The sequence below is a fragment of the Podarcis filfolensis genome (assembly GCF_964270895.1).
Source record: "Podarcis filfolensis genome assembly, chromosome: Z".
Taxonomy (NCBI): Eukaryota; Metazoa; Chordata; class Lepidosauria; order Squamata; family Lacertidae; genus Podarcis; species Podarcis filfolensis.
In genome coordinates, this window is record NC_139617.1 from 44,742,453 (window position 1) to 44,886,631 (window position 144,179).

At 44.3% G+C, this 144,179-nt stretch overlaps 1 protein-coding gene across 2 annotated transcripts; it reads right to left on the reverse strand.

The window, feature by feature from the left end:
* Positions 1–4,781: 4,781 nt before the first annotated feature.
* On the reverse strand, positions 4,782–120,880 carry BRINP1 (BMP/retinoic acid inducible neural specific 1). Of its 2 annotated transcripts, none has more exons than XM_083597284.1 (8): positions 120,419–120,880; positions 82,075–82,342; positions 44,532–44,722; positions 34,801–34,970; positions 31,350–31,455; positions 19,543–19,779; positions 18,300–18,522; positions 4,782–6,461 (listed from the first exon to the last, which is right to left on the reverse strand). In XM_083597284.1, exons 2-8 carry the CDS (start codon positions 82,290–82,292, stop codon positions 5,321–5,323), a joined length of 2,286 nt encoding a protein of 761 aa, XP_083453410.1. In that variant the 5' UTR covers positions 82,293–82,342; positions 120,419–120,880; the 3' UTR covers positions 4,782–5,320. The 2 variants fall into 2 exon arrangements, with proteins under 2 accessions (XP_083453410.1, XP_083453411.1); XM_083597285.1 differs by lacking the exon at positions 120,419–120,880 and adding an exon at positions 117,046–117,126.
* Positions 120,881–144,179: the final 23,299 nt, after the last annotated feature.

The window sequence follows — 144,179 nt, forward strand, 5'->3', positions numbered from 1 at the left end:
TCAATGATGGCCTTAAAAGAAATATTGATAAGTTCTCTGGGACTGCAGAACAACTTTTTCAGACTGAGGGCCACATTCCCTTCTGAGCAACCTTCTAGGGGTCAGTGGTGGTTGGGGGCAGAGGCAAAACTAGTTGGGGCAACAAATGTAAATGTTACCTTTGTGTTAGGTTAGTTTGTACACATGTTCCTCAGGCAAGCAAGAAGCATTATGAGAGTTCAAGGGCACATTCCAGTCAGACAAAAACACCCAAGGCTTGTACAAAGCACGGCCAGTAAGGGATGTGGCCAGGGAGGGTATGTGACCGAGGGAAGAGTTCCAAATGTTGCATTCGATGCTCAGGCCTGAGGTACCCCATCCTTGCTCTAAGGTGTGCTGACCAGACAAAATATGATTGGGCCAACTTCTTTAAAAACAACAACCAGCTACAGTGGTACCTTGGGTTAAGAACTTAATTCATTCTGGAGGTCCGTTCTTAACATGAAACTGTTCTTAACCTGAGGTACCACTTTAGCTAATGGGGCCTCCTGCTGCCGCCGCGCGATTTCTGTTCTCATCCTGAAGCAAAGTTCTTAACCTGACGTACTATTTCTGGGTTAGTGGAGTCTGTAACCTGAAGTGTCTGTAACCCGAGGTACCACTGTATATCTGTTCAGAACTCTTTCACCTCCCACTATCATGTTAGTCACCTCTTGGCCACCCAGAGACCCCCCTCAACGCAGCATCACCAGGAATGCAGCACACGTTCTCTATCTGAAAGACTGTATTCCCTCATATGAACCTGCCTGGGTTTTGAGATCTTCAGGGAAGGCCCTTCTCTCAGTCCTTCCACCCTCACAGGCACACTTGGTGGGGACGTGGGAGAGAGCCTTCTTGGTGGTTGCTCCTAGACTTTGTCACTCCCTCCCTAAAGAAACCAGACTGGCTCCCTTCTTGCTGTCCTTCTACCAGGAGGTGAAGACTTTCTTGTTGCAACAAGCTTTGAAGAACTGACTGTTTGAATGAAAGGGCTGGTGCTGTGCTGTTTTTATTGTAATTATCTCTATCTTTTAAGCTCTCTCTCTCTCTCTCTCTCGTTTTAATTCTATTGCTGTTTTAATGATAGTTTTTTCTATGCTTTATCTGTAAGTCGCATTGAGTCCTGTCAGGGAAAAAGGCAAGGTATAAATACATAAAAACAACAACAACAACAACAACAATCCCTTAGAGAGCTTTGCCAGCTACAAATTTGACAAGACCTTTGGCCTCCCATGCTCCCCTTTCTATATCAGTGGGCAGCTGTGAGTAGTCATTTAGAATTAAATGCCCTGGAACACTCATTGTAGCATTGCTGTAGAGTAGCCTCCACCCTCCTTGTGTACTTCAGATGTTTTGGACTGCAACTCCCAGGACTATAATGGATGGGACTGAAATGAGTTTTTGTCCAAAAAAACATGGAGGTCACTATGTTGGTGAAAGCTGATATAGTGAAAAATATAAGATGGCAGCTTGCAACTGCAAGGCATCTGGGCCAAGAATCCACATTGGTGGACATCAGATAGGCCAGAGATGGAGAACCTTCCTCAGTTCAAGGGCCACAAACCAAATGCACACCACTCTCCATTCAGGCAAGCAAGAGGTATTATCACAGTTCAAGAATACATTCCAGCCAAGTAGGATTGCTATAGGGTGCAGAGCAGGAACATTGAAGGGCATGGCTTGGACAGGGGATTGGGGGTGCATTTGGTACCCAGGTCTAAAGTTTCCTGCCACTGAAGTAGGAAGTGGGAATTTGCAGAGGCTGCTTCTGCAATTTTCACCTGTCCTTCAGCTGCCAGTTGTGTGGGATCTCTTATGATCCTCAGGCAGGAGTGGTCCTACTGCTGGACATAATGAAACTGGTGGGCAACAGCCAATCTGTTACTCTTGATTCCCCTAGTCACTCTCACTGTTGCCACATGACCTGCCTGATGTTGGTGCTATCCTACATCCTAGGCCCCCAAATGTGGCCTGATTCTTTGGGTCTGCCACCATTTCTTAGACTGGTCCCATCTCAAGAGTTATGGGTGTGAATTATGTATGTGGAGAAGCTGAAAAAAGATGCAGATGGAATGACTTAAGGACCTTTCTCCTTTCCGAGTTGAAGCGCAATGCCGACACCCCACCCCAAAGTCTTATCAAGGAACTACAAAGCCTTGTGTTGTTCTTCTGTTTCTGTACTTCAAAGTGTGGTCACTCTGCTGCACAGGGACTGTGCTAAGATGGCACCACTGACCCCCTAGCAGAATAATATTATCTCCCTTACTTGACTAGGGTGCCAAAGTTTTGCATGCTCCCACACTCCCCAGCAGCCACACATTCAGTGTTAATGAGAAAATCTGTGTGGGTGTCCATGAACTCACTTTTCATGAGAAAGGGCTATGTGCACATACAGCTGAATATGATACAGCTCTTTGAGAACATAGGAGACTTCCTTGTATAGCCACAGACTATTGGTCCATCTAACTCAGTAATTACTTCCCTTATTGGCAGTGGCTCTTGAGTGTTTCAGAGACTGTTTTCTTCTAGATCTTCCTGGAGATTTCCGGGATTGAACCTGGGATGTTATGCAGGGTATATATATATATGTTCCACCACTGAGTCATGTGGTTCTCATGAGCATAAACACTGGCCCATGATACACAATCCCTCTGTCCCCCCCCCCTCTCTCTCTCACACACACATATTATGGGCATGTATATAATGATTTGTATATAGGATTCTTTTCCATTAAAGTGGTGAACATGCTGTCCTCAGTACACAGCTAGTATGTGTGTTGACGTGGAGTGGTTTTTTTTGGGGGGGGGGGGCTAGCAGGTGAGATCCTGACCACCCCCCATAAATGTTAAGTGACTTTATATGAACAAAATTCTTCCAACCTCAAACCTGGTAAGTCCCCATCGCCACCACACATTCACACATTTCAACAGTATCTTTTGCGTAAGCTGGACCAAACTGATCTTCCTCTGGCAAATGATGAAGAGGGGAGAAAGTTCACATGAAGGGATTCTCTACAGATTAATCCTAGTGATGAACCAGTCTCCTCACCTCCACCACCACTGCCATGGGTTGGAAGAGAGCCAGCAATTACAAGCAGTCACTGGGGAAAGGTGAAAAAGAAAAGAAAGGCAAAAACTTCATTTTCTCCCCTCTCCCAACAGTTTTAAATTAGTTTCCACACCTAGGCAGAAGGAAAAAAGGTGGAAGAGAAAGAATCATAGAATTGCAGAGTTGGAAGAGGTCCCTGGGGTCATCTAGGAAGGAAGGGAGGGAGGGAGGAAGGGAGGAAGGGAGGATTAAGGGCAGGATCCCCACCTTTTGGGCACTTGAGCACATATGCAAACATGAAAAACTGTCACACACCCCATAACCTATTTTATTGGTCAGAACATTATGCTTCTTTCAAGCCTGCTTTCAGTGAGGGAGAGGTGGTGGCAGAGGCCATGTGGGCTCTACAGAAGGTCTTTGAGGGCACATGTGCAGCTGCTGGTGCCATGTCGTCAACCCGTCATTACTGCTTGCCTACGCCATCCCACTGACTTCAAATAAATCCCTCTAAACTCAATAGCCTTAATTCTAAGTAGATGTGCATATAACTGCACTACATGGTTGCCATCCTCCATGTACTTACATGGAAATAAATGTGCCAAGCACCATGAAACATCCATAGGATTTCTTCTTTTCTGGAACTGCCTCCCTCTGCCTATTTACTTCGGATAAAGTCCCCCCACCCACCCCCTGAAGATAGGGAGATTCACCTTAGAGTAAATATGCAGAGGACTCAGATGTTGAAGAAAAAAGCATTCACGTTGAATTCCAGGCTGTAGAACAGCGGCAGGGGATGTGTGGCCTTCTCGATGAGGAAACTCTGGCCCGGCGACGGTGAAGACAGCCCCCCAAGCCCCTCTATCTGGCCCTTGGGACCCACCCCAGACCACACACCCTCTCTAGATTCATCCCTTACGATCTCTGCTTTGCACCCTATTTGGGTGTTTTTGTCTTACTGGGATGCTCTGTTGATGCCTGGCTTTCTTGAGGAGAGAGAGAGAGAGAAAAAGAGAGGGAGGGAGAGGGAGTGTGTATGTACTGTACACATACTAGCTTGCTGTACGAAGGCAAAAACTTCATTATCATTGCTTTGCCTGCTTTTGTCTCTGTGCTCTGTCCACCACTATCATGTGGCTCTCAGAAGGTTGCCCCAAAGGCAGAGGCAGAGCTAGCTGCTCTGGCACCTGGAGCCACCCACATGATGTGCACCCAGGGACAGGGCTAGCGTCCTGGGGGGGAGGTGCCGCCCACAGTGAGCGGTGAGTGTCTCAGGGCGGTGCCACCCGTGGCAAGTGACAAGCATCCCAGGGGGATGGCACGGCGATGTCACCCCCCTCAGGGATGAAACCCAGGGCGGACCGCACCCACTGCCACTGCCACAAAGGGAATGCGACTCTTGGGGTGAAAAGGATTCTTCACCTCTGGACTACAACTCCTGTCATCCCTAATCATTGGCCATACTGGCTGGGACTGACAATAGTTGGAGTCTGACAACATCTGGAAGGCCAGAGGTCTCCCCATCCCTGATGCAAAATAACTTCTGAAAGATATTATCACTGTGGTTTGTAGCACATCCAGGCATTACTGGCTGGGTAAACCCTTAATTCCAAACCATAAAATTATACCCTTTGGCAATGCAAATCAGAGTAGTAGTCATGGTCGTCGTCAAACTCATCCTAGAGTAGTGGGGGAAATGACTGAGAATAAAGCTTCCGTAACACTTCACAAAAGAAATTTCTTTTATCTTTGGCCATTAGCTCCCATTAGGAGAAATGGCAACTCTTGGTACATTTACACAGAATTCTCTCTTTCTCACTCTGGTTTTCTTTCTTTTTGGCACCTGCATAGCTGAAATCTTTACAATTAAGTACAGGGAATCTCAAAAAAGCCGTTTCTGCATGTTCTGTAATTCCCTCCCCCATCCCATATTGTTTACTCCCAATCCCACCGAGCAACACCTCAGCAGATTTTCACGTTCTGACCCTTTTTAATGATTACAGGAATAACTAAACATGCCCGGCAGTTTTACATATTTGCTTGAATGGTTTTCTTTCAGTATTCCAATAAACAAAGACCTTTCCATCACTCTCTCTCTCTCTCTCTCTCTCTCGTATATTAATTACATTTTACATTTTTTTTATTTGTTTAAATCTCTTTCTTTTAACTTCTTTTTTAATGTTGGGTTGGGGGTTTTGTGTTTGTTTTTTACAGCAAAAAGGTGAGTCTGGTAGTACCTAAGTACATAAAGTCTTGGTTAGCAGAGCTTGGCAGTCATCTGGTCAGATTGCTTGAGGATTTCGGTGTTGTACAGATCCAGTGCGTGATTCACACGGATGATCTCACTGTTGGTCAGTTTCAGACGGTGCTTGAGCATACAGGAGAACAGATCCAGCTGGGGCTTCCCTGGTGCTACAGGAGGTGCCAGTCTGTTGATTCGGTCCCGTATATCCAAAAGCAAGAGCATGACGGAGGAGGAGGAGTAGAACTGCCCGCCTTGTGTGTAAGACTGGTTGACCTGTTGCACTGCACTGCGCAAGAGGTCAGCATTGAAGCGCAAGCTGTATCCAAACACCTGAATGTCTGAGATCTTGATGTAGAACTGACGCTTGTTGGGATCAGAGAGGTCCACGGGCCCTTGGCCAGTCTCATTGCGCATCAGGGAGGGCAGCCGAGTCCGGCTGCGTAGGTAGATGTGGACAGTCTCAAAAAAGGTTTTCCACCTGTTCCCAAGCAGCAGGGTCCAGTTATAGCACTGGCTGTTTTGCAAGCGGATTTTCTCCCAGCGTGGGTAGCCAAATTCTCCAAAGGGCATGTTCCAGCCTTCGGAATGACTTCCACTAAACGGGTTAACGTAGACAAAGAACATGGGGTCCAGGCTGCTGTTGCGCATTTGGCAGATGCGCATGGAGATCCCAATCACCATGTGAATGAAGTCCATCCTGTTCTTGTTGCTCTTCAAGGTGAGGGACATGCGCTTGCGCCACCTCGGGTCAAAGAAGGTGTCCAGGCGGATCTCATTGCTGATGAAGGTGGTGTGCACATACAGGCGAGAGTCCATCTTCTGCAGGAGGTACTTCAGCTCCAGGTCCTGGAAGTCCAAGTCCGTCTCAAAGCTGATGAACTGCTCACTGCGCTCTGAGTCCACATTCTGAGGCTCACATCGACCCCGTGAGAGACGGTAGCCCTTGTTGCATGAGCCACAGAGGGATATGTTGGCCAGGCTGCACATGGCACAGCTGTTGTTGCCTCCAATGATGCATGGGATTGGTCGCTGGCACAGGCTGGTGCTTCCATGGCAGACACAGCTCCTCTGACTTTCCAGGAAGGTTCCCCAGAACCCGTTCTCATTGCAGTAGAGCAGGGACTGAACCCGGGACAGCCATTGCTGTATTGTCCTATAAGGGAGAAAGACAGGGGCATGAACTCCAAATTTCTAAAGGCAGCTGTCTAGGGTATCATTTTAACTCAATGCCACAAAGTAGAGGTGAGAGAAATGAAGTAGCTAAGTGGAAGTTGTCAATAGGCAAGGAGTTCCAAAGTGTAGATCCTGCCACATTAAAATACTGATTTCTTACAAGTGCAGAGTAACAACAACAAGAACAATTTATTACTTATACCCCACCCATCTGGCTGGGTTTCCCAAGCCACACTGGGCAGCTTCCAACATGAGATTAAAAATACATTAAAACATCAATCTTTTTTTTTAAAAAATAAATCCCTAAACAGCGCTGAGTATTATGTGACTGTTCTGCACTGGGTTGTGTTTAATCCGTCAAAGCTCTACTCAGAGTAGACCCATCAGAGTAAGTCATGCCATCAATTTCAATGGCTATACCCTAAATAGGTATAACACTGGCAACCAACCCATTCACATTCTCTGTGCCCTGCATAATTTCACAAATATTCACCCACACCCACACCCACACACCCACACACCATTCCCCTTTAAACCAAATAACCCATGAAAATGGATTATTGGGGAAGGATTCTGCAACCACCACCACTACCCATCGTTTACCTTGCTACAATTAGAAGCAAGACACTGAGTGCAACCAACCTGTGTGCCAATAAAATCTTTCAAGAACAATCATACATAAATGTGTGCATTTAGTCTACCACCCACCTCACAGATAAGTATATCTTATTCTGTCTGTCTGACTGCCAGCCAGTGTGTTATAGTGGTCAGCATGACCATTGGGGAGACCCTCATTCACAGAATCACAGAACTGTAGAGCTGGCAGGGAGCTCTAGGGTAATCTAGTCCAGCCCCCTGCAATGCAGGAATAATAACTGAAGAACCCCTGACAGATGGCCATTCAACCTCTGTTTAAAAACCTCCAATGTAGGAGAACACCATTTGGACATCATACTCATTGGCCTACATCTGGAAGGCCACGTCAAGTTTGCCACCCCCGCTTCAGAACTTCAACCTCCTGTTGTTGAATCCCAACCAGATTACAGCCAGCTAGCCCTCTTCTGATGGGACTAACAAGTGGACCACCCTGAACAGAGCAGTCACAGTTTTCCAGGACTTCTTAATTCTACCATCATTTCCTCCTGTCCAAAGAACTCTTTCCAACTCCCCCCTCTTCCCTGGCTGTGCTAATGAATGCCTCATTGTTTCCCCAAAGGCTGAGAGTTCTCAGCAGCTCAGCAGCGACAAGACACTTACTAATGAGAAATTAGGATGCCATCCCTGCAGATTGGGAGGAGTGATTACAGACGGAGGTTCTGAGAGTCGGATTAGTAGGATTCACAGCACCTGCCTAGCTTGACCCCAGAATAATCATTAGGTTGTGTGCTGTATCAAAGGCAGATTTAAAAATGACACAATAGTGCAGAAGAGCAAGGCAAATTGAGGGAGGGAGATGGGAAGGGGGAGGAATCGGGGTGGTGAGACATGGAGTTGGCGTGGGAGGATGGGAAATGGATGGGCATGTATAATTTAAAGAAGACTGGAAACAAAAGGCAGAGAAATGCAGAGACACCAGAACCCCTCAAGATGATGAGGGAGAATGAGGGCTTGGAATGATAAGACTAGATATGTAATTAAAAGATCATTCAGCCCAACCTCCAATGCAGGAATCAGAGAATTGTATAGTTTGAAGGGGTCCAATGGGTAATGTAGTCCAACCCCCTGAAATGTTTCCTCTCTCCCTCCTCTGCCTCTCATATCATCTGAAACATAACAAGACTTGGATGTGGGTGTGAAGGGTGGGGTGTCTTGAAACCCCCACATGGGACCCTTCTTCTGGCTGACCCAGTGGAGAGGGAAGATAGGACTTATTTATTCATTTGCTGAAATTTATATGCCACCTTTCCACCACAAGGTGTTCAAGGCAGCTAACAACCATTATACTCTATCATCTATCTATCTATCATCTATCTATCTATCTAATCTATCTATCTATCTATAATCTATCATCTATCTATCTATCTATCTATCTATCTATCTATCATCTATCTATCTATATCTATCATCTATCTATCTATTATATTCCAAGGAAAGTAAAAGTATCCCAACACAATCTCCTCCTCACCTCCCAGCTTACTAAATTATAGATTGCATTTCTATCCCACTTTTTTCTTCAAGGAGCTCAAGGTGGCATGCAGTGTTTTCCCCCCTCCCCATTTAATCCCCACAACAGCCCTGTGAGATAGAGGTTAGACAGAGAGGCAGTGACAGGCCCAAGGGCACCAAGTGGGGAATGGCTGAGTGGGGAATTTGAACCCTGGTCTTCCAGGTTCTAGTCTGACACTCTAACCACTGCACCACATTGGCTCTCAAGCTTGCTCTGGATATGTTGCTACTGTTGCCTGACTTCTCTCTTCATCTTCATATTCTCCCTTCATCTTCATATACATCTTACAAGCTCTTCCCCTGCCCTGCTTCCTCCAACACCTGTCCTATTTGCAGGGAAAGCTTTCGCTCATGAGGTGGGGAATCCTTTTCTACTGGGGGCTGCATTGCTTAAGGGAAGAATGGGTACGTTTTCTGGCCCAGTGGGTCAGATTTTTATCTTCTTTCCCCACCTTTGGCCAACTTTGATGGGTGAGCAGAGCCCTATGGGGAAAGCACTGGTGAAGTAGCACCCAGCAAGCTTGATCCCTTAACTCACTTGGAAATGAGCAGAGGGTTCGTTCCTGATGGCTGAACTCACCAGCAAGTTCTTCACAGTGTATGGGCTAGGGAATTTGCTTCATGGGCCAACTTGGATCTTCTGGTAGGACCCATCCATGACTTAGGGCAGGAGCAACATACTCGATAGTTGGTAGGGCTAGAGTCAAAAGTGGGCAGGGCTTCAGCTAAATGTGGATAGGGCCAGAGAAGGTTTCACAAAATCAAAGAAATGTAGAGTTGGAATGGACTATGAAGGTCATCTAATCCAACCCCTGGCAATTCCGGAATCTTCTGCCCATGGTGGGAACTGGACATACAACCCAGAGATTAAGAATCTCATGCTTGACCAACTGAGCTATCCCAGAAGGAATCCCCCCACCCACCATCCTCTTTTCTCTACAATCCTTTCTTTCTTTCTCCCTTCCTCCCTTCCAACCCTCATCTCTCTCCGACAGCCATTGCCCCAGTTTTTTCCCTGTTTGCCACATTAAATTAATTAATAATTCCATACCCTACAACTGTCCCTATTTTCCAGGGACAGTCCCGGAACTACACAAGCCATCCCAGCTTTTAATTTGATTCCATTAAGTCCCTCTTTTCCCCACCAGTGCTGTCACCACTGAACTCAGGGAGGAGGATGAGCTGGCACTTGTCCTGGTGGCAGTGGTGGCTGAGAGTATAGTATAGGCCATGAGAAATTAGGCCACAAGCCAGATCTACACCCTCTGCTCCTAGATAGGGGGAGTATTGCAAAGTCTAGTGGCTGTAGCCTGATGTTTCTCCCCTCCTAGGTGTGATAGAGAGAGACACAGTCACTCACTGCCTCAACAGTCAGGCTGTTGTTGCCTCAGCAGCTGACAAATGAGTCAGTTCTGCACCCACTAGCCTGGACCTAATTTTCTTTTTCCCATAGCTTCCTGCACAGTGGGGCTACCCATCGGCATTTGCTCTTCCAGGCAGAACCAATTTGCACATTTCATCCTGTGCAGATATAATACATATTCAGCAACATGGAGGTGCACAGGGAACATGAGGCACTTCCGTCCACTGCCCCTCCTGCCAGTGATACAGCCCAAAGCTGCCTGAAAAGGAAGACTAGAAGGAAGGAGAAAATGGACAGAAAGAGAGTGGGGAGTAAGGAGAAAATGAATCAGCAGTTATGTGCTTCCAAAGGGTTTTGGAAGTGTGAAAGGACTTTTATCACATGTCTCGCTTGTGTTGAAGCTGCTAGAGTCTATCACCCCCTCTCCCTCTCCTGCGAGGTAGAAGGAAGCCAATGCACTGGATGGGGGGGGGGGTGCGGAGAGAGGCACTGAAATCTATAAATATTGTTCTCACAGAACAAGCCCAGCAACAAAGCCACATCAACAATGGCTAACACTGCAGAACTCACCTTCTTAGTCTCTGCCAAGGACAGTTCCACATTTTTGCTGAAGGCAAGGATGCATTTCAGAAAACACAGAATCTTTTGGCATTTAAAAAGCTAACCTGACATAATGCATTCTGAGAATGCACCTCCGAAGATGGAAGATAGGGAATGGGATCCAATTTATACAGAGCCCCTCTATGGAATCAGAGAAGCTCAGCAAATGACAGGCAAAGCACAGGGGCTACACAATCTGTTAGCCTTTAAGGCGCTGCAATACTCCACCTCCCTGTATTTGATACAGTAGACCAAAGGTTTTCAACCTTTTTGAGCCCACAGCTCCCTTGACCAACTGCATTCTTTCTGCAGCACCCCTGTGGGGCTCAGGGGCCCAGTTATGTCACCCTTGCCTGCAGAGCTGGCAGCCCCTCACTCTTTTTTAAACACCCTCCCTTGTGGAGTGCTCCCTCAGCCTCCTTTCCTCTTCCCTCTCTGAGCTGGTATCTGAGCTGCCCTCCCCCGCCCTGCCCCAAAGAGAGGTGCCCCCTCACACTGCCCCACAGGGGCCTGGGACTTGTCTGTCGATTCCCAACAGCAAGAGCTGGTGGACTGGCTGGCTGGGCTCCCTCGCCCACTTACTTGCTTGCTTACTCTGAGGCCGCCTCAGCTCCTGGCAACCAGCACCCCCTGGCCAGCCACAGAGGCACCATTCAGCTGTAGAAGTCTTTGGGAGGCAGAGATGCGTGAAGACATCAGAGGAAGGAGGGAAGGAAAGAGGAACAGATGCCAGTGCTGCCCACGGCACCCATGACCACCATTCAAGGTACCCCATGGTGCCACGGCACACTGGTTGAAAACCATTGCAATAGACCAACAGAATTACCCTCTGAGAATATTTCATGGAGGAGGAGGCGATTCTCTCAGAGATTTTGATTGCTTTATATTTCCATGTCAAAATCAGCACAACTACACCCCAATCTGAAGAAGAAAGGCCATATACCACTGGAACGGCCAAAGCGAATATAATTGAGAGTTGTGTAGCAACACTGACAAAAAGGGGAGGGAGGCTCACAGCTGTCCCCCTCAAAACAAAAACTCTCTTAAACTCTTTCTTTCGCCAGTTAGGTGCACATTCATAGAGGTGCTTTCTGAATATATTCTACGCAGGCAGACTGGCAGATAAAACTACGGGACTATGCAAAGATGGCTGGATTGACTGGGAAAACTAGAAATCAGGAGGATCAAAACTTCAATAGAGAATGGGACAGATTTAGATTGTATTTAAAAGAACACGAGGCTCTTTTACTGCAAATGTGACTAACCATTTTCAGCATGAGGGCCAAATGTAAGGGTGAACAGCTCTCTAATGACTAGCAATGGGTTGGGCCAAGGTGTCCAACACACACTCACTCATGTGTGTTAGAAGATACACACACACTCACCACACACAGAGTGAAAATACACAGGCGCGCGCGCGCGCACACACACACACACACACACACACATTCAGACAGATACATACATACAGATGTACACATATTCAGGCACCCCATTCATCATCTACAAATCACCAGAGGTGTATGTGTTTGGTGCAAGGGAGGGGGGAGGGAAGTCTTCCCCATCACAGCAATGGGCTAGGAGGAGAGGATGCTCCCTTCCATCCTCCTCTCCCCACATCACAGCATAGCCCACCACAGTGATGGAGTGAAAGAAAGCCCTGTGCTTTGTTTTCTGAGCCTCTATGGTTTTCTACTAATGGTTGTGTGCCAGGGTGAGAAGTACTTTTCCAATGTAATAAATGTGTGAGTTAACAGAGGGTTGGCAGGTCACTAGAAGGGGTTTCATGGGCTGGATAGATAACCCAAGAGGCCGATACAGTGGGTATTGATGAACCAGGTTCAGAACCAGCAGGGACCTACTTCTCTCAAGGTTATGAAGCAAAATGTACTCAGCTAAGCAATTTCTGTGAGATGAGCCAGCCTGACTGTTCCAGTCTTTTAGCGTTTTTAGCCAGTAAGTGAAGCCAGAACTGTGATTGATGAATGAGTTGTTTTGACACTGGGCAAAAGGAATCCCTGGGGTCCTAAACAGCTGCTGTTTCCCCCTCCCCTTTTAGGTGCTTCTGTCTCATTTTCTACTCCTTGGAAATTGTGTTCTTCTTTTCCCCATCTAGCAACCAGGACACATCCTTCCTGTGGTGGGTTTCCCTGAGATCAGGTACTTCCTAGAAATTATTTTCTGCAAATACTACTGCATGATAAGTATGGGTGGATGTTAAAGAACCCCCTCCCCAAAAAAAGTAGCACATGGACTTTCATACTTTGCAAGTGGGTTGGAGGGCTCAATGCACATACTGTGTACTTGGCCAATAAAACAATTTTTGTACCCCTGGGGCTAGATCTGGACCTCAGGCCACTGATTCACCACCCCTGTGCTACAGGCAGCATTCTCCAGAAATAGCTGTGTTAAAATTCCAAGTGTTCCAGTATCTGGAACACTTACAACAGTGATCTTCTCCACTTGGTTTGAAAAAAAACTAAGAAGAGTCCTGCTGGATCTGACCAAAGGTCCATCTAGACCAGCATCTTCGCTTCTCACAGCGGCAAACCAGATGCCTCTGGGAATCTCACTGCCCTGGCTCCCACTCAAAATGTGCAGACAGAAGCTCTTACTTGTATTTATTCAGCCAAGTAACAGTACAGACTTGGCAGCAGACACAGCACCCATGAGTCATGATTCAGGAGCAATGCAAGAAGTTCAGAAATGGATGGAAATGCCAAAGGTACCCCAACCATATTCCCTTCTGTACTCATCAACCTTTCAATGATTGCTCACTTGCAAGACTCTTGTGTTTGAAGGAATGCTGAGATTGCAAGTGCACACTCTGCTGGAGCAGAAGGTCCGCTCCCATCTGTGAAGGTGTTGCCTGGTTCTAAGCCACAAGGATGCATCTAAGCCACATTTTCACAGCATTTTGCTTTTTTTAAAAAATGAAAATTCATCAGAATTTTAGTGCAAATTTCTCCTGTAGTGCAAATTTTTCTGTATGTAAATTTTGATGGATTTACACATTTTTGCATGCAGTGAGCTTGCATATTGCACTCACTTTACTTATGCGATCACAACCTTTTATGGGGGGGGGGAATAAAATAAAAAATGGAGATGTGGGGAAACCCACCACCCACTTCTCTCAATTTATTTATTTTTTCTTCGCCCATGCACCCAGCAGTTTCCCTCACTTAATAGGCTTTAGGTGGTAGAGGAAGAAAAAGATGTAGGAAAGTGGTGCTTTGGTGGGGTGCCCAAACGCAGAGTCCCCCTGCCCAGCACACCTAACTGCTGAGGGGTAAAATGAATGGACACAACTGTCTGGTATTTGAAATGGCCACAACTTTACTGATTTCAGATATAGGAAGCCTTGGCGTATGCATTGGGTGTGTATTCCCCTCAGCCCCTCCCCTGCTGGAGGACTGACGCACAACAGGGTCTATGTGCAGGTGGATCCATCACAAAACACAAGTTTAAGTGGATGGCCCCCGAACGCTCAGGTAAGCTCTATGGCCTGCTAGCCCTAACAACTGGCTTTTTGGACAGAGACTTCCCTCCAGACCCCTCTAACGGGGTACCCTGTTAACGTCACCATTAACAGGGGGTGGATGAGTCACCACTTCACCACACCCCAGTTGGATGAAAGACTATAGGATTCTGCCCAAGGCCTAGATCGCCAAAGTTGTGACTAATGCTATGGGGAAGGCAAAACCTGCAGAGCAGGGAAAGTTCCTTCCTGGCTCTGAATACAGCACCCATCAAAAGACCACAGCAAAGCCTGGCTAGCCGAAAAGAAATGGTTAGAGCAGTGATCAACTATTAATGAAGGGAGGGGAAAGGTGGGTGACTCTCCTGGCCAACTGAATGCTGTGATGAGTGGTCGGCCGGGCTAAGTAAATGGACATGCCCCACTACCAACCTGCCACGTATTGGCTGATTTGAAGGATGGGTTTGACGGGAACCCATGAGCCTCTGTGGTGGCCAGAGGGGATGGGGAAACATCCAAAAATCGCACTGTGCGTCATGCGAGAGAGGAGGTATCGCACTGGGCCACAACCGGCAAGATGGTAAATGGCCATTCTACATGCGATCCTAGCTGAATCCCACAAATATTTCAATATATCGTTTTCAACATCTGATCTGACTTTGCAGAAGCTCCTCTTCACCATCATATTGCCATTTGCTGTATTTCATCCGCCTGCATCAGCTACTCTCGCATTCTCACAAAACGAAAAAAGCAAAGCAAAACAAAACCCAAAGCACAACAGGCCCATAAATCTTCAGTCAAGCTCAGAGCTCTTAAATCTATTACTCTCCTCCACCCTGCAAAGTTAGCAGCCTTCCCTGAGGCAAACTATGCATCAGCCTGCCCATTCAGAAATCACACAAACAGGTCAGCCAAAAAAAAAAAAAAAAAAAAGAGAGAGAAGGAAATGAATTCAGCATTTGATTCAATTTCCATTTGAGTCACTTTTAATTTTATTTTTTTAATTAACTTCATTTGCTCTGCTTGTTTGGCAAACAAAATCTATAGATAAAAAAACAAAAAGTTAAACTGGGAGGGAGTATAGATTTTTAAAAATCTGGATTCACACCTTCCTGCACCATTAAAATTGGCTGAACACAACTTTCCCTTTCAGCATTCAGCTCTATTCTGCTTCATTTCCGGAAGGGCAGTTGAGTGTCAGCACGTTCCTTTAGGCTATAATTGAATATAGAACATGCTATTTCTATTAGACCTTTGTGAATGGGACAGAGAGTGTCACGCTGTTAATATAACCACTCCATCTTTTCAAAGTCAGCGGCACATATTAAATGCTGCTGTCTCGGTCGGGGCATTCACACAGTCAAAATTGCCCCAGTATGGGGCCATATTGGGTCTAATTTTGTGCAAGGTATATTCTAGTAAACTCATGTCAGATGTGTGGCAAAGACAGAGGCTGAACAGTGGACCGTGAAGCTGAGTCTGGATATCTGTTGAAGAAAACACACTAACTTTCTCCCCTAAGTTGCTGTCATAATCTAAAACCTATGCCACTTGAAAAACTGCCTCCTGTTCTAACTGGACTCAGCTTGCCTGCTTCCTAAAGATAGGGGAGAAAATTGGTTCACATTTTAATGTGAACCAAACTAATCATCACTCCCTGAAATCAATGTGTCAAGTGTTGTCAACTTTCTAGGTTTGTGGGCATATTTGGATTTTTGACTGAGTGTTATGGAACCACCATACTCTGGCCACTTGAAGGAAAACAGAGAGAGAGAGAAAGAAAGAGGGTCATGGCACTTCCACTCACTTTCAACTTAGTTAACTTCGAATAACTCCCAAAATGAATAATAATGAAAATCCTATTAGAAACACTGAGAGTTTGATAATCAAGCTATTTAGCTGTGATTCCTTTATTGCAGGGAGTTGGACTAGATAACCCTTTGGGTACAATTCTATGATTCTACAATTTTACGAGCAAGAGCCAGGTGGGAACCAGGACAGTGAGATTCCCAGAGGCCTCTGGTTGGCCACTGTGAAACATGGAAATGCTGGGCTAAATGGACCTTTGGTCTGATCCAGCAGGGCTCTTCTTAGGTTCTTATAACATCAAGTGGAGATGACTGCTGTTGTAAGTGCCCCAGATATTGCTGGCTTTGAATGCAGCTATTTCTGGAGAACAGAGATTCTTCAACTATGCCATTCAGTTTTTTAAATACCAGTTACTGGGGATTTCTGGTGGGTCCATGCCCAGCTTACAGGCCACTGTGAGAATAGAACACTGGTCTGGATGGGTCATTGGCCTGACCCAGAAGGCTCTTCTTATGTTTCTGCTTCCTGGACCAGATGCCTCCCTACCCCTGGCACAGAAAGATAAAGGACACACACACACGCACCACACACTTTGCTTTATCAAATGGTGTGGATAAAATTGAGAGCAAGTAGAATACTTCTGAGCACATAGAGCTAAAAGAGGAAGTGGGAAAGGGGGCACTTTTCTGCCTTCCTTTCCCAACTCTATTTACTTCTCCAGAGAGAAAGAGAAAGGAGGCAGAAGCCACATGGGCACCAAGGGCAATCCAGGATTGATGACCTTTGTACTTGTCAAAATTTGCACATCTCTAATTTTGCAGTACAGTCCTCCTACCAACAAAATTGGACAAGGAGAAGCCACTCATCTATAATGCTGACCAAATACCCAGGAGTCTCCTCCTGCATTCATGTACACAAGTAGAGGATGGACAAACCTGTCATTTATCCCCTATCCATTTTTAATTTTTCAAATCTTTTGTACCATTTGCCCCATTTATGAATCAGTTCATAGGCACTTGCATACACATTGCTCCTATTCCACACGTTGTTGCAAACAATTCCCCCTAACATAATGCATTTTTGTAGTATTATTTCCAGTAATGTATACATATTGTGTGCAATTATCTCTAATCTGTACAGTTTTGTACAGACTGATTTCTTGCCCTATGGACAAGGATTCACAAATATCATTTTGGATTACCAGACAAACCACAATTTTCTTCTCAAAGGAAGATTAGGCAAATCTTACAATTTCAGTTTCTCTCCATTTCTCATTTTTAAGTTCATTTTACCACAAATCCGCATCATTTTCTGAGGGTTGTTTTTTTAAAGTCCTCATGAAAATGTATAATTTTGGTGTGAATTTCTCCTAATACATACATTTTCATACAATTTTGCATAATCTATGCATTTTTGCAAAGCATTTTCCTTACATAAATCTTCTTTCTTTCTTTCTTTCTTTCTTTCTTTCTTTCTTTCTTTCTTATGTTAGTTTCACTAATAGATGCAGGCTTTAACCCAGTGTATGCATTTCTGTGTACAGGTAACTCTCATCTTACTCAAGTCTGGGGGTCCAAACATACAAGAAAAAACACATACAGCCAGGAGTCCAGGGAAGGCAGATCAAGAGCTCTGGCAGTTTCTCCGGGCCCTTCTACCATCATCCCAAATCCCAGTAAGCACTTGCCCAACTTTGGGAAGGAGACAGGAGAGCTCTAGGACCCTGACAGAACCCTTGAGCCTCATTTCCAAAGCAGTGGGCATTGCTTATCAAGTTTTGGGAATGTGGCAAGAGGGCTCTGAGATGCTGCCAGAGTCCCAGCTTTGTGCAGGTGTATGGGGAAAATAAATGGAGAGCGGGTTCCACAGTTCTCCACCCACCCACCCACCCACCCATTTACTTACTTACTTTCCCTTCCACCTTCCCTCCCTCCATATACCTGTACAAAGCTGTGATCATGTAAGTAAAGTAAGTGTAAAATGAGAGTTACCTGTTCATTACTTGGCTGGAGAACAGCACTGCAAAATTTTGAGAACTGTGAATTTAAAAGCATGGCATTGTTTCAGTTCATGTAGTATTTTGCAAAGTGAGTATTACGTAGGTTCATGCTTAAATGGGAAGTGAATTGAATTTGTCTCCCTTATGCTCAAGTAAGCATAGAGGGCTATAGAGAGAGCTGGAGTCTTGCCTGATTTGCACCAATGCTCAGCTGAGGAAAGAAAGAGCAGTTGTCTCTCCTGCTACTTTTGTTTACTGAAATCTCTGAGCAAATAAAAAAAAGATGTGCACCCTTCTTACACAGAAAGTGATATACAATCAGCATGTTGAACTCTTAATGCATGGATCAAGCACTCTCTAAATACAGTATATCACCCCTTACATAAATAAGGATGACCAGTACCTTTCTCGCGGCAGCTGGTGGTTAGGGTTGTGCCGGCAACGGATACTGAGGCCGAAAAGCTTGCGGGCAGTGCGCTGGATCTTCTGGCGTTGGGTCTCCATGGAACTCTGCAGGAGCTTGTACTGGTTCTGAAGGTCCCAGTCATTCCCCCAGTGCTGGTGGATACTTCCAATGGTCAGGAAATGGTTGTTAGGTAGCCTCTTCATGAAAGATTTAAATTCGTCTGTGAAATACACAAAGACACATATAAAGCCAAGAACAGAGAAAGGGAGGAGCTGTTGTTGTTCTTGTTTTTTTTTGGGGGGGGTAGCATTATGCCCTCTTTAATTTTCTATTATTTTTTATAGTTGGCAAACTTTGGGGAGAATATGAAATTATTGGTAGAGCCCATATATTGCATGCATGAGGTCCCAGGTTCAGTTCCTGGCATTTCCAGTTAAAACAGGGGTGGGAAATCTACCGCTTGGGACTTTCCCCAGGCTACATCCCCTACTATCCTCCCTTTGTACCCTCCTTTAGTATTTTGACCTGCTAACTGCCCAAGAACTCTGATAATGCTTCTTGCTTGCCTGTATGGATGGATGGTGTGTGTGTGTGGCATACGAAGGTAAATCTCACATTTCCCCCCAAGCCTGGTTTTGCCAGTGGTGCTGCCTATCACTAGTATATGACTCCCCAGAGGTTTGCCCAGAACAGAATGTGGCCCTCAAGTTGAAAACAAGATCTCCCATCCATGAGTTAAAATGATCAGGAACCAGGTAAGGGAAGATATCTCTGCCTGAAACCATAGAGAATGGGAAGCCAGCATGACACCCTCCAGATGTCATTGAACTACAAGTCCCATTACCCACATCCAGCATTGCCAGTGGCCATGGCTGATGGGATTTGTCATCTAACAGCATCTGGAAGGCCGTAGGTTCCCCATCTTTCCTTTAGTCAGTGCAGAATATATTTCCTAGACCAGGATTGGGGACACTGTGGCCATCTAGAAGTTATTTGATTTCAACTCCTATCAACCCCTTACAGCATTGCAGGTCAGGGATGATAGGAGTTGTGGTTCAACAGCATTTGGAGAGCACCACGTTGGGTACTCATGGTCTTTTTGACGATATCTGCCCTAGATAAGCTGTTGCCAGTTGGAGCAGATGATACACAGCCAGCTGAACAAATATCTGGGCCTGGTAAAGGGTAGTTTTAGTATGTAATTCCTTTGAAAACCACCTTCTCCTTTCCTCTTCATTACCTGAATTCTCCAGGTCTTTGTAGGCTTCTGTCCAAGATTTTGCCATGTTGGCCAATGTGTATTCCATGATCTGAATGTCGGTGATGGGACAGTTGCATTGTGGGAATTCTTCTGCACACTGACATCCACACTGGCTGTCTCGGCATATATATTCTCCCTCTCCGTTGCACATTATGTAGCTCAATGCTGACTGCACAAATTTCTCTTGTAAATACTGAGGAAAGATTACCTGGAGGCCTATTGAAAATAATTGAGCGTAAGAAAAGAGACAGTAAAAATTCAAGGTCCAAGTCAACCCTCAACATTCTGAATATCCTGGAAGCTGACAGGTCTTTGTCTTGTTTTATTCATTTGTTTCCTTTTTAATTGCAAACATGCACACTTCATTGTACCTATGGAGACTCCTGCATATGTAGAAACTGCTACCTTATTTTTAGGTGCTCCCACATTCTGCTTCCAAAATGATAGGCACTCAAGTCACCTGAGTTTGCTATTAGAAGGAATGGCGTATGGGTTCTATTTGTGTTTTATTTATTTATTTTAATTTATTAGCAGTTCAGGGATTGTGGCTAGTGGCAGCAAAACCTTACTGTGAGATTACAGTATAAGCAAGGGATCGAGGGCACGGAAAACTGAGTGTAGTTCAGCTTGGATTCTGCTGAGTTGAAAATCTGATCACATCAGCTGGCTACTATAAGGTTATGCTGTGACGTATGAAGCTCTGGAAGGCACCATTTAGAACATCAAACACAAATGGATATTAAAAAAAGAGTGTCCAGTTCAAACGCCTTTCTGTCCACTCTGTATAGCAATGCTAGCAACAGAAGGTGCCAGGCTGCAAGGCAGGTAGACTTGCATCTACTCTGGCTCAAGGTCAAAAATCAAGGCATTTCCTAAGGCTGCTATACACTCACCACATATTGTTTTGGAAAGTGTGAATTAGGAAGGTTCACTTCTGAATGTATCAGACTACAGTAAGCCCCCAATCGGCACTTGCTTTACTTACATGTTTGCAGCCTTATGTGGTTGGGGTAAAAAAATAAGTAAATGCTCTTCATTTATTTCTCACCCATACACCCAGCAGGTTTTCCTCCCTTACCAGGCTTTGGGAAGAGAGAAAAAGGGTCACACAGCATCCAAGAGCCCCCACACGACCTCCCCAGACCCCAGTAAGCAGCCCTCTGCCTTGCAGGCACATGCGTGTTTCAGGGGCTCCTGACTTTCTGCAATTTTTCTTGTGTGTGTGGAGCCCTAGAACAGAACCTTTGCAAAAATGCCTTGAGTTCCTTGGCAGAAGGGCAGGATGAAAAATGTTAAGCAGGGGTAGGAACACCTCTTGCTTGGGGGGTGAATGTGGTATGCCTGCCCTCTCCCTCTGGCCCTCAGGAGTCTCCCCAGGCCACATATTTTCTCCCTAGGCCACAACCCTCACCGGCCCTTCTTCACACTTCCTCAAGTATTTTGTTTTCCTGGCTGGAATATGCCCTCAGACCAGCTCAGAACATGCCTCTTGCTTGTCTGGATGGAGGACATAGAGTTGGGTGTAAGTGTGTGTAGGAACTAGCTTACTGTACAAAGGCAACACTTACATTTCTTGCTCCAGCCACTTTTCCCTCTGATGCCCTGGGATGTGGCCCCTAGCATGCTCCACAAAAGGGAATGTGACCCTCAGGCTGAAAATGGTTCCCCACTGCTGATGCAGACGATGAAATACTAGCCTGAAGGGAAAATGCCACCTGCATTCATGGACTTTGCTTTCAACATTCACTGGCATATGAATGAATGGAGAAGTGAAAGAAAATGCCCTGGTTTTGTCAGCATTGTTTTCATAGACTCACAGAATCATGGGCATAGGGCTGGGGCTAGGAGGGGACTAGCCCCAGGTGCACATTGAAAGCACACAAACAAGGCGCTCCCACACAGGGATCCCTGTTCCTTCCCACCTGGCCGGCATGTCCCCAGCCCCAACGTTGGCTGGCTGGGCTCCCTCCTACATGGGCAGGCAGGTGGTGCAGCATGGCTCTGCTTAGCTCCAGTGGTGAGAACTGGGCTGGCGTGGCAGGCTCTGTGAACCCTACACACTCCACCAGGTGCACACCTGCTTGGTAGTGTCAGCATTAAGAGTTGGACTGGCATGGTGGGTTCCGTTTGCCCTTCGTGCCCTGCCCAGCACACACCCCGGGTGCCGGAAAATGCTGCAATGCCACTGGATATATTTGTAGAACTGGAAGGGACCCCAAGAGTCATCTAGTCCAACCCCCTGAAATGCAGGAACCTCAACCAAAGCATCCATGACAAATGGCCATCCAACCTCTGCTTTAAAACTTTGAAGGAAGGAGAGTTCACCACCTCTTGTGGGTGTCTGTTCCACTCCTTAACAGCCCTTGCTGTTCTTCCTGATGTTTCGCCGGCATCTCCTTTCTTGTAACTTGAATCCATGGGTTAAAATACTACCCTCCAGGGCGGGAGAAAACAGGCATTCTCCATCTTCCACGGGACATGTGGGTCAAGGAATAAGAATACAAGGTGGTGCTTCCAAGGTCTCTGTGTGGAGCCTAAATCCCCCTGTCTGGCCCAAGGCTTGTACACGCCTACACACACAATACATATATTTCCATTAGCTTTCTTTAGATCAAATTCTGCAGCTTTCTGTTTGTGAGCCAGAGGCTCCAGGAGGATTCCCAGCTGTTTCCTCACACCTGATCAGTTCTGCTTGTCAGACTCACGTCAGTTTCTGGCAGCATGGGAAGCAGTACAGAAAGTGAATCCTTTATGATAATTCCCTTACCCAGATTTGTCTGGCCTCATCGTCAAAGTCTGGGGTTTTCAGGCTGGCAGATTTAAAAGAAGTCTGATACACCAACAAGCCCCAGTGAACTACAGGCATGCAGAAGGTGGGCTGGTCAGTCACCCATCCTGTTTGTGGTTCTGCATGGCACTTTTCTAAAGCTGCCAGCCCACCAGAGGAGAGGGGGAAAGAAGTCAGGATTCACAAGATGGAGCTGGGCAAAAAGGAGAGGGCAGTTGTGGGTGCATCCTAGAGTTTGAGTCCTGTCCCTGGGAGGGGTTACTTTAGTGACCTAGAGAGGTTGGCAAAAACCTTACCTGGAAAAGGCTCAGCCGAAATCCACCCCACCCCTGGCCAGGCAAAATTCACAACCATGTTTGCTGTCTGTGAACAGTCCACTTCCCATTTTTTAAATTTTCATGAGTGCAGGCAGGCTGTGAATGGGACTTATGTGTTCATCCCACTTACTGATTAATGTGCTGGACTGGGAAACCAGTATCAAATCCCCACTTGGAGAGAAAACTAACTGAGTGGCCTTGGACCAGTCACCATCTCACCATCTCACCTGCTTTCACAGGGTCATTGCAATGATAAAAAGAGAGAGGGAGAACCGGGTAGCTTGAGTTTTCTAGAGGAAAGGTGGGATTTTAACTTAGTAAATAAATGTCCAGCTCCTGCAGGGGACCCCATTATCTCACCCAGAAGAAGAGCAGACATGTTTGCCTTCAGTCTGATTTGGCTCCATTATGATTCTGTGTAGCTGCTAGTTATTATTTCTCAGTCTTGCAGAGTTGCTGCGAGGACAAAGTGGAGCAACTCGCTCCTCTGCATGCCAGCAATAATTTGGCCTCCATGCTGCCTGAAGCCAAATCAGAGTGAGGGCAATAGTTCGCCCCCTCAGTCTAGCATCTTGGGTGGGTGGGTGGGGGGGAGAGATGAAAAGAAGAAGAAGACAAAAGTAGGTAAAAACTGAGCAGAAAGGGCACCCAACACGAATAGGGACCATGGCTACTGTAAGTGCAGCCAGGACACAAATAGCCAGTGAAGAAGGGGGTTAAAAAGGATGAAAGGAGCACAATTTTAAAATAAATACATAAATAAAATGCCTTATATAGTACTCATATATAGTACTTATATAGTAGCTGCTACAGAATCTGACAGATGCTCAGCAGTGCATGAGGCAGAGGTAGGTAGAATAGAACAGAGATGCTATGTAGTGAGGATAAGAAAGGCTGAGGTTCAAATCCTGACTGCAAGGCAGTAGAGGCTGGGCCATATGGCAAATGGGTCACTGCCCTATCAATTGCAGTCTGCCCTCAGCCAGCACTTCCCTCTCGCCTGCCTGCCTGCCTGCCTTCCTACCTAACAACCTGTGTAGGAGGGTCGCTCTGACTGACAGCCTCCTCTTCCTTAGTCTCAGTGTTGCCCCCCACAGAATTCAGCAGGTAGGAATTCTAACCCTAGCATTTCCAACCAACACAAGCCACCAATGCACCAGGGGTGATACTTTCTCACACAAACCTACCTTACAGGGTTGTTATGAGGATAAAAATGGGATGGCTCTATGAGCTCTTCAGATGGAGAGCCAGATGCAGATAATTATGATCTCTCCAATAGCAAGTTCTGGTGATGAGTGCCACCAGGAATGTGGGCACCAAAGAACAGGAGGGAGGTATCAGCACAGTTGGTTTAACTGTAGTGTTTGAAGAAGTTATAGAAAACAACAAGATCTTCAGACTGGAGAATCTAGCTGGCTGGAACCCTGAACAGAAGCTCTCTGATAAGGAGGTGAGAAAATGCTGCAACATTTTGTTGCAGGACCCGCTTGTTCATATTGGTCATAATGATTCATAGAAAACAGGCCACTTTCTTCTGGGCTGCCTGTCCAGATTAGAACTCCTTGCCCAATGGCAGTGAATCACCCAGTTTTGTCTGACCCAATTTTCAAGCAAGAGGGGAGCAGTGGCAGCTGTCAGAGAGGATAAACATAGCACTGCAGTCAATAGGAATGATATATGGGACACAGCAGGAAAGGGGAGGGCCGTGGCAGCAGATTCAGGTCACGATCTTTTCCCTTTCTTCCTCATAAGAAAAGGACATGTCTAGCACCTGCAGATCCTACTGAATTGAGCTGGGAGTTATAATCCTTAAGTAGCTTCCATCTCTTCTCTCTCTCCCCATCTCCCTCCTTCCCTACCCCCCCCCCCTCCACATTTTGAGAACTTATAGATTCAGCATCAGCAAAACAGCACTAGGCAAGTTAGCTTAGAAAGGCACCTCAAGGAAGCAGCATAACAGGGTGAGCCAGCATGCTATCCACCCAATGTCACTGGACTTAACTCACATCATCACTGACCATTTGCCATGCTGGCTGGGGCTGATGGGAGTTAGGGCTGATGGAAGACACTGTAGTACAATGGTTAGAGTGCTGGACTAAGACCTGGAAGAGCAGGGTTCAAATCTGCACTTAGCCATGAAGCTCCCTGGGTAACCTCAAACCAGTCACCACCTCTCAGCCTAACCTGCCTCACAGGATTGTCACAAAGAATAAAATAGGGAGAACCATGTGTACAACCCCAATTTCCTTGGAGGAATGGTGGGATATAAATGTAATAATACTAATGCTTATAGTACAAGAACAATACCATTGCCTTTAAAACATGGACAAAATCTCTGAGTGTAACACTTCTTTGTAGCATTTGGCATTATGCAACAGGAGCATAAAGGAAGAGGCAGTCCTCAAGCTGGTTAATGAAACCTGTAATATACTATAGAATGCCCAAAGAGTTTCTATTATTCCAAATATTCCCCACAGATTCAGCTGAGACTTTGAGTCATGGGGGCAAGGTCTGGGACCTAGTAGATTAGGGTACATTAGGATCTTGGTTGTGTCAGGAAGGATTTCAGCAGCGCCTAATAGGGGGAATTAAAGAACCTTTTAATGAGGGTGAAAGAGGAGAGCGAAAAATATGGTCTGAAGCTCAACATCAAAAAAAACCTAAGATCATGGCCACTGGTCCCATCACCTCTTGGCAAACAGAAGGGGAAGAAATGGAGGCAGTGAGAGATTTTACTTTCTTGGGCTCCATGATCACTGCAGATGGTGACAGCAGTCACAAAATTAAAAGACACCTGCTTCTTGGGAGAAAAGCAATGACAAACCTAGACAGCATCTTAAAAAGCAGAGACATCACCTTGCTGACAAAGGTCCATATAGTTAAAGCTATGGTTTTCCCAGTAGTGATGTATGGAAGTGAGAGCTGGACCATAAAGAAGGCTGATCACCGAAGGATTGATGCTTTTGAATTATGGTGTGGGAGGAGACTCTTGAGAGTCCCATGGACTGCAAGAAGATCAAACTGATCCATTCTGAAGGAAATCAGCCCTGAGTGCTCACTGGAAGGACAGATCCTGAAGCTGAGGCTCCAATACTTTGGCCACCTCATGAAAAGAGAAGACTCCCTGGAAAAGACCCTGATGTTGGGAAAGAGAAGGGGACGACAGACGACGAGATGGTTGGACAGTGTTCTCGACGCTATAAACATGAGTTTGACAAGCTGTGGGAGGCAGTGGAAGACAGGAGTGCCTGGCGTGCTCTGGTCCATGGGGTCATAAAGAGTCAGACACGATTAAATGAATCAGCAACAACAATAGTGGCACCTGGGTGCCATGCACTCTAGTTTCAATCCCCCCCCCCGGCTCAAAGAAGACTCAGAAGGAAAGGATGAATCATGTGGGGAGCCATTGTCTGCCCCCCCCCCACTCCAGGAGCTTCCAGGCTAGAGGGCAATACTTTGTCAAAATCCTACAATCCAGAAAGCATTTTAACAATCCATTTTAACAATATCAGAGCCAGCTGCTACAGAATCAGGCAATGACCCTTTGGGAAACAGCAAGGGCAGGGTTAACATCAGGTCCAGACCAGCTAACCTTTATTAGGCCTAGGAGTGGTGCAGAGATAACTGTCCTTCGGCGAGTTCCTAGCCAGCATGTGCCAGTGATTTGTTCAGGGTCCTGAAAGGCCAGGGTTTGGGGCCTTTTGTGATCCTGCCTAATCTATCTTGACTTTACCCTAAAAGAGGTGACTCTGCTCCTCGGGACAGAACATTGCCCTTCTAGCAAGTGCCATTGCTTCAACCCAATTTTGCTAGAATTTAAGCTGTGAGTTTGGTGTCTCTGGAGGGTGTGAAGAATGGCAAATACTCCAAAGCCCAACAAAAACTGCCCCATTTGACTCAAACACATCACCATGAAATCTAACTGCTCCCCACTGAGACCCAGAGAAGGTCAAGCCTTCAGATCTAACCCTGAAACCTGACAACCCAATTGATGGTATCATACGACCACACTGCTCTTTAGTAATAACAAAAGGAATCCAAACTGGCAGTCTTGATTCACAGTGTAATCCAAACAAGGGCTGAGTGGGTTGCTGCTGTAGTCATTCATACTATCATTCATCCTCTCTTTATTCTTAACATACTTGCTATGGCTAACTGCCATGATTGCAACCACTACAGTTATGATTTCAGATGCTAGTGGACAGCAGCTCCAGCCAGACCAAGCTAATGGCTGGGATGAGTGAAAGTGTAGTCTAACAACATCTGGGGATACACAGTTTCTTCCTACTTGAAATTAGCCTTTGGTCTGATTCCACAAGACTCTTTTTAGCTTTTCGTCTTCATTTAATTTTTCCCTCAGTTTATAACCTACCTGCACATAGAAAACTAAGATATCACAAAGATGACTAAGCTACAATCCTTTCCCTTGATGAGCAAGATGGGAAGTTTTTGAGTTAAGAGAATTGTCCAAGTGTCTCATCTCCCTCCCTACATTCAAAAGTGGGAGGGCTAGCATCTCCAGCTAAGGATCTCAGGAGCAGAGATGGGTTGGGAAAGGCCATTGCCAGAGATCACCAAGGAGCCACTGCAACACAGAACAGAAAGGGAGCATAAGAAGACCTCTACTGGGTCAGAACAAAGGCCCACCTACTCCAACATTCTTTTATGATAACGGCCAAACAGATTCCTCCCAGAAGCCAAGTGCAACAACCCCCCTCCCTCATTTGTGTTTCTCATGCTGCCTCCAAAAGTGGAGGGAGAACATAAACCACAATGGCTAGCAGCAACTGATAGCCTTATCCTCCATGAATTTATTGAATCCTATTGGAGATGACTATGATTAAGCAGTATATAAATTGTTGAAATCATCATCATCAACAACAACTTTGGTAGCCAGCACTACATCCTGAAGAAGTTAATTGCATAGTTTAATTCAGTGCTGTGCAAAGACAATAGCAGGCAATGTTGGGAGTGAGGGGGGAAGAGTGTGCTTAACATGACAAAGATCCCATGTCGAACTCCTGGTTAAGGCATCAGGACTGAAAAAAGGTTTCAGAATGTCATTGTTAGCAGCACTAGTCAAGATGGGCCAGTGGTGTAACTCAGTTATCAGATAGCTTCGTATGAGCAAGACTAGAAGTGGTTACTTAGCAGGGAGAATAGGATGGGTGCCTTACAATATACCGTATTTTTCGCACCATAGGGCGCACCGGACCATAGGGCGCACCCAGTTTTTAGGGGGGGAAATCAAGAAAAAAAAATTTCCCCCATCCCCAAAGAGCAGCGTACAGGCTGCGCACAACCTCTCCCTGCTGGAGCGGTTGCGCGAGGCTATGGCACAAGCCAAGGCAGCGAGCAGGATGGATCCCGCTCGCTGTTTTGGCTTCCCCTTTAGCCCCGTGCAGCCTCTCCTTGCCAGGAAAGGCTGCGTGGGGCTAAAGACTCCATAGCCCCGTGCAGCCTCTCCTTGCCGGAGGGGTTACGCGCAGCTATGGAGCAAGCCAAAGCAGCAAGCGGGATGGATCCCGCTCGCTGTTTTGCCTTCCCCTTTAGCCCCGTGCAGCCTCTCCTTGCCAGGAAAGGCTGCGTGGGGCTAAAGACTCCATAGCCCCGTGCAGCCTCTCCTTGCCGGAGGGGTTGCGCGCAGCTATGGAGCAAGCCAAAGCAGCAAGCGGGATGGATCCCGCTCGCTGTTTTGCCTTCCCCTTTAGCCCCGTGCAGCCTCTCCTTGCCAGGAAAGGCTGCGTGGGGCTATAGACTCCATAGCCCCGTGCAGCCTCTCCTTGCCGGGAGACGCTGCGCAGGGCTTTCCTGGCTTTACTGGGAGGTGGGGGGATCCTTTAAAGAGATCGCGGCTTCTCCTGGCTTTTCTGGGAGGTAGGAGAAGGGACTGATGCGGCCAGTCAGTCCCTTCTCCCTCCTGTGGAAAAGCCCGCAAGAGCGCACGGAGCTTGTGTGCAGCTCTTGGGGGCTTTTCCTGCCTTCCTCCCCCCTGCATTCGCTCCATAGAACGCACACACATTTTCCCTTTCTTTTTAGGAGGGGAAAAGTGCGTCCTATGGTGCGAAAAATACGGTATCTGTGACCTTTAAAACTACGCTTTAGCCTTACCCTCCTCCTCTCTCTCTCTCTCCCCCACTACAATCGAGAAGGTGGCTCTCAGAATAATTAGCTAAGATCTTTGACTTTCTTCTCCAGCTGCTTTGCAAGAGCTCATTAAGCATTATTTACAGGGCCACAGGTAATGTGTCTCCTCTGATCTGATTAGCAGCCAAGCACAAACCACTGTCACAAATCAGTAATCTGTTGTGGCTTGAAGGACAGTTTAGGGGAAAGAGCAACGTCTCCAAGATACCACTTACTGTGCTGAGTTGCAAGAGTCTATAAGGAAGAGGAAAGGAGGAGAAAGGACCATCACAACCAGAATGACATCACGTTGGTCAATCTAGCACAGCTGTAGGGACATAGGAAGCTGCTAGCAAGGGTAGGATCTATCTAGACCAGTCCACACTTAGGGTAGCCCACATAGTATCCTCTATATGTTGTTGAGCTCCAGCTCCCATCATCCCCAGTCAACATAATAACAATAATAGCAATAATTTATTATTTGTATCTCACCCATCTGGCTGGGTCTCCCCAGCCACTCTGGGAGGCTTCCAACAAAGATTAAAAATACATTAAAATGTCACACATTAAAAACTTCCCTAAACAGGGCTGCCTTCAGATGTATTCTAAATGTCAGGTAGTTGTTTATCTCTTTGACATCTGATGGCAGGGCGTTCCACAGGGCAGGCGCCACTACTGAGAAGGCCCTCTGCCTCGTTCACTGTAGCTTTGCTTCTTGCAGTGAGGGAACCACCAGAAGGCCCTTGGCGCTGGTCCTCAGTGTCTGGGCAGAACGATGGGGGTGGAGACGCTCCTTCAGGTATACTGGGAGTTTAATGGCCAGAGATGATGGGAGTTGCCATGCAGTACTACTACGGGCATGCAGTCTTGTTTAGACTGACTGACAGTAGCTCTTCAGGACTGCAGGCAGGGATCTCTTCAAGCCCTACCTGTTCTTTCACCTGAAACATTCTGCATGTAAACCACTGAGCTTCATCCCTTTCTCCTGCTACTCTGAGGAGCAATAGTCTCCCAGGATCTCAAACAGAATTCCTTCTCAGCTCTAACATATGTGGTAGGGATGGCAACCATTGGCAAGGGATCTTTTATAGTAGATTCATTAAGGCTTTAACCAAGCTGTGCTTCAGCGTATCTGTGGTCAGTATTGGAAGATGGCATCAGAGTTGGGCTACAGTTCCCATAATCCTGAGCTATTAGCTATGCTTGCTGGGGCCGAAAGGAGATGGAACCCAACAACAGCTGGAAGGCCACAGGAGCCCCACTCATGACTTTAAATCACCACCATCCTCATTGTATGCTTCAGTGTTGCTTTATCACACACCCTCCCCTTAATCTCATTGACTGAGTCAACCAGGCTCAGTTAAATTATTTTGCAGAGAGTACCCTTGGATATAAAACCCCACACTGGATGCTTCTGGCTTTGGAATGCTTCTGGCTAGAACTTTTGGCTGGGAATGTTATCATTATTATCGTTCAGGACAGAGAACCTGTACCCTCCAGGTGGTTGGATGCAAAATCCCATCATCCCTGACCACTGGCAATGCTGGCTTGGACTCCAGGGCAAAGCAGGGCAGGCAGATCATTGCACATCAAGGTCCTATGCCACCATCTTATGTCAACCCTTGCCAAAATGCTCTGTTTCAAGAGTTTCCATGGACTCTTGCTGCTGGGGAACCAGCCAGTGGCACTTCCATCAGCCTACATGTTAGGCAGGTGGAAGGAGGAGCTCCACATTAGTGAAGTGATGGTGGCATCATTTCAAAGACAGAGGCCAGCAGAACTGGATGGAAGGGCACCTTGGCTCAATCCACCACCACCACCCAAGCCCAGCACAAAGATAGTTTTGGCTGCACCCTAAACCAAATATTTCAAAGTAAGATCATGTTAGGTGTCAGTTGTCCCACTGCCTTTGCATTCCTTGACCGGTGAGAAGAGTGATTCCATCCACAGCTTTCCTTATATTATCACAAGTAAAAGGACGAGAAACATGCATCAGCAAAGAAAGAGAAGGAAAAACAGAATATGGCTGGGCTTAAAGGTTCCTAGTTTAGATTATTTGGGTTCACAGAATGTATGAGTAGGGTGTATGATGAAGTAGTATTGTTCTGAGGGCCAGTGTTTGGGGGGGGGCAGAAGCAAAACAAAGGTTGCATAAGCACCATACATTTGAAATACACACATCCGAGTCATGGGAACTATAGTTTACCACTCAAAGCCACAATTCCCAGCACCCTTGGCAAATTACAGTTCCCATGAACTTTTTTTAAGGGGTGCCTTAAATGTATAGGGTATATGTAGTCAAAGTTTTAAAAAAGAAACATAAAATATCACAGATTTTCCACCTAAGTCCCCCCTGAAAAATGTGGTGAATACCTGCAAAAATATCACTGAAATTGCCCTTTTACTCCATGTGAACAGGGCAGTGAATTCAGGGTGGGGAATTTTCATTCAATTCTACAAAACTTCAGGAAAAAGTCATGGAACATCCTAGAGAGGGAATGGAATGGAGATCAGAGGAACTGGCGCCAGTAAGTCCAACTCCTTTCTTCCCTTACCTTGTAAGTGGAGTTTGCTCTCAGCGCTTTGCAGAAGGACAGAACTCACAGAGTCCAGATTGTCGTAACTGTTACAGCCCAATGGGCCTGTCCGTGTTTCGGTTACCTAATGCAGCAGAGATTTTAAAAAGAAAGCAAGCAAAATCATTTCCTTTGCCAACAGTATGTAAAGACTAGGGAATGGTATGTAAGTAGAGCTTGTTGGATCAGAACAAAAGGCCCATATGGTCTACCACTCTGTTCTCATGATGGCCAAATGCATATCTAATGGAAGTCCTCATGCATTACTTGAGGGCAAGAGTTGTCTCTGCATTTGTGATTCCAAGAAACTGGTACTCAGAGGCATTTAGTGCCTCCAGTTGTGAAGGGAGAGCCTTGCCATGGTGGCTTGTACCCATCAATATTTTTTTTTTTACTCAAAGAATTTGCCTTATCTTCTTTTAAAGCCTTCCAAGTTGGTGGCCATCACTGCCATGTGTAGGAGAGAGAACCACAATTTAACTCTGCCCTCTGTAAAGTTCTTTCGTTTAAGAGTCCTTTCTAAATTTCACAACATTCATTCAGCTCATGTTATATGGGAGGGAGGGGGGAAAAATCTGTTCACTTTCTACACACCATGAATTTCTCTATGAGGGGGTCATGTTTCCAGAATCCCCTGGGGAATTCCTCTTCCCCATTGCTTCCACACTTGAGGAGGAGCTTAAAGTGACGAGAGTAGTCTGAACAGCTGTTGAGGAGGAACCCTCAAAGTTTGCCTAGGCAGCTAGCTAGCGAAGAGTGTTGTATAGCACTTGCATGTTGGGAGCCAATGTAACTGAGTGCTTTGCCAACAAAGAATTAAAACCCAGTCATTTGTCCTTGTTGGTCCAGGTGTGGGTTGGTCTGGGTGTGGGTTGGGATGCTCACAGGGTTGTTGTGGGGAATAAATGAGAAGGCAGAGAACCATGTGCACCACCTTGAACTTCTCGGAGAAAAGGTAGGATATAAATGCAAAAAAATTGCAAGGCAACTTCCAGTGGTGGGGTTTTTTTGGGGGGGAGGGGATTGCAGCCTGTAATAGCTTAATTAGACCTTTGCTTGGGGAATGTGACTTCTTTTCTCCCCGCCCCCCTGCTCCATTCATCCAGTATCAGTAGATTGCTTTCACAGATTGAAAAGGTCTTTGTCTGAAGGCCCATTTCTGCTTCTTTTGTCAGTGCCCCTCCGCTGCTACTCTCCCGTGCCTTGTTCTGCATCCCTGACCACCTGTATCTGGAAAAGTATTGTCCAGTCCTATTGTCAGCTCTTGTTGCTGATACACCTGAGAGCCTGTGAAAAGACTTCCAAGCTAAATTGTGCAGCATAAAAGGCTGGACAGAAACAACAGTTACCATTGTGTGAGCTCCTCTCTCTCTCTCTCTCTCTCTCTCTCTCTCTCTCTCTCTCTCTCTCTCTCTCTCTGTGTGTGTGTGTGTGTGTGCAAATACGCTCCTCTCCACCTCCTATCACTTCAGCAGCTTCTGTGGTGATTTGCCTGGTTGGGTTTTGTGAGGTGTTGACTAGAGCTGAACTTGACATACTCAGAAGCTGCAGGGTCTGGTTCATTAGGGCAGATAGGGCACTGCCAACTAGTCCACACCTGCCTGCCTGCTTACAACCAAACCAGGGGGGTGGGGTGGCACCTCCTTGTCCTCCTAAATCCCTTGTAGAACTCAGCAAGAAAGAGGATGGGGACAAAAGTTGAATTAGTTGGCTCTGTCTATCAGTGACTCTGGTTCCACCAACTGTTGGCCTTCCTGCCTTCTGCTCTTCCATACCCTATGGGCAACAGCCAGCGGGGTTTTTTCTGGGGGTACTCAAGGGTATGCATTACCAGCACATTTTTAAAAAAGGCTAAAAGTGTGGCAGGGATCCCCAAGTGACATCTAGTCCAACCCCCTGAAATGCAGTAATCACAGCTGAATTCCTGGCAGATGGCCATCCAACCTGTTTTAAAACATCCAATAAATAAGAGCCCATCATTTTCCATTCCACTGCCGAGCAGCTCCAACTGTCAGCAAGTTCTTCCTAATGTATAGTTAGAATTTCCTTTCTTATCATTTGAATCCATTGGTCTGAGTCCTGCCCTCTGGAGCAAGAGAAAACAAGCCTATTCCATCTTCAGTGTGATAGCCCTTCAGGTATTTGAAGATGACTAGCATATCCCTTCTCAATCTCCTCTCCTCCAGGCTATACATACCCAACTCCTCAACCATTCTTCATTAGGTTTTGTTTCGTTCTGAGAAGAAAACTGTTGGCTTAACTTTCGTGGGTTTGGGCACCTATCTGTGCAGGGGCTGATTTTTGGGAGGAAGCAAATTGTTTTAAAAAGAGAAAGAAAAGAAAATGGATGTTGTGTTCTAATTGGTGGTGATAGTGGCAACAGTTCCTTTGCCCCTTATTTTTATTTTTGCCTTGCCTGTGGTGGTGGTGGAGCTTCTACTCCTTCCAAATGTTTTGGACTGATGCTACACAGCAACACTTTGGAAGGACAGCATTTGGAACAAACACATCATCACCACCAGCAGCAACACCTTACGCCCAAAGGAGTGGGCATCTCCCACCCTCCTCCTCCTAACACTTTGAGTGGTCAACACAGCCTTTTTGTTTATTATGCACAATAAACCCTTTCCCTCAATTTCTCATTTTTCCAATCTCAAGTTCAGCTATTTACATTTCTGCACCAGTTCCCAATTCTTTATATATGAAAAGTCCTCATGACATTTCATCAGCAACATAACATGTACTGACCTGGACCCTGAACATTATCTAAAGCCCTTCTTTTTAATGCCTCCTCCACAAGAGGGTGACAACATGAGAACAAGCCTTTTCTGTGGTGGCTTCCTCTTTGTGGAATGCTGTCCCTGGGGGGGGGGGGCGCTCACCTGGCATCTAAAGTTATGTAATATTCCACTTCTCCCAGGCCTTTGGCTAATTAAATAATCTATGGCTTTTAAAATGTTTTTTTTTGGGGGGGAGGATTTTGTTTTGTTGCTGCTGCAGCGGTTGTTTTATATATTTTGTGTTTCTATACAGTGAACCGCCCTGTGATCTTTGGATGGTATATAAATTTAATTAATAAAAATCATGCACATTTCTCCTTGCATTCAAATTATAATGTATATGCACACTTTCTAATAGTTAATACATTTTTGCACACATTATTTAGTTAGGGAAGTGCATCACAAATTTAAGAGAAGAAAGAATTTCAAAGGATGTATGTGTTTAAAATCATTTATCGTTTGAGGAAGAGAAAATCAAGTAGTTTCAGCTTTAAAGGCAAAATGAATCAAAATTCTCCCCAATCCTTACCTGCAACAAAATGCCTCCTAAATGCTGTGATGCTGTCCCTTTCCATCACAACATCAGTACCCTCACTCTCTTTAAATCCAGTTTCCTCAGGCTCAGTGAACACATGCAACCAAAGCCATACCTTGATTGCTCCGGTAGAGATCTGGATCTCATGAAGGCGCCTCATAGTTCCATCCCGGTCCAAGAAATAGGAGGAGGCGAGCTGGTGAAGGGACTCGACACTTTGGGAGGCATTGCCCGACTTTCGATCGAGTCGGCTTTTATCCATGTACATGGTCAAAGCCTCCTCTCCTAGCAGGGAAAAGAAGAAAGCATGAATGCGAGGAAGAGGAAGAAGAGGGGGAGGAGGAATAAGAAAGGAGGAGGAAGGAGAAGGAAGAGATTGGTGAGAAGGAGAAGAATTACGGTGATGATAAGGAGTAGGTGTAAAAGTGTTGCCACATCACTGACACCCAAAGTATGAAAAAGAACCATAAGGACAGCTTCACATCTCAGTGCAAGCCTGCCATTTTACATTCTCTTCATCGATGTTGTTTTAAACCATAAGCAACAAAATCATCATTTCGAACACTAGGAAGAATCTAGGGTGATGTGGAAAGTGCATGGGATTTTGTGAAACCTGACAAAGGACACATGGAGGATCTCTGCTTCTATTTAAAAAGTAAAGGCTTCTAGTACTTATATGTGCTTGACAACATTGGCACAGTGTCTGCAGAACAATAGCACAATTAGGGCTAGGAGTGTTGTCTTGGCAATACGTACACACACACAAACACACACAGAGAGAGATTTTTTTCCAAACTTAAGTTATACATATGCACGCCTATTTCCTCATATAGATCTGATGCCAAGTGTACCCCAAACCATCCCAGGTCAGATCAGGGCTGCTCTGTAGCACCAAATCAGGTCCTAAATCAAATTGGGGGAGGCGACATGCACAGAGCTACTATGGAGTAGCAGTCACTGGGATGAAAGAAGTGGTGTCACAATTGTGAGCATGCCCATTTTCACCTGCAAAAAGCATGGGTGGATATGTTCGAGGAAGGGAGGAAAAGAGCAACACATCACCTCCCTGGAAAGAGCCAGCAACAGTAATCAAGAAGGGTTAATAGATTTTTTCTGCATTATTAAGTTCTAATTTCTCATTTATTAAGCAGACGCAGTGTTCAAAGTCATCTTCCCTTCAGGGCATTCCCTGAAAATTAGCTTTCAGCTCTGCCCACTCCATCCTCAAGCAGATGCAGTCCAAGGAACTGCCTAGCACATTCTCTCTTTACTTCTACTTCTTCTTTTGTACAGAAACAAAAAGAGGACAGGGCCTTTTACTGGCACTGGGACAAAGGGATTGGCACTGGGACAGATCAGAATTAGGCTGGGAGGGCCAGACATGCTGCAACAAATGAGACCTCCCTAATCTTGTTGCACACTTTCCGCTTCTGGGAAGCCCTTGTTGCTGCCAATGAAGAGGTTTCCTTGATATGCAAGTAGCAGCCTCAGAGAGGTGATATTTGCCATGACCATGGAACTTAAAGAACAATTCGAAGACTTCTGCAATTAAGAGCTAGTGTTTTAAGATGCTTCCAGGTGTCCTGTTTATTGAACTTTCATCCACTCAAGGAGATTAGATGGTGTTGGCGATTTAATTACTTTTCTTTCTTATCTGTATACAATGAGGCTGGATGATGTAGCATCAAAGCAAGTGTTGTCCCACACTTCTCAGTGCATTTTCCGGCTGCTCTCCTTATCCCCAGAAGTCTAATCTTTCGGGAAAGTATGGTTGTTGCACAAGACCTCCCAATCACCTATAATTGTGCAACTTGGATTTGTGATTAAATCCCATTTTGTGATTAAATCCCACTTGAAAATAGCAACAGGCTGGAAGAGACACAAGTGTGGTTGTTTTTCCTTCTCCCTCCCAATCTCCCCTTCCTTTTCTGTCATGTCTTGCTGCGACCTATTATTACTGATTCTTCTAAGCTACTAAGGGAGTCTTATTTTGGCTGAAAAATGACCCTCTACACACACACATCCATGGTCCCGTGGTTGCTCAGGCTTCCCCTCAGCCACTATCTGCACAAGGAAAGAAAAAAGCACATTAATTGCATCCACACAATTAACACAAGCTCTAATTTAGTCCAATGGTCTACATCAGGGACTGGACTGGGTGTTTCCAGAACTCAGGTGTTAAGCAGGTGGCAACAGAGGATAAGACTATGGCTGTGCACATTTCTACATTCCTTGATTTTCTGATTAGGTTTGAGCCCCACCAGAAGAATCAGGCTTACCATCAAGTTATGACATGCATACACAGAGATGCTGTCACAGATCAAACACTGGAGGGTTATCTCAGCTCATATCCCCCCCCCCCCGAAAATACCATACCATAGTAACGAACAATAACAATACACCCCCCCCCCCGCCTCTGCCCATAGTTTAAAGGTCCTAGATTATTTAGTTAGGTCTGGGGAAAGAAGAATATTACATAACTTTAGGTGCCAGGTGCGCCTCCCTGGAGAGAACATTCCACAAACAGGAAGCCACCACAGAAAAGGCCTGTTCTAATGTTGTGCTCTCCAGACCTCATGCAGAGGAAGCACACTAAAAAGGGCCTCTGATGATGATTGGAGGGTCCAGGTTGGGGAGAAGGAGAGTCCTTGAGGTATTGTGGTTCTGAGCTGTTTAAGGTTTTATAGGTCAAAACCAGCACTTTGAATTGGGCCTGGAACCTAATTAGCAGACAGTGCTGTCAGGCCAGGACTGGATTTTATATGCTCTTTATTGTCCTGGTGAGCAACCAGGCTGCTGAATTCTGCACCACCTCAAGTTTCTGGACAGTCTTCAGAGGCAGTCCTACATGCAACATGTTGCAGTAATCTAACCTGGAGCTGCTAGACTTGCATAAGCATCTGGTCTACTCATGTAACAGAATGAGGTGCTGGAGTCCTGATATGGAGAATGTGAACATATAAGACAGAGAAGGGGAAGCTGTGCTATTCTTCAACTACAACTCCTATCATCCTATTCTGCCTTAGTCAGACCACACCTGGAATACTGTGTTCAATTCTGGGCACCACAATTTAAGAAGGATGTTGACAAGTTGGAACGGGTGCAGAGGAGGGCAACCAAGATGATCAAGGTTTTGGACACTAAGCCTTACGAGGAGTGCTTGAAGGAGCTGAGTATGTTACCTGGAAAAGAGGAGACTGAGAGGAGATATGATAGCCACCTTCAACTATATTAAGGGCTGTCACATGGAGGAGGGAGCTTGTTTTCTCCTGCTCTGGAGGGTAGGACTCGAACCAATGGCTTCAAGTTTCAAGAAATGGGATTCCGTCTAAACATTCGGGAAAACTTTCTAACAGTAAGAGCTGTTCAGCAGTGGCGCAGACTCCTATGACAGGTGGTGGATTCTCTTTCCTTGGAGGTTTTTAAAGAGAGGATGGATGGCCATCTGTCATGGACTCTTTAGCTGAAATTCCTGCATTGCAGGGGGTTGGACTAGATGTCCCTTGGGGTCCCTTCCAACTCTAAGATTCTATGATCCCTGACCGTTGACCATGCTTCCTGTGGCTGCTTAGGAGTTAGAGTCCAACAATATCTGAAGCATATTAGAATGGGCAAAAGTGTTCTTGAAAGTGTATCACTTTTGCATTCTGCCTTCCCACCCCAATTTTATCTGGTTATCAAGATAGACAGATGACTCCCTGCTTCAGAAACCAGTTTAGGGCAAGCTATTTCACTGATGAGTTTCAGAGAGATGAGATGTCATTCATAGGTAATGGTGTGTTGATCTGCAGGTCCTCAGTGATCCTCAGTGTGATAAATTAGATCTGAACTAAAACTCACTCCCAGGTTGAGCTCAGTGGTAGAGCCTCAGTATCTCTGGGAAGGGCTGTCTTGAAATCTTAGAGACCCTCTGTCAGCCAGTGTAGACAATACCAAGCTAGATGGACCAATGGTATGACTCATAAGGCCGCTTCTTAAGTTCCTATATTTGTACTTTTGCAAATCTTGGTATTTCCACTAGTCGGAAGATACCACCCTCTTCCACCTGAATGTTACTGTTTTGGTCGCAACTGTGGACATCATTTTGATGCAAAGGCAGCAAAACAGTGAGAGATTACTCACTGTAGAGCTTAGAGGCTTAGTTCTTATCTCTGAGGGGACTGTCTTTTCTGTAGCACTTAAGAACACTAGAAGATCTCTGTTGGATCAGACCTAAGGCCTGTCTCAGGTGTGGTGACCTTTTTCAGCCCAAGACCCACATTTCCTCCAGGGCAAGCTTCCTGACAGTGGTGGGTGGGACCACAGACAAAAAGTAGGTGGAACAAATAATGCACCATTTGGCTAGTTCTCTCTCTCCGCCCCCCACCCCCACCCCACCCCGACAAGCAAGAACACATCCCAGGCAGGGGGAAATGTTCAAGAAGGCTACAAAGTAGGGCTGGCGGCCAGTGTGGCCTAGGAAAAGGGGGTGTGGACTGGGGAAGTCCCAAAGGACAGACAGAAAGACTTAGAGGGCTGTATTTGGCTCCTGTTCCCCACCACATCCTATCTAGCCCAGCACTCTGTTCCCAAAGTGGACAGCCAGATGCCTTTGGGAAGCCCCCCAAGCAGGACACAAGCACAACGGTTGCATCCCTCTTGAAATTCTCAGCACCCAGTACTCAGAAACATGGAGACACTGTATAGTCATCATCGCTAGTAGCCATTGAATTTGTGAATATGCTTAATCCCCTTTTAAAACTGTACTATGGGATTTGCTTTAAGCTGTGTGAAGAAGTACTTCCTTTTACCTGTCTTGTTCTCTTACTATTCCACTTCATTGGATGACTTTGTTTCCAGCATTATGTGAAAGGGAGAAAATCCTCTACGCCTATCCACTTTCTCCACCCCATGCAAACTTTATACACCAGTTCTCCTCCCTTCATCTTTATACATGTCTCCCCACCTTAATCGCCTTTCTTCTGAGCTAAAATGCCCCAAATGTCATAACGTTTATTCATAAGAGAGTTGCTCCAATCATTTGATCAATTGTACTATTGTACGCCAGTGGTGAACAAAAGTGTATTCGGTTTTCCAAGTGTGGTTGCATCATACAACATGTGGTTGCATGCAGGTGAGGATTTCTATGATGCTATGCTCTTCCAAATCCACCCCTTCACCCCTCCACACACACACAAAACAATCCACACAGAAAAGTTTCATGTTGGGTAAAAGTGTTCAAAGTCTGCACTTCTCTTTGACCTGATGAACAGTAATAATATGTTGGGCCTATATAGTGTTTACAAAAAAATAATTACTCACTGAGTATATTCCAACATCCCAAACAACACCCTCCCCCCGCCCCCGCCACCAAAAAACCCCACTCTGTACATAGAAAGCCAATAGATCCCTTCCAGTCGGGATTCAGGCCTCATCATGGGACTGAAACTGCCTTGGTCACACTGGTTGATGATCTCCGGCGGGCTAGGGAGAAAGGTGAGAGCTGTTTCCTAGTTCTGCTGGATCTCTCAGCGGCATTTGATACAATCGACCATAACATCCTTCTGGACCGTCTTGAGGGGCTGGGAGCTGGGGGCACTGTCATACAGTGGTTCCGCTCCTTCCTCCTGGGCCGTGTTCAGAAAGTGGTGGTGGGGGATGACTGTTCAGACCCCTGGGCTCTCACTTGTGGGGTGCCTCAGGGTTCTGTCCTCTCCCCCATGCTTTTCAACATTTACATGCAGCCGCTGGGAGAGATCATCAGGAGGTTTGGGCTGGGTGTTCATCAGTATGCGGATGATACCCAGCTCTACCTCTCTTTTAAATCAGAACCAGTGAAGGCGGTGAAGGTCCTGTGTGAGTGTCTGGAGGCGGTTGGAGGATGGATGGTGGCTAACAGATTGAGGTTGAATCCTGACAAGACAGAAGTACCATTTTGGGGGGACAGGAGGCGGGCAGGTGTGGAGGATTCCCTGGTCCTGAATGGGGTAACTGTGCCCCTGAAGGACCAGGTGCGCAGCCTGGGAGTCATTTTGGACTCACAGCTGTCCATGGAGGCACAGGTCAAATCTGTGTCCAGGGCAGCTGTTTACCAGCTCCATCTGGTACGTAGGCTGAGACCCTATCTGCCTGCGGACTGTCTCACCAGAGTGGTGCATGCTCTGGTTATCTCCCGCTTGGACTACTGCAATGCACTCTACGTGGGGCTACCTTTGAAGGTGACTCGGAAACTACAACTAATCCAGAATGCGGCAGCTAGACTGGTGACTGGGGGCGGCTGCCGAGACCATATAACACCGGTCTTGAAAGACCTACATTGGCTCCCAGTACGTTTCCGAGCACAATTCAAAGTGTTGGTGCTGACCTTTAAAGCCCTAAACGGCCTCGGTCCAGTATACCTGAAGGAGCGTCTCCACCCCCATCATTCTGCCCGGACGCTGAGGTCCAGCGCCGAGGGCCTTCTGGTGGTTCCCTCATTGCGAGAAGCAAAGCTACAGGGAACCAGGCAGAGGGCCTTCTCGGTAATGGCGCCCGCCCTGTGGAACGCCCTTCCAGCAGATGTCAAAGCGATAAACAACTACCTGACATTCAGAAGACATCTTAAGGCAGCCCTGTTCAGGGAAGTTTTTAACGTGTGATATTTTACTGTATTTTTGGTTCCTATGGAAGCCGCCCAGAGTGGCTGGGGAGGCCCAGCCAGATGGGCGGGGTATAAATAATAAATTATTATTATTATTATTATTATTATTATTATTATTATTATTGGTCAGGGAACATGCTAGGTGTGAACCTTTATCATGGGCAAATGGTTTTCAATTTTCAAGAGTTTCTTTATTCATCACATTATATCCAACCTTTCATCCAAGATGGCATACATGGCTCAACCCCCATTTTATCCTCAGAACGACCCTATGAAGTAGGTTAGGCTGAGTGGTTCAAGGTCAACCAGTGAGCTCCCCGGCCAGGCGGCGACTTGAACCTGGATCTCCCTGGTCTGAGCACAGCACCAGCATAGCACAATGGTCCGTACACCAATGAGGGCAATGAGACACAGAGGAGCACTCAACCACCCAACTCCCCATGTTACACCCTAACAAAGGATGGCACAAGACTTATGACTTGAGAAAGAAAGAATAATGTTTCATTAGTACCCATCATTAGTTAGGGCTTCATTAGTACCCATCAGCACTAAGAAGCTGGCACTGAAATGCCTTCTAGTGTTGTGGTTTTCAAGCTCTTTGGGGGTAAGTACGTTGTCTGCATTATCCCAATGAGAAAGAGGAGCTATCAAATGTCAAGAGATAATAGGTTGTATGAATATTCTGGTTGAATCGGGGAAGTGTGTGTGTGTGTGTCTGTGTGTGTGTGTGTGTGAACCTGAAGTCTCCAAATAGGAAAATACTTCTGCTCATAAACAATGCATGCTCCCCAGAGGGTCCCTTTGCCTCATCCTCCTCTTTACTGCCATCAAGACAAATCTTTCATTCCTCTTGCGCCTTTCCCTGGCGGCTCTCCCTCCCCATGCGTTCTGTGCTGGGGGCTGATGGAACGCTTAGCTCCGCTGTCCATCGCCAGCTCTCGTTACAAGCCTGTGCATATTTTAAAGTGTTGTGTCATAAAATCAGGAGCACGAACAAGCCAAGGTGAATAATTCACCATCGCGCCTGAACAAAATTAAAAATATATTTCACCGTCAAAAGGTCTGTGTTATTTGGAATTTCCAGGGAGATAAAAAGAAAGGAAAAAAAAGGAAAAGGAAAGAAAATTGGCTGGTTGTAGGAGGTGAAATGAAGAAGCAAACCCTAGTCCCTCCCTCATGTAAATTCAAGGCACGCAGTCAGATCATCTGCTTGTTTGTTCAGAAAAGTGCCACTGTGTTCAGTGCAGTTTAATCTCAGGCAAGTGTGAACTGAATTGAAGCCTGAAGCAACAATCTAAACAATAGGGATAGGGAACCTCAGGCTTCTCTGTTTACCCCTCAGGACTCTCCACAGGCCACACCTGCTTCCCACAGGCCACACCCTTGAGTGCTTTTGCATGGCTGGAATGTGCCCTTGTGCTGCAATAGTGCCTCTTGCTTGCAAGAATGGAGAGGGGTGTTTCTATGTGTGAAGAAACCTCTGGGTTTTGCATGCCTGGAATATAACTTCATGTTCAACGTTAAGAGTCAGATTCATTGTTCTGCTTGTTTCTGCATCTGGCCCTTTCCAACAGCAGCATGAGGGCTCCTCAAAAGGCTGCACATCTGTGAATATGGCCCTCAGTCTCAGCAAGGTTCCCCAGCCTTGTTATGCATGTTTACCTGGAAGTAAGTCCCATTGAACTCGATAGAGTTTACTTCTGAGTAGATATGCACAGGATGAGTTGGCTGGAGTGAGACAAACCACTTAAGAACATAAGAACAACCTGCTTGATCAGGTCACCTAGTGAAGCATATTGTTCCCACAATGACCACACAAATGCCTGTGGGAAGTCAATAAGCAGGACTTGAGCAGAAGGGACCTTTCCTCTTCTGTGGTTTGCAGCAACTGGTATTCAGAAGTATCAATATCTCTCAGCACAGCGGCACATCAATCAATAGCCTTCTCTTCCATGAATCCATCTAATCTCTTTTAAAGCCATTTGAGTTGGTGGCTACCACTATCTCCTGCAGGAGTGAGTTCCATAGTTTAACTATGCTCTGACTGATGAAGTACTTTCTTTCTTTCTGCCTGTCCTGAATCTTCCAGAATCCAGTGTTATAAGAGAAGCAGAAAAGCTTTTCTCTGCCCACTTTCTCCATGCCATGCATAATTTTAAAAAATGTCTAGCGTGTCACTTCTAACCCACATTTTCTCTAAATGAAAAGCCTTGTAGGACACTGCAGATTTCCCATGGTGCTGAGCAGTAGCCTCCTATAACTGCTTGCTGCAAATGGCCCTGGGAGTGGAAGAAGAAGAAGCACAGTGACCCCAACACCCACCTCCCTGAGATGCTCCAGAAGGATACTGTGGTCAACAACATCAAAAGCCATTGAGAAATTGAGAATGAGCAGGGTTATACTCTCACCTCTCTCTCTCTCTCTCTCTCTCTCTCTCTCTCAATAAATGTCACTAACAAGCATGACAAAGACAGCTAATTGGGGATGCAATGGTGACAGAGAAGTAGGCTTGCTGTGCTGCCAGCACTGCCACGTGGTAGACACAGTGAAGCAGCCTCACTCATGTTTGTCAGGTTTAGACAGGGTCCTATACCACCTGCACTCTACTACCAACCCTCCTGCTTCATGGCATACTGGTCACAGGAATATCAAGGAGACCTATGTGCTCCACAGCAATGATGAGTGCACTCAGGAGCAATTGTGTCAATGACTCCACACATTTCACCATTCCACAGTGAGACAAGAGACTCAACAAGAGTGTCAGCCATGTCAGCTGAAAAATCCCCCAGAGCATTCAGGATTCCACCAGTCTTCTAGGGCAAACCAACTCAGTGGGTCCCCCACCCTTGAATATGTAGTTTTTAAAAACAAACAAACAAACAGCAGTATTCTCATAAAAATTAATAATAAGTACAGTTTTCCCTGCTTATGGACACTGTGTATAAAGTTTTGACTAGTAACATTCCTTTCTGTTTGTTATTTTCACTAATTATACACACTTTCCTTTAATAGACACATCATTTGGTTGGAAAACTGAGCTGCAAAGCCTGGAGCAGTGTGAATTTCATAGGATACCTGTGTTTTGTTTTGTGCATATGTTGAGGAAATGCAAAATCAGCTAAGTTCACTTTGGAATGCAAACACAATCAATATCCTCCCCCATCCTTATTCACCAACCTCCTATCCCAAACCCTTGTGGGAAAGGTACAAACCTCACTGCCACCTACCTCCCAAAGTAGCAGAGATGAGTATGTGTGTGCCGTACTTTTTGATGATGGTATCAATGAACTGCTGTGTCGTGGGCCTCCTGCCCAGCAGGCGGATGCTCCTCTGGAACTCAGGCATCAGGGGGACGGGATTGCGGAGCAGGTCTCTCCGCTCGATGGCTGTGTTCCTCACCTTCCAACGGGCAAATTCCCTAAGCGACAACACAGGAACACAACAAAGGTGAGGTTCCAAGTCCAGGCAGGAAAGGCAGACCAATGGGGAAATGGCTTGTGGAGGAACACAAAGGGGAAATACTGTGCAACTTCACCACATCTTATGCCACTGGAGAGATACACAGGGACATTTCCAGGGCTAGAGCTAAAAGGTTTGAGGGCTGGAGAAAGGGGAGGCAAAAGAAGGAGAGGAGGAGAGGAGAAGGAAAGATATTATTTTGATATGTATTGATTCATCCCATAGTAAGAATCAGACATCCCCTAGATGTGGAGGAAACCATTCACTTGACAGAATGAAACTGAACATTGCGCAAGGGGTGAGAGGATGAATCTAGGATTTTTCAACCAAAGAATGTGAGTTTTCTGAGCAGTGCTCTGTGCCTGTATTTCAGGGACTACACTTGATCCAAGGAACCTGCAGTTCTCCAAATGTTGTTGGACTCCATCACCCATCAGCCACTAGCCAGCATAGCCAATGGTTATGGATGATGGGGGTTGGAGTCGAGACACACTGAAAATTATGGACATGATTAACTTAGCCCTGTAGTTTCAATGGGTCTACTTGGAGTAGAATAAAGTTGGCTACAACCCCCCCCCCAAAAAAAATATCTGGAGGACCACAGGTTCCTTATCCATGGACTATACCATTTCACAGTCTTTGAGAAACAGTTTTCAAGTTTGTTTGTACAGCTCTGTCTGAGCATTGATTAGTGTTCCATGGGTGAACTGACTGGTCACAGATGAACAAAATCTCATTCCAGACTATAGGTTGGACAAGAACTTTCCAAGGAAACAACATTAGATTTGTGATACCCCAAAACATTTGCAAGCTGGGTAAATTGTATCCTGAACCAGACCCATACGGATTTTGATAACTTAACCACTGGCAATAGGCAGGCGTCACAAGGGAATTCACATAAAGTCCGTGATAGTGATATGAATCCCAGTGCCCTCATTCTGCAGCAGCGAATCCCAAGTTTTGCAAGAAGGTCACACCTTCCTGAGTCCTCTGAATGAAGACGGACAAGTGAACTAATCTATAGATGGTATCCCAAGGCACAGAGTGGGCAACATCATTTTTTCATTTGTCTTTCTCCTAATGACAACCTTGTCAAGTAGGTCTTAGTTATCCTCATTTTTAGAGTGGCCACTTGCCCAAAGCCCTTCAGTGACACAATGGCTTGTTGCCCATCTAGACTGAGTTCCATATTCTATCCTCTCTGCCTACTATCTAAACTGACAGATTTATTTTTAGAGAAGTTAAAATATTTGGGAAGATTAATGCTGAATCAACCATTACAAACTGTATATAAAAATAATCAGTGTCGCTTGAAATGCCTATTGAAATCACAGTTCACTGCCATCTCCCTGCTCCCAGTACTTCAGCTATGTGCTTTGGTGTCAATAATAATTCAAAAAGATACAAGGCTAGATTTTATATATGTGTGTGTTCTGCCCCTAACAAAGGAATAATAGCATCCATTCATACATGTGCTGCAGACAGGTGTGTTAAGTACTGTGGGTTGTATCTGTTAGTCCTACTAGGAAAACACCCTTTGAAATCAATATACATGATCAATTTACTTCTATTAATTTCATTGGGTCCACTTTCAGAAGCACTAACAATGAACACAAACTTACATATTTTCCTAAAAGGAAGTGAGTGAGCCCCTACCCAGCACCCCAAAAGCCAGCTGAGTCCCTCTTTCCTCTGATTAGACCACTCCAGTGAAGTAAAGTCAATTCCACATACAAATTTTAAACAAAATGAACACAGGAAATCTAAACAAGGCTGCACACATCTGACTATGCATGTTAATTTGAATGATGATTCCATGAAAGTCAATCTGTTTGACTTCACAGAAAATTGGAGGAGGGGGTGTTCCCTGCAAGAAAATATTTTAATTTTCTCTTTCAAAACTTCAACATGTGAGATAAAGCTTCCCACTTCCCAAAAATGCACATTGGCCCTTCGCTGTCCTTCCCCAGTTGTTTTCATTTCCCAGTACCACTCCTCCTCCTCTGCTCCCCCTCCACTCCCTCAAAAAGGAAAAAATAGCCCACCTAAATTCATGTGGTTCTTCCTTTGGGTGCTGTGAAAAAAGTAGCCACTTCAATTCACCCTAGAGGCATAAAATAGCACACTTTTTCTTTCTGTTACATATAAACATAGGGAAATACATTTTGCCGAGCCGTACCTTCTGTCCATCTAGAGCAGAAGCTTTCGACCTTTTTGAGTCCACAGCTCCCTTGACCAACTACATTTTTTCTGCAGCTCCCCTGTGGGGCTCAGGAGCCCAGTTATGTCATCCCTTGCCTGCAGAGCTGGCAGCCCCTCACCCTTTTTTGAACACCCACTCAGCCTCCTCTCCTTGGGAGTCCTCCGGGTAGCTGCTGCTGCTACCCCTGGACTTGTCTGTCCATTCCCAGCAGCAAGGGCTGGGGGATTGGCAGGCTGGGCTCCCTCACCCGCTTGCTTGCTTACTCCGAGGCCGCCTCAGCTCCTGGCAACCAGCACCCCCTGGCCAGCTGCAGAGGTACCGTTTGCCTGTGGAGCTTGTAGCCAGGGCTGCTGCAAAAAACAGCTGTGCGAGCCTTTTGGAGGCAGAGACATGAGAGGGCATCAGAAGAAGGAGGGAAGGAAAGAGGGACAGGCCAGTGTTTCCCACAGCACCCATGACCATCTTTCAAGGTACCCCATGGTGCCATGGCACACTGGTTGAATCCTGCTCAGTGATGCTGAACCTGGGACCTTCTGCATGCAAAGCAGGTTACCCAACACATGAGTTACAACCCTTTCCCTAAGGTTGGGCATTTGCTGTGGATGGCAAGGAAAATCTGACTACAAATAAAAAATATGCTGCCACAGCAAGTAAATGCAAATTGATTGTGACATGGCAAATATTTCACTGTTTTGCTTTGTCAGCATGCCCAGAAATAAGTGCAACAACAAGGAAGCAGGAGTTTGGGGAAGCAATTAGGTTTCGTGGGGAGTTTCCAGAAACTATCCCACCTTAGCATTGATTCATATTCTAGCAAGATGGTCAAGAACACCTGGCCCTTCTGAAGCCAATCAAAAAAGGAACTAAACAGCCACAAGGATCCAAGTTAAAACTGGATAGCTGCTGATTCCTTGTATTATTACATGGGAGGTGGAAAAGGGTAATGAATGGAAGCAAAGCCTTATGAGGAATGGTTGAGGGAATTGGGTATATTTAACCTGGAAAAGAGGAGACTGAGAGGAGATATGATAGTCATCTTCAGATATCTTAAGGGCTGTCCCATGGAAGATGGAGCGAGCTCGTTTTCTCTTGCTCTGGAGGGTGGGACTCAAACCAAAGGATTCAAGTTACAAGAAAGCAGATTCTGACTAAACTTCAGGAAGAACATTCTGACGGTAATAGCTCTTTGAAAGTGTAACGGGTCTCCCATGAGAGTTGATGGACTCTCCTTCCTTGGAGGTTTTTAAGCAGAGGTTGGATGGCTATCTGTTATGTATGATCTCCCCACTACGTCCTCCCCACTACAGCTCGGTTAGATGAGTGTGGTGCTGATAAAACCAAGGTCACAGGTTTGATCCCCATATGGGACAGCTGCATATTGCTTCATTGCAGGGGGCTGGACTAGATGACCCTCTGGCGCCTTCCAACTCTACAGTGCTGCAGTCCTATGAACGTTTATAATGCATCATGGCTGGGTTGCCCATTTCCACTGATACTGGAACTGTGTGGCTTGGATTTAGTACTAGGACTAGGTTCAGGGTAGGGAAGATTTTCCAGCCTGAGGGCCACATTCCCTCTTGGCAAGCTTCCAGCGGAGACATGCCAGGGATGGGTGCGGGCAGAGGCAAAAGAATGGGAAGCCAAATAGTGAAACTTTTACCTTTTTCACAGTAAGCTAGCTTCTACACTCACACATCCCTATCTGTCCGTATGAAGCAGGCTTGGTGAGGCGCGTCGCATGGAGGAAGCCCCAGGGGCCGGACAGTGAGTCCCAGAGGGTGGATCTGTTCCACTCCATCAGGTATGAGATTTCCCTTCCTTGCTCTAGGGAAAGGTTGCTGAGTCAAGAAAATGGCAATCCAGCCAGGTTACAAAATATAGACAAGGGGTGGTCCAAGAAGGGGTTTCACCAGCAACATCCAGAAAAGCTAAGAATTTGATAACTGCCATGCTGCTCAGGCCCACCCTGGTGCACTCACGAGGTACATCCTGGTCACCCTTAAGTGAGAGGACTTTCTCAGACAGCAGTGCTAGCAACAGGCTTAGTTAGGCATGATTCTATCCAGTCAGGCTCAAGGTTCAAAAATGGGACATTCCTTTAGGCTGCTAAGTAGAGGCTCCACAAAAGCATCTCAACACTCCCCCTATGCAAGGGCCAAGGGTGCACTGGGATCCATACCAAGGTGCAAGGAATCTGGTAAGTCACTCACATCCTCTGAGAACTTCACTCTTGGGACTTGGTGGGGTGTCACAATTAGGTGGGGGAGAGGAATGGACGCTTCCTCTGCTTCCGCTACCTCACTTGGCAGGACCTGAGTGTACAACACACTGTCCTGCTTGTGATTCCCAGAAACTGGTATTCAGAGGGGTGCTGCCTCCAACAGTGGAGATAGAACATAGCTATCATGGCTAGTAGCACCCTATAGCCTTATCTTCATGACTTTGTCCACTCCTCCTTTTAAGCTATCCAGGATGACGGCCATCACAACACCTGGAGCCAGGTTCAGTCCTGCCAGGTCTACTGGCACTGGAATAGATAAGATTAGATGGAAACTCAAGAACTGCCTTTGCATTCCTCTTCCCATGCTCAGTATATCCTACAATCACACTGTGTGAACGGACTCAGCAGACTCTCCAGTTCAAAGAATACAACAGCAGGTTATGTGGGATGATCTCTTTCTGCTTTCAACTGCAGGGAACTATTGCCAGTCAGAGTGGAGGAAGAAGACAGGTACCCCTGACCTCTAGACGTTGTTGGACTCCAATTCTCATTAGGCCCAGTCAGCAGGCTCAACACTCAGAGACAATGAGAGTTGGAGTTGAGCAGCCCCTGGGAGGCTACAGGTTCTGTACCTCGATTCAATTTACCATATTTTTCCGTCTATAAGATGCCCCCATGTATAAGATGCCCCCTATCTGGGGGGATTCAGATTTAAGAAAATGGAGGGAGATGGCCCAGAGTATAAAACACCCCCTAATTTTCGACATTATTTTTTAAGGGGGAAAACCTAGCCTTATACAGTGGTACCTCTGGTTACGTACTTAATTCATTCTGGAGGTCCGTTCTTAACCTAAAACTGTTCTTAACCTGAACCACCACTTTAGCTAATGGGGCCTCCTGCTGCCGCTGCATGGCCACTCCACGATTTCTGTTCTCATCCTGAAGCAAAGTTCTTAACCCGAGGTACTATTTCTGGGTTAGTGGAGTCTGTAACCTGAAGCGTATGTAACCCGAGGTACCACTGTACATGGAAAAATACGGTATCTAGAAAGATGGTTCTGGGAGTGGAGGGTTAAACTGGCCATTGGTCCCAACCATGCTGATGGACAGGTCCTTGTTGTTCATCCTCACTCTTTGAATCAGAGGTGTGAAACCTGCACCCTCCAAATGTTGCTCAACTCCAACTCCCATCAGCCCCAAATGTGCATGGGTGATGGGAGTTGGAGTTGAATAATTTCTGGCGGGCCACAGGCTCCCCATTACTGGAGTACTGGGCAATATGAATAACCAGGGTAATACTGCTGCTCTATTAAGTAATACTGCCACTCTATTCTGCCTTAGTCAAACCCCACCAGGAATACTGTGTTCAGTTCTGGGCACCATGGTTTAAGAAGGGTATTGACAAATGAACATGTGCAGGGGAGGGTGACCAAAATGATTAAGAGTCTGGCAGCCAAGCCTTATGAGGAAAGGGAGTTCGGTGTGTTTAGCCTGGAGACTGAGAGGGGTTTGGCTAGATGACTCTTGGGGTTCCTTTCAACTCAACAGTTCTATGGCAGCCCTAGCTAGAAATGCCAGGAATTTAACTGGGGTCTTCATGCAAAACATATGTTCTAAGCACTAAGCTATGGTTCCTCAGCACTGACAATCCTTATCAGTGCTGGATTGGAGGGAGTAGAGTTATGGGTCTCTCAGCTTTAATATCTGGGGTGGGGGAAGCATCTACACATTGGTTTCTGGAGCCACCTGGGACTGCTTGCCTGCCTGAGGAGAAGAGAAGTTGCAAGAATTTGACCTTGTTTCTTGTCACAGCAAAAGGCAATGTATACTTTGCCCCAAGGCACTGCCACACTAATGAGCACACAATAAAGCCTGCACAGGTTTTTAAGAAGAACAGGGGAGAATGGTGGGTGCCACCAGGGACTGTTGGGATGCTCATTAGCAATATGCTCCCTCAAGGGGACAGAGAACTGGAGGGAAATGCTGCAGAGGAAGGATAAAGTTCAAAGCCTGGGGGGCATGGAGTTTGCCCTCTGGGGAACAGGAGACTCCAAGGGCACGGGAGCATCTGACATAAGTGACGAGTCCATGAAGGAGAGGCCGTCAGAAAAAATTAAATACTCCATCTTCCAACCACCACACAGGCCAGAGGGCATGAAGGGGGAAAGAAATTAGATCAGCGTGAAACCTTGGGGGTTGTTGCTTGATACCGCAAAAAATAAAGGAATTAAACACAACAATTGAAGAAAAATCCGGAGTATGTTGAAAGAAAAATTCAGAACTGGAGTATGCAAACCTCAGGAAAAACTAGGCTGAAGCCAAATCTTTGACTACAAGCTCTTCTGGGGGGCCTGGGGGGGGCCTGTCTTTTGCTACTGAGTTGAGTTAGGTGGGTTAAGAAGAATGGCATCGTGGCCCCCATTGCTACCCCTCCCTGCTTATTATTCAGCTTCCCCAGCATCACCCAAGAGGTACCATCTGCTCTGTGCCACCCACAGCCTGATCTGTCAGCCGGTGGCTTTTTCGACACATGCTCACGTCAATGTTTTTCTATTCCTAGCATTGCCTCCTTTGCTGCTGGGTCAGCCTCCTACTTGCGTGATTTACTGCATTTAACACTGCAGTGGCTGGATTTCTTTCTTTCAGCTTCCGAAGCAACCAGGAGAAGTCAGGCTGACAATGAGGAAGCCTGAAGGGTTGGAGGGAGTCCTTTGCACAGGACAAAATGCCCTACTTGAAAAGCCACTTCCATGTAGAACATTGTGAAAATTGGGCATGTAGCCCATACAAAGGAATGCCAGTGTGGTGCCTGTGGACAGAATGGTGTCCTTGAGAACTTCTCCAAGCATATATGAAGTCTCTGAGCCTGCCTACGAACACAACGCACTCAACTCACTCACTGCTCCACTTGTCATTGTTTCCTTTTTCTCCCTTAAGAAGTACATAGAGCTGGAGGAGGAAGATGGAAGAGCAACACCCTTCCCTACTTCCTCTTTCATCTTTATGTGCTTTTCAAGGCTAAGATTAATTTGGCTGGATTCAACTTTTACCCAGATCCCATGGGAAAATGAGGTGAAGGGTGGTGTGTGTGTGTGTGTGTGTGTGTGCTTTCTCTCTTTCTGTCTGTGCTACTGATCTGGTGTAGAGAATGGGGACTCAAATGGAGAAGTGACCTAAGAGACTTATTCAAAAATCTAAATGGGACCAAGGACTTAGAAAGGTCAGGGACTTGCTAACCACGTTTCCTGGATGAGTGTCTGTTAGGCATGAAGTGTGGCTTGAATTTAAACAATTTATCTATCAGTAGACTCACCAAGTTGGAAATTAACTCAAACGCCATCTAGCCCAACCTCCTGTTTATGCAGGAAATCCTGTAGGAAATTTGCTACACAGCATCCCATTCTAGGCAGGCTTATCACTCAGGGACATAAGAAGACCTCTCCTGAATAAGACCCAAATGTTAATCTAGCCCGGCACTGTGCCTCCCGCATTGCCAGTCCAGATGCTTCTGGCATGCCGATGAACATCAAGGGGACAGTCCTGCCCTGCAAAATGTAGCAAGCCAGCCATTCTCTGTTTGGGGCATCTTCTGCTCATGCTGCTGAGTGGGGCCCTGGTCTTCTGCCACAGAGTCCTGCCCTAACAGCATCACTGAGCAGCAGCTGGAGCAGGGAAGAAGATGGAGCAGCTCCTAACTTTTAGTGGTCTGATCCCATTCTGGCTCTGGGCCATCTTCCTGACAGGTGATTTCTCTTGCCTTACTTTACTTGCACAATAAAATCATCTCAGCAGCAAATAATTAGGTCTGACTCATAAAAGGAGGCCAGGCTGTCTGAGCAGACAACACTAGAGTCAATGTCACGCTTGTTTGGTTGTTTTTTCGTCGTCCTCCTCTCTCCACCCCCCCTCCCCATTTCTTTCTTTCTTTTTTTTAATACAGAGCTGGAATAATCCACTTACTAAGAGCTGGCTGAAGGTCACGCCAAACCCATCTCCTCTTAGAAGCAATTTACTACCTGATCAGCATTTCCAAAACTTTCATCTCATCCCCTTGTTCTCTCCTCCTTCTCTCCACAAAAAAAAAACAACCATCACCACCACCACCTCCTCCTGCTGCATTTTTGGCATCAGATGTAAAATAGTTCCATAACATTCTTCAGTGAATCAGAGATAGGTGTGACAAAGTGAGTCCTTTCAGGAGTACCATAGCAGGTACTATTGGGTGCACTGGTGCTTGTGGGAACCATGTTGGTGATCCCTAATACGCCAGATACATTCTGACACTGCACTTGGTTTTGTGCCTTAAAGCAAAGCTTGTGTGTGGTCTTTGCATTCAACTTACTTATTCTTTTAAATCATTTATATCCCCCCCCCCCGCGCCAGTACCCACAAGGGGTCTACAAGGTGGCTATCATTGATATAAAACAATTTTAAAGCACAATCAATTGGCAATACGACAACTCGTATAAAAAATAAATAAACAGAAACCAATAAGGCCACAAATAATGAGAAAACTGCCGCAGTGGCAGCAACAGAAACAGCAGCAGAGACCTCTAAAACAGAAATAAATCACTAAGGCTGCAAGCCTAGGCACATTTAATGGGGAGTAAGTCTCACTGAACTCAGTGGGGCTTAATTCCATGGTAATCAGAAGGTGCTTTGACATAGCAGCATATTTACCCTAATTAAAAGGGAGCAGAGCAATACTGGCCGCATTTAGCTACAGTTTTCATTTATTATTATTTTACCATTTTTACACCCCTCTCTTTAGTAAAAAGGGTCTCAATGCAACTTACAAAATCTAGTGCTGGAGATGATCTCTGCCTTCAGGCTCACAATCAAAAAAGACATGACACACAAGGAAGAAAGAGGAGGACAGAAGAGGGAAAAGCAAGCTCAGCACAAGTTCTTAAAGTTACGATTTCTAACACTGCAGCTGATGTCAGCAGTTGCTCTGGCTGCCTTGTATTTGATAAAGAACAACCCTGTTCACTCAGATCAAAGCTGGCGACAATGTCCAAGTCAGAAGTACATTCTTACCACACATTCTCCCCCCCCCCCGACTATGAAGATCATGATTTGGCTAAAATAGGGGTCAATGGGTGGATTTTGTGGGTCCTTTCCCTTCATGATTTGTGTACTGGTATTTACTTCCTCAAGGGACGTGGGTGGTGCTGTGGTCTAAACCACAGAGCCTAGGGCTTGCCAATCAGAAGGTCGGCGGTTCGAATCCCCATGACGGGGTGAGCTCCCGTTGTTCGGTCCCTGCTCCTGCCCACCTAGCAGTTTGAAAGCACATCAAAGTGCAAGTAGATAAATAGGTAGTGCTCCGGCAGGAAGGTAAATGGCATTTCCGTGCACTGCTCTGGTTCACCAGAAGCGGCTTAGTCATGCTGGCCATATGACCCAGAAGCTGTCTGCGGACAAACACCAGCTCCCTTGGCTTATAGAGGGAGATGAGCGTGCAACCCCAGCGTCGTCCACGATGGGACCTAATGGTCAGGGGTACCTTTACCTTTTTATTTACTTCCTCACCCAAATTCTAATTATGTGGGAGTCTAGGAAACATCTCCATAGGAGTGAGTTTCACAATCTCATGGCTGTTATGAAGGATTGTGCTATGTCAAGTGACCTACCTCACCTGATTATTTCAGAATGTAGGATTTTTTCCTTGCAGGGGAGGTGTTGGAAATGCTTCAATGCTCTTCGGCTCCCACTTGCCTCATTTGCATGCAACACTAAGCCAAGCCCAGGAATATCTTCGTTCCCCTGGTTATTAGTTTTACTAATAAAGCTAGCACTTCTGCCCCAGTTTCTAATGTTGTTTTTAATGCTGCAGTACCTGTTGCATTATGAAACTGGCTTTTTAAATCAATATCCTACCATGTCACACTAAATTTTGAATGGTGGGAAAGAACTGTATGCCAGGATACCAGTCCATATTTCATCACATGAAGTTACAATACAAAACTCCCATTATTTTCTGGGTTGCAAATGCATATTTCCCCCTCTGGAAACAACATGGAAATGAGCACTTCCACTAGACAGTGGCTTTTACGTTGTGTGAAAGATCACATAAAACGTGGAAATGTCAGGAAAATAGAATAACACACAGTCGGAATGCAGCCTTAAGTCGGGATCCAATCCTTGATACTTTAGTGGGGACATCTGATTTTGAACAAAGAAGTATGACAGTGTAAATAAGAATTTTAATCCTCATCATCCAGAGTTGTCAATGACCTCCAGGGTGGCCAACTGAGAGTTCTGAATTGACATAATGTTTTGCTTTGCTTATTTGCTTGTGCATATTTCCCTTTGGAGGAAGACAGGGAGAAGCCACAGCACAGAATTAAAACATAAAATAAAAATAAAATACAGGAAATCTAAATAAGATCCCCTCGTTAGCCTAACCCTGCAAAGCTATAACGAGGAACCCAGTTTATTATAAACAAAAGACTTTCAATCAGCTATATATTTTAACTGACTGTACTGGCAACCACCGTTTTTATAATCTACTACCCTCCATAGCTGGTACTTTAACACAGCAATTTAGAACATAAAGCCTTGCCCTTGAAGAGCCTAAGGATCCCCTTACTTCATTGCTCAGTGCCCAATCACACAACCTCCCCACCTCTATCTGAGGCTGCCTGCCCCTCCAGCTCATTGATGATATGAAGAATGATGCACTGAACAACATGCTCCTTCACAAAACCACAGACACGCCTACTCAGTCACATGGAAAGCTAACACCCTCCTCCCCAATATGCTAGGTTTCTGTGTGCAAGGCTGTGTGCATGTTAAGGAACGTTAATCATGTGGACTTCAAGAGTGGATCCTTGTTTAACTTGCAGATACCACCACCACTGATGACATTGGTGGTGCCATTTTGGTTACATAAATAACATCACTCACAGCCTGAAGAGTGCAAAATAGAAAGAATGATTCCTCCTGTGGGTTTCGCATGACCCTCCTTGAAGTGGTGATACTGCAGTGGTGCCATAATGCTTTCACCAGATCCAAGGCCTCAAACCCACACAGCAGATCACAGGAAATTGCCGCTCCTGCGCATGTGTGAACGGTGGCAAACCTGCTGGTTACTTCTAGGTTTGCCATGGTCGCAACTTGGAACATCCGCAAGTGGAGGCGGTTGTAAGTAGATGTTCTACTGTATATATCACCCATGGGACACACCTCTTTTTCTGTGCTCGCTTCATCTCCAGTCATCTATATTAAATATTTATCCGATGAAACAAACTCAGTACTGCTGGCACATTTTCCCATTACGAGCCTTTATCAAGATACTTCCAAAAGATATTCCCCCTTGAGCCAACTTGACCTGTAAGTATCAGAGCCAGAAACTTCCAACAGAATTACACCTCCTCCCTCCCCCCCCTTTGCCGCTCCCCCCCCCTCCAATGACCTTTTCCTCTCTACATAATAAGCTTCTGATATGCTGGAATTTACAGGGTCATAAACATCTTTTATTGAGTGGGGAAGAAGCTGAGTAATTTGGCAGTGCTTTTTCTAATAATAATAAAAAACTTTGGGGTGGGGGATGAGATGATGTTTGACACCAATAAAGAACTAGAAGAAGCCAACATGTTCATAAGCAGATGATAAAGGATCCCTGACCTGGTCCAGTCGTGACCGACTCTGGGGTTGCGGCGCTCATCTCGTTTTATTGGCCGAGGGAGCCGGCATACAGCTTCTGGGTCATGTGGCCAGCATGACTAAGCCGCTTCTGGCGAACCAGAACAACGCACGGAAACGCCGTTTACCTTCCCGCCGGAGCGGTACCTATTTATCTCCTTGCACTTTGACGTGCTTTTGAACTGCTAGGTGGGCAGGAGCAGGGACTGAGCAACGGGAGCTCACCCCATCGTGGGGATTTGAACCACCGACCTTCTGATCGGTAAGTCCTAGGCTCTGTGTTTTAACACACAGTGCTACCCGCGTCTCAAGCAGATGATGGTTTCAGATTATAGCTGAGGGCAGATGCTGGTGAGAAATGGAGGCTGGTCCAGTAGAGACAACAGGTAACTGCGCACTGATTGCAGCTGCCCTCAGTTGCCTGCCTTCTTAACTTACAACCTGGCTTTGGCCTGCAATGCCTGCAAACATAGCACAACCAGTTCAGGAGCTGTTCCTGGTGGCCAGCTTCCTTCTCCTTAGCCTCAGTGTTCCCTTTGTTGAACTCAGCAGAGAGGAGGATAGGGCAAAACTGGAATGAGTTGGTGCTGCCTTTGTCTCTGGTTTTGCCCATCCATGGCCTCCCTGCTTTCTGTCCTACAAGTCCCAATGGGCCCCAACTATCTGGTAGGTAGGTATGTAGATATTGCTGCATTCTGATGAACAGCATAATGTTCACATCACAGATAATGGGGTTGTATTCAACCAAGTTTTACTGAGAGTAGATCCAATAGGATTAATAATGCTGTGTTAGACATGTTCATTAATTTCACTGGGCCTCAGTAGGCCTAGCATTAGATATAACTTGATGCAGGCCTGCTATTATGCTTTAAATATATCTCTGACCCATTCATAAATGAACCTGCATCTGCAAATCTTTGAAAACAGTTCATGAAAGCCAGAGATATTCTTTCTCTCTCTCTCTCCCTCTCCCTCTCCCTCTGTGTGTGTGTGTGTGTCTGTGCGCGCACACATTTAAAAAATAAATCACCCTTTTCTTTCTTTCCTTTTTTTAAAATGGCAAATGCAGACTGACGGATTGCAGCTCAGAAGTGGCTCCAACATTCCTTCCTAGCTGAAAAATGTAGAGCTCTTTTAAAATCAAATAAAAGATGTCATGCACAGAGAAGAATATCCACGTGGGCACCTGGGGGGCCAGCAGTAGTGGAATGACAGACGTGCTGTGTAATCCTTTATCCCTCCATACTTCTCTGTCTCTTGAGAAACATCTAAGGCATATGAAGTCCTAAAGCCAAAGGAAAAGGAGGAGCTGGTAGATGTAGAAACAAATCTTGTTTACTCCTATTGTTTTATGTGTGGCCAGTTTGGTGCTCTTCAGTCAATTACCTGTCCTGCGACACTTCCTTCATCCACCCTGTCCCTTAGCCAGTTTCTCAAACATATGTCTCCACTCTCATCACCAATATATACTCCCTCTTTACACACTTCTAGCTTTAGTGCTTGTTTTCAGTGTCTATTTTTGCAAACTGCCTTCTCTCTCATCACTGAAGTTAGCTTTTCTTGGAGCATTGTCTTCACCTTCACCTGCCTTCTCTCTTTCCAATGTTTTCAGTTTCCCTTCTCTCCCTGGTCTTCTCAGTCTGCCCCACAAAGTCACCCCTTCCCTTACTCTCTGCGTGAGAGAGGTTTTAATCCCTGACAACTGACAAGGTTCCCTTCCCTCACACACTTGGAACTCCAAGCATCTCATCTGCTTCTTTCCCCGAGCAGCTGAAATGTTTGTGGACATACCATGCCTGCACACCAGTGTATTCAGTTGGTATCGGAGGCAACCCCACCACTATAAGAAGCATACAATAACAGGGCAGACTCCAGTAATGTAAATATGTTTTGATTTCTTGGTTTTCAGAGTCTCTCCCCACTACTCCATTTCTGATCCTGAAGGGATTTATCCAAGCAGCAAGAATGACTCCTTTGTGGAGTTGGCCTTGCTGCAGCTTTCTGTCAATATTTTATTGCAAATGACTATGTCAGCGCAAAGTTCTGTGAAGCGAGATGTATGTGAAATAGTCTCCGAGCACCACAGAAACTGACTCATGGCTTAGAAGTTGAAACATGCTTCTGAGTAAACTAAAAAGGAGCACCAAATACTGCCTGCTGTAAGTTGTGGAAACATTAGTGTTATATTTAAAATAATTAGCAACTCTCCCACCTCTTGAACACAAAGATGCTCAAAATGTCCATCAATAGGATTAAGATACAAAACTAGGAGATAAAGGACCTAGTTACAGCTAGCATGCACCAAACTCAAATAAAAACAGATTTTTTGGTCTAAAGCCTGCATTCCATCATAGGCAATCATTCAGGGAGCAGACGCAAAATGTGAGTGGACCACAAACAAAAGTAGGCAGAATGGATGCGACTGTTACCTTTGTACACTAGGTACTCCAGCTGTGCAAAAGTCAGAGGTTTCTACTCTCTCTTTCTTTCTCTATTTCCTCTCTATCCTCCATCCAAGCAAGAGGCACCATCAAGAATTCAAGGATGCATTACAGGCAACATCACTCCAAGTCATTTGCAAGATGGACCATTGAAATCACCATTCTGAAGGTGCAAATAGATTCCCAACACCAGAGCAACTATTAGGTTTTGCAAGGCATTGCAGTGGTAGATCCCAGACACAAAGCCCTTCCACCATGAAGGAAGGAAGGAAGGAAGGAAGGAAGGAAGGAAGGAAGGAAGGAGATCCACTGAAAATGTTAGCTGTATAAAGATCCACACAAATGTTTACCACATAGCAGATGTGGGGAATCATATGTTTTTGGACCAGCTCCTATCAGCCACAGCCAGCATGGAGAGTGGTCAGTGGTGATGGGAGTTGCCCTAAAGCCCTAAACAGCCCTGGCCCTGTATACCTGAAGGAGCGTCTCTACCTCCATCATCAAGCCCAGACATTGAGGTCCAGCTCTGATGGCCTTCTGGTGGTTCCCTTGCTGGGAGAAATGAAGTTACAAAGAAATGGGAAGAGGGCTTGGTAGTGGTACTAACCCTGTGGAATGCCCTCCCATCAGACGTCAAATAGATAAACAACTATATGACTTTTAGAAGACATCTGTATAGGAATTTCTTTATGTTTGATGTTTTATTGTGTTTTTCTGTTTTGCTGGAAGTCGCCCAGAGTGGCTGGGGCAACGTAAGAGCAATTACAGAAGGGAAGCAAATGATTTACTGGCTACCTGATCCCTTGTGCAAAGTCTAGCCTACCTGAAATCCAGTTGTTAACTACACTTCAATCCATTTACATGGCTGACAACCTAGGAAGCTGTATTATACCAATTCAGACCAATGGGTCCATCCGGCATAGCACAGACTACACTGACTTGTAGTGGCTCTCCAGAATTTCAGAAAAGGATCACTCCCAGCTCTTCCTGGAGATGCCAGGGATTTATTCATTCATTTGATTTCTTATGGTCTCTGTAAGGTCCCTGGGCAGCTTGCAACAATAACAGAAAACCCAGGACCTTCTGCATGCAAGACATTTGCTCTACCACTGAGCGATGGCCCCTTACCCTAACTGTGAATTAGGGAAGCTTTCTTTAAAATGTGGACAGAGCAAGATTCTCCACCATCCCTAAATGTGTGGCCACATGGTTCTTAAAGCATCATTCTCACGTCACATCAAGGTCTGACCCACGCCAGTCTCTTGAGGGTGAGCTCTTCTTATAGAGGCATGTGGGTGGTTCTCTATAGAGGCACGTGGGTGGCTTCCTGTCTTCAGAAACAGTGAGTGAAGAAGGGGAGGATAACAGAGCTTCCAGAAATAGCAAACACTTTAATAGGTAGAGCCAGAACTCCTTGTGCTTGAGAAAAAAAGTTAATTCCTAGCTTCAAACACAATGACTCCTATTCTTTACATAACTGCTCCAGCAGGAGGCTGCAAGCCGCCCATTTGGAGAAAGAAAAAGCCGAATTAAAATTAAAATTGAGTAATGGCTTCTGCTTGGCTTGTTAGAACCTTAAATTATGCTCTATGGAGCCTCCCGGCTTCCAGGAGTGAGCTAGCAGATTTACAACATGGAGATCTTTAAAAATGTTTCCCAGGGACAAAGCTGTTTCAGCATTGAGCACTGAAGAGACCCACCTGAGACACCCTGGAGAGGCCTGACAGGGTGAAAAGGATTAGAAAATATCAGAATGGAAACAAGACATGTACAATTTCTGCCCTTCCAGTAACTGCTGTATCGAGGGAGAACACAGTGGGTAGAATTTCCCTGCAGTGATACAAAAAGTTTCTGTTCTTATAAGTTTGGAATTACAGGAACCACCCAACATGCGCATGATCAGCATGTGTACGACCACTGACATGAGTGCCGTTTTTGGCACAGAAAGGGGGCAGGGTAGGGGCAGAACAGATTTGTGTGTCCCATGCATGGGAATGGAACCCCTGCGTGATCAGGGATTCCCCTGCATGCCCAAACCGTGCTTACAGTACCAAACAAGAGTAAGATTTCCTGAAGGGCAGGATTGGGGAACCTTCTTCAGCCATGGCAGAAGCAAAGGGCCATGTTCTCTTCTGGGGGACCTTCCAAGGCCACATGCCAGCAGTAGGCAGGGCCACAGGCAAAACGTGTGGGGTAGCGAATGCAAATGTTACTTTTGTACAGGAAGCTGATTTCTACACACACTCACACACCCTTCTCTATTCTCCATCCTGACATACAAGAAGCATTGATTGGATTTCATGAACATGTTCCAGACAGACAGAAGCATTTTGTGTGTGTGTAACAGGGCCAGTGAGGAGTACTTTCTTTGTTTCTTTCATTGCTTCTTTTTCTTATTTCTTTATTTAATTCTTTGATCTCCAGCATGCAGAATATTTTCATTATTTGTGTTTGCAAATGTGATTTGCGATATAGTTTTGAACCTTTTTAAATTTTGGCGTTGACCTTTACCCATTACCAGTAATGGCTTGAACTATGCTGACTTATAAGAGGCAGTTCTCTGTGTTTTGAAGAAGAATTCACAGAGCATATGCTTTGCATGAAGAAGTTTCCAGTTTGAATCCTCAGCCTTTCTAGTTAGGGCTGGGAATATCCCTTGCCTGAAACCCTGGAGAGCCGCTGCCAGTCAGGGTGGACAATACTGGGTCAATCAATGGTCAGTATCAGGAAGTTTCCTTTGATCCCTTTAATTCTGGTAGGCAGCCCACACCCCCAGTCTCCACTTTAAAGAGTCTTACTCGGATCATCCTTTCCCACCTGTTGCCCCCCTTTGTTCTCATGATGCAGATACATGAAAGGACATCCCCTATGCCCACTGATGTATTATGCAAGGCATCCAGCAAGGATGTTCCCTCAACATCAGAAGGAATAGCAGTTGCAGCTACATGATGCAACTCACTGGCTTGCATTCAGTCCTAGGATGTGAGTTCTCTGCCAAAGCACAAGGCAAAAAAGAGTAAGGGAACAATCTCTTAAAATGTTTCACAAAAGCCTGTGAAGAATAGACTTTAAGGAATCCATGTAGCAAGCTTCTGCAAGGTCTCCTTCCTTACACACTGTATATAAATTGATTTCAGAATCCTACACGCAGGCTGCCTCCCAGTACAGTGGTGCCTCGGTTTAAGAACAGACCTGTTTATAAACTATTCAGTTTATGAACTCCGCAAAACCGGAAGTACAGTGGACGCTCGGGTTGCGAACATGATCCGTGCAGGATGCATGTTTGCAACCTGAAGCGTTTGCAACCCACAACGGCGCGTCTGCACACGCACAGGTTGCAATTCGGTGCTTCTGCGCATGTGCGACCGCCGAAACCTGGAAGTAACCCGTTCCAGTACTTCCAGGTTTTGGTGGTCCGTAACCTGAAAAAACGCAACCTGAAGCATCTGTAACCCATGGTCTGACTGTAGTGTCCCGGTTTTGCGAACTTAACCTCAGTCTACAAATGGAAGCCAAATGGTGGAAGGGCACCGGGAGAGGGAGGCCTCATTAAGGAAAGCGCGCCTCAGTTTAAGAGCAGCTTTGGTTTAAGAACGGACTTCCGGAACGGATTAAGTTTGCAAACCGAGGTACCACTGTACACGCTTGGTTGGCATGTATAATACAGACTATGGAAATGTTGCTATTTCCATGCCCTGCTGAGCTGATTTGCCGTCATTTTGCCAACAAGCACGTCCTTTCATCTTCCACTCTTTCATCTGCCCGATCAATGTTAGCAAAAACTCTCATCTTTTAAAAAGTGTGTGCGCAAACACACACACACACACACACACACAGAGAGAGAGAGAGTCACCACCTTGTGTTGATCCATTGAAGGTGTAAATCAGGCATAGGCAAACTCGGCTCTCCAGATGTTTTTGGGACTACAACTCCCATGATCCCTAGCTAAAAGGACCAGTGGTCAGGAATGATGGGAATTGTAGTCCCAGAACATCTGGAGAACATCTGGAACAGGCCAGAACATCTGGAACATCTGGAGGGCTGAGTTTGCCTATGCCTGGTGTAAATGAAACAATGCACTGAAAAGTTGTTAGTTTCCACCAGTCATGAAAAGAAAAAAAGTCAGTCAACATCAAGGGTAGTGGCACTGTGGCCAAATGGCTCCTAAAATTGAATGTTGGTTCTCACCAGATGGTTCTCCAGACTTTTCTGTATTTTAGGTGTGCAATCTGCAATAATTGTTTCTGCAGCCTAAGTACTACAAAACCCATGTTGCTGAATACATCCTGAAATACATCTTGAAAGGCCCTCTGACATCACTAGCAACTGGACTCTGTGACTCTAACAATTTGAACTAGGTGGAGTGGTCCTTCAGAGGCCTCCAGTACCTGCTACGGCAGACTGGTAATTCTGAGGTTTGTGTCTGGTGAAACCTCTTTCATGCTAACCTAAATGGGGAGCCCATGTAGCAGCTTCCAGATGTAGCTGAACTATAACTCCCATTATCCCTGATCACTGTCCCTTTAATTGAATATATGTGTGTGTGCGTGTGTGTGTGTGCGCGCGGGCATGTGTGATGGTGTGCATAATTTATAGATATATAATTTTGTAGAAGACAAGGCTACAAATAAAATATAACAAACACATGAGATAAACCCCCCAGGATTTCAGAGGTAAGTAAAAACATAAAACAAAAGCCACTGATCAGTCTAATTATTGGTGCAGCAATAAAACTGCTAACAAATTTACAAAGCTAAGCAGGGTCCAATATGGTTTCAGGGGGTTGAACTAGGTGGCCTTCAGACACCTTCCAATTCTACGAGTCTATGATTCTGTTCTTTCTCTTTTCACAAAGTCCACAGCGTGTAGCACAGAGTTCGCAAGATATTGGTGACTGAGCTCTGATGTCAAGTCTTTTAGCTATTAAGAGCTCCATAAACTCGCATACCTTGTTTGTGTCTTTGGAGATGCTGCTCCCTCGTTTGTTTATTTAATAAAGTCAAACGAGACTGCATAAAAGGTTCTTTTATTGATATCCTCCTGTGTTAAACAGTTTTTGCTTTAGCTTTTCTGACATGGCCAGAAACTAGACTTTCTCGTGGCAAATTTCCACCATGGCTTTATTCATGCATTCCCAAAGACACGTGAAGGTCAACGTAGCTACAATTTGCAAGTGGCCAATTAGTTATTTGTCTTTGCAATCCAAAATTTTGCCATTGTCTGTGGTGGCCTGGACAGGTGGTATGGGATCATACTGGCTACTGATGATCTAGACAATTCATGTTGGGATAAGGCTGCAGGTTCAAATGGGCAAGCTGTTTATGAATCTGCATTGACTGGTTTATCCCGAGTCGCACCACTCTGTACCAGAGAGCAGGCTCAGTGCCTCTTCTCCTCCCTGTAGTCCATGTCTGGCTAGCTGAGTGGGGTCATGACAAGGCTGACAAAAGGTCCAAAGAAACGGTTATGATAATAGATTCGGTTGGCACGCGTATTTATGGTATGATAAAAAAAGAATACATTAAAGGGTTTGAGAACCACATCTTTAGAGGATCTTTGATTGGAGTTTGGAATAGGTATAAAAATGTATTAGAACCAAAGATTCCACATTGGTTATCACCATTAGAGGTTATGAGTATTAAAAAGATAAATATGAGCGGGAGATGGATAACATACGAGAAACTATTAAAAAAGGAAGGAAATAAGTGGAAATTGAAACCATATGAAGAAGTAAAAGAATATGTTAAGGATTGGCTGCATTATTTTCAGTTAAATGAAATGTTTAAAAAAGAGGTTTTAGAGAGGGGATATTCTGAAAAAGAATCTAGATTTCAACAAGAAATCTTAAACAATGAAGTGAAAATTTTATCTAAAATGTATAAAATATTGTTGGAATGGAATACTGTGGACGAAGAGGTTAAATCTGTTATGATTAGTTGGGCTAGAGATTTCGGATATAATATTGAATTTGAGAAATGGACTAAATTATGGAAGGATGGGTTAAAGTTTACAGCTTGTACAACGATTAAGGAAAATGTTATGAAGATGTTATATAGATGGTATATAACACCAGTAAAACTGGGTAAAATGTATAAAGTGTGTAATAAATGTTGGAAGTGTAAGGAGACAGAAGGAACATTTTACCATATGTGGTGGGAATGTAAGAAGGTAAAAAGCTTCTGGGAGATGATCTATAATGAGTTAAAGAAAATGCTGAAATATACTTTCAACCAGAAGCTCTCTTGTTGGGAATACTGGATAATGAAATTAGTAAAAAATATGTGAAATTAGTTTTGTATGCAGTAACAGCAGCCAGAATTTTGCTGGCACAGAAATGGAAACAGGAAGAGATGCCCACGAAAGAAGAATGGAGGATGAAACTGATGGAATACGCAGAAATGGACAGATTGACGGGGAGAATTAGGAACCAACGTGACCAGAGATTCTCTGAGGACTGGAAGAAATTTACAGAGTATATCAAAAATTTCTGTGATGAGCAAATAACGTTCGTTGGCTTTCAAGAAGCTCTGTGAAATTACTGTTAGAAATATTGTTTAAAAAATATGATGTGATTAAGAGTATTTGAGTGCAATATAATATTGGGAAATGTGAGACGAGGATAAAAAATAAACGGAAAATTATCAGACAAGCTGAGGGAAGTTCTGGAAAAAAGGGTTTAAGTTAAAAATGGATGTATAATTTTGTAAAAATGTTTTTTTTAATGGAAAATCTAATAAAAAACATTTATTAAAAAAAAAAGGTCCAAAGAAACTACAGCAGTGGTAGCTCAAAGGGGCAAGATACAAAAAGCAATAGCTACTGGTCTCCTGACCTGCCCTCCTTCACTCTGGTTCAAAATAGCCTGTGTAAGTGAACGAAAGTAGCATGTGTTCCAAAATAGCTTTGCGGCATTGATGCTTCTGGGGCCCTGGATTAATTCCCCTGCAGGGGTGCAATCTATAGTGCTGGCAGGCTGCATGGCCCTCACTACTTTGTAAAGCTGATAAAGTTCTTCCAAGGGTCACAGAAATGGCACCAGAGCACGCAGGTTCTCAAATGGATGTCCTGCAAAATGCATGCATATTCATAAGGTCATAAGAAGAGCCCTGTTGGATCCCATCAAATGCCAACCTAGCCTAGAATCCTGTTTCCCATAATATTCAACCATAAGCTTATCGGAAGCCCATAAGCAGGACATGAGTGCAATAGCCCTCTAAATTTGGGATTCCACAGTGACTGGGATTTAGATATAGTCTGCCTCTCATTAGATACTAGGGGTGTTCACAGCCCCCTTGACTTGACTCATATCTGTGTGCGGTTCAAAACACACACAATCTTATCTGTTTGGGTCTATTTGTGCTGTATTTCAGCTTCTGAGCTCTCTGTACAGTGAATGCCTGAGTTTTTCAAGTCACTGTAATGGAGAATATAAAAATGGCTATGACTTTCCTGCCTTTTTCACCAAAGAGGATGAAATCTATGGGTATATGAGCCCTTGCAGAGTGAATTGAGCCCTGCCAAATTACAGACAAATACGGTAGCTTCAGGGGCTTTTTGTGGTAAAAATAAAAGGGATACACTTTCTTCCATAATAAAGGGGAGAATAGGTAAAGGTAAAGGGTCCAGTCGTGACCGACTCTGGGGTTGCGGCACTCATCTCGCTTTACTGGCCGAGGGAGCCGGTGTACAGCTTCTGGGTCATGTGGCCAGCATGACTAAGCCGCTTCTGGCGAACCAGAGCAGCGCACGGAAATGCCGTTTACCTTCCCGCCAGAGCGGTACCTAATTATCTACTTGCACTTTGACGTGCTTTCGAACTGCTAGGTTGGCAGGAGCAGGGACCGAGCAACGGGAGCTCACCCTGTCGCGGGGATTTGAACCGCCAACCTTCTGATCGGCAAGTCCTAGGCTCTGTGGTTTAACCCACAATAGGTGTGTCTTTATTACCTTAAAACAATTAAATGGTTGGATGAAGTTTATTATTACTTGCATATATATATATATATATATATATATATAACCAACAACTTGGCAACTTCGCACTGGCCTTACTTTCTGATGTCTTTGCATCCTCCAGTAGGGATTTACAGGCCTCTGATAGCTTTGTAGTATGAAGCTGTCTAGAATGCTGCCTGCAGAATTCTGAAGAGTTCTGGGCTTTGTTTTGGCAAACCAACATGGCATGTTTGGGTTTTTTTATTATCTAGAGCTCTTCGGTGTTCTGCAAGCAACTTTTTGCACAGCTTCACTCCTTGCAAAGCTCATAGAAAGAACTATAGATAAATGGTAAGCCCACAACTTACATGCATTTAAATTGGGGAGTGGAAGGGGGCGGGCATCTGGGAAAAAAGACTTTGGCAGTCCCACCCACTATTGAACCCAATGTGTTTTGACCATATGTGATATTGGCTTTAGGCCTGATCCCAGGAACATAATCCCCACATAAATTGTGGGCTTACTGTATTGGAAAACCAGAGCTGACACAAAACTTTGTGGGGCCTCGAACCAATTTGCGATGGGAGGGTATTGACACTGTGGGATTATGGGAGACTCTGAATCACCCCATCAACTTGTTATTCAGCCCTCACGTGAGACAAATGGGGCAGAGTACTAGATCCACTTCCTAAAGCCATGTATTTAAGATTGTTATATCCTGTCTTAAAGTCATCCAAGACAGTGTCCATGACCATGACCACATTCTTTGGATTCGGAATCAAAAGGTTCTGAATGATAAGCAGTGAGTTTTAATGAGGTACATGCTTTATCCATATGTTGGGGGGGAGGTTAAATGGTGTGGGGTTTTTCAAGATAGGTAGTCCACATGGAAATGGGAATCAACGGACATGCAGGCACAGGCAAAGGGGCATAAAGTACATCAAGACTGAGCCATCTATCCCCAGATATGGGACAGTATTGCAATGACGGAAATGCGACAAAGACAAATGCATTTAAAATTTAGAGGTATAGAGGAGGAAACAAAAGAGAACATCAGGGAGAGAATAACCAAGGAATTAGCCAAGTGGTTAGAGATGAAGGAGGAGGAGGTCGCATACACGATAGACAACGCCTATAGAATTAAAATAAAAACATACCAGAACAGGGCTAAGAAACCCCTCGGGGATTGCTTAGTAATATTCAACTCAATAGGAATGAGGAACTTGATACTTAAAACTAGTTATCACAAAAAATTAATAATAGGCGCTAGACCAATAATTGTCCTTAAAGAGATCCCAGTTAGACTATTACGTAGGAGGGAGGGATATAGACACATAACAGGGGTTTTGAGAAGGAACAATATTCAATTTAGGTGGGAATTTCCCGAAGGAATTGCCTTCTTTTTTAAGGACAAGAAGTTTAAACTGACCAACCCATTAGAGGTAGAAAAGTTCCTAAGAAGGTACGAGAGAGAGCTGGGCAAAAAGGAGGATAGAATAAAAGATAGAAGGGATATGGGAGGTGAGAGAGCTGAAGAGGGGGGAGGAACAGGGCGGCGAGGGGGGGAGGGAGAGGGAGATGGAGGGGTGGAGGAGGAGGAAGGTGAGGCGGAGGAGGAGGAGAACACCGAAGAAGAGGAAGAAGTAAGGAACTGAAAGTTAGAAATAAACCTGATATTTAATTTTAGCAATGTCTTTAACTTTTCTAACGTGGAATGTTAATGGTCTAAATGAAAAGTCAAAAAGGAATAAAATAGAGAAAGTTTTGAAAAATAAAAAATGTGATGTGGTTTGCTGCCAAGAGACGCATGTTGCGAAAAAACATAAACACATATTGGTTAATAAAAAATTAGGAACGGAATTTATAAACTCAGATGTGAACAAAAAGAGAGGGTTGGTAATCTATGTGAAAGAGGTATTGGAACCCAAATTAATCTGCAAAGATGAGGAAGGGAGGATCTTGGGAGTACAGATTACACACCAAGGGAAAAGAATTAACGTAGTAACAGTTTACGCCCCCAACACAAACAAAACAGAGTTTTTTAGGAAATTGGAAAAAGTGCTATTAGAACTGGAAAACCACAATTTAATTGTATTAGGTGACCTGAATGGAGTCCCGGAACCCGAGATAGATAGAAGTGAAAAAAGAAGGAAAGGGAATCAGGGTAAATTCCCCAAAACCTTTGATGACCTCCAAGAAAACTTAGATCTGATTGATATTTGGAGGTTTAAAAACCCCACAGGAAAGCAGTTCACATATTTTTCAGGAGTTCACCAAAGCTGGGGAAGAATAGACCAGATTTGGGTCTCCAGAGAGCTTTCGACAAGGTCGCTGAAATGTGAAATAGAGCCCAGAACACTCTCGGACCATAATCCAATCTATCTGGAAATAAAGTGTAAGCCTTCAGGACCTTATAGATGGAGAATGAACGACTACTTGCTGGAACAGGAGGAGACTATCGCTAAGGCAAAGAATATCTTGAAAGAGTATTTTGACCAAAATCTAAATAAAGAAACTAAAATTGATGTGGTCTGGGATGCGAGTAAAGCAGTGCTCAGAGGTTTCCTGATCCAACAGAATAAATACAGAAAAAACTTAAGAGAGGCAAAGAAAGAGGAAATAGTCAAACAATTAAAGGAAATAGAGATAAAATTAACAAAAAACCCTGGAGACGAGAAGACCAAAAAACTCGGTAAATTACTACAAACTCAATATTCAACATTGTTAAATTATGAAATAGAATGGGGAATAAGAATGATGAAACAAAAATACTTTGAGTCTGCAAACAAAACAGGTAAGCTATTAGCATGGCAATTGAGAAAAAGGAAAAAGCAAAGAGTAATCAATAAAATTAAATTGGAAGATCAAATATCAGAAGACCCAAATGAGATAAAGGAGAAATTCCTCCAATACTACGAAACTCTGTATAAAAAGAGGGAAGATGAAGATATAAATGAGATCGGAAGATATTTAGAAAGGAGTGGAGGGGAACAACTAACAGAAGAAGAAAAGGCACTTCTAAATGAACCAATAACGGTGGAAGAAGTTAGGGATGCAATTAAGAAAATGAAACCGGGGAAGGCCCCAGGCCCAGATGGCCTGTCTCAAAAATATTATAAAACCTTAGAGGAACATCTGGCCCCGGTATTGTGTAATGTAATTAATAACATCCTACAAGGGGGGGAAATTCCTGATTCCTGGAGAGAGGCATATATTACGGTAATACCGAAAGCAGACTCAGATATACTTGAGATAAAAAACTATAGACCAATATCACTGCTTAATAATGACTATAAGATTTTCGCAGGAATAATGGCAAGTAGGCTAAAGAAATATTTGAACAGAGCGATCCACAAAGACCAAGCCGGATTCCTGCCTGGCAGACAGATAAAAGATAACGTAAGGCATATAGTCAACATAATTGAATATTTGGAATTCAGGAATGAGATCCCCGCTGCCCTAATTTTCATAGATGCCGAGAAGGCTTTTGATAACGTATCCTGGCACTTCCTTATAAAATGTATGGAGAACGTAGGAATAAGAGGACCATTTCTGGAAGGCATAAGGTCGATTTACTCAACTCAAAGAGCGAAATTAATAGTTAATAGTAACCTGACAAACTCATTCATGATCACCAAAGGCACAAGACAAGGGTGCCCTTTATCACCCCTGTTATTCATTATGGTCTTGGAAGTTATACTAAATAAAATAAGAGGAACGCCGGAAATAAGAGGGATCAAAATAGGTACAAAAGAATATAAGGTAAAAGCTTATGCCGACGACCTAGTAGTCTCAATAGAAGATCCCATAAAAGGGATAAACACAGTTATTGAGGTAATGGAGGCGTTTGGTAGGGTATCCGGGTTCAAACTAAATAAAACTAAAACAAAGGTCCTGATAAAAAACCTAGACGAACAACTAAAAAATAAAATAGAGCTGGAATCTGGGATAAAAGTATCGAAAAAGGTTAAATATCTGGGTATTTGGATTACCCCGAAAAGTATAAACTTGGTGGAGGATAACTATAATAAAACTTGGAGAGAATGCAAAAGGGACCTAGACAGCTGGAGTAGATTACAACTCTCATGGGAAGGGAGAATGGCCGCCATTAAAATGAATATCTTGCCGAGAATGATATTCCTATTCCAAAACATTCCAGTAATTAGGGGCACAACCATGTTTAAAGACTGGCAGAAGACCTTGTCCAGATTTATCTGGCAAGGTAAAAGGGCCAGAATTAAGTATAAGCTGCTCACTGATAGAAGAGAGAGAGGCGGTTTCGCAGTACCGAACCTGCAATTATACTATGAGGCTTCATGCCTCTGCTGGATCAAGGAATGGATAACGTTAGATAATACCGACTTATTGGATTTAGAGGGATTCGATGCTAGGTTCGGGTGGCATGCGTATTTATGGCAGGAGAAAGGGAGAGTCCACAAAGGTTTTTCCAACCATATCATAAGAGGTGCGCTGCTGGAGGTGTGGAACAGATGTAAAAGCTTAGTAGAAAAGGACACCCCATGGTGGCTGTCACCTATTGACATCCTAGTAACTAAAAAACTAAACATGGAAGGTAAAAGGTGGACCTACGCCGATCTCCTGAGAAGAACAGACAAAGGTTGGGAAGTCAGACCTTACGAGGAATTAAAGGATAAACTAGTGGGGTGGATGCAGTATCACCAAATTAATGCTGTTTGGAGGGAACATAAAAAAATCGGAATGAGTAAGAACAAATCCAAGTTCCAGCTAGAAATAATAGAGGGAAAGTCTAAACTGTTAACGAAAATGTATAACCAGTTATTAGATTGGGACACAATGGATGAGGAAATCAAAGAAGTTATGGTTAAGTGGGCCATAGACCTAGGACACCCCATAGAATATGAAAGGTGGACAAAATTGTGGAATAAAGATATGAAATTTTCAGCTTGTGTCAGACTCCGGGAAAACATGGAAAAGATGATGTACCGGTGGTACATCACGCCAACGAAATTAGCTAAAATGTATAAAGCCGGGGATAAGACTTGCTGGAAATGTAAGAGGAAGGAGGGAGACTTCTTTCATATGTGGTGGTCCTGCGAAGAAGTTAAAAGGTTCTGGGGGCTGGTTTATGATGAGTTAAAAAAGATCCTAAAGTATACCTTTCCCAAAAAACCCGAGGCATTCCTTTTAGGAATGGTGGGGGAAGAAATTAGAAGAGACGACCAAACTCTCTTTCAATATGCAACAGTATCCGCAAGGACATTGTTAGCACAGAATTGGAGAATAGCTAATGTTCCAACTATTAGCGAATGGCAAACTAAATTAATTGAATACATGGATATAGCAATGATGACACAGAAGATCAGGCAACAGAAGAATACCAAATTTATTAATGATTGGAATAAATTTCTCTCATACATGGAATTGACCTTGGGAAATGACAAAACTACAGTAGGTATAATATAAAAATCGCGAGGTGAGAACAATGATTAGATGAAGACACTGCTGAATGTATTATTGAATTATTGCTCGCTTGAGGTGGTGGGAAGTCAATAATGTTACAGATTTGTATAGTGCTTGAATGTATAGCCAGTAAGGAACTTAATGTTGTTTCTGTACATTTTGTTTTCTTTTTGGTTTTTTTTTGTGTTTAATGATGTATATATGTTTTTTAATTTCTGAAATATAATAAAGGTGATTTTAAAAATAAAAAAAAAAAAAATAAAAAAATAAAAAAAAAAAAAAAAAAAAGACTGAGCCATCTATCCCCATGGATCAATTACACCTTTAGAACAAGTAATCCAAGTGTGAAGGGATTCAGAAGTATCCCTGGTCTGAGAAACTTACCTGCAAATCCAGCTTGGGCAGAAATGCCAATTAGAAAGCATTTTTTCCCCATTTGCTTTGAGCCTCCTCACTGTAGCAAAGCTGGTGGCTTGTACTTTATGTACGTCACGTAATGCCAACAACACCATTTTATCTCTGAGGGCTTCCAGTGTAAATGACATGATTTTAACACACTGTGTCCATGTTCCCTCACAACAAGGCACTCCAGGGAAATCACAACTAAACAAGGTACACTGTGGCAATTAGTGACTGGATGTGGCAGTTGGGAGGGGGTGAAACAGCTTCTTCATTTCAAACCTACTGAAAACAGCTTAAAGGAAAGAGTGACTCACAAAATGGAAAGTAAAATTTAAAAAAAGAAACACAACCAATGAGCTTAAACTGATTAGAAGTGAGGTGTGATTTATGAGAAAATGCATCATATGTGTGAGACAATGAATGCATTTGGGCAATTATATACTGGCTTCTCAAGCTGAGATAGGAACATGGCTTTTTTTGTCCATGCATATAGCCCCTTTTCTCCTCTTTTTTGCAGCATGAACATGCAGACCACAAACCTCTGATTCATCTTTGTTTCCCATTTTATCAGAACAAGGAAACTATAGCCAGCAACTTCAGAATAAGGCACTATGGCTTGGTGATGATTGAAGCAAGGTAGACCCATGGCTTGAAGATGTTTGAAGATCCTGCCTTGTTCCAAATATGGTAGCTATAGTTTCCCTGTTTGGAAACTGCGGTTAACTAGAGGCTTCGTTCAGAGTCATGGTGATGTCCCAGGTGAAGGCCCAGGCAGGATGAAAATAGCAGGCCCTGGATTACGGAAAAGAGGGGATGAAACGCAAGGAGATTTTAGGACCTTGTACAAGGACTGAGGCAGCCTTGCAAGGGCTGTCAGAAGCCATACAGTTGACACATTAATTTAAAATGGGCATGGAGTCATAGAATTGTAGAGTGGCACAGGACCTGAAAGGTAATCTAGCCCAACTCCCTGCAATGCAGGGATCAAATCAATGTCTAAGCAGTGTCATGGAGCAACTGACAGAGCTTTGTGGTTTGGTCTAGGCTCTAGGGAATCAAGATGGAAGCTCCACTCCCATCTGCCCAGTTAAAGGGTCATTTTCTAGCAGTAGAGACTTGATCTGTGGGGAATGCCATGGGGAACATTACTCAGGACTGTCCTGATCCTCCAAGGAGTCTGTGGACCGGTCATCAAAATGCTGACAGAAGAGGCCTCTCCTCAGGGTTCATATTACTCTGGTGCCACAGCATTTAATGAGAAGACTAAGGAGTGGATCCATTTCACCCTTGCCTGAGGGTTCCTGGGTTGGGACCACGACAGCTTCCTGGTTTTATTATGTATCAAGACCCTGGTGTCTAGCAAGGACTGGGACACTGTCAAAGGCTACAATGCCACCTTCAGATCAATTGGATTGGGTTCCTGGCTCTGAGCCTAATGAGCTCAACAGCCCACTAAAGCTGATGCTGGCTGGCAGGCAGGCATCCACTGAACCAGATCTGAGAGTCCCAAGCCATGACCCTCACAGGTATCTTTCTCTGGTTCCAAGGAACTGAGTGTTTCCCACACCTCACTATTCCAATGGTGTAGGGAGAACACCATGTGTGGGAGACCTTGGAACATGGGTGTAGCCAGGGTTTTTGTTAGGGAGAGCAGGCTTTGGGGGGGGCAGAACCTGCAATTTTTATTGATTTTCACTGATGGGGGGGAGCTACCCCCTGCCCCCCCTTTGTTATGCCCATGCCTTGGATCAAAGGATTAAGCAACCATCTTCAGACCGGAGCAATGGCTGTTAAAGAGCCTGCAGTTCTCCAACAAAGGAGGTAAACCCTAAGGAACTGGTCTGGAAGCAGGGGCTCAAAAAGGGTCCATTCAGCCCCAGTCCTTATGGGAGAAAGTTTTTCACCAGAATATAATAATAATAATTTATTATTTATACCCCACCCATCTGACAACACAATAATCTGCAAAGACGTTTTCCACTTTCACTTCATCTACAAACTACACAAAACACAAGGAAACCTGTGAAACAACACTTTTAAAGTCATCAGCTATTGAAGTAAGGTTATATTTTATTAATACTGATACAACTGGATGTAGTTGGGGCTGTTACGGTGGGGACAGGGGGGAACTTAAATTGAATGTATGCTTTTTCCTGTATTCAATATATGTAACACAGAATAAAAATTAATAAGATTATTTAAAGTGAAGTGCCTGCTGAATTTCTGATGGAAAGCCAGGAAACCTACCACTCCCTGCTCTCCATTTGTTACTTTATACCCCACCTGCACAGGTTTTCCTCCCTTACCAGACTTTGGGAAGAGAGTGAGAGAGTTCTGACAGTGTCCCAGAGCCATTGTGTCAGCTTCCCAAGGCCAAGTAAGCATGGCAGCACCTTCTTTAACAGACTTTTGAAAGGAGGCGTGACAGCACTGGAATCCTCCTAGAGGCCAGTAAGAAAGACACCTCCTCATTTACTGGGGTATGGGAAGGTCTGGGAAGGCCCCAGGGTCTCAGGGTCCCCCTTGCAACCGGCAGTGGTGGTTTCAGGGGCTCCTGACTTTGCAAGGTTTTGCCTTTGCATGTGGACCTCACATAAGTGGCAGGTACACTGTGACTGATTTGGCAAAATGCCCAGAGAACCTATCTTATGCAGCATCCAGCAAATGTGGTGGTGGTGGTAATAATAGGTCTTTGTTCTGATCCAGCTGGGCTGTTTCTAACGTCTTGTGGCAAGCATTCATTTTCCACCCATAAAAATCATTTACACCTCTTTCCAGTCATATTTGTAACTCGCAAAACATGTCAATTTAGTGCATGAACATCCGTCATAAATATGGGAAAGTATGACAGAACTGTTTTCTGATATTAATAAATGTATTCCATTTACCCTCAAAAATGTCTTTCTTATTTTCCTTATTTTCCCCCTTTTTTGATCAATGTACCATGAAATGGCACATTTTTACTGTGAAATAAGCAATTTTTAACCATGGAGGGGGGAACCTTTAAAGAAATAATTATAACTAAACCAACCCTAACAGTTATTTAGTCAGCCAATTATAAGAGGAAATAATCTTTCCAGATGGAGCCCACAAATGTTTGCTTCATCTATATTTAGAGTTATGTAGCCTCTGTGTATGTTGTTGATTTTTTAATTTTTTCCATTTATTTATAATAAAAATTCCTACTCTGCAATTTCCTCTCCAAATGAAGATGTCCATTACCATCTTTGTACGTGACCGGCAAGGGGAATATTCACGTTCACTTCCAAAATGCAGTCAACTGCAGAGCTTGCTATCACTAAGATTCCACAACTTCCACCCTCTGGAATGTTGTGTCCAGTTCTGCGTGCCTCCTTTTAAGAAAAATACATGGACAAACTGGAGCATGTTCAGAGGTGGACAACCGGGATGAGGAGGACCTAGAAACCATGTCCTAGGAGGGTTGGTTTAAAAAAACTGGGTGTGATATCCCCATGTAAAAAGGTAAAGGTAAAGGGACCCCTGACCATTCGGTCCAGTCGTGACTGACTCTGGGGTTGCAGCGCTCATCTCACTTTATTGGCCGAGGGAGCCGGCATACAGCTTCCGGGTCATGTGGCCAGCATGACTAAGCCACTTCTGGCGAACCAGAGCAATGCACGGAAACACCATTTACCTTCCTGCCAGAGCGGTACCTATTTATCTACTTGCTCTTTGACGTGCTTTCGACCTGCTAGGTTGGCAGGAGCAGGGACTGAGCAATGGGAGCTCACCCCATCACAGGGATTCGAACCGCCGACTTTCTGATCGGCAAGTCCTAGGCTCTGTGGTTTAACCCACAGCACCACCCGTGTCCCTCTTATCCCATGTAGAAGCGCCTAATAAGAGCTTGCTAGATCAGGTCAAAGGACCATCTTGTCCAGGACTTTGTTCTCAGTGGCCAACTAGATGCCTATGGGAAGTTCACAAGCAGGACCTGAGTGCAACAGCACTCTCCTCCCCACCAATTCCCAACAACTCCCTGCCTACTGAGATCAAGCAGGTGCCTTCAATGTACTCTTTTTGGCACTTGCTAAAAACCTTCTTGTTTAGACAAGCCTACCCAGATGCAGGTGGTGCTGTGGGTTAAACCACTGAGCCTCTTGGGCTTGCCGATCAGAAGCTCGGCGGTTCGAATCCCCGTGACAGGGTGAGCTCCCATTGCTCAGTCCCTGCTCCTGACAACCTAGCAGTTTGAAAGCACGTCAAAGTGCAAGTAGATAAATAGGTACCGCTCCAGCAGGAAGGTAAATGGCGTTTCCGTGCACTGCTCTGGTTCGCCAGAAGCGGCTTAGTCATGCTGGCCACATGACCCGGAAGCTGTACGCCGGCTCCCTCGGCCAATAAAGCGAGATGAGCGCCACAACCCCAGAGTCGTCCGCGACTGGACCTAATGGTCAGGGGTCCCTTTACCCTTTACCTTCACCCTTTACACAGATGCTAAGAAACTGAGGTGATTTTAATCAGTTTTACTATTCTTAACTTTCGCATGTTTGAAAGTACATTTGCAATTTTTTCCTTTAGTTTACCGTTTTATCTTTTGTAAACCTTTTTTTTTAAAAAAATGATCAAGCAGTGTATAAATTTTATGAAATAAATAAAATAAACAAGCAGGGCCATTCTGCCTCCAGCAATGTAGGCAGCAACTGATAACTTTATATTCTATGAATTTGTTGAATCCTCTTTTAAATCCCTTCAATTTGAGGGTTGTTACTACATTCTGGGAGCAAATTCTACAATTCACTTATATGCTTTGTCAAAATTGTGGGAGAATCTGAAGCCAAAATCGCAAATGCATGGTTGCTACAGAATTACAGATAGGTGACTGTCTGATGTTATATCCTCTAAACCTTTATGGCAGAAGGAGGAAAAATAGAAAACTTAATCATCTTCCTGTCACAGCTAGGCCTGGGCGATATATCAACATATCACCCAGGACCAATACGAGGGCAGGCTGTGATGACAGTTTCACTCAGTGGTATATCATGGGTGAAACTTCCTTCTGAGTCCCTCTTCTACCAGCGCCAAGGGAGAAGAAGAAGAAGTAGTAGAAGAAGAAGAGTTTGGATTTGATATCCCACTTTATCACTACCCGAAGGAGTCTCAAAGCAGCTAACATTCTCCTTTCTCTTCCTCCCCCACAACAAACACTCTGTGAGGTGAGCGAGGCTGAGAGACTGCAGAGAAGTGTGACTGGCCCAAGGTCACCCAGCAGCTGCATGTGGAGGAGGGGAGACGCGAACCCGGTTCACCAGATTACGAGACTACCGCTCTTAACCACTATACCACACTGGCTCTCAGAAACAAGCTGTAGCCGGGTGCTGGAGGCAAGGGGACTCAGAAGGCAGCGGTTTCGCCAGTGATATACCACTGAGTAAAGCCACCATCATCTGTCCTCATACTGGCAGAAGGAGAAACAAGCTACATCGGTGAGGTGCTGATATAGTTTGTTCCTCCCTCTGCCTCTTTAAACTGCTTGGCCGAGGGGTGCACCATTGCCCTCACCTCAGCCAAGCAGTTTTACAGAGCCCTCAACCTGCCACCAGCTCCCCCGAGCCAGCACTGGGGTGGGGGCTCCGTTGAGGTGCTCCTCCTTCCCGGTTGAGAGAGCCCTGGCTGCTCAGCTGGGGAGGCGCGGGCTCTGTCACACTTCTCCCTTGAGGGAGGGACAGCTGCGGGTGCGAGCTCGATTAGACTCCCTAACCCCAGTAAGGCAGCTGCAGCTGAGGCAGGCCTTCGGTCTTGCTTCAGCCTTGCCACGGGGGTCGGACTTAGCCAGGCAGTGCACCAGCAGCTTCAGGCCGCCCTGCCTTGTGGACATCACCCCGGGAGGGTGGGTTGCGTCTTTCTACCTAGGGTGAATGACCACCCCGGAGGAAAGAGCCAGCGCACCTGCATGGACAAAGGCAATGTGGGATCTGTCTTTGTGGAGTGGGGTGGGGTGAGCAAGAGAGGTTGCTCACGCCCCCCCCCCGAGCCAGCAAAAGCAGAGGGAGCCTCAGGAAGGAGCCCCGCCGTCCCTGCCACCTGTGTATTATCAGCTGATGAAAACTATCGTGAAACAGTACAGTGGTACCTCAGGTTAAGTACTTAATTCGTTCCGGAGGTCCGTACTTAACCTGAAACTGTTCTTAACCTGAAGCACCACTTTAGCTAATGAGGCCTCCTGCTGCTGCTGTGCCGCCGGAGCACGATTTCTGTTCTCATCCTGAAGCAAAGTTCTTAACCTGAAGCACTATTTCTGGGTTAGCGGAGTCTTTAACCTGAAGTGTATATAACCTGAGTTACCACTGTAGTTTCATTCTGGAAACACTGTCCTTGAGACTTTTGAGACGTCTTCCGCTGAAATTTTTGAAAAACTATTGAGAAAACTTTACTTTTGAGACTTTCTGTTGAAACCTTTGCATAACCATTGTGAGACTGACCTTTGACGCCTATCTTGAACACATGGCTTAACGTTCTGTGCCACTAGTCTGTTACATTGTATATATATGAATTCTAATAGATTTATTTCTACCTTTTGAATGATATCATTATTTTATTACATATGCTTTAACAGTTATTAGCCTACTTGTTGTGTTTATATTTCTGTGATTGGTTCTCCTTGCAACACAGGGGTTTGTTTTTGGCACTCGTGTGCGAGTGGCAAGGACACCAGGGCTCACTCAGCTGGGGACAGGAGCTTTTCCACACACACACACCCCAGCTGAGCATCAGGCTGGGGCCAGATGCACTGGCCCCAGCCCACAAGGTGCTAGGGTGAAAGTGCCTCAGTTCCAGCGGTGAGAGCTGAGGCACTTTTACCCCAGCGCCTTGCTGGCAGGGGCAGATGCAGTTTCTTTCAACTTCATGGTTTATCGCCAAACTGAGATGTTTGGTTGGTGATAAATCATTATGTTGCAAACCCAACATCGCCCAGACATCGTCACAGCACACTCTTCTTACCTTTAATGGGATAGATTGCCTGTAGGGTCTTCTCCACAGAGTTACACACCATTTTGAACTGGACAATGGTCATTGGAACTATAAGAACTACTGCCTCACTGATTTGCGTCCCTAATCCTGGCAAGACTTATATGTGAGTAAACTTTACTTTTTTCTTGTTTACAAGTGATTTCTTTGTTAAAAGGGAAACAGAGAAGGGAGATGATCCACGTCTACCTAAGCATCTTTGAATATCATAGTTGTTCTAGGTTATACAACCTTGTCTCTAAAAGCTTCTAAAGGTAAGCTATGCACAGGTGGTGATTTTTAAAAACTGCTGAAATAGGTATTTGCATTCTTACACAAGTAAGAATCTCTTGTATTATGGGGGGGAGGGGGGACTTTTTCCTATACACTGTCTCCACACAGTGAATAATTTTATACACTTCTTTTATGCCCCTCTTACCTGCCTTTTCTCTAAACTAAAAAGCTTCAAATTCCTTCCGTTATGAAGGAATTCAATACACAGAGAAAGAATTGCAGGGAGGGGCATCGTAATTCAGACCCCACATCACTGGCATAACAAATATGTCATACCACCCAAAACAGCATGGAAATAACACCAACTCCAGTGAATGTACCATGCCTTCTGAAAGCAATCCTCTTCCATTCTCCACACAAGGTTCAAGACCCCAAGTTCTCCATAAAATATCACATTATAAAGCAATGCATAGAAACTGCTTCTATAGCCGCATTTGCCTTGTCCATTGACATATTTTGACCTGGGGTTGCTTGGTTATTTATTTATTTACTTGCTTAGATGGCTTACTTATTTACCGTATTTTTCACTCTATAAGAGGCACCAGACCACAAGACGCACCTAGTTTTTGGAGGAGGAAAACAAGAAAAAAAATATTCTGAATCTCAGAAGCCAGAACAGCAAGAGGGATCGCTGCGCAGTGAAAGCAGCAATCCCTCTTGCTGTTCTGGCTTCTGGGATAGCTGCGCAGCCTGCATTCGCTCCACAAGACGCACATACATTTCCCCTTACTTTTTAGGAGGGAAAAAGTGAGTCTTATAGAGCAAAAAATACGGCACTTATTTGACCACTTACACCTAGCAAAGTTTGAGGTGGCTTCCAATTTATATTTCAACAAAATTAAAACCAACCCTAACAATAAAAGTAAACAATCAGCAGTAAATGGGGTGGGAAGAGTATCATAAAGCAAAATCATAAAACAGTTTAATAAAAAGAAAACAGCAATAGCAGACTAAAACCACATCACCAGAGGCTCTGGTTTAACTCACACCCACCCACCCCAGGAGCCTTTATTAAAGCAAGATATTTTTTGGGGGGGGGGCTCTCTTTGCATAAAAGACCTCTCTCCTGTCCTTGCCAACCACTTCTATGGCCAAGCAGTTTTTCCAGCTGATCCAAGAGAAATCTGCCATCCTGAATTTGATCTAATTCTTTCCTTTAGGGCAGCAGAGCACATAGAACCACAGAATTGTGGGGTTAGAATGAACCCCAAGGTTCATCTGTTCCAACCCCTTGTGGTGCAGATGTCTTTGCCCTCTTCTATAGAGGTGTTCAGATGCTACAAGTGTACAGTCCATGTATCCATGTACACAGATAGTCGAGATATACGCTTCTACCATAATCCACATGTATCGTTCAATGAATATACAGTTTATGAATCTGTACACAATAGCTGAGCTGTGCAAATTAACAAGTGTCCACTCTTTCACATGTGTAGAGACTGCTTGTTCCTGCGTTCAGTGCAACACACAAACAAGCCTCATGTGACAGTCCTTCAAGAATAGTGAGCGTGGCGGGGATGGAACTCTCACTTCTCACAACTGGGAAACTATAGCCCTGTCAATGCAGCTAAAGACTGCATTAGCCATTTTTGCAGCTACCAGTCATATTCAGCAACTTTGAGCTCCTTTTCACAAGTCAGGCACCACCCGTCCTCTAGTTTGCAGCTGCCTATCATGCATGTACCACTCAAAAGACATCAAAGGGAAGATATTGGTTTAATGGAAAGCACCCCAAACAAAAGATTCCTCCTTACCTGTATATTTTATACCGGGTTGTAAATCCCTGACGATGTCTTTCCACAAAGGATAAGTAGCTCCGCGAGTGGTGGAAGGGCCCTCTGTCTGAAATAAGCCAATCAAATTCCTTGGAGACATGTTGGTTGGTCGCAGCGGGTTGCTGGTGGGAGGGCTGTACTGTTATATGGTCCCATATAAAGAGGAAGTAGAGGAACTCAGCAAGCCTCCAGTTCATGCTTTTCTGTCTGCCTTTTTCCTCTCATTCTTGCTCCATTCTGTGGAGTCCTGTGTAGGGAGGGGAAAGAGGGAGTAGAGGAAAGTCGGGGAGGGAAGAAAGGAAAGAGAAAAACAGGGGCAAAGAAGAGCGGTTTCAGTGCTTGTTTTTAAATTACCAATAGGATATTTGCCTACAGTTTCCACTTGCGTTCATCCAAAAGAATTCAGGAACTCACACCAAAACAATTTCCATTGCTGAAGGCTGTCATTCTGCCTTCTGTATATGCTAGCCTGACTGTGCTCATTGGAAAACAAAGAGAAAGTTTGTGCTTTCAGCTAAAGGTGTTTCATGAAGATAGACAGATTGAGAGTTTCATAAAAAAAGCATAATTGTCCTTATAACAGCACATCAGTAGTGGGGAAATGAACCTCAAAAGCTACAGCAAATGGAATGGCAGACTGTGTGTGACATGAGGCTTTGATGTTCATGCATGTGCACTGATGTACATCTGATCTTCAAGGCACAATGTCTCTGTCTCTTCCTTGGAGACTGCATTCTTGTGCATAACAACTCAGTATGTTCAAGGGGTTATTCTCCAGCAAAGTGTTCTCCAAAGTGTTCTCTACAAGACTGCCTTACCCCACATGACTGGATCAACCAGTGAAATTGGTACTACTACAGGTGCTACATAATGCTAGTTCCGCATTTGTAAGAACCTGATTGTTTAGTGTGGCAGCGACTACAACTTTGGAACTTCTTGCCTACTGAGATCAAGAAGCCACCTTCAGTGTTCTCTTTTTGGTGCCTGCTAAAAGCATTCTTGTTTAAACAAGCCTACCCAGATGCTAAGAAAGTTGAGGTGATTTTAATCCTTTTCAGTAATTTAACTTCCGTATGTTTTAAAGCAGGGTTGTGAATTTTTTGTTTTACTTTTTTTCTTTTCTTTTTTATAATCAAGCAGTATATCATTTTTATGAAATAAATAAACAAACTCTGGGTCCCCAGATGTAGTTGGACTGCACATCCCATCACCCCAGGCAGCTTAGCCAATGGTCAGGGATGATGGGAGTTGTAGTACAACAAAATATGGAGTGGCTAGGCTACCTAAATGCCAGGTGTTCTCTCTGTTGTCCAGTAAGGGCATTAAGATCAACAAATAGGCCCTAGTTAGCCTTACAAAGGCATGACGCTTATCAGCTTCTTCACTGGTAATGTGGGTGTTGTAGAATGTGCTCCTTGCTGAAATGTGAAAGGCCCCCATCCTCACTGCCATTCCTCTTGCCCTGTTTACACACAAGCAGTTTCTTGACCTCTTAACGCAAGTATTTTGCTTTAATTGCACAGCAGCTTTAATGGGATCGTTTTGTTGCTCATTTCAACACTGGTGGTTTGCATTTTAATTTTTAATCATAGAATTGTAGAGTTGGAAGGAACACTGAGAATCATCTAATCCAGGAGTCACCAACCTAAGGCCCATGGGCTGGAAGCAGCCCGTGGAGGTTGTTTGACCGGTCCACAAGCCCCCCCCCCCCGAATCAAGCCCCCTGCACTAAACCGGTGCAGCGCAATGCGGGGACTCGGGACTCGCTTCTGTGGTGCAGAAAATCGCGTCTGCATGTGCGCAGACACCAAAAATTGTGTGCATGCATATGTGACGGAGGGATCTCCATGGGCCCGATCCGGCCCAGGCAAGATAAACCTTGCCGACCCCTGATCTAATCCAATCCCCCTGCAATGCAGCACCCATTACTTAAGCATCTAAAACTTAAGCACCTGCTTAAAAAACCTCCACCACCTTCCAAGGGACTCTGTTCCACAGTCGAACAGCTCTTACTGTCAGAAAGCTCTTCCTGAGAGTTAAAAAAATAGAATCGTAGAGTTGTTAGGGCACACCAAGGGTCATCTAGTCCAACCCCCTGCAATGGTGGAATCTCAGCTAAAGGATCCATGACTGATGGCCATCCAACTTCTGCTTTGAAACCTCCAAAGAAGAAGAGTCCACAACCTCTCATGGGAGTCTCTTCCACTGCCGAGAAAGCTCTTACTGTCAGAAAGTTCTTCTGTATACAGTGGTACCTCGGGTTAAGTACTTAATTCATTCTGGAGGTCCGTTCTTAACCTGTAGACTCGCACATGCTGCCCGGCTTCTGTTATGACTTCAAATGTTCGTTTAGGGCTTCTGAGAAGTACATAAAGGAAAGAAGCGGGCAGGGAGAGCACCAGCCTGCAACGGCACCCACCTGAAAGGTGCTCAAACTGTGCTCCAGTGTGCTCTGACTGAAAAAAGCACCGACTACCACTATGAATAATATTAGTAATAATGGCAATTCCTTTACAAAAATATCTGAGGGCACAGGTTGGGGGAGCCTATACTACAGCAGTATTCTTTAACTTTGGGTTGAGGCACATCTATCCCACTCTTTCTGTAGTTTTAGATGGTTAGTTAAAATGCATCTTTTTTGGCGATGTTTAGAGGAGAGACTTGATTGAGGCTACTAGTAATTTTCCCCTACTGCTTTGTTATGTGTTCTTTATAGGATTCTGTTAGGAATTTTATGTGATCACTTTAAGAGACCACTACTTGAAGAATCAAAGTGGTGACATCCAAAGTTGACAAGAAATGCTATCAGAAAGTATATAGAAACTGTCAGAGGCACATGAATCTAATGAAATGTCCAAGGTTTTATGATTGGAATGAGCGTAGAACTCAGAATCATTCTGAAGGGAGTGGGCATGCTAACTGTAAGCTAGCCCTGCACTGAGCAATTAAGAAACAAAATGCAATTAAGCATCGTCAGAAGTAATTAAGTAAATAAGTTGAGTAATTAAGCTTGTGATTTGTGGGCTATATCACCTGCACAAATGGATTTTTGTCATAAAAGGACTATAATAGAGAATGGGACTTGGAGGAAAGGAGAGGGAGAGGGAGAAGATGAGGTTACTCCTCATCTTCAAAAGGGGGGGGGGAGAGAAGACCCAGATAACTACCAACTGGTAAGCTTGAAATCGATACCAGGAAAGGTCCTAGAACAGATAACACTGGTCAACAACAAATTTGTTGTCTGTGTTTTTTCAGTTGATTTAGGACGAATCTGATGCGCTGAATCCAAAAATCACATTGGTTTTGCTCAATCAGGTCAAATTTTTGAGCTATGGCCACATGTCATTTTTTTACGTTTTTGTTCACATGTACGCTTGTGTGGAGCATTTTAGAAGAAGTTGGTGGGGGTAAAATGCCATGTAGAATAATTGTTTTGATTGGAAATGATTATTTTAATGACAAGAAGTATTCAGGTCCGATAGTTCTGGGTGATTATGTCGAAAAGGGATCAGTTTGAAGTCATAAAACCTTGAAATCTTCCATAAATTGGTGCAGCAAAGCATAAAGTTGCTTACCATGCTTATTTTGGTATTAAACTTGGTGACCAGGAAAAAGCTTGGGCGCCACACATGGTGTGCAAGGCATGCACCGAGACTCTACGTGGGTGGACCAATGGCAAGAGGAGTCTGAACTTTGGAATTCCCATGGTTTGGAGGGAGCCGACAAACCATGTCACTGACTGCTACTTCTGCGCTGTTGATGTGACTGGGATCAACAGAAAGAACTGGAGCAGCCTCAAGTATCCTGATCTTCAATCGGCACGTCGTCCTGTAGCTCATTGTGATGAAATTCCAGTGCCTATCTTTGGAGAACTTCCTGACATTAGTGACGAAGATGCCTCCAGTGTTGAAGGACATGAAGAAGAAGTGGTTCTTCAAGATGATGCTCCACATCCATTTTCCCAAAAGGAGTTGAATGATCTAGTTCACAACCTCAGCTTGTCAAAGGACTCTGCCGAACTGTTGGCATCCAGATCGAAGGAAAAAAACCTCCTCTCTGACAGTGCTTGCATCAGCTTCTTCCGCAACAGGCATCAAGAGTACTTCCGTTTTTTCTCGGAAGAGAAGGACTTGGTGTACTGTGCAGATATTGCACAGCTTCTGCTCAAGCTTGGAGTGCCACAGTACGAACCCAAAGATTGGAGACTGTTCATTGACAGCAGCAAGCGATCACTGAAATGTGTTCTGCTACACAATGGCAACCAGTTTGCCTCTATACCCCTGGCTCACTCAACTACACTGAAGGAGAACTATGAAGCGGTGAAGTATGTGCTGGAGAAAATTGGTTATGATCAGCATAAGTGGTTTATTTGTGTTGACCTGAAGATGGTGAACTTTTTGTTGGGACAACAGTCTGGCTTCACCAAGTACCCATGTTTTCTGTGCATGTGGGATAGTAGGGACTGTGCTCAGCATTACACGAAGAAGGACTGGCCTGTGCGGGAGGAATTGGTGCCTTGCAAAGAAAGGAACGTCATCAACGACCCTCTGGTGGACAGAGACAGAATACTCTTCCCACCGCTGCACATCAAGCTTGGCTTAATCAAGCAGTTCACCAAGGCTCTGGACAAGGATGGTGACTGCTTCACTTACTTGTGCCAGCCTTTTCCAGGATTGACCATGGAGAAGTTGAAAGCTGGCATCTTTGATGGTCCTCAGATCTGTCAGCTCATCAGAGATCCAGAGTTCGGAAACTCAATGAACTGGAAGCGTGGAAGGCATTTGTTCTGGTAGTGAAGAACTTTCTTGGCAACAATAAGGCCAGAAACTACGCAGAACTTGTCAACAACATGCTGACTGCTTTCAGAAACCTGGGCTGCAACATGAGCGAGCATCAAGATGCACTACCTATTTTCACATATGGACCGGTTTCCTGAGAACCTGGGTTCAATGAGTGACAAGCAGGGGGAGAGATTCCATCAGGACATGAAAGAGATGGAGGCCAGGTCTCAGGGTCGCTGGGACGCAGTCATGATGGCTGACTACTGTTGGACTCTGAAGAGAGACCTCCCTGCCGCTGAGCATTCCAGGAGTTCCAAGAAATGGAAGTTCAAGCCCTGAAGTTTGAAAAATGGTGAAGCAACATGCAATTTACGTGTACTTACCTTTATCAATGCCCACCATTCAGTTTACAGTAATCGATGTTTCTATCAGGTAATCAATATATGTTGTTGGAAAAACATTTTTTTCTCTTAAAAACATATTTAGGATGATATGTGTTGACAAAAATCAGCTGATAATGCCACAAAAATGTAATCGATTTTGTCACAAGATGTGATTTTTTTCAAATCAACATAGCACAAAAACCTGACCTGATGGAGAGAAACGGATGCCATTTCGTGATTCAGCAGTGCAAAAATACCCTAAATCAATTGTAGAAATCTAGACAACATTCAAAAAGTAAAAAATTGTTGCCCAGTGTAATTCAACAGTTGGTCTGTGAGAATTTAGAAAAGTATTCTGTGATTACTAAGAGCCAGAATGGGTTTCTCAAAAATAAGTCATGCCAGAAGAATCTCGTTTCTTTTTTTGATGAAATTACAAGCTTGGTGGATCAGAAGAATGCTGTGTATCTTGATCAGTAAGGCTTTTGACAAAGTCCTCCATGATATTCTTGTAAGGAAGCTGGTAAAATGTGGGTTGGACGAGGTAACTGTTAGGTGAATTTGTAGCCGGTTGACTGACTGAACCCAAAGAGTACTTGTGAATGGTTCCTCGTCATCCTGGAAAAAAGTGACAAGTGGGGTTCTGCAGGGTTCTGTCAAGAGCCTGTTGTTCAACACCTTTAGAAATGACTTGGATGAAAGAATTGAGAGGATGCTCATCGAATTTGCAGATGACACCAAACTGGGAGGGATGACTAATGCTGCAGAAGACAGAATCAGAATTCAAAATGACCTTAACAGATTGGAGAACTGGGCCCAAGCTAACAATATTAATTTCAGTAGGGACAAATGTAAGGTCTGCACTTAGGTAGGAAGAACCAGATGCACAAATAGAAGATGGGGGACACCTGGCTTACTAGTAGGACATGTGAAAAAGATCTAGGGGTCTTGGTGGACCACAGGTTTAACATTAGTCAACAGTGTGATCTAGCAGCAAAAAAAGAGCTAATGGTATCCTGGGCTGCATCATCAGAAGTATTGTGTCTAGATCAAGGGAAGTAATAGTACCACTCTATTCTGCCTTGAACAGACCACACCTGGAATACTGTGTCCAATTCTGGGCACCACAATCTAAGAAGGATGTTGACAAGCTAGAACATGTGCAGGAGGAGGACAACCAAGATGATCAAGGGTCTGGAAACCAAGACTTATATGGAGTGCTTGAAGGAGCTGGGTGTGTAGCCTTGAAAAGAGGAGACTGTGAGGAGATATGATAGCCATCGTCAAATACCTGAAGGGCTGTCACATGGAAGAGGGAATAAACTTGTTTTATCCTGCTCTGGAGGGTAGGACTTGAAGCAGTGGCTTCAAGTTACAAGAAAAGAGATTCTGATTAAACGTACGGAAAACCTTTCTGTCAGTGTAGTCCACTCATGTTCTACAGGTAAAGAGGGAGATAAGTTGATAGTAAAGAGAACTCAGGGGAACTCAGGCCTGGGGGACAAATGTATATAAGGGCATTGGAACTCTCCATAGGCCATGCCACTCACTGACACCTTCCCATGCCCCTCCCCCACACCACCTGCTGGTTTATTCAAACAAGGTAGGATAAGAAACCATGGATTGATCTTCAGTTCTTCGGGTGAACTAAAATTTAAATTAATCCTGTTCAGATGAACAATGCAGTGTGTTTCATTTCAAATGGAAGTAAATGCTTCTTATATCCTTGCAACTATACCAGAGGAGAAGCCTTGAAGGAGAGGGTGCACAAGCTTGAGACTTGTGCATGTAACCATGTTTGACCATGTTTAGTTGAATTACTGATCCAGGCCTGAGATTCCCACCTTTGCATTAAGGCTTGAAACACCAGGTCAGTGCTCCTCCACATAAAATGCCCCTTTTTAGAGGGTCATTACAAAGCTCTTGTTTCATATTCCAGGCCTGCCCTTGGCTCCTAACATCAGACTTAGATGTCTATTCCCCTTCAAACAAGATGTTCTCTCACTTTCCCAGCCTCACATAACCTGTTCTTGCTAGATTTGGGGGAATCAGAGATTATAAAACGCGATAATGAAACAAGCTGCCTCTCACTTCACGTTCACACACAATTAGTCTATGTACGGTTGTTCTTATTTTCATGTCCCACATTTCATAAGACACCCCCACCCCCGCAATGCACAAAAGAAGAAGAAGGTCACAGCTTCCTGTGGCTTTCACTGGAGAGAAACAGCTAACGAATTGCTCTTGGTAGACCACTTTGCTGCAGCAGTGCTGCCTGCCTTCAGGGCTACATAACATTCTGAAAGGTAAAGAATTGAACAATGAGTCAGCTGAAGAGCTGGCATTGAGGGAAGAATATAAGGTGATTTGAAAGGAGGCTCTAACATCAGCTGAACCTCTCACTCTGAAACTTACATCCAGTTCACCAGGTCCTATGGGCTGACCCAGCTTGGATGTTATGCTTAAACCAGTGTGGTGCCTGCCAGAGGTTGTTGAACTCCAACTCCCTTCAGCCCCACTTAGCATGGCCAATGGTCAGCGATGATCAGAATTGGAGTTTGACAATATCTGAAGAGCACCACATTGGCCAACATGCTAAACCATTGTTAAAAATGATGAGAATGAACCACAGCAAGCCTCAGGGTCACATACTTCCCCCCTCCAATATAATTGTGAGGAGGAAATCAGAATTTTTTTCTCCCATTTTTGCATAACCACAGTTTCTTCAACCATCTGGACTCAGCAAACTGTGGTTAATGTAAATATAATTTTATTCGAAACAGGCAAACTTCAAAGCTGGCTGTGAAGCTGGCTTGTTTAAACAAAAAGGTACCATTGACCATGGTTCAGGGTGGGTATGGAGAACCTGTGGCACTCTGGATGTTGCTAGATTCCAAGTCACATCAGCACTAGCCAACATAGTCAATGGTCAAAGATTATAGGAATAGAACTGCCGCAGCATCCAGAGGGCCACAGCTTCCCCAACTTGTAAGGGAAGCTGAAGGATAGGGATTGGCTGAAGGTCACCCAATGAGCTTTATGGTTGAACAGAAAGCTTTGCAGCCAAACAGAGATTTGAGCCTGCACTTCCCCAACAAAGTTTAACACTTCCAAACCATTGCATCAGCTGGTTACACACACACACACACACACACACATGTACACATACTACCACCACCAAAGCTCTTTGTGTGCTACAAGCAGTGTAAATTATTCAAACAGCAAGAACCTATTACATCAAAAATCACTTTTAACATGAGGAAAAGCTATCTGGCCTGGAGAACAGATGTGTTCCTTCTCTGGTACTTTCAAACTTCAGAGGGGTATCCTAACCTTGAATTCTGCTCTGACATATATCAGACACAAACATTAAGTGTGGAATGTGTTTTGGAGTTTATATCATCAATCAAGCTTGCTTTCTGTTGTTTTTTCTGTGTTAATCCAGATATCAGAATGTTCTTTCTCTCTCTGTGACAAGAAGAAATTGCAGTCTCTACCAGTTGCCTTTGCAAAATGTGTAACAGGATACAGGGTTGAGGAGGGGCAAGGTGCAAGGCAGAAGTGGAAAAGATGGAGTTTGTATTGATTCTTGGCCCATGCAGAGAAATCTGCCCTCCAAGAGCCAGGACAGGTGTATTGTACTTCTGTGAAACACTGAAGGTGTTAGGGGCAATTCAGCTGCAATCAAAGTCCCCCAAATGCCGGAGTCTGCAAGCAAGTTTGAAAATAACAGAAGACAGGAGAGCCATTGCCACTTTAAATTAAAGTGTGCCATTTAATGTGTGCATGTGTGTGCGTGCACACAGGAGTTAATGAAGCACAGGGGGCTAAATAATGGTGGCATTGTGTCAGCAGGAGGGAATGAGTCCAATTTTTCAAAGGCAACTGGTGACCAAAAATGATTGCTTTGAACACCCATAGTAAACATGACTTTTATTATGTAGTTTTGTTATATTGCTGGTTTTTGCGTAACAAATATATAGGGTATGCGGGGGGGGGGGGAGAGATGGATTGAAACCATGGTGTGGAGCAGGGGGCTCTTAATACTTTGCTCCATAGATCTGGAATAATAACAATAATAACATTGTTATTGTTATTTGTACCCTGGCCATCTGGCTGGGTTTGCCCAGCCACTCTGGGCAACTCACAGCATATATCGAAACATACTAAAACATCAAACATTAAAAACCTCCCAATACAGGGTTCCCTTCAGATGTCTTCTAAAAGTTGTGTAGTTCTTTATCCCCCTTGACATTTGAAGAAGAGATGGTGCCACTACTGAGAAGACCCTCTGCTTGGTTCCTTGTAACTTTGCCTCTCACAGTGAGGGAACCGCCAGAAGGCCCTCAGCACTGGACCTCAGCATCTGGGCAGAACGATGGGGGTGGAGACGCTCCTTCAGGTATACTGGACCGAGGCTGTTTAGGGCTTTCAAGATCAGCACCAACACTTTGAATGGTGCTCGGAAACACACTGGGAACAAATTAAGATTCTTTAGGACTGGTCTCGGCAGCCACTCCCAGTCACCAGTCCAGCTGCTGCATTCTGGATTAGTTGTAGTTTCTGGGTCACCTTCAAAGGTAGCCCCACATAGAGCGCACTGCAGTAGCCCAAGTGGGAGATAACCAGAGCATGTACCACTCCGATGAGACAGTCTGTTGGCAGGTAGCGTCTCAGCCTATGTACCAGATGGAGCTGGTAGACAGCTGCCCAGGACACAAAATTGACCTGCGCCTCCATGGCAAAATTACTCCCAGGTTGCACACCTGGTCCTTCAGGGGCACAGTTACCCCATTCAGGACCAGGGAGTCCCCCACGCCCACCTGCCCCCTGTTCCCCCAAAACAATACTTCTGTCTTCTCAGGATTGAGCCTCAATCTGATAGCCGCCATCTATGCTCCAACTACCTCCAGACACTCACATAGGACCTTCACTGCCTTCACTGGTTCTGATTTGAAGGAGAGGCAGAGCTAGGTATCATCCGCTTCAGCCTCGGACTGGACACAGACCTCGCCGCACGGTAACCCCCCCCCCCCCGGGACCAGCACAGCCATGCTTTCCACGAAGTCCCGAAAGGCCCCTTGTAAGGTCGTGTCAGCATGGATGTTAAAATCTAGGGTTTCAGAGGACATATTCTCACCCCTAACTGGATAGGCCAGGGATTGAACATGAGATCTTATGCATACTAAGCAAATGCTATACCACTGAGCTATGGCTCTTCCATAATGGCTGATAATGGCTGAAAACACCAGTGCACTGGTGTTAAAGGTTGCACTGGAGAGAGTTTGATCACACACCCCTTCCTACTTTCTTGCAGAAAACATTCGCCCTTAAGTTCACTCCTAGGAACTCCTAGTGAACACAGGTCTTTGTCTAAATATTGGATTGAGGCAACGTTGAACAGCCATAAAGTTATACAGCTTGGGAATACACCTGGGAGAAACATTGCTTTTATACAGGTGATCCATAATGCTGGCATGAAATCAAAGAATGCATATTTCAGCACCATCCATTCTTGATAAGGAATATCATTCATCACCATCAAAAGTGGAAGAAAGAGCGTAGCAGCAAGATGAGACTCCGAGGTCTTCATTACAACCCCATTAGCTTAGGGATGGGAAACTTTCCTCAGCCCAAGGGGCCACATTTCCTCATTGGCAAACTTCAGGAGGTGGCATATGATTGATGTGGCAGAAGGTAGAAAGTGGGTAGGGTTCTCCCCTTCACACAATAAGCTACATTACAGAAAATCAGAGCTTTACACACACACAAGCAAATAAAAGGCATTATTGCAGTTCAGTAATAAATCCTACCACGGCTGAAGTACTCAAGGAGGGTGTGGAGCAGGGCCAGAGGAGGTGTGGCTTGGGAAGGGGGCATGACCTTAGGGGAGGGTCACAAGGGACAGACAGAAATGCCCCGGGGGGGTGCTGAATGTACCCTCCTCACTCCTCATTTATCTTTTCCTGCATCTTTTTCCTGCTTATCAATTCTCTGCCCAAGCAACAATTTTTCCTGTCGAAAGTGAGCAGGTAACTCCAGCCGCATCTTGGACCTAGGTGTTAATTCATCAGCAAGCACTGCACAACAAGCCAGATGGCAGAGTATTCCCTGCCAGCATGCAAGGCCTGCTCTGCCGTGGGCATCTGCAACCCGTCTCATTGAATATGCACAGTTGCCTCTGATTTTGCTGGAGATGCCCTAACACCGAAGACCCATCCAGATGAATTAAACTCTCTGGAGAATCGGGCATGTCCACATTTGAGACATCTGACAAGGAGCTGTCAAGAAATACCCATTCTTTTGTCTTACATTTAACTGAAAATGAGGTGCAATTCCCTCAAAGCTCTGGGACAACTCCCACAGTGCCATGGGAAGTATATTCCTTTTCAAACTCCCATCAACAACTTAAGGCTCATGTGTTTCCCATGTTGCAATGAACACGGGTGTCAGGGAATCAGGAGCAGGAGCACTGGGGAGAGGGGATTGGGAGAGCGAAGGGGAAGAATCCGAGGGGAGCGTAGGGGAGTATGACAGTGGCCCGAGAGATTCCATGAGCTTCTCCAGCGAATCAGAAGATTCCCAGAAGGGGGCGCCGATGGTCAGGGCAAGGGGGGTCCCAGGGGGGACGCACCAGAAACAAGGAGCCAGAGGGGAACCCCAAAGCAGCAGTGGAGGATCGGGACCAGTTTCCCCACCAGAGCGTAGTGGGGGGGGAAGAGTCACATGTGTCAGGGGCAGTGTCTCCTCCAGAGAGGGAGTCAGGGCTGACCACGCCTCCAACGGAGGGGAGGTCAGTTGCAGCTAGCCCCCCCCGAAGGGGGAAGCAGTGACAGCAGCAGTGGAACGGTCAGGAGGAAAGCTGCTGGCTGGGCGCGCACGCCAAGTTCAAATGTGCAGGCGCGCGGAACAGCAGGAGACCCGGATGGGGAACCAGCTCCTAAAGCCCGCCGGAGGGAGGGAGAAGGCTCAGGGGAATCAGCGGGAGAAGAGGCTAGAAAGGGCGGAACCCCGGCGGGCAGGCGGACCCAGAGGAGGAAGGAGCAGCGGAGAAGGTGGAGCAAGGCTAGAATCTTAAATTGGTGTCAAGGGGGAGGAGACTCAGACGGAGCATCAGCGGTCTGACACTTTAGACGTGGGGCTGCGCGCTGCGGCTCTGGAAGTGAAACTGAACTTCAATAAAGACTTTTATACTTAACAACGAAGCAGCGTTGGTCCTTTGTGAGCTGGGACCTAGGGTAGCTCTGACAACGGGGGAGGGGAAGAATTCAGCAATATACAGGGCTTGATTAGTTGGTCTTGCAGGATAGTTCTCTCTCTCCGTCCCCAAATAACGCCCCCCCACCTCACACATATATCTAAGAAAAAAGATAGTTACCATCTTGGCCTTTTAATCAGTGGAGGGCAGGTTGTTGTGTTCTGTGGGAAATTGTAGGTGTGGGTTTACTATAGTAGTGACCCTTGGTAGTAGAATTGGGATGTTCCAAACACACTCTACTTCTGTTTGTGAAATATTACACTGAGGTGGACATACATCAGACTATTGATTGCTCTTCCCCACTTTCAGTGGCCAAAATAGGAGTTATACTAAGGGCCCCTGAACCAGCTCTTAGTAAGGTGTAAACTGGTGTGTGAAACCAAAGTAAACTATGTGACTGCTCCTCAGTTTTCCTTCCTCTTCTCTCCACCATCAGAAGTAAATCACACCAAAGGGTACACTGCATAATGCTCTCTCTCTCTGTGTGTGTGTGTGTCCTTTCCTTATCTGTTTCTCTCTACAAATGAATTAGAGATGTGGAAAAGGATCCTTCTTTCACACTTGTCCTCCAGCATCCTCCTCCTCTGTATAATTGTAGCAATTCACACATGTACCGCCCCTTATCTCAGATTCCCACATGCCTACCACATTTCCTTCCCTGGTCCCATACCCTACAAGCATTGGTGTCACTCATTCTTATCTCTGCATTTATGTCTGTCTTGTCAACAGAGGTGGTGTTCATACCTGACAGTGACTCTTCCCCCACCCCAGGCCCAGGCACACATCCTCTCTTCCTTCCCTCCCCTTTCTTGCTTTTCTAAGTGCCTGATTATTCCATCTCTGAAGCTCCCACCTTCTCTACAGCTGTTTCCCCTTTTATCCTCTTCCATCTGTTCAGAGCTGAAACTCCATGTTCGCTTAGCCTTTATAGTTCTCTACCCTTAACTATCTGTTTGACTGTTTTTTGTTTGTTTGTTTGTTTGTTGGGTTTTGTTTTGGGTTTTTTTGCTAACCATTGCAGACACTGTCTTTATCTGGATCTAAAAGCATGGCTGTGCCAAGATGATGCAAAATGACTAGGAACTCATTTGCACTCCCTCTCTTCTGACCCCTCCCGCAAACCTCAGTGCCTCCTTGTTTTTGTTAATCTTTTGGCTTCATTAGAAAGTGGGGGGGGGGGAGAGAATCTTACTGGTGTTTTGCCATCTGGAGGGAAAGGCAGGTAGAACTGAGGGAGTTGGCAGCAGATTCAGGACAGACCAAGAGAAAAAAAGAGAGAGAGAACTTCTTCAAACAACACAGAACTAATTTACGGAAGGGGTTGCAATGCAGCGCCGATGGGGCACTTGAGTTCTTTTCCGCAATGCCTGCCCGCTGAGACACCTCCACTCACTGCCCTCCTGGGTCATGAAACGGTGAGGACTGTTACATTTTTTTCCTTCCTTGAGTAGTACACAGGGCTGGAGGAGACTCCTTCCCACTTCCCTCTTCAGCTCTATGTGTTTTTCAAGGCTCATATTGACTCTGCTGGATCTGAGCTTTATTCAGATGGCTTGGAAGAGTGAAGCATGTGAGTGCGCACTTTCTCCTTCCGTGACTCTGGTGGTGGAGGCAGAGAGATGACTAGATGGGGTGGGCTCAGACGAAAAATCCAAATGTGAACCCTTAAAAAGATTGGTGAACCCTGACTTGTAGAATGCACTGCCACAAGACATGGCAATGGGCACTAAGTAAGGTGGCTTTCAAATACAAATTCATGTCTAAATGGAGCCTCCATATTCAGGGACAGTGTACCCCTGAATGCATGCTACTGGTAAAGCACAGAAGGAAGGGAAGATTGCCTGCTTGTGGGTAATCTTTGGGAAGACCTTTGCAATTAGAGACACAACACTTACAATTTGCATTAGAGAGTTAGAAAGGGGGGGCATAGGGTGTCTCTATGGCCACACTTGAATCATTTGCCCATGGTCCCAAATTGCCCTCCTATCTCATTTCCACATGCCATAGACAAGCAGAATATAAAATGCATTGTCAGAAGATGTTGTGTTGGCCACTGAGTAAGATGGCTTTAGGTTATGTCAAGGTTATGAGGGATAGGATCTATCTGCCGATGCTACTCACGAAGGTGAAGCGGACCATTCTGATTCTGAATACAAGTTACTGATGAAGAACAGACAAAAAACCTTTTTGTTTAGGCAGATTTTTTTGTTTCATTTGATGCTTCTATTTTATCTGCTAAAACTGTTCTTGGTAGTCAGTCTGATAAAACAGCAATTCAGGTTTTCCCCAAATTGACATTTGCCCTAACTTAGAGCTAAAGAGCATGTTTTTCCTTGGGCCGGGGGGGGGGGGGGACAGGGCAAGGGAAAAACTGGTTGGGCTCGTGCTTTCTAGGTGTGAGACAAGCAAAAGTGTGGATGAGCCTTTTGTGGCAATAATCTACTTTGCATGCAAAAGGTCACAGGTCCGACATTTTCAGACAGGGCAAGGGCTGCCCTCTGCCTCAAAACCTGGAGAGCTGCTGTCAGTCAGCATAGACTGTACTGAACTAAATCACCCAATAATATTTAAAAACTCACTTATCCTCACAGCTAATAATTCCAGAGTTGCCGGGAACAGAAAAAATTAGCTATCCAGTGCCTGGGAAACCAGGAATGTTTTAAAATTAATCCAGCAAGTTAATAAAGAGAGGGTCAGACACACCTCACCAAGGAGAGAATGCCATAAACAGGGAGCCACCACCAAGAAGGCCAGTGCAAACCAGGTAGCACCCAGTGGCAACATCACCAACAGAGAACCTAACTAGTTTAGAAACCTGATGTTCAACTAGTTTAGAAACCCGCTGATCATAGGGCCTGATATGATTGGTAGTTTCCCACCAGAAACTTGCTTTTTATAAACCTGACATTTAGAGACCCGATGAAACTTGTCAGTTTTAGGGCCTGAGATGGTTGATAATGTAGAAAGTGTTCTTTTATGTATGAAGGTTCCAAGTCATTTTAGGCTTTGTATGTGTATGCTGGCACGCCTAGTGCTACAGTTGGCATTAATTCTTCCAAGTGCCCATAAGCACTAGAAGGGCAGGGTTGTTGTTTTTTTAAAAGAAATAACAACTTTATACAAACAAACAAACCCTGTGAAGCAGAGGTCTTGCAATGGTTAACTAATGAAGAGCCAGTGATGGGAAATCCCAGATAATGCCCTGAAACAACCTGATCCCATTTACCGAAAGGCTACAGTAAGGGGAAGGGTTGTAGCTCAGGGTCAATGCACCTGCCTCGCACGAAGAATGGGCCATGCTCAATCTCAGCATCTGCAAGTAGGGCTAGAAGTATCCCCTGCCTGAAACCCAGGAGAGCCGCTGTCAATCAGTGTATAGACAATACTGAACTAGATAAACTGATGATCTTTCATTGCTTTTATTTATTTATTAAATTTGTTAGTCACTTTATCTTGACCAGAGCAATCCAAAGCAATTCTGTGTTCCACCCACACATTAGTGCTACTACCAAGTTTTCCCCACACTGTATTATACTTTTGGGGGACCCCTCTGATTGTGCTTTTAGCATCAGGGTTTTCCAACAGATTCCTAGAGTTGGAAGGCACCAAAGGCAGTGCAGTTTTGATGTAAATTAAGACAATTCATTCATCAGCATCCATCAGCCCATGCAATCTTTACTTCACTGTTCCTGCATGTGGATAGCTGGAGTGCCTTCAAGTATTCAAGAATAGCTCCAGAGAAGACATACGAGTGAACTGAGACCAAGCAGATACACAATGCAGGTAAGATGTCTGTATATAGAGTACTATATGTGCAGTAGAGGGAAGAACAGCAGCAGCCACCAAAAAGTCATCCATAGCAAATATGAGACATTAGCTAATATATTTATTTTGAGGTGTTGGAATCTCTCAGTAGAAGACAGCTTCCTATGTTCCTATGTACGAAGAAATAGCAAAAGAAACCCCAAAACCCCACACTGCTTGGTTTAAGAGATGCGAATGAAATTCTGTGGAAGAACACTGAACAAGTGATAGACATTATAGGTTTTTAAACAGAGGTTGGATTAGATTTTTATCTGGGATTTCTGCTCTGTGGGGGGTTGGATAAGATGACCTCTGGGCTGCCTCCCAGCTCTACAGTTCTCTGATTCTAAAAAGACTCAAGCATGTGTCTAGGTATTGAGAAAAGGCCCATACTTGATAACCTTGTGAAAGGCAGATGCATTGATACTTGAAAGGAGAATGTCCTTTCTTGCTGTGCATTGCTTGCTGAAGCCACAGCAATAAGGACTCGATTTGAGAACAATGGTAAGAATATAGTACAGATGGTGGTCGGAAATGTAAAAAGAATGTGCCAGCCAGATAAAATACCTTTCTTCACATTCAGAGGACCTTCAAAGGAATGTGAAGGAAACAATCTGGAACAACAAACGATTGTGCAAGGACAATGACTGTCTGTAGTTGGGCTGAATTTGACCACATGGAAGTGAGCTAGGTTGGGCAAAATTGTGCAGATGATTTAGTACTTACATTGCAAGAGCCAGAAGCTAGCACGAAAAGAGTTTTGGAAATAATTCAAGAGTTTGGTCAAATGGCAGGATTTAAATTGAATAAGTCAAAGACAAAGGTTTTGGAGAAAAATTTGACACAGGTAGAAAAAGAAAGGTTTCAGAACGAGACAGGGTTGACTGTGGTTAAAAAAGTGAAATATTTGGGTATAAATATGACAGCTAAAAATGTGAATTTGTTTAAAGATAATTATGAAAAAACTTGGAGAGAAGTGAAAAAAGATTTGGAGATTTGGTCCAATTTAAAGCTTTCCTTGTTAGGCCGAATTGCAGTTATAAAAATGAATGTATTGCCAAGAATGTTGTTTTTGTTCCAAGCATTGCAAATAATGGATAAAATGGATTTTTTCAAGAAGTGGCAAAAAGACATATCTAAATTTGTCTGGCAGGGCAAAAAGCCCAGAATTAAATTTAAGATACTAACGGATTCAAAGGAAAGAGGGGGGTTTGCCCTGCCAGACTTTAAATTGTACTATGAAGCGGCAGCTTTCTGCTGGCTGAAAGAATGGCTGCTTCTTGAAAACACAGACATTTTGGATTTGGAAGGCTTTAACAATATTTTTGGGTGGCATGCATATTTGTGGTATGACAAGGTTAAAGCACATAAAAGTTTTAAAAATCATATTGTCAGAAAAGCACTATTAAATGTCTGGGTTAGATATAAAGACTTGCTGGAAAATAAAACTCCAAGGTGGCTGTCGCCAATGGAAGCTAAGGCAGTTAAAAAGTTAAATATGGAGTCCAAGTGGCCAAGATACTGGGAAATTTTGGAAAAGGAAGGGGACAAACTGAGATTGCAGAGCTTTGAGAAATTAAAAGGGAAGGTGAGAGACTGGTTGCACTATCATCAAATAAATGAAGCGTTTAAACTGGACAGTAAAATTGGCTTCCAGGTGGAAAAATCAAAATTGGAGACAGAACTGTTAGAACCCAGTACTAAGAATTTGTCAAAAATGTTCAATTTGCTGCTGAAATGGAATACACAAGATGAAACGGTTAAATCAGCCATGATTAAATGGGCTCAGGACATTGGTCATAATATTTTGTTTGCTGATTGGGAAAAGTTGTGGACCACCGGGGTGAAATTTACGGCATGTAATGCCTTAAGAGAAAACATTATGAAAATGATATATAGGTGGTACATAACCCCAGTCAAGCTTGCAAAGATTTACCATTTGCCTGACAATAAATGTTGGAAATGTAAAGAAACTGAAGGTACATTTTTTCATCTTTGGTGGACTTGCCCGAAGATTAAGGCATTCTGGGAAATGATCTATAATGAACTTAAAAAGGTATTTAAATATACTTTCTCCAAGAAACCAGAGGCCTTTCTCTTGGGTATTGTCGGCCAAGGGGTGTTAAAGACGGATATAACTTTCTTTATGTATGCTACAACAGCAGCTAGAATACTCATTGCGAAGTACTGGAAGACGCAAGAGCTACCCACACTGGAAGAATGGCAGATGAAGGTGATAGACTACATGGGCTTGGCAGAAATGACGAGCAGAATCCGAAACCAGGGAAGAGAAGCAACGCAAGAAGAATGGAAAAAATTTAAGGACTATTTAAAGAAATATTACAAAGTTAATGAAACTTAGAATGATGTTGGACTGGAAAGTAAACGGTTACTATTAGCAATGGTTAAGATAAGGAGAATAAGGAAGATTAGTTTAAATCTAAATTAAAATAAGGGAAGATTTGCTGAGTAATCGATAAGAATTTGGAATACAGAAAAGGGAGGCATGAGGAAGTCGGGGAAGTAAGGTACAAGAAATTAGGATATGAAATGGTACATGTTTTTTGTTTTGTTTTTGTCTTTGTATGTTTATGTATGTTATGTTTATATGAAAAAATTCTCGAATAAAAATATTTAAAAAAAAAAAAGGTTGGGCAAAATTGAACATGGGGAGGCAAGTTGGGAGTTGGGCTACATTGTGCCATTGTCCAAATAATCTACAGAGGGCAGAGCTAGCACCCTACTTCCCTCTGTTGGGGTTGTGGGGTGTGGTCATACTGAGCTGGCATGGGTGTCCTTCTGCCACCGGGGGACGCAGGTGATGTGGTGGTCTATACCACTGAACCCCTTGGGCTTGCCGATCGGAAGGTCAATAGTTTGAATCTGCTTGACGGTGGTGAGCTCCCGTTGCTCTGTCTCAGCTTCTGCCTAGCAGTTTGAAAGCACACTAGTGCAAGTATATAAATAGGTACCACTGCTGTGAGAAGGTAAACGGCCTTTCCATGTGCTCTGGCACTTGTCACAGTGTCCCACTGCACCAGAAGCGGTTTAGTCAGACCAGCGCCGCTCAAGCAAAAACATTCTTTTCCCTGCATGAGGGAAGACTAGGCGGCGGTGGCTATTTACCTTTCCATGGCTCGCACCATGTAGCTAACAAGCGGCCTCCCCAGCAGAGCGCAGAACTGCTTCAGAGTGCAGCCGCCCAGGTGCTCCTCACTTCCTCTGGCGGGGAGCATCGCTGCCACAGACATCGGTGGGCGTCACTCCTGAGGAGTCTCCGAGGCCCTGCCGCCGCAACTGCCCTTCCTGAGGTCAGTCGCCAGCAGCTCCATGGTGGAAATCCGAATTGTGGCTCCTTTTCCCTCTTCCCCACACCAGAATAAAAGATTGCTGCACGCACAACAGATGGAGAAGGGGTTTGTTTTGAGCAGCTGCCCGCCTCACTTTTGACCCCCAAGCCTGTCTGTCGCAAAAACCATCACTCTCATGCGCTATGCCTGCTGCCCGGATTCCTGGACCGTCCCCGGGCTGGATTTAGAAGGCAATTGGGCCTGATCCAGCCCATGGGCCTTAGTTTGCCGACCCATGTCTAAGATGCTATTCAGTACATTAGAAGAGAGAGAGAGAGAGAGAGAGAGGACTTCCATCAGCAACTGGGTCCCAGGAGCTCCCAGAAGGGGGTCCTCTTACATTCTGCAGTGCAACACATAGCAACCATTCCCCTTAATTAGAGAATGCAAAGTGGAATTAACTGACATGGAATCACTGAAGCCTTTATGGTCTTTACTTTCGTGGTGCTTTTATGACCTCCCACAGCTCAGAATCCTGCGGGACACCAGCTCCTTCCTAGTGGCTTCTTTTTGAAAAGGCTTTTTTGTGTTCTCATTTGCAAAGTGCTTGGCTCCCTTCCATCCTGCCCTCAAAGAATTCTGCCTCTCTCATCGCAATCCCCCACCTCTATCTATATTCCTCCCTCCAGGCTAAACAACACATATTTTTCCTCCTATCTTTTTTTTTTTTAACTTATTTAATTTGTGTTTGTAGAGCGACTCAATGGTATATTAGTATAATGTAATTACAACTTCTCTCTCTATTCTTTTTTCTTTTTAATGCTTTCAGTAACCAATAAGTGCCACATTTCTTGCTGCTCAGTCATCCTAAACAGTGACAGTATTAGAGCAGGGACAGGCTGGCCAAGGGTCTTCCTTTGCCAAACATAGCCATCTCTTTCAGGGTAGGGAACTGGATCCAAGATGGTTATTTCTCTTACCACTTGCAAGCCAATTTGGGTGGAATTCTACCTTGCTGTAAACCACACATGAGCTGTAAACCAGAGGACAAACATTGGATGGGATTAGCATAACATGTGAACTGGGAAATGATACAGAAGCTACAACCAGGCTAGCTTCTAAACTTTCTTCTCTTGAACTTTGAATGGGCTTTTATAAATGGCTAAACAAGCTTCACGCACACACAGAGACTGAATGAACAAAACACAGAAATGTAGGGAGAGAATTGTTGAGATCATGGAATACCCAGCAAGGCAATCAAGACAAGTAAGAAACCAATCAAGGCAAGTGGGGAAAGAACAATCAAAGGGATCATCTCAAGGGGGCTGAAGAAGAAAGTGGAAAGTTTATCACATGACATGGAGATGCAATTATTGTGTGGAAGATAGTGGTGCCATTTTACCTTGACATTTCTCTCTCTCCTTGTCTAAAGAAAATATCACAGGTAAAGATTTGCTTATTCTCTAGCTGTTTTGCATGATGTCAGACTATTTGACCACCTAGCTCACTTTATCCAGCAGCACCTGTTACCAGATAATTTTGGCAGCAGATGCCAGAGATTTGCATGCAAAGAAAATACCTTGCCACTGAGGTGTAGTCCCTCCCTAGTGATCCTGGATTGGGCAGGACTACCCATGTGACCAATACAGGAAGCACTATCAACATTCTAAATGGGCTTCATTTGCCAACATCAAAAACAAGAATAAAACCTGATTGGCTACATAGCCCTTTCATAGCATCCCATCCTGTATGTGATCCCTGATTGTCTGGGATCATTTGAAAAGGAACAAAACAGGCAAAAGTAATATTAACCCTGGATATTTAGAGGTAGACATCATTCCCCATCTTTTGCCTCAACATTCATTCATGAATAATATTGAAGCCACACCTGTCTCCAGAATAAGATCCCTCCCTGTGGAAGTGCTTAATGATGTTTGCATTAATCTTGGAAGGTTGTATGCTATTCTGAATGAGAAGGAAGAGAGAGAGATTTGCAAAGAAAAGCCGGGGTGGGGGGGGGGTTGGAGGCAGAGATATGTTAAGATTTTGACCTATTGATTTGTACATTTGTACATTCATCTTCCATGTTATAACAATGAGATAATACCCCATAGAAATTATTCAATGCTTCTTTCCCTAAAGTTACTATTTTTCTCTGGGATTTTTGTTTAAAGAACCTCACAAGTAGGATTCAGTTCTTATGAGAAGCAGATCACCTTCCAAACTGTATGTTAAAAGCACATTTATACCACATTCATGCATTCCCACTAAGAATCCTGGGAGCCACAGTTTACCTCTCAGGGAGCTGCAAGTCCCAGCATCCTTAACAAGCATTTATCAAGATTGTGGGGGGCATGTTGTTAAAATAGTATGAGTGCTTTAAATTTATGGTGTGAGTATGACCTCAGGCCACAAAATGCATGGTGTGTAACCTGTTGGAAGAGAATGCAGAGTTTAATGGTTTTATACTGGTTTGCCAGCAAATTTCCACCTGTGAGAAATGGAGAAAAAAGTTAGTCATTTTGACAGGGATGTCCCCTGTGACCATTATTGTTTATTTTAGTGTGAGAGACGCTGGCTAGAAGTTTAAAATCTGATGAAGAAATAAAGGGAATAACATTAGGGTACAAAGCATATACACTTAAGGCATTTGCAGGCATTTGTGGTAACTGTGGAAGACCCTGTGGTCCTGGAAGTGATTTCTAAATTTGGATACGTTGAAGGCTTTAAAATAAATAAAAGCAAAACAAAAGTGCTGGTGAATAATGTGACTGACCAATATAAAAAATAATTACAATTATTAACAGGATTAATGATTGGGAGAAAAAAAATTAAATATTTAGGAGTGTGGATAACAGCTAAGAATATAACTATTTTAAAAGATAACTATATGACGGCTTGGAGAGAAATAAAGAAAAATCTGGAGGTGTGGGGAAGGATGAACTTATCATTATTGGGAAGGATATCGGTAATTAAAATGAATGTGCTGCCAATAATGTTATTTTTATTTCAAGCAATACCTTTGGTCAGCAAGGTAGGACACTTCGGAGAATGGTAAAAAGACATTACAGTGGTACCTCGGGTTAAGTACTTAATTCGTTCCGGAGGTCCGTTCTTAACCTGAAACTGTTCTTAACCTGAGGTACCACTTTAGCTAATGGGGCCTCCAGCTGCCACCGCGCTGCCAGAGCATGATTTCTGTTCTCATCCTGAAGCAAAGTTCTTAACCCGAGGTACTATTTCTGGGTTAGCAGAGTCTGTAACCTGAAGCGTCTGTAACCTGAAGCATCTGTAACCCGAGGTACTACTGTACCAGATTTGTCTGGCAGGGGAAGAAGCCAAGAATAAAATATAAATTGCTGATACTCTAAAGAAAGAGGTTGGTTCTCCCTGCCGGATTTAAGTATATATTATGAGATGTCCTGCCTATGCTGGCTAAAGGAATGAATATCATTTAAAAAAATACTGATGTTTTAGATCTTGAAGGCCATGATAATAATGGCTGGCATGCATATTTGTGGTAAGATAAAGTTAAAGTACATAGACCTTTCCTAAACCATGTAGTAAGGAAAGTGGTTTATGAAGTATGGGGAAAATATAAAAATTTATTAGAACAAAAAACACCATGGTGGCTTTCCCCGATATCTTTAAAAAAATTAAACATGAGAAATGATTGGGCAACTTATAAAGAATTATTAATGGAAGTAGAACACAAATTAAAATTAAAGAGGTTTGAAGATATAAGAGGACTATGAACTGATTGGTTACAATATCATCAGCTTAATGACATATTTAAGATGGACAAAAAGAAAGGTTTTCTAATTAAACCTCTAATTTTGAAAAAGTGTTGTTAGAAAATAAGACTTAATTGCTTTCTAAAATGTATAAATTAATATTAGAATGGCATACAAAAGATGAACACGTCAAATCAGTTATGATACACTGGACCAGGGACTTTGGATATAATATACAACTTGCAGCATGGGAGAGGCTATGGAACTGGGATTTAAAGTTCACAGCATGTTATACTTTGAAAGAAAACTATACGAAAATGATGTATTAGTGGTATAACTCCTAGTAAATTAGCTAAAATGTACAAAACAAAGTCAAATACATGCTGGAAATGTAAGGAAAAAGAAGACACCTTTTATCACATGTGGTGGACTTGTAAAGTAGTAAAAGAATTCTAGGAAATGAAATATAATGAACTGGAAAAAATGTTTGAAATAACCTTTTCTTTTTTAAAAAACATCAAGCTTTCCTTTTAGGGATTTTAGGTGCCAAATACCAATGGACCAAATGAGACTATTTATGTATGGGACCACTGCTGCCCGGATGTTACTTGCCCAGTGATGAAAAGAGGACATAGTACCTGCCAAAGAAGAATAGCACATTAAACTGATGAATTATGCTGAGATGGCATAAATGACCGGAAGAATTAGAAACCAGGAAGACCAAAAATTTAATAAGGAATGGAGAAAATATATAACTTGCCTTAAAAATCATTATAAACAATTGAAATTATTCCTGATTGTTCAAGTTACTTCCCATAAATGTGATCCATGTTGCCTTTACAACAGCCGTATACAGTATATTAGTTACCAAAAAAAAAACGCCAGTCCCATTATTCCAACTGCTTTCGCACTTGACCCTGATTTCCACTGGTATGTGGCACCCAAAAGCCTCCCCCCCCCCCAATAAACACAGCCCTTGAGTGAAAAACAAGAAAAAGTTCCCTGCCCCGGCTTATTGTTAAAAGCCACCCAGAGAACTTAATTGGCTGGAAGATGAAAACTACAAAACAAAGAAAACATCCCATCATTTCCAACTGAATTGCTTCTTTGTTCTAATGTTAAGACTTCTATGTGCCATTTGGAGATTGATTGACTTATTTGTGGGATGGAAACAAGCCGTTTCCTCTTAAAGAAGAAGAAAAGTCTGAATTTTGTTTCTGTTTTCAGCCATGGAGGCTGCTTTCCCGTAATCGGGAAAGGTTCTGATGGAGGGGGGGTGCCGCTGTGGCTGAGATGTCCCCTGAAACTCCCTGAGACAATTCAGGGAGACTTGAAACCCCCTTGGTTACCGTGGATCCGGATCCTGCCGCTGCTGAAGCAAAGAAGGCTCCGAAACTGCCTGAAAGAGAACGGCACTGGGTCTTCAAGCTCTCTGCCATTGAACCAGCCTCCGTATCTGCCATGGCAGGTGCAGATTCCCTTTTCAGTTTGGCTAACTGGAACTAAGTTAAAGATGTGGAGAAGATGTGGAGAACAAGCTGCTGGCAAATTTGGCTGCTGGAACCAAGGTTGGTGATGAAGTTGATTCCTGCTGTAGAGAATTGGAAGAGGAGAAGGTAGCTCTCTATGTTTTTAAGGTTCCTTCTTTTTGTGGTTACCCTCTGGCCTTAATGGAATAAATGCTTACAAAAGAGGACCCCAGAGTTTAAACTAACCTTAGCTTGATATACCTGGCTGTATTTAAGTAAAAGAGAATAAATACAGAATGAGTTATGAGGAAATTGCATGTGCAAAGCTTGAGAAGTGAAGGAGGAGGGGAAGAGATTTATATTTTTTCTTCTTTGTGTCAAGGGATGATTACACACACCCCTCCAGAAGGAAGATATAATTTAGTTTGGAATATTGGAACTGACTGCAATAAATTTGGAATTGTGTTGAAAAGGGGCATGTGAAAAGGACACTGTGTGTGTGTGTGTTGTGTTGTGTTGTGTTGTGCTGTGCTGTGTTGTGCAGGTGGGAGGGTGGGGGCACACACACACTCACTATCAAGAGATATTACCCACCCTCACCCAGACTGAGGAGAAAAAAAGGAAAAGGAGAAATTGGAAATAAAGACCACAGGTTTGAGTTGTTGGAGATGATTGCTTTTTCAAAAGCAAGAGAGACTTAGAACTATGTTTGGAAATATAGCTGATTGCGAAACTGGCGAAGCAATGGTAGAGGGGAGGGGATCTTGCTAGTATTTTAAAGTTTTCAAGGAATAATGGTCTTCCTCCCCAATGGTCTTTGTGGGCCAGTTTCTGCGATGATGTGTGTAGGGCTGTATAAAGAGAGCCCTTCTTGCTTAGAATTAATACCAGATGGCTGTCCTTGAAAAATAATCTTACAACAGATAATAGAGTGCAAATGCTGTGGAGACAACATGAATTGCAAAATATGGAACTGGATAGAAAATGGACACTGGCTGTGAGGACTGTAAACTGGAAAAGTGAAGATGGGCAACTACTGAAAGGTGAAGGATGGAGGAGAAGACAGACACAGATGGCAGCACACGCAAGAAGAAAAGAAAGAAAAATTAATATAAAATTATAAGTAATGATTTAAAGTGGATAGGCAACAGGATGTATAATCTCTTTTGTCTTTAAGGGAATATGTTATTGTTATGTAAATATACAAGCAGGAATTGATAAATCGACAGATGATGGATAATGGGGAAGGAAAAAAATAAAAATTGTAAAAATTGTAAATCAAATATAAGGAATGAAATGTGAATTAGAAAGAAATAGGTAAAATCAAGGAGCTATGGGGAAAAGTTGGGAAGCATCTGGGACGAAGAGCAGGAAGTCATTTTTTGGAAAAAATGTATTAAATATAATGTAATTTGGTATTGATTTGTTAAAAATTTGCAAAACTAATAATTATTATTTGACAAAAGAAAGAATAAAAGTCCCAGGGCAATATAAAAAGTAAAGAAAAATACAATCAAATGGCATAATTCAAAATAAATTTAATAGCCCTCTAAAAGATACTTAAGATAAAGGTAAAGGGACCCCTGACCATTAGGTCCAGTCATGACCAACTCTGGGGTTGCGGTGCTCATCTCGCTTTATTGGCCGAGGGAGCCGGCGTACAGCTTCCGGGTCATGTGGCCAGCATGACGAAGCCACTTCTGGTTAACCAGAGCAGCGCACGGAAACACTGTTTACCTTCCTGCTGGAGTGGTACCTATTTATCTACTTGCACGTTGACGTGCTTTTGAACTGCTAGGTTGGCAGGAGCAGGGACCGAACAACGGGAGCTCACCCCGTCGCGGGGATTCAAACCGCCGACCTTCTGATCGGCAAGTCCTAGGCTCTGTGGTTTAACCCACAGCGCCACCCACGTCCCAAAATATAATTGGTGCTACTTGGGATACCTGGGAAAGTAAAAAGAATCTCTTAGCCTGGTGCCAAAATGATGGCAAGGTTGCTGCCAAATGGACCTCTCTGGCAAAAGCATCTGATCAGCACCAGCTTAGGGTGGTAGGGTAGTTCTCTCACACAGGGCACCAAGCCGAGGAAGTACAAAACTGAGAAGTTCCATGATTGAGAAGGTTCATTTGGGGGGAACCAAATTTTGGGCTCACTCAGGGAGCCATGCTATCGAGGATTACCAAACTTTGCCCTGACCTGATAAATGGAAAAATGATATAGAGAAGACCCATTCTCTCCTCATCACGCTCCAGACCTCCACCAGTGCGGTAATACGTAGGGAAGGGTTTCAGGGTTCATGCAGGGTTCCTGGAGGAAATAGTCCCTATATGTATAAGGCTTTAAAAGTCAAAAACAGCCCAGAAAGAAATGGGTAGTCAGTGAACCTTATAAAGTAAGTTTCCTGAGGCAAAGGCTTTGGGACATTTCACATAGCGACCTGCAATCTCGATCCCATGTAATTTGTGGCCCGGTAGCAGCAGGAATCCAATATGGGTACGATTTTCAGATACCCTCATATCTTAGGAACCTCTCTGTGCCAACCTATCGGCATTTGTTTACCAAAGCCAGACTAAATGTATTTCCATCAGAAGTGCTAAATGGTAGACTGAGAGGCATCCCTTATCAGAATAGGCTTTGTTTATGTTCTCAGGATGTCGGTTACATGAAGCATATTTTACTGCATTGTGGGCAGTAAGAGCAAGCAAGGGACCAACTGATCAAATCCTTACTGGCAAATCTGCTGGGAAAATTTGAAGCCTCCCATATTAAATATCTTTTGGATGACAGGTCTAGTGATATTACACTGGCCATGGCAAAGTTCCTCTTGGAAGTTAAAAGAAACAAGGATCATCATGCTTGAGACAAAACAAAACGACCGCCTTGGTTCCTCCCTCTTTTGTGGTTGGCTGTCTTAACTGTATTTTGTTCTGAAATTGTTCGATGGGTCTTTGGACCACAACAAAGATTTTATTTATTATTTATTATAAAGTAAGTTGAGTTCATTACAGAAATAGTGGGATATAATATTATTATATTATATTAATTATTGCACTACATTATAAACATATCACTGGATAGTTTAAAAACAAACAAACCTCAAAGCAGTTTACAAAAAATAAAACAGTAAAATCAATAAGAATTTACAATCCTGCTTTAAAACATACAGAAATTAAAATACTAAAACAGATTTTTTAAAATTCAACTTACTGCCCCCATCGTTGCATTTAACAGCTTGCCAGTTGGCCACGGGTCGGAAGGAATTCAATACAGGCAGATGAGGTTTGGAAGAAGGATAGATTGTTCAACCCCTTCCCTCACAGCCTATTTCACTTTCATGTTGGCTACTTTCCTTCCTCCACGGCCGCACTGGATCATATTGGACTGCTTGTGGGAAACACAAGCTATCCTCTTCTTAGCAGGCTAGGAAGTCAAAGCACCATGGTGCTTAAAAGTAGGGTTGCCATATTTTGAAGAGCCAAAAAGAGGATGCAGAGCCCCCTTGCTTTCCACAGTGCATGTGCATTGGGGGAAAACACCCCATACCCTCAAACAACAACAATTATTATTTTATTATTTATACACCACCCATCTGACTGGGTTGCCCCAGCCACTCTGGGCAGCTTCCAACATTTATAAAAACATAATAAAACATTAAACATTTTAAAACTTCCCTATACAAGGCTGCCTCCAGATGTCTTCTAAAGGCATAATGGCAGAAATAAATACAATACGATGGTCCAAGCCATATGGTGATCAAAGGAAAGGAGCTAAGCTTTTAGGGGGGAAATGGGGTGCCAATTTCTTCAGCTATCTCCTCTACTCTTTTGCTCAACAAGTAAAAACCTATTCTAGTACTAACACCTTGATCTTGGCCTGGTAGCAAATTGGCAAACACTGCAGACCTCAGAGCACAGGTGCAGACAAGACCTCACTCCCATCAGCATTCACGCTGCAGCATTCTGCACAAATTGCAGCTTCCAGATCAAGTGCATGGGAAGCCATGAATAGCTTGCCATGAAATACTATCCTCTTAGCAGGCAAGTAAATGGTTTCCCCAGCCAGCCACATTTTGTAGTTCAATTTGCACGGCTTGCAATATGGAATACAACATGAACGCAGAAATCCAAAACAATTTTCTGAAAAGGCAATACAAAAGCTGACTCTCACAATTAAGACAGGCAGCGACAGGCAACCAACAGGAGCAAGAAAACATCCATTAAATGCACAACAGGGGCAGGAAAACATCCATTAAAACAGTTTTAAGCTGGCACTGAAAAGGCAAATGAAGCTGTGCCAAACCGACATTTGTGGGGGAGGGTGCTGAGGGCTGGTCTAAGATATTTCGCTGCCTGAGACGAAACAGGAAATTATATTTCCCTCCCCACTCAATCTTCGCAGTCCCCACCCAAAGGTTCATGGTAGGAATGGGCAAACCTTTAAATCTCTCATTTTCCCAATCTTAAATTCTGTTGCCCCCTTGCCCACATTTGTTTCAGGTAATTGAATAATAATAAAAAGCCTCATAAAAACTGATGAGCATTTTAGTGAATTTCTCCTAATAATACACAGCTTAACGAAGCAGCTTTTCCTAATATAATGCATTTTTGCATATTATTTTCACAAATATAGGCATCTTTCTTCATTCACACTTTTACCCTCATATATGCATTCTTGTACACATTAATTGGCTGGAGCACAATTTGGGAAAGTGCAAGTTTCAACAGATTTGCTGCGTTTCAGTCTGCATATTGCTTTGGAAAGTGCAGATTCCGGGGGGTTGCTTGAAACACAAACTGAATTGAATTTCCCATCCCTAGCACACAGTATCTGAGACAAGTGCCTTCCCTGGGAGTAAACCACAACAATAATCAATTAAACAACTGACAGTTTGCTGTTGTTGCACACAGGGCTGACCCTATTGTTAGAGTAAGATGACTGCCAGCGTGGAGAAGTGGTTAAGTCGTTGGAGCCTGGAGAACAGGGGTTCAAATCTCCAGTCAGCCATGAAGCTCTCTAGGCGACCTTGGGGGCCTAGACACCATCTCTCACCCTGAATTACTTCATGACATGGAGAGGGAGAGAGCCATGTATGCTCCCTTGAGCACCTGGGAGCAAAGGTGGAATATAAAAACAAAGATGTAAAAGCAAATAAATACAGATGTTTAGGGTTGTAGTGGTGCACGCTGTGCTTTCCACCCTCAGGACACTGCCCCATTACCAGTGTTGAAGGAAGATTCAATTGCCCAGCCTCTGTACATAAGATTGTGAGAGTGGCACCATCTTGTCTTTTTCCTCAGGCAACAAAATGTCTGGAGCAATTCCTGTTTTCAGGCAATGCCTGAATTCAGCTGCCTGAGGCAACTGCTTCATTTTGCCTAATGTGGTAGTAGCCACCAGCTCACATGATTTTAAAAGAGGGTTAGAAACATTCCAGGAGAACAAAGGTACTGATGACGACTGCCCATGGCAGCTATGCTACACTTTCACTGTCTGCAGCAACATTAGTTGCTAGGAACTGCAGGTGAAGAAACTGCTGTTGTGCTCAAGTCATGTTTGTGGGCTTCCCATGAACATCCTGTTTGTCACTGTGATCACAGAGTGCTCCTCTATGTCAGCACTTATGGTATGCCAAAAGTGAGGTAAAATAGGACACTTCTCTCCAGTCTGGTATACCCACCTAAGATACATGATGCATGCTTAGCACATTGCATTATGGAAACCAAGTGGGAAAATGCTCATAACCTCCATCCAACATGTAAAAGGCATTATCAGAGTTCAAAGCCACATTTCAACAGGGTCCAGTGATGGGTGTGGCCGGGGAGAGTTCCGAGGGCCAGAAAGAAAGGCCTGGAGGGCCATATTGCATCCCCTTCCAGGGCCAGAATTTTCTCACCCCTCTTTTAGCATGGGCCCCCCAGCTGCTATTTTTAGAAGAGTACAGGGAGAAGATAATTTAACTCAATTTAGAGGAAATAACAGGTGGGGGGGGTTCATCAGCACCCTCAACCCTTACTCTTCCTCATCCTGATTTGAACATTGTATTTAATAGTGACAAAGAGGATTTGCTTTTTTCAATTAAAAAAAGAGAGAGAGATTAAAGGCAGGCGATTGTGACCTTATGTGAGAGGGGAAATAAATAAATAAACAGACTTTCCTCCACTTGTGCACCCAGAGGGTTTGCCTCACTTACCAGGCTTTGGGGAGGGAGTGGAAGGGCTCTGATAGTACCCCAAAACCCTCACACCACACCACTTTCAGGAGCCATCTTCCCAAAGCCCAGTAAGCAATCTGCCAGGCTTTGAGAAGGAAGCACAGGGGCTCTTGGCCAGAGCCATATCAGTGCCTTCCCAAAGCTGGGTAATTGAGGTGACAGGCTTGGAGAAGGATGTGTAAGAGCTCTGGGATGCAACTGAAGTGCCAGGCTTTGGGAAGAAGGCACAGGGCTCTGAGGCAGTGGGCTTTGGGAAGGAGGAGTGCTTCGCTGCCAGCAGTGCCATCTTTAGGGTGGTGCAAGGAATTATTGTGAAAATAAGAAATATTTTGGGGGGTGAGGAGTTGCCAGGCTGAGATAGTGGGCTTTGGGAAGGAGACTCCAGGGTTTTGAGGTGCCAGGTTTCATTGCACAGTGCAGTCTATAGGGTGGTGAATTTTTTTGTCCTTGATTAGGGTGCCGTATTACCGAAGTTCACCCATGCTGCCAGAGCCACCTCATTGCCTTCCCTCAGCCCAGTAACTGAGGTGCTGGGAGTTTGAAGTAGGTGCCAGGCTTTGCGAAAGAGGTGCAAGGGCTGGGTAACTGAGGCCACATTTTGGTAAGGAGGTGTGTGAGCTTTGAGGTGCCAGGCTCGCTGTGGACTTTGGGGTAATGCAAGGAATTATTGTGAAAATAAGAAACATTTAGGAAGGGCACCAGATATTATCATGAGGCGCTGGGCTTTGGGCAGGAGCTGCAAGGGCTCTGAAGCCTGCTTCGGGAAGGAGGGCTCTGGGGCACCAGGCTTGGGGAAGGATGCAAGAGGGCTCTGGGACACTGCCAGAACCATTTCACTCTCTTCCCAGAGCAGGGTAATAGAGACATGGGGCTTTGGGAAGGAGGTTCAGGGGTTCTGGGGTGGAAATGAGGCTCTGAGTTTTGGGAAGGAGGCGGTGGCCAGGCTTTGCAGCTGACAGTGTGTCTTTAGGGCAGAGCAAGGAATTATTGTGAAAATAAGAAATACTGGGAGGGAGGCATAAGAGCCGGATAACTGAGGTGCTAGGCTTCAGAAATGCGGCACAGCAGCTTTGAGGTGCTGGACATCATTGCCAAAAGCCTAATCTTTAGGAGATTACTTTTGTCCTTGCTCAGGGTACCATATTGCCAAAGTCTGTATCTGCTGCTGGAGCCATCTCGCTGGCTTCCTAAAGCCTAGTAACTGAGGCACTGTCCTTTGGGAAGGAGACACAAGGGCTCTAGGACATGCCACACTTTGGGAAGGAAGGGGGGGTTTGGGGAAGGAGGCGGGAGGATTCTGGGATGTTGCCAGAGCTCTATTACTGCCTTCCCATAACTTGATGCCTGAGGTGCTAGGCTTTGGGGAGTAATTGAGAGAGCTTTGGGAAACTTTCAGGGCCATCTTGGCTGTGGAACACTATAGACAGCACTGTATTTATGGTGGAGGGTGGGCACAAGGGCCAGGTAAATGTGACAGGCATTGTGAACAAGGCACAAGAGCTCTCTCACTGCCTTCCCAAACCCTTTGGGAAGGAGAGCCCAGCATATGGGAAGAAGGCAAGAGGGCTCTGGGACACTGCTGGAACCTCCATACCTTCCCAAAGCCTGGCACCTCAGTTAGGCAGCTTTGGGGAGGAACAAGTTTCACACAGACCATCACTAAGTCTATACTACCACACAAATGAAGCTTCCTCTTCTGTTCTTTTTTTTTTTTAAGTCCTTGTTCACACAATGTCTAGTTTGCTTATGGAATTCATGGCTACAAGACGTGCTTTCAGCTGCAAACTTAGACTTCATTAAAAGGGGGAGTCTTGGGTAAATCCATGGAGGATAAGGTCTACTGAAGGCTATCCCCCTGAAGGCTAAGTGGAACCTTCAGCTTCAGAGGCAGTTTACCTCAAAACATTTGCTACTGCAGGAAAAACAGTTGGAAGAAGTGGTTTCCCCCACATGCCCTGCCTGTTAGTTTTTAATTCTTCCTGAAGGCATTTAATTGGCTGGTGTGGGGAACAGGGTGCTGGACTAGTTAGACCATTGATTTGATACAACAGGGTTATGGTTAGTAAAAGTGGTTAGGTAAGGTTGCCAAAGTGAAAATCTGGGCATAAAAGTTATTGAGCTTTTTGTGGGAGAGGGGACAAAATTGTTGGGCTTTTCTTTGGGAATCCTAAAGAAAATATATGGCAACCCTAGTTTATGCAAGGGTGCTTTAGCCATTACCAGTCTCTCTCTCTGTCTGTCTGTCTGTCTGCCTTCCTCCCTCCCTCTCTCTCTGTGTGTGTGTTCGGCAGATCTAAACCAAATAGGAATTTAAATTGCTCTGGTATACAGCTGGCATCCGCAAATCTATAGGCGGGCCCCAGAAATGGTGTCAGAGCTCCCCCTTCTGGGAGACACAGTGTCTTCATGGGATGAGTTTTTCTAGAGACAAGGAGAACAGACAAGGGTGATTTGGTTGTGTTGCCTGAAAAGTGCTTAAATATACCTGCATTTCATCAAAGGTTCCCATGTATAAAACCACATTTTTGAAACATGTTCATGCCCTTCCCCTGACAACCTTAACATATCAAGATTCAAATGTTCTTTTATTTGTCATTTCTGCATCCTCTCTCTTCTTCCAATTTACCCCCTTTCTCCATCCTTGTCCCCGCTTTACCAAGACATTTTAAGATTATTCTGTAATCCCCTGATATTTCCCTCCCACTACACAAACAACCCCTCTTGCTTTGCATCGTGACATACCTAAACAACCCACACTGAGTCTGACAGCAGAACAGATTTTGAGATGCATGTTAAAAAGCGACATTCAGACGTGAGTCTCCCCCACACACTCTCTCTCTCTCTCTCTCTCACACACACACACATAACACACTATTTCACAGGCAGAGATGGTTCCCTAATTCAGCTTATTATGACAGTTTTCCCACCTTCCCAGCTCACCCCCTAACGTTAATCCTAAACACCTGCAAATGTGCTTATCAAAAAAAAGAGAGAACCTGACTTTGTATTAGCTGATGCCACAAATATTTCCAAGTTCTTAAATATGGAATTGTTGGGGAAGGAAGGAGGTAGGATATACAGTGGGACCCCAGGGGCAGGGGAGTCAAAGCAAAGGCCATTCTCAGCAGTCCTCTCTTGGGGGACCAGCTTTTTCTCCCTGCAGCAATCACTGCAAAATAAGACATTTCATCAGGGCAGTTGTCTGGCCCTATTAAATGCTGCCTTGAGGGGATTATACAGTCTCTTAACTAGGCCCTGGAAAGAGAAGTGGGATAAACTTGGGAGCATTTTAATTTAGTACAATTGTCTTGCTGCCAGTGAGGGTTGAGCTATGCAAGCAAGGAAGTGTTGGTTCTGATATCACTAGGGAGATTCGGGCATTTTCCGGGCATCATCCATATTGCAAACCCATCCATGGTGCCACTCGTACACACCATCCCCTTATATCCCCCACTGGTTCCCTTCTATAAGCAGTGGTATCAACACCCACAAATGCACATGCTCAATGTTCACCCACCACTGTTGCCTTTACTCCCAGATGCTGCCCTAGAAAAAAATAATTGCCTTTTTTCTTACCCCAAACACATGAACATGAATGCATTAGAACTGATCTTCTCGCACAACCTCCATCATCCTCACAGATGCACTCACATTGCAGCCTCTTACTCACACACATGTTCTCACAGCAATAGCCCTCCTTCAACACCCCCCCCCTTGTTGCAGATGCCTCAGTACTTCTGGACATGCATCCTACCCTATTTCTGGAACCAGTTAAAATGAAGGTACAATCCCATGTGTCTCGTGAGCATGGAGCACACTGGCAGACAGCCATGCTCTGTTGCACACATTTTCAAAAGTGCAAACACAGCTGTCTCAAAGGCTTCCTCACACACTCCAACACTCACTTGCTAGGCTCACAGGACCATACACAAGATCCTTTCTCGTCCACCACCCTTACAACACTCCCTCAGTGATTTTCCAAGGTTACATATCCCAATCCTGTGTATCCCAGCTTACCCAAGAGATAAGCACCCTTCCCTCTTTTGCAGGATCCCGTTTTCTTGCCTTTTTTTCAAAATGAAGGAACTGCAGAGTCCTGAGGACATGAAAAGTGCAGTAAAAGGAAGATGAGGGAAAATGTGTGCAAAGCATTTTCTGCTGAGTGATTAAGGAGCTCTAGTGATGGATAACCCCCCACCCCACCCCCATCAATGGCTGGAGGAAAACACGGACAGTGCATCTTGCTAGTAGTAAGGGATGTGAGAGGTGAAAGCATTTCTATTCACTTCTTAAGATTTGATCTGTACAGACAAGAGGGGCAGAGCTTGCCACAAAGTCCCTGGCAATGATGTCTGTGTATGTGGATGAATGACTGTGCATATCACTTCAGGGCTGAGAGTAAGGGATACCCAATCAGGAGAGGGAGAATGTCACACCCTCCCAAAGAATTGTGTGTATGTGTCTGCTGCATGTGTTCTTGTTTGCATGTGTGGTGTGGGGGGAAGCGAAGACAGATCTCTCTTCTTTGGCCATTGTTATTTGTATGTGCAACACACAATGTGGAAGTTTTGGGTGTGCAAGAGATGAGAAGGGGAACCTGCGTGTGACTGAGTGCAGAATGAAGCCTAAGGGTGCATGCAAGTTGTGTACAACTGGGGCTGTCTGTGCATGGAAGGAAACTGGGTGGGGATACATGCCGTGCTTTTTTTTCTTTTAAAAAAAACACGTTTGGGGATACTCTCATTTTCACTCAAGAAAATCACCATTTTATAGTTCAAATTGGGGAAAATAAATACAGTAAATGGACAAAAGTACAAAGATTCAAAAAATGTTTAGGGGTATGTGTACCCCTGCATCCCCACAGGAAAGAAGCACTGGATACATGTGCATCAGTATAAAATACGTATTTTATGGGAGAGGAGAGCAGAGGAGAGGAGAGCAGAGGAGAGCTTTCTTTGGACAGTTTATGGAAATGGAAGGGGGACATGGTGAAACTTTGTGTGCAAACAACCATAATGCAAAGTAATGAAGCCTGTGTGGCTCTCTCTCTGTGTATGTGTGTGTGTGCACACATGCACGTTTGAAATACAGAGAGAAGCTGTCTGCAATACCTTAGCATGCTTGTGAATAGCAGGCAAAATCTATGTGATCAAATGGCATCTGTATCTGTGTGCATATAAAAGAAAAGGTGTTGATGGCAAAGTGTGTGTATGTAATACAAACGTGTGTGTGTGTGTCCATGCATGCCAGAGTAGGCCACCAGTGGTGTGTGCCTGTGCAAGTCAGAGAGAGACACCACATATGTGTTATGAAAGGGAGACACGCACCAATTCATGCGTTGTGTGAGACCAAAAGAAGACGACCTCTCTGAATAAATGTACTGCCTCGTGTGTGTGTGTGTGTGTGTGTGTGCGCGCACACACACACACACACACACACTCATTAGTATCAGTCCATGCATGTGTTCATGTGTATAAAAGATAGTCCTGTGAGAGAGAGGGAAGCAGGCATGGTAAATTGGTGTATAGGACCATCAACAGTGGGAAGGATGCTTGAATTTACCCAGAAATAGCTCTCACTCCCTCCAGAGTTCTTGCTAATCTCTTCTTCCTTTGCACCATCAGCCTACCTCTCTGTAACTCTTCTCAGACCAGCTTAACTCCTACTAAGAAAAGATTTCTCTCCTCTGGGTGGGACACGCTCCATCCCCCATCCTTTCCCCTACAGCTGTGATTTGGGGGTAGCGAATCTTTATCCTGGAGTGGTTTGTCAATAGCCTCTCATTATACTATGGCTTATGCATCAGAAATAGCACTGAGCCTCTCTCCACAGAGAGAAAGAGAGAGAGAGAGAGAGAGAGGTGTGTGTGTGTGTGTGTGTGTGTGTGTGTGTGTGTACATACTTCACCGCACCACCACTACCATGACGGACCACCTTCCCATTAACCCCCCGAATATATATTCTATGACCCTCCAGAGAATGGAGGAATGGCACAGTCTCCATCCATGTTGCATAAATTATTTAAAAGGCTGGCAAAGCTGAAGTTTAGCTTTCAGCTTGCTTCCACTTCCTAAGGTGCCCCCTCCCATCCTGGAGCGCTCCCCTTAGAGACTCCTTTCCCATGCATGCATGGCACCCTGCTGTTCCAATGGATAGATAAATAGATAGATAAGAAGAGACCCACTGAATCAGACCCCAACATCCAGCTAGTCCAGCATCCCGCTTCCCACCCTGAACAGCTACGCAGACAGACCATTCTCCCCACATCTAATTTTAACACAATTACTACCTAGTCTCCCCACATACCAGTGGGGCAGGGTGAGGAAGTAACACCCCCCCCCATAGCCTGGAATTCAAAGCTTGGATTGTCACTCTGCAAACCAAACACAGCAGTCTATTAAGCAAAGAGGACATTGTCTCCTTGGGGACTCCCCCCCCCCCTCCAGGACTCTATTAGACTCTGTCCTGATCAATATATCTTGGCATAGACATCACGGGGGGATGGCGGCTGGGCTGCGGTGGGGGCGCGGAGATTTTGCAAGCCCTCTCTTTCCATGCAGTTTGGTGAGATGCTACTTCAGCCTGAGCATAATGTGTGATTGCACTGCATGAAACAGCTGTACGTGTACACACACACACACACACACACGTCCACCAAACACGCACACTAGCCTTTCCCTCCTTGCCGGGAAGTTTCCTTCAAAAATTATGACCCGAGATCATGACAAATCATGACAGCCCAGCAGAAATAATTCTACAAGGGTGTGTGTAGAGGCTGAAAGAGTTTTACACTTATACACACACGGACACACGGACACACGACAGATCTCGTCTGGGAATTGCACTACATACAGCCTGTGAGCGATTAGGCACCTGAACACACACGTACAGGTCTTGTCTGTGTTGTGTTGTGTTGCGGTCCGGCACACGCAAGCCCAGAGTTTCTGCGCGATTTTGTACATCCACCATTTAACCCTTTGCTTACTAAGTAGAGGGATACGAAACTGCAAAGCGACGTGTATGGGAACTGAATCCCTCAGATTTTGGCTGAGTGAATGAGGCAAGATGAAATCCGGGGAAAGATTGGAGCGATGGAAGGATTTTTTGGGGGGGGCGGGGGGGGGAGGCAGCGCTGTTAAGGAGTGTGAGAGAGAATTCGGAAGAGAAGTCTGCCAGCCATAGAAGAAGAGCGCTGCTGCTGAATCAGACCATTTTAGTCCGGTTTCCCACAGTGACTACCAAGATAAGAGAGGCTAGATAACGAGGAATGCCTACGGGAGTTCTAGAGGGCGGCCCCACGAGAACGAGCTGGCCGATGTTGCGGCTGTCTGTGTGGCTGTCTGGCTGAGCAGAGTCAAAATAATAATAGTAAAATGCCTTTTCCCCTTACCGGATGTTAGTGCCCCTCTCTAGCGGAGATCTGGTTTCTCATTCGGCTCGGCAGGAACTTGTGGTGCGAGCCCTTCTGGATCCAGAGCGCATAGTGGGCGATTCTCCGCTGATGCTGCAGGCGTAGGAAGACTGGGGCTTTAGCAGTCCTTTTCATGCTCAGACAGAGAATCCCTCTCCTCGCCCCGGATCCCAGGCATTAAAAGGCAGAGATGCAAAAAGGAAGAGGTGTGGGGAATAGATGAAAAAGAAAATCCGGATGTTATTCCTTCCCTCTCTCCCCCACCTTCTTTTACCTATCCTTCTCCAGTCCTCTTTCCTTGTGTTCTTTCTGTATGATTATTATTATCCTTAATCCCCTCCCTGCCTTCCTCTGATGGATCAGTTTGCAGCCACCGGGGGCGAAACGAAGGCGCAAAAAGCAGCACAGAGAGAGAAGGTGGGAGGGAGGGAGAAAGGGAGGGAGGCGACCGAAATGAGCAAAGGCTGGAGGAAAAGGCGGGGCCTCGTTGCCGTCAGGGGCGGAGCTCTCGGCCCGGCTGAAGAAAATGAATGGGTAGAGGGAGGGAGGAGGGCGGGGCCGAGAGCCTGGAAGGGGGCTGGTCCTAAGAAGTCTCTCACTCCCTCTATCATTGGGACGTGGGAGCGGGGGCTGCGTTTTGAAACAGGGATGTGGGGGAGGGCATAAAAAGAAGACAGGGGTGCTGGCCTGTGAGATATAGGGGGACCCACCCCTTGAGATGTGGCATGGGGTCGGGGGGGAGGAGAGAGGTGTGCGCTTTTGAGGAGGAAGGGGAGGTTTAGAGCCTATTGAGGAGTGGGCTTCAAGAGTCGCTGGTGTGTCCGTGGACACGAATCGTTGGATTAGATTTGGGCGGGCGAAGGCGAAGCGACTAATTAGAGAAACCTGCTGGATAGAGTAAGCACCACAGGAAATTGAGTGGGGGGGGGCATCTGTTTCTCTCTCTTCGTTTTCCGTTGTGTTTCTATAGTTCCCATTTCTATGCAGTTTGGCTTTCTGTTCTATTCCCTCTCTCTCGCTCCTCTCAGCTTGTCTGCCTCTTGCCCCGTTCTATTCCCTATCTTTGTCTTACTGGGTCCTCTTTCTCCCTCCCTTTGTGTGCAGTCTTTGTCTCCCTCCCCTAAAGTCCAACCACCCTGTTCTCTGCTCATAAATTCCCTCCAACAAGCCATCCCTCCAGATCTCTCTCTCCCTCTCTCTCTCTCTCTCTCTCTCTCTCTCTCTCTCTCACACACACACACACACACGTCCTAGCTATCTCCAAGCAGCCTGACCATCCACTGGGTTCTCTTCCTATCAGCCTCTGTGAGGATTCTTCTACCTCCCTTGTTGCAGCCTTCTTTAAGGAGAAGGGCCATATCTCAGTGGGATGGCATCTGCTTTGCATGCAGAAGGTCCCAAGTTCACTCCCTGGCATCTGCAGTTAGGGCTGGGAAAGACTGTGCCTGAAACCCCCAGAGAGAACATAAGAAAAGCCTGCTGGATTGAGCCAATGGCACGTCTAGTCCAGCACCCTGTTCTCAGCATGGCCAACCAGATGACCATGAGAATGAGAAGCCCATCAGCAGAAGCTGAGCACAACAGCACTCTTACCTCCTGCGGTTTCATAGCCATCAGGTTTAGTAGCCATTGAAAGCTGTTGCCAGTCATTGTTGGCTAGGTGGTTCAGTTAGACAACTAGGTATAAGTCAGCTTTCTGTGTTCCTTTGTTCCTTCAGGGATGACACTTTCCTCATTGAGGCTCTGTTTGACTCAGGAAGGGAGATGCGAAGTGTTATGTTTTCTGCATGATCTTCCCCAGCTATGATGGGGGAGGTTAGTTAAAGGCATATACAATGGCAGAAAAGGAAATGTGAGTGACTGATTGAGAATAAAAATAACTGAGCTGGAGCTGGCCCTGTAAGGCTATCAACCTTCTGCACAATGAAGGAAACCCAGGGCAAGAGCTTCACCATACAAGTGGCTGCCTAGCTCCAGTGACAGAGAGCCCACAATTTCTCTAGGTGCTTGGTTCCCGTGTTGAAATGCCTTAACCACCAAGAAGCATTTATTTATTTTACTGCCAAGTAACCCTATAAATAGGGTTATCTGGTTGAAACAAAAGTGGGGGTTGGAGAACATAAAACTAGACAAGATGAGCACATATAATTATAGTACAGCAGTAAAAGGTATCAAAGTAATAGAAACACAACCAAATCTACCTACTTACAATTTAAGTTCATTAGCAGGATTTCTGCCACAGGCTCACTAGGTGGCTTTAAGCCAGCCACTCTTTTTCAGTCTCAGTTTTCCCATCTGCAATATGGAGAGCTAATAATACTGACTTGCCTTAGAGATTTGTTCATTACAACTAGACAAATGAACATGAAGCAGTGTCATTACCCAGAATACATCCTCCTTCTGCTCCTTCTGGAATCAGGATGTTCCATTTCTGGAAGCAGACAAAATGCCAGGGAAGGGTAGGGTGGAGGTGTGGTGGGGTTTATTTATATAAACAACCCCTGAAAGGGCCATGTAGGAGTTGTGATTAAGAATATAAAACAGGCCCTGCTGGATTGAACCAAAGGCCTACTCACCATTCTGTTTCCTACAGTGGCTAGCAAGATGCCTCTTGGAAGACCACAAACAGAACATGAGCACAACAGTACTCTCCCACTGTTGTTCCTCATCAACTAGTATTCAGAAGCATTCTGCCCACGATTTTGCAAGGTTGATATCACGAGTGTGTAATCAACTTGTTGAAGCTAAGAAGATCTGGGTCTGATCATTGGATGGGTGATTTCTGGGAAATGGATGATCATTGCCTTGGGTTCCATGATGGAACAATGGTGCATTATACATGTAAGCTCTTTTTGCTTCAGAAAGTAGCCCCATGTTTCCAGGAATTGAGACATAGCTCAAATAGTTTTTGCACAAAAGAGGTCACCTAGCCCAGCCTCCTACTTAAGTGCTAGATCTGCAGTTCAGAATGACATATAGCTATCTAGCCTCTGCTTAAACACTTCCAGTAAAGGAGCATATGTTATGTCTTAAGGCAGACTGTTCCACATCCAAACAGTTTTTACCATTAGGAAGTTTCTCTAAATATTGTTTCCAAAATTTTATTCATCTGAACTTCTCACTGAAATTTGAAGTTCCAAATAACTGAGTGGCAGAAGCATTGGGATTCCTCAGTTGTACCATTACTTTTATATAGAACATATTTTATATGGATCAATGTACACATTGTGACTCCTTCCGTTCATTAGTGTCACCACCACCCTCCACATGCAGCATGAACACACTAGCTATGCAAATATGCTGATTGATAAAACACTGCAGAAAAGGAATCTTCAAATGTCTTGCAGATGTATGGGTACACTTGTGCGCAAAGTTGTGGTTAGGGTTTTGTGCAGTTAAAACATTCCATAAAGAACAATCCCAATACAATCAAGAGCAGTTATTTATTTATATATGTATGCATTTATTTATTTAAACATCTTTATACCACCCAATCAGCTGTGTCCTCAGGGCGGTTCACATATTAAAATCAATTGTGTAAAATCAATCATATGTAGCATTCTATTAGCATTGCTTTTTTCACAGTGCTTCATAAATAATGTCAGGATTTGTGGGAAATTCAACTGTACTGACAGAACTGAATGCCACAGCAAACTCCACAGCTTGACTCTGAGCTCTGGTTGTGTATGCTCCAATTCTGCAATGAATGTTAGAAATTATTCTACTTAAACCTGAAATCAGGAGGAGTGAACACAGATGCAGAGGGAATGAGAGGAAGAAATGATTGGAAGAGGTGGAATCCTCTAATCCCAATTTGGATGCTTCTGCCGCCTGTTTTGCTGCCTCTTGTGGTTTTGTTATGTTATTTGTGGCTTTTATTGTTTATTGCTTATTGTCTTAATGAATGTTTTGCTGTTGTTTTATTCTGTTTTGATTACTCGCCATATGCTTTCATTAGCTGCTTTGCAGATCCCTGCAGGATGGAAAGGCGGGATATAAATGTTTCAAATAATGCATGAACTGTGCACATCAGTTATTTTTCATTTACTATCCCGTCTCTTGCATTTTCCTTATTTTAGATCCCAAGAAGGTTTTCTCCGTTTGAGCTTTTTTAAGAGTAGGATGGTGAGAACACTTGAAAACATATCAGTACTGTAAACCAGTTCTGAAGGCTGAAGCAGGATGAACTATAACCCAGGTAAGTCACTCAATGGGCATATGATGTACCTCTGTGCAACTCAAGAACTTGTTCCCTGCTTTACCAAAACAATGTAATAAAAGCCATTGTGGCTGAAAGCTTTGCATAGATGCATTGCAGCACCACGGACAGCTCCAGAAGGCTCATTTCATTCTAGCCTTTCCAGCACATTGGAGAAGTCCCCGTCAAATTAATGTTTTGGGGCATGGAGTGCACACGAGAATCTACTTTGCAGTTGCCTTCCCCAGCGAGTAAGTGGAGGATTCCTGCAGGGCACCACTTCCAAAGCACCTTCCCCCATCCCCTTGGGGCCATATTTTTACACATCCAATATGTTTAATTTAATTGACCCTCATATCGATTCAGGGCTGAATTGGGTGTTTGTGTGTTCCAGCTCATAGGAGGAGCAGTGCACAGCCCTTATTAGAACCTGACATTGTCAAATGAAGCTGAAAATGAAGAAGGACTTGTTCACCCAGCACATAGTTAAACTAGGAGATATGCTGTTGCAAGATGTGATGATGGTTGCCAACTCGGCTTTAAAAGTGAACCAAATGAATTTGTGGAGGATATTGACATATATCAGTCTTCTCCAACCTAATGCCCTTGAGGTTTTTTGGAGTACAGCTCCCTCCAACATGGCCAATGACTCCAGATGAGGGCTCCAGGTGAGGAGGACTGTTGTATATTACCTCCAGTATCAGACACAGTATACATCAGAATACTAGTTGCTGAGTATCAGGAATGGGAGAGTGTTGGTGCCCTCATGTATTTTTCATGAGCTTCTTATTGGGACACCTATTTATCCACTGAAAGATACAAGATGCTGGACTTTGGTCTGATCTAGCAGGAATCTTCCGATGTTTTTGTTTGAGAGCCCTGCTCTAAATTATAATGTTGGTGGTGTAACACTAAGGATGGATGCATGTATCAATTTTCATTTCTCTCCATTTCTCATTTTTTCTAAGCTTAAACTCAGTTGCCCATTTTTCCATATGGGTTTGTATTTTAAGAAAGAATAAAAAGTTCTCATGAAAAATCACCAACATTTTAGTATGAATTTAGTATACACATTTTTGGGACACAATTTTGCACATGTTACGCTAGCATATACATTTTGGCCCACATTACTCAACTGGAGAACTGCATTCCAAAATTCAGAGCAATGTGGATTTTGAAATATTGCTGTGTTTTGGAAAGTACAAATTAGGGTGGTTCACTTTTAAATGTGAACTGATCCAAATTTCTCTCCCATCTTGATTACACACAAGCAATCGGCTTGTGTTCCTGGTTCTAGCCTGGCCACAGCTTGATGTCATGAGAATGTATTTCTACTTTTGGGAATTTTAAGGACAGAACTACCTACTCTGTATAGAAACTTATTCATTTATGCTACCATAGTGGCAAGAATGTTACTTGCCCCAAAATGGAAAGAAGCAGAAGTCCCGGCAAAGGAAGAATGGATACAAATACTTATGGAATATGCAGAAATGGCAAAATTTACTGGAAGAATAAGAAATCAAGATAACGAACTTTTAATAAAAGTATGGAAATGGTTTATTGAATATTTACAGATAAATTGTAAACAGATAAAAACATTAGCTGGATTGTTGTAATGACCTGCAGTTTTATAAGGGTATATATTTACAGTAGATAATTAAATGAGCAAATTAAGTTAATTTGGATATGCAGAAGATATTAAAAATAAATTTAAGGAATCACAGAAAGGGGGGAAGGAAGTCAAGTTTTGTAAAATTAACTTCTTTAAAATGTACAGTTAAAAAGTGATTGTAAAATTAGTGAAATGTATGAATCTGAAAAGAACAAATATTTTTTTAAATAAAATAAAATAAAAAGGAGAATGTATTTCTACTTGTTGCTTTTACTTCTGCTTTGAAGCTTAAAGTTCAAGCTGTTCCTGCTGCCCTTAAAATCTCCCTGATTTTTACCATGTGCTCGAAATTCACACTCAGCTACAAAACCCACACACCTTTGTTTAAATGCTGGTGCTCTGTGACTTTTATTTATTATGTTTTCTGGATCATGGTGATATCGTCAACCACCCAATCAAAAGGCTGTTTGTCAGGATTCTAAAGAGATTCCTACAGGATTATGCACATCCTATCTTGACATACAAACCTGGCATACTGAGTGGAATGGTGGTTTTAAAACATAAAAATACACACACACACACACACAACTGTCATAGAAGTCTGCAATTTGGACAATTTGGTTTTTTGTTTATTTTAAGCCCCATTGCCTTTTTGTAAACTGGCACACTCCCAGTGGAGAGTCAGCTGAGAAAATTGAACTGAAAAACATGAACGCACAGTACAGAGAGTGTGTATAAGTGTCCCTTATTCATGAACAGGGAAAGAAAAGAGGTGAATGCAATGCTAAAAGAAAGCAAGGAGAGAGCAAAAATTGTCCCTGAAATTTCTCTATGCTATTTGTGGGCAGCAAAAAACTGGTTGCGGGAGCTGAAATTCTGCAATAGTCTTTCTCAGAAAACCTTCTGAGAAATTTAACTTCATTTATTGTGGCTATGAAATTCTCTGGTAAATTTATGTTATTTTACATAGGGATGGAGAAATTTTGGGTCTCTCAGTTTCTCATTCTTCTACTGAAAAGTTCAGTTTGCCTTATTTCTCCATCAGTTTTTATTTTATTTATGAAAGTCCTTATGGAAATTCGCCTGCATGTTAATACATTTTTAAAAATGCTATGTGCACTAATGCATGCATTTTTATGTGCATTATTCCTCAGTATACGTATACATTTGTGTTCATTTTGTTGGCTGGAGAACTGTATTGCAAAGGAAATGTGACTTGTTAAGCTCAGCTGTGTTTTGGTTCACATATTAAAAGCATAAGAAAAACCTTTCTAGATCAGGCCAATGGCCCATCTAGCCTACCATCTTGTTCTTACAGTGGCCAACAAGATACCTCTGGGAAGTCCACAATCAGAACCAGAGACCAATAGAACAAGTAGAACCAGAATCCAACAAAACTTTCCCCACCTGCGATTCCCAATGACAGCCATTCAGAGGCATGTTGCCTCCAACAACGAAGACTCTGTGTTCCCTTCTAGTGATTTTGCTAGACTGGAATGTGGCCCCCCAGAAGGTCACCCACAAGGGAATGTGGACCTCAAGTTGTTATACATTTTCCCTCAGTCATTTACCCGACACTTTTTAGTGCATTTCCCTGCCACTTTCCTAACCACAAAAATCTGTTTTGTGTTGTTGTTTTGAATAGCTGTGCCAAAGAGCTTCAATTCACTTTGCTTGTGCAAAGCTAATTTTTTTAGTATGCAGCTCAATCACTCTTGCTAAATACTAAACTGTCTAGAAGTGACCTGTGTATTATTCTTGTGTGCGCTCCATCATATTCCCTCCCACACACCATTATTTTAGCAAGCAATACCATAGGGGGACTAAATTTGGCCTCAATACAGGGTTTATTGTGCTGGAATCAGCCTCTTAGGCAGAGGCAACATTTTTGGTTGGATGTGAGCCAACCAAACATGAGTGGGGGATATAGCTATAGCCACAGCCATTTGCAAATTAAAAGGGGATGGTCCAGAGATTTATGCAAGAATAAATTAATATTCAAAATCTATCTTAATGCTCTCTTAGGCACTTCAGGAAAACTACTCAATGCCTCACCATGACAAGAAGCAGATCCAGGAGCATTTATCCAGGGTTGGGATAAAAAGATTTCCTATATTTCATTGCTTGTTTATATTATTTATTTGCAGTATTTATAAGCAGTCCTTCACTATGCAGTTCCAGAGTGGGCATACATGCAGCATTAAAATAAAAGCTGAAAACAATTCTAAAATTTCATATAAATAAAACAACTAAAACTAAAAACCATCAATAAACACTCTTCATGAAAACAGGCAAAGAGATAATTCATTTAACAGAGTTTCAGACAATTAGGCCACTTAGGAAGCCACACTGAATTAAATAGGATGCACTTTGGAGTATACATGGTTTGAAGCGTGTTGTATACATGGCCCCCTCCCAAATACCTTAGTGAAACACTAGCAATGTTGGTAGATGATGCACCTCAGTGGCAAGATAGAGGACAGAGAGGGGTGTGTGACTGTTTATAGAAACTAGTTTCCTATACAAAGGTAAAATTTGCATCTGTTGCACCACCCAGTTTTGCCTTTGGCTCCACCCACCACTGGCATTTATCCCTCAGAAGGTTGCCCAGAAGGAACTGTAGCTCTCAGTCTGAAAAATGTTCCCTATCCCTGTACTAAAGTCATCTTGCGCATCAGGCACCACCAAAGCTTCAATCATCACCTTCAGCAACTTCAGTTTATTTCTTCTGTCTTCCATGTTTCCATTGCACACAGACTGATTAAAAAAAAAAAACTGCAAAAGGGAAAAGGGAAAATTGCAACCATCCAGTTTTCAGACAATTAAGACATGGGCCATAAACTGTTATTTAAGGTATTACATTCATTCATTCATTCATTCATTCATTTTCATTCATTCATTCATTTAAAAAGATATGAAACCTAGATCCTCCAGATCTTGTTGCAACTTCCATCATCCCTGGCTATTAGCCATTCTGTCTGGTGCTGATGGGAGTTGGAGTCTGACATCACTTGCAGTGCTACAGGTTCCATATCCCTGATTTATAAATTTGGTTTTAGCCCCCTTTTTGGTTTTATCCCCTTCCGACTTACGAACAACAGAAGAGGCATATACCCTTTCTGCAATTGCAGAGATAACTTCAGTAAATGTGTAATACCTGCAGGAATGTAGAAATATAGATGAATAGAGGAAAGGTAGTTAGATAGAGAGGAGGAGGAGGATTCATTAGGGTGAATGAAGCACCAACCTCAGTCTGCTTTCATCCAGAATCCACCTATCTACCTTTGTACTTACAACCAGTCTGGAGGATGTCACTGCCTGTCAACTTTCTGCTCCTTAGATTCAGTGCTGCACTTGCACATTGCAGTAGGAAGGAGGACTTAGTTGGCTCTGTTTGTCATCAGCTCTGATTCCACCTATAGCTGATCTTCCAATCTTCTGTATTCCCAATCCCAAGAGCACCAGCCAGCACTGTGTAAGGGGGGGGGGGAGATGGAGGGAGAGAGAGAGAGACTTTCATTGGATAGTTGTGAATTTATTTATTCAGTCATTCTTATATCCTTCCCTTTCTCCAGTCTGGAGTTCAGGGCAGCCAACAACCAAAAGACAAGCAATAACCCAAAACAACACATCATATAAACCACAAAGTCATAACAGCAACAATTTGGCGACGAAACATATCAGTAAAACTGAACCTAAAATTAGTTTGCCCATTACACAAATGCCTAAATTATAACTAAACAAATTGCATGCCACAAAATCATTTTGTCGTCCAGACCCTAAATTGCCTGTTGACTGCAGGGTTTCTCAGCGTAGCATTTCCACTAAAACTAAGAGGCAGCCTTACCCAACCCCAGTGCCTTCCAGATGTCCACCTCCCATCAGCCTAGCCAGCACAGCCAATGGTCAGGAATGATGGGGGTGACAGTCTCACAACATATGCAGGGCGTCAGGCTGGGGTTGGCTGAAACAGACTCTTTGTAGCTTCAAATGGCCATCGCCTGGCCAGGTTTGTCAGAAAGAAATGGTGTGATGATGACTTCTTTTAAAGACCTGGCTTATTGTGTACACTTAGTGTTCTGCCTTTAACAGGCTTATGCCACCATTAAAGCTTCCTGGGTGGATAAGCATGCATTGTGCTGCTATAACGCTGACCTAATTATCTTTACTGTGGATTTATTTAACAGGTTTATTTGAAAAGGGTTATTCTTTAAATGTCTGATAACTGATTTGTTATAACTCCTTTTAATGAGCCTCTGTCTTTCTCAAGGAGGCTTAAATCCCTTTCTCGGCTGCAGGGAGAGGCATCCGTCGCACTGGTGAAAACTCGATTGTACTGTGTTTAGTCTTTTGAAAAAGGTTTAGTCTTACACTGGATATTCATTTCACCAGGCAGCTGCAGAGGTAGGGATCTGTACACCGAAGGATCTCTATTCATCTTTATCTTTCACTGAATAGAAATGGAGGGATAAAAGAACTATCATACTAATTTAAAAAGCAAGAGTGTGTGTATTAGAAATGTGAATCCTGATGAGATTTGGAGAATGAAAAGTCAAGCTTTGCAACAAAAGGTAGGCAAAATCTCTATGCTTTTTTTGTTTTGTTTCAGATCCTACCAGGTCTCAGTCTGAATCAGTCGCCACCCCCCCAACACTAAAAGGCTTGCTTATATGTGACACTGAACACAGATATAAGCTGTCTTTGCACATGAAAAATGTTTGTGGGAAAGAGTGTACACTTGCTGATATGTACAGCTCAACTGTTGTGTAAATAGGTACACAGAATGTACACATGTTGAATGTTCCAGGTGATTAACTATGCCAGCTCAACTATTTGTGTAGGATACTTAGATTATGCATGTAATCTGTCATAGCCACCAGCTCCTAGGAGCCCACCTCCCTTCACACACACACACACACACACACACACACACACACCAATAAAATGCTTGAGGGGGCTGTCTCTCCAAAGTTGATGTTCGGACTTTCCCAGCAAGCCCTGTAAACAAACTGTAAAAGTTTGCTGGGTGGCAAGAGTGCTGGGATTGGGCAAGAGCCTCTGATATCATTTTTTTTACAGCCCTTTTAATTGGAGTGGGGAGAGAAAGAAATAGAGAATGCAAGCTAGGAGCAGGAGCGGGGTTTATCTGGCCCCCCAACATATTTTATTCAAGTTGGTGCCTCTGTAATCTGTGAACACCTCTAATGATAGCTCTAACTAGATAAATTGTATTTATATGTTGGACTTGCTCTTCCCAGTTTGACTTATGTGGGAGGCAAAGGCGATTTTGCCTCCAACCCCTTATAAGAGATGGAAAACTGGAAAGAGGCTGTCTAGTTAGTTGCCATGCATAGCCAATTCTTCCAATTAGAGGTAAGGATCAGGGCTGGACAGTGAGCAGTGCAACACAACTAAGGAAAAAAATCTATGAAATAAAACCAGAAGGGAGGACCAAGTAACAACAAAGGATAATAAGCTTTCAGCTGTATCTGATGTTCTCTATCTGCTAGCACAAGGGTTCCTGTGCAAGAGGCTGGGTAAGTTTTAAGGTTGTACTTATGGAAACTCACTGCAGAGCAGATTACACAATGTATTGGGCAACAAAGTTACCAGCCACTTGCATATGCTTTCATAAAATCATAGAAACGTAGGGTCATAAGGGGACCCCAGGGGTGATCTAGTCCACCCCCTGCAATGTAGGAATCATCGCTTTCTCTTGCACAACAATCTTCCAAGTGCAGCAAACATTCCTCCAGAGAAACAAGCATATTGCAAAATAACTTTAGCTTAGTGCTACGTTGCCTACAGCCCTTAGACTGTAAGCAAAATTATGCATCAGCAGCAATAATTGTCCTCAATAATAACCTACTAATGAAAATGAGACTCACCTCAATGTTTAGTGGAGATCAGCCTGGAAAGGCCCAGAGCTCAATGGAAGAGTGTATGCATTGCACATACACAAAACTTCTTGGTAATGTGTCTCACATGCCTAGAGGAAAAGTAGAAAGTTGCATGTGTGTTAATGTGTATAGAAACTAGTCTACTGTAAAGGTAAAGGTAAAGGTAAAGGGACCCCGGACCATTAGGTCCAGTCGTGACCAACTCTGGGGTTGCGCTCCTCATCTCACTTTATTGGCCAAGGGAGCCAGCGTACAGCTTCCGGGTCATGTGGCCAGCATGACTAAGCCGCTTCTGGCAAACCAGAGCAGTTCACGGAAACACTGTTTACCTTCCCGCTGGAGTGGTACCTATTTATCTACTTGCACTTTGATGTGCTTTTGAACTGCTAGGTTGGCAGGAGCAGGGACCGAGCAATGGGAGCTCACTCTGTCGCAGAGATTCGAACCGCCGACCTTCTGATCGGCAAGTCCTAGGCTCTGTGGTTTAACCCACAGCGCCACCTTCTGCACCTATTATTTTGCCCACTTTTGGTTCTGATTGTGTCCACAACTAACATGTGGCCCTTGGAAGGTTGCCCAGAAGGGAAAGTGGAACCCAGGCTGAAAAAGGTCTCCCACTTCTGATATACAGTACTTGGTTCCATAGACCAATGGTTCGGACTCACTCTATATAACAAAGCTTCCATGCTGTTGTTAAATTTTCAGATAAGGTTGGAGTTAGATTTTATAATCTCCCTCATGAAGACTCTCCCCTCTCTGAAATGCCAAAAACTGTTGAAGAATATACACTGTAGAGACAAACTCTGCAGAATTATTGTGTTGCAGGACCCTTAGTAAAGAAACCAAGCTGGATTTGTGATCAGGAATGCAGCAGAATTTTATTTAGTCTGTCTTTTAAAGTGAACTGATCTAATTCTCAGGAAGAACTTTCTGATGGTAAGAGCGATTCAACAGTGGAATGGACTCCTTTGGAAGGTGGCGGACTCTCCTTTATTGGAGATTTTTAAGCAGAGGTTGGATAGTCCTCTGCCTTGGATGCTTTACTTGAGATTCCTGCATTACAAGGGGTTGGATTAGACCCTTGGGGTATCTTCTAACTCTACAATTCTATGATTCTTATAAGTTCCTGGGACTTATGAGAAGGTAAGAATGCAGTTAAGAAATAGATTGCACACTTTAGAATAATAGAATCCAAAATGTTTGTCCAGCTCAGCATCAATGGAGAGGTTGCTGGCTATGGTGGAACCCAGGTAGACAAAATGGACTGCCACCTCAAGTGTGTGGTCATCAAGGCTGATGTGTGAAGTCTTGGCAACATACAAAAATGCATATTTCAGGAGGAATTGTGCACAAAATGAATATTTTACATCAAGCTTTGTACAATTTAAATGTGAAGCTTTTGTGCACTTGAATGCAGTGAAATTGACGCAGAATGGAAATAAGCTGATGTGTCCACCCCGATTGTGTGTGTATTTAACAGGGAAATATTTTATCAGATTGCTGATATGCCATACATAGAGAGCAAAATTTAGCTCAGGTGAAATTCTTGGAGGCCCTTGGCTGACCTCAACTTGGTGCATTCTCTGTGTGCTATTTGGGAGCAGAGTTAAGAGAAGGCAGACTCATGGTGCTGCAGGGCGATAGTCTTGTTAGATCTTGCCTGCAAGTGGGAGGGCTGGGCCATTTGATAAATGGCTCCATAGTGTAGTCTTCATGGCTGTGGATAAACATCTCCCCAGCAGCTCTTTGAACTACTGACAAAAGCATTCCTTGCATCTCCTTGAGTCTTCATTCTTATGATGTCAGCTCTTCCAGTATTACTTACCTCTTCGGGGAATGTATGAATGCATAGCCATCTATCTTCTAAAGGAACGTTAACCTTTCTTAACAGGCTTGCGGCAGGACTGAAGGTGTTGGAGGTGACTGGAGAACACTGCTTAATTTCTAAAACCGCTGTTGACATGATCTGATCCTGCCTAGACTAGAAACACCTAGCTCCCCAGTGCCATACCTTTAAGGACTGTTCATGGGTCACTTGTTAGGGTGAACTCTTGGCCCATGCTCTAAGTTGCTCTTTTCATAATTTACTTCAGGGGTTTGGGAATCAACCACACTGTTAAAAAGCAGATCTCAATTTTATTTGCCCTATGAGCAGGTAATGGTGTAATACTTTCACGAACAAAGACAAACACCTAAAGCCTAAATAGCTTGACATTAGGATATCTTAAAGCCTGTTTATTCCCAGATGACACTTCCTTCTCACTCAGATTGTCAGGGAGACCCTGCACAATGTCCTAAAGTTGGCTGTGGTTGGTGGGTATACAGTATGGGCATGCCCTGAATAATGAAGTGGATTGGGTGCTTCAGGGCACACCCACACATTACAATGTCAGGATTTATTTCCTCAGAAGGGGAAACCATGCCTACAATGTGAGTATTTTTTTCTTTAAAAAAAATAAAACTTAAAGATTCCCTGGACAAAGATTCCCAGATAAATTTGTCTAAAATGCAATAATCTAATCCAGAGGAGCACCTTTTTCCTTAGCGGTAATAGTAGTAGTAATTAGGATACTAGTAGTATTAATGGTAGTGGCAGTTGTACTTGAGATAAAGATACTATGGATTGCATCCAACTAAGACTCATTGAAATTGATTAATCTAAGATAGTCATGTCTTTCTGTTTCAATGGATCCACTCTGAGTAGAACTACCATTGGATACAAGCCTGTGATTTTATCCTTTCCTTCCTCTGGTAGGAGTCCAGAACGAGTATAAACCATGCTAAATGGCACAACATAATGGAAAACATTTGGTCATCATGAAGTTCTGTACAAAATGACACCTCTAAAGTAATGTACTCATAGGATCTTCTATATCTTTTGCATTTCCTGTATTTGCTGATTCAGTTCTTTTTAAAATGCATACTTTGAGAGAAAATACACATTTAAATACTACTTAAATGTGAATTTTTTTATGAAGTTTAAAAAGTTACACCACAGACAAATGCAGAAATGGGACAGAACAGAGCAAGTATGTGCAAAAGTGGCTAGAAATTGACAATTTGTCCATCTTTTGATATAATTGAACTGGTTGTGCTTTGGAGTCTTACACTTCAGGAAATAAAAGTGGGATTTGAATGTGTTAATCAATATATATAAAACGTCAGTCATATGGAGGAAATTAAAGGCCGTGTGAAAGCATTAGTAAATAAAGAACCGTTATAGTGAAGAACCAGAAACTTTTCCCCACTTCTCCTAATGATGACTGAGCTCTTGAAGCTGTAATACATTTAGAGAAGAAGGGTTTTTGGCAAACAACAGGTGAACTCTTTCTATATGGGATGAACTTGACATTCACAAGGTTTTGGGGTTTTTTGTTTCTATTTTTTTGCCAATGACTTGGGGTAAAGGGAGAAACACATCTGTCTTCCAAGTGTTTGTTCTTAGCTCATCATGATGCCATTTGCATTAAGACACCACCATGTGCATATACATCCTTGTTTCGTTGTTCAATTTTACCTGCCTGACACTCACCCATCGCACCTTCCATGGCAGAGAACTGTCTAGGAATTTGACAGCATCATCCTCAGACAGACACATTTGGGAACCAGAGAGCTTTTGAAATCTTAATGTGGGACCATAACCATACAAAATGTTTCTGAGGGCGATGAAGTGCAGAGGCCAGCGATCTTTTTCAATTTGAGGGCCACATTACCTTCTGGGCAGACTTTGATGGGCAGATGCCAGTGAGATGTAGGGCGAATTTGATTAATTTTGCATTTAAATCTAAATCTACCCAATTCTGAAACAATATGCAACATGAAACACAGCCCTTTTAAATTTGCTGTTATTTGAATTTCACAGTGCTGTTCACCAGCTAAACAGTGTTTACAGAAAATGCACATACTACGTTTGCATGAAAATGAAGATATTAGTGGAAAGAATGTAAAAACGAATTATATTAAGGAAACCTGATTTCAAGAATGCATCCTTTAGTCAAAACTGCATATAAAAATGTATCTATTAGAAGAGATTTGCATTAAAATGCTGAATGGTTTTAATAAGGATTTTTCAAGTTGCTGAATTTCAGTTTGGAAAAATGAGAAACTGGTCCAGGAACCAAGAGGCTGCTTTTTGTGGCAAGAAGGTGAACAGGGGGTGGCGGGGAGGGGGGAGGGTAATAAGAGAGACTTCAATCCTCTCACCATCTACAGCTACCTTCTCTTTCCTGCTAGCTAAGCCTATCACCATCAGACAAGCTAGCCCTAGCAGCTGAGAGCAGCAGTAGTCTTGTGACCTATGCACCTACAGCCAGTCTTCATCTCCTGGCTGCAGTACCAGCTACAAAGCAGAGATAGAGCCAGCACTTCTTCAATTGTTTTAATTGTTTGTGGTTTGTTTTTATTGGTGATGGGGAAATGTGTACGGGAGGAGAGGAGTTGAGGGAGCTCCAATATCAGTGATTCAGGGTAGAGGGAAGCATGTTGTGGGAGCTGAGGCAGACCAGATAAGGGGCACAAGGCACAGGCAATTTGTGATTGTGCCATGTGCCAGACCCTCCTCATATCTGGGAAACTGTGGTTATCCTATCAGCCACTCCTGTACTTCAGAGCTTAGGGTGAGGAAACAAGCTGGGAGATGCAAGTGGAGGAAAACTTCAGTCAAATGCAATCAAATGGTGGTGAGGGCTGATTGTCAAGCCTACCAGGTGGCAGTGAAGACCCAAGGAAAGCATATACTGCTACCACCGTTGTATCTTCATTGTGTCATTCTGGGTAGTATGGGACCTTTCACAATCTGGCCTGAAGGAGGTGACAGAACCAACTGTAACTCACTGTGACGTTTGCAAAGCATTTTGAGGATAAAATCACTAGGATTCACAGGGTAATTGCCTCCATTGTTGCAGCAGATGAATCTCAAGGGGTGTCCAGAGCACAGTCTAGTCCTGTTGTGTTGTATGAGTTTCAGTTAGTAACGCTTGAGCATGTGAACAAGGTGCTGGGATCAGTCAGGGTGACCACTTGTCAGGCCCTGAACCCTTGCCCTGAACCCTTGCTGGCTTTGACCTATAAAGCCCTGAATGGCTCAAGACTGCAATACCTCAAGGACTGCCTCTCCCCATATGAACCAACTCAGACCCAGTGATCATCATCTGAGACCCTCCTTCATGTGCCTTTCCATGAGAGGCCCAGAGAAGAGGCCTTTTCTGTGGCGGCTGCCCACTTGTGGAATGTTCTCCCCAAGGAGGTTCACCTGGTGCCCTTGTTACATTTCTTTAGGCACCAGGCAAAAGCATTCCCTTTCTCTCTGGCCTTTGTCTAATTTAAACAATCTTTGGCATTTTAATGTGTTTGGGGTTTTTTGTTGTTGTAACTATAGTATGCATTTTCGTGTTTTTATAGTGTAAAGCAGCCCTGTGATCATTGGGTGAAGGGCAGTATAGAAATGTAATCAATAAACATATAAAACTGCAACTGGCAGATCTTTATATTCATGGTGGAGGGTGGGACAGAGACAAATATGTGCAGAGCAATGGGTGTAAATCTTACCACTGTGGTCTGCTTTCTATACATACTCACCCACCCCATCCTTCTTCTAGGCAAGCAAGGGGCTGAGTTCACAGTTCAAGGATACAATACAACTAGGCAAGAAGACTAAAGGCATTCATGAAGCAAGGCAGTGAGAGGTGCATTTTGCGGTGGGTGCTTAATCTGGAGACCACAGATGAGGAGGAAAGGCAAACTCTTCTCTTTCCAGATTCACTCCTTGGGAAGATGCTACCCTCAATTTGGCTCAAATTTGCTTGGGTGGGGAGTGTGTGTGTGGTTGTGTGCCAACAATAGTTTCTCCAGTTTGTAAATGAGCCCACAGGTCCCAAAAAGTTAGCAGCCCCTGATCAGAAAGCTGACTGAGCCTCTCCCCCAGTACCCACACTCAAAAGAAGAGTGGTGGTGAGGCTGGGACCATGTTCATGACTCTAGCAGGCTAGTCCATTAGGGTGAAGGAGGCACTGCTCCACCAACCTCAGCCAGTCCTCAACCAGGCCTCAAAGCCTACCTTCTTTCTTCTAACCAGTGCAGGGGTGGCCTGCTTGAATTCAGCAGGGAGGAGGCAAGACTGGTTGGTTGGTTGGTTGCATTTATATACCACCTTTTCCTCCAAGGAGTTGGTGAATGGCCCAAGGCCAACCAATGAGCTTCATGGCTAAATGGGGATTTGAACCCTGGATCTCCCAGTGCATAGTCCACCACTCTAACCATTATACCACACTGGCTCTCATTAACACTGAGTAAGTTGACTCTGTTGTTTTTGTCCATGGAGTTTTCTTGGCAGTGATACTGGAGTGGCTTGCTGGTTCCTGCTCCAGATGGATCACATTTAGTCAAGACTCTCCACTATGACCTGTTCTTCTTGGGTGGCCCTGCGGGGCATAGCTCATAGCTTCTCTGAGTTATTCAAGCCCATTCGCCATGACAAGGCAGTGATCCATAGTAGGGGCGTGCTCTGGTCCATGGGGTCACAAAGAGTTGGACACAACTAAACAACAAAACAACAAAGTTGACTCTGTCATTTGTCTCCCTGTCTTCTGCCCTACTTGCCATAATGGGCACCAGCAACTGACGCTGGATTGGCAGTGGTGTACCTGCACAGCCCTGACCTCACCCGCACTGCCCTACCACAACTAGGTAAGCAGCAGTGACACCACTATCCAGAGAGCAACCCTCCATGCACATTACTGTTGAAGTCCTGTGCTCCTTTGCATCTGGTAATCTCAGCACACACACCCCTGGTTTCAGACAGGGAGTTGTTTTCCCATTAGTTCTGTGCAGAGTAGATCCATTGACATTAATTGTTGAATTGCATCTGTAAACCATACTGCAATGCAATGCTGAAATTAATGAAACTAAGTTAATTATGCCCATTAACTTCAGTGGGTCTACTTGGAGTAGGACAAGCATTGGATGCCATCCAAGGGAACTGCAGCAGATGACCCTCTCTTTATTTTCACTACTATGACAGGTCTATCACAGAAAGCCCATTGAAAATGGTTCTGTTCTTCCCACAGAGGAATTAATTGTTTCTCAGAAGACCTTGTTCCTCTTCTGCAAGAGTATTCTCGGGCTGCCTGATTTTCTGCGTCGTTTATTTTCAGAGCATTGATTGGAGTCTGCAATTGCAGATCAATTGACGATTTCATAAAATGAAATGAATGGCTGTCAACATTTTAATCAGTACAATGTGATGCGTCTTCACTGACCTTCACCCTTTTTCTTTTCAAGCATGAGTCAAATGCCTCTTCTTTCAGATGACATGTCTTCCCCACTACCACAACCCTTTCCTCTCTTCAAGCATGGCTATTTACAGATGAATTTGACTTATGCTTAATTGGCTACACTAGATAGGGAAATAAATAATATGGATGTTTATCATTTCTTTACTGCAAGGTATAATCCCACAGAGAGGAAGGAATCCATAAGACGTTAGGGAATTGATCAGAGATCACAATTAGGAGGAGCTCAGAATCATTGGGGGATGGGGTGAACAGGATTCAGGTCTCATGGATTCCTTGGTAAATGCATAAGGAAAGAGTTTTCTTGGCAAGTATCTTCACCCCTCAGCAGTGTTAAATGAATTGTCACTTTTTGAAGCTTCACAGACTGGGGCAACGTGCAACACTTGTGACAGTCGTGGTGCAGAACACTTTTTTTTTAGGGTTTCAGACAGACAGACAAACAGCCATGCCCTCCACCACAATGCTCTATTCCAGTTTGTGTACACAGTTCAGAGCTAGGTGGACCAATGGTATTCTGTGCCCATTGAGCATGCTCAGCCATAACCACTGAGCTGCCCCCTGCTCTGTCATCCTTTCTTTCCTACAGATTTTGTTGTTTCCTCAACATTGATCAAAATATCAAGAAAGCCAACAGGTTTATTTTTATTTTTATTTATTTTTGTTACTTTTAAAACATTGACTCCCTCAATGTTTCAAACAGGACCCACCATTTTTTTTGAGATTATGTTTTTGTGATTGTAGGTTTTTAAAACTGTTTTTAATGGTGCATTTTAAATTGTTGCAACCTGCCCTGGGATCTTTGGGTGAAGTGAGTGTAATAAATTAAAATAATGATGATAGCTTTAACATACAAGAAGAGTAAATATAAATCAATTCATAAAGCAGTTCAGCGAGAGTGGAAAACACACTACTTCCTAATAAATCAACCGAACCCAGGAAAAGAAATCAACCAAATTCCTGGGCAAATACAAAATGTTTTCCAAAGACCCAACAGTGTTGGCACCATCTGAATCAGGGAGGGGAGGGCACCCCCTCAGAAAACACCCTATTCCATGTTTGCAAAACCAAAGAGGCATTATCTGTTAGGGCATGAACTTTCAGCCAGGTCAAGGGGGTCAGAAGGGCAAGAGGGACAATTTTTTGCACCCAACATTACCCAGTTCAGGACATTCTGGGAGATGATTATGCTTTTCCAAGTCACCTGGGAAGAACCCCACCCTGCTCCCGTTGCTGTAGGCGTAAATCCCAATGCAATGAATCAGAGTTCTGCCTGGCACCACTGGTCTATTTTCTCATTTCATGTTCTTCCACAGAGAGCAAGGATCTTTCTCTTTTTGCTTCTTCCAAGGGATTCAGCAAGACACATTGGCTGCATCAGAAGACCCTTGAGGCTGATGTGATATATTAAGCGGAGGTGATTTGGGGGTCAAGTGAGCACCTGTTCAACAGCAGCCTCTGGCTGTCTTAGTAACATGGGAAGAATTTATTTGAATAGCTAGGAACTGGGAGGAGAAGATCTTTGCAGGAGTTTGTTTCCCCCCAGCATGTTAATATGGTTAGGAATAGGCCCCTTCTCCCTTCCTTGGATTCTTCAGACTAAAGAATATGGGAGAAAAAGAAGAGCTCCACTGGATGAAATGAGGCCCCCAGTAGGTTCAGTCCTTTGGGGTTCCGCTCTTTGTTAGGGCTTCCCTGCAGAAAGTGAAGCTGATCATGAAGGAATAGACTGGCACCATGCAGGATTGAATCCTCCCACTTATCAGCTTCAATGGGAAGAAATAAGGAGAAGGCTAGTAGGAAGAAGGAGAGGTCAGATGGACAAGGCACCCACACACTTCAAGTACTACTTTTGTGAATACACAGCCACTGGGTAGGTAGCTCCAGATCAACCTAACCTGCAGTGATCTCGACCCAACTCAGCCAATGGTCAGAATCCCCCAAGTCAGCCCAATTCAGTTCAGAATTTGGGACTCAGCTGAATTTGGTGCTCTGCCATATTTGTGCCAAGGACATGCTGCAAAATACACCTGCAAAAAAACCACACACACTGTCAAAGGCACTGAGCCATTTTACTGGGCCGGTGAACATGCTTAGTCTTCATTGAGAAGGTTTTTTTTTAGAAGTGTCCCTCACTTATGGATACCAACCTCCCACCCCAAAAATGTGTTATGTATTTCTGCAAGGCTTGAGGTTCCTTCTGTGTGAGAGCAGTGCTATGTTGGCTGTTTAGGTAATAGCACTGCCCCCCCACCCCTCACCCCTCAGATAGCAGAAATAGCAGGAATGCACTGGTTTATTTCAAAGACACGATCCAGTAATGCAGAACTCCAAAAATCCAGTTGAGAATTTTGGACATGTGCATACAGAAGCAAACAAGCACACATGAAGAACTGCCTTAATCCATTCTTGTAACATTTGGGAATGTATTTCCCAGTTCCTGGAATCAAAGGGATCTCCTCTCAACCATTACAAATTTCAAAAATCCAGGAAACCAAGAGATCTCACAGCATCTCCATTTCTCTCTTTGTATTTCCTTAGCAGAGAATCAGAGAGCCATAAAGGGTAGCTGGACCCATCTATACAAATGGGAAACCAGTCAATGCGATTTAGTCTGCTGCTGACCTAAAAGCAATTAAGTCCCCTTTCTACCCACCCAAGTATACGGCCATAAAGCTTTTGGAGGCTGATCAATGGTGACCTCGAAAAGAAGGAAGCAGTGTTACTGGCAGTAGCATGGGCAAAGGAAAAGCAGCTTGCTGAGTCCTTTCCCTGTTTAGCTTGAGCTGAACCCAAAAGGGGTCTGAGGTACAGGTGGGGAACCTTAGCTACAGGTGCTGTATTATGGCCCTTCCAGGCTTCTCTAACTGGCCCTCGAAATCATCTTTAGGTGATGACCGCTGGCCATACTCCCCTGGCCCCAGTACATAACCCTTAGTTCTGCTCCATGCGTTTCTTGGGTTTCTACCCCCTTGATTGGAATGTGGAAGACTGTTCTACATAAGGAGTAAAACTGAACATTGCCAACTACACACTTCTTCCATTCTGTAATGTATGATGATCAATGGCCTTGTGTATGCTTATTGTTATTTCTCATATGGGGACATGGGTTTTCCAAGATTATTGTTGTTCAGACCTTGAGATGCAAGAGGCAATGCCTAGGATCTGAGGCATGGTGCCTTATAGATCAAGTAATAGGACCTAATGAGATGAGGGTCCTATTCCTGTGAGGAATGAGCGGATGAATACAAGAGAGAGAAGATCTATAACCCCTTTCCCCTCCCACAAACACATTTAAATGGGGTATCATATATTAATCAGCCAAAGGCCTGGTTAAAGAGGAACATTTTCACCTGGCACCTAAAAGTGTATAATGAAGGCACCAGCCAAACCTCCCTGGGGAAAGCCTACTGGACAACAGATCCCATCATCCCTGGCCACTGGTCATGCTGGCTAGGGCTTATGGAAATTGCAGTCCAACATCACTGGATCTTCTTTATACTGTATTTCACTGTGTAATGGTTACATTTTTTGTGCTGATTTTTCCTTTGCAAAAAGGGGGGGGGGGGTGACTATTACACAGGGAAATATGAAAGTGGGACCATTATGCAAGGAAACAAGTTTTTTAAAATTAACGAATGTACTTATGTTTATATTGATTATTATTTGCCATTAATATCTGTTTTTAGTACAAGATTAGGATTCACGGAATAGGGTGCTGTACTCGTGAACAGGTAAAGATAAAAGGTGAAAAGTCTAATTCAATGCAAATCTTTTCTTTCTGAGAGTTTAGTGAACATTTTTCCTGTCCGAAAAATAAAGTTAACACATTAGTTGTTATTGATTTGTTGAAATAAAAAAAGCACTGGAGAAAATTTACTGCAGTGTTGCAAAGTACAGACTTACAAAATTTAATCTTATGTGTCTGAAGATTCTATGCTGCTATCTTTGGTTTTATTACCAGTATCTGACGTGCTGAACTCAGGGCTACTCATGTCAGATGTGTTGCCTTCAATGCTTCTCTGCCACAGTGTGTCATCTTCAGATCCATCTAGTATATTAGAAATTCCCATCTTTTCGAAGCTTTTGACAACTGTTTCTAATGGTATAAGGTCCCAATTCTTAATTACCCGTGTGCATATCAGATCCAAGGACGGGTGCTTAATATTTCTAGCGGGTGTCAATTAGTGATCACTGCTTACCACCCACTCATTGTAGAAACGACACAAGTGCCCTTTAAAGGGTTTGTTCACACATGCATCCAGCAGCTGCGAGATAGATGTTAGGCCACTGGGAATGACCACCTGCTGCATCCCATATTTCTGGAAAAGTTGCTTCACTTTGGTCATGGTGTGATTTCAGAAATTATCTAAAACAAGCAGAGCCGGGTGCTTCAGTAAAGCACCCAATCTTTTCTTCCACACAGTTTCAATCCAGTCAACCATTAGTTCTAAGTCCATCCACCCCTTTGCTTGCATTTGCACATGAATTCCGAGGGGAAATTGTATTCCCTTAGGCATTGTTTTCCTCTTGAAAATTATGTAAGGTGGTAACATCCTTCCACCAGCAAGCATTACCATGCACCACAATTTCTCATTACCACTGGTTCTCATAGATATACTTGAGGATCCTTTCAGTGCAACAGTCCTTTCTGTTGCGAGGCATTACCAATTTGAGATAGTGGGTATGAAGTTTCCTGTTGCATGCACAATACAAATCTATGAATGCTTTAAAGTTTGTC

Coding starts and splice junctions, on each gene's coding strand:
- BRINP1 (XM_083597284.1), bottom strand. CDS start 82,292: ATGAACTGGAGGCTTGCTGAGTTCCTCTACTTCCTCTTTATATGGGAC. Junction 44,723..82,074: donor ACCCGGTATAAAATATACAG/GTAAGGAGGAAT, acceptor GTTGTCGCTTAG/GGAATTTGCCCGTTGGAAGG. Junction 6,462..18,299: donor CACCAGCTGCCGCGAGAAAG/GTACTGGTCATC, acceptor TCTCCCTTATAG/GACAATACAGCAATGGCTGT.